Source organism: Macaca mulatta, chromosome 14, assembly GCF_049350105.2.
Source record: "Macaca mulatta isolate MMU2019108-1 chromosome 14, T2T-MMU8v2.0, whole genome shotgun sequence".
NCBI classification, from domain to species: Eukaryota; Metazoa; Chordata; class Mammalia; order Primates; family Cercopithecidae; genus Macaca; species Macaca mulatta.
The window spans coordinates 125,004,684-125,146,793 of NC_133419.1; the positions used below are offsets into that span (position 1 = coordinate 125,004,684).

Here is a 142,110-nt window from a genome sequence, read left to right on the forward strand (position 1 = left end):
TTCCCTATATAGATAAATCACAATATTCATTTCTCAACACTAAATGTCTACTATACTTGGGGTTTTTTTTTTTCACTTGTTCTATTTTGTTTTTCCCAGAGTAAATACTGTCCTCATAGCTTTCTATGTGCTTCTTCTTAGTATTTCCACATACTCCATTGTAACTGTCAAGTACCCAACAATATTATTTCCCAAAAGCACAAACATACGCGACAATAAGTCGATTTCATTTTCTTCTGGTGGACTCCCTTCTCCTATTCCCACCTGGATTACTCTCCAGGCTTGAAGCATGGCTGTGATCCTGAAACTTCCTTTTGCTGCACTCTTCTCTTGGGTTGGGTCTGCTCTTTTCTGGATTCCAGGTCTTGGTTTAGAGTCAGAGCTTTGTTTTGCTAGAACACTTTATTCAAAAGTTCCCTAAAAGAAAAAAAGGAGGAGGAGGAGGATGCAGAGAAGGAAGGTGGGGATAATTTTTTCAGTTCTTATTTCTGAACATATCTTTAGTTCTAACCCTGATACTTGAAAACATTAAGAATAATTTTTGCCATGGAATAGTGAAAGGATTCCTCTGTTGTCTTTTATTACAGTAACCACTATTGCCATTCAGATTTTGAATTCCATCCTCATTTCTCTTATGTGCAGGGCTGTCATATCTAACAAATAAAACTACATAACACTCAGTTAAATTTGGCTTTCAGGTAACAAAATATTATTAGTATAAATATGTCCCAGGCAATATTTGGGATATACTAAAATTTATTCATGTTTATTTAAACAACGAATTTAATTGGGTACCCTGTATTTGATCTGGAAACTCTATTTGTAAGTAGTATTTTTCTCTCTCTCTGGAAGCTTTCAATATATTCTCTTCTACAGAGTGTTCTAAAATTTTGCAGTGATGTATATATCTCTTTTTCTTCCTTATTGTGCAGTATATTCAGTGAGTTCTTATTTTGGGGGAAAATCTTTCAGCCCTAGGAAATTTTCTTAATTATTATTTTCTTCCCATTCACTATTTCTGTTTCTTTCTCTTTCTGGAATCCTTATTCTTGACAGGTTGAACCTCCCCTCCTAGTTTCCATTTTTAAAAATGTTTGTTCATTTCCCTAAGAGACTTTTATCAACTTCACTTTGTAGGCTTTCTATTGGAATTAGAACTTTGCCTGTCATATTTTTGTTTTCAAAAAATGTCCTCTTTATATAGACTGTTTATTTTTCATATCATTCTGTTCCTATTATATGCACATAACAAGGGAGCTTTTTGATATAAATATTAAAGAAAGATTCCCAGAAATACTAATACCTTGTAACTAGGTTACTTCACTCACTACCTTTAACTATTCTGAATTGTTGTATTATATAATCCTTCAGACTTGAGAGAAAATCGCTTTTTCACCCACATTGAACCTTTCTTTCCTCACCCATATCTCAGCATCACAAAATCAGAGGATTGGAGAGATATAGAGTCATTTTGTCCAATCATCCAACCACCCATCTTGTCTAGGACTCTTTCTGAGTTATCCACTTTGAGGTAACAAATTACACAAATTTAGGAGCTTGAAACAACAGACATTCGTAATCTCATAACTCCTATGGGTCAGGGATTCAAGCACAGCTTAGCTGGGTCTTCTGTTCAGGTCTCACCAGGCTGCAGTCAAGGGATTGCCAGGACTGGTTCTCATCTAGAGGCTTGACTAGGGAAGGATCTTCTCCCAAGCCCACTCATGTTGTTGGCAGCATTCTGTTTCTTGTGGCTGTAAGAATCACAGAAGCTTGCTTCTTCAAAGCCAGCAACAGAGACAGACTCCAGAAAGATGGGAACTAACGCTCTTACACAATCATGCACCCAGAATCACATGCATACCATCACCTTTGCATTCTATTGGCATGAACCTCAAGTCACAAGCCCACCCACACTCAAGAGGAGGGGATGACACTAAGGTGTGACTACCAAAAGGCAGGGATCATGGGACTAGCTTAAAATCTCAACCTTGGCACTATTAACATTTGAGAGCCGAGAATTCTTTATTTTGAAGGGATGTCTTGTGCATTGTAAGATATTTAGCAGCATGTCTGGCCCCTAGATGCCAGTAATATGCTGCCACGCCCAGATAAAAATGTCTCCAGACATTCCCAAGAGTCCCTTAGGGGCAAAATCATCCCCTGTTGAGAATCACGTCTCTGTAGGAATAATCCAATCACTTACAGTGAACGACTTTCTCAAAAGAAAGGTCCTATTTGCTCTTACAAGTTATGCATGCCTTCTACAGCTTTTTCCTGAATAGCAAATAAATAAATAAATAAATGTGTGTGTGTGTGTGTGTGTGTCAGAATAGGGTGTAAAATCCAGTGATACAGTGATAGCAATTGCTTTTTTAAAAATGGAGACATAATTCACATACTATGAAACTCATCATTTTAATGTGTACAATTCAGTACTTTTTAGTATATTCATAAGGTTGTGTGACTTTTACCACTATCTAATTCAGAACATTTTCACCATCCCAAAAAGAAACCCTGTGCCCTGTGCCCATTAGCAATCACTCCACTTCCTCTCTTTCCCCAGCTTCTGACAAACACTGATCTACTTTCCTTCTCTGTAAATTTGCATATTTGGATCATTTCATGTCAGTGGAATCATACACACACACAGCCTTTTGCAACTGGCTTATTTCACTTAACATAATGTTTTCTGTGTTGTTGTATGTATCAGTACTTCATTACTTTTTATGGTTGAATAATATTCCATTGCATGGATATACTATATTTTGTTGATTAATTCATCAGTTAATGGATATTTAGACTGTTTGCACTCTGTGACTAATATGAATAATGCTACCAGCAATATTTGTGTTCTTGTGTAAACTTATGTTTTAATACTCTTGGGTATATACTCAGGAATGGACTCACTGGGTCACATGTTTAATTTGTTGAGTGACTGCCAAAATTTTCCACAGTGGCTGCACCATTGTATAATGCATTCCAATTTATCCACATCCTCAGCAACAATTGTCCACCTTTTCATTATAGTTATCCTACAGATGTAAAGTGACATCTCATTGTAGGTTTAATTTGTGTTCCTTGATGGCTAATGATGTTGAGCACCTTTCCATGTGCATGTTGGCCATTTATGTATTTTCTTTGGAGAAATATTTGGTCAAGTCATTTCCCCATTTAATTGAATTGTTTGTCTTTTGTTGTTGAATTTTAAAAGTTATTTATATATTCTGGATTCTAGACTCTTATCAGATATATAACTTCCAAATATTTTCTCCCATTTTATAGGTTGCCTTTTCACTTTCTTGATAGTATTTAAAAGCAATTGCTTTTTGAAGACCAAACTTTAATCTGCCTTTTCGTCTTAAATGTTCCAGCATTCCTCTAGCAGGCCTCTTGGGCAGCAACATACAATTATCATCAGCTACATGCCTTTCTGCCCTGACCATGGGTTGACCCTAAAAGTGGAAAACCAATAAACAGTGATTTGGGAATCAAAGCTAAAAAATAGAAAAATGGTGAAGCAATGAGAGCTGTTGAGATTTTTCAGGGGCAAAATGTGACATGGAAAGAAGAAGTCAAGGACACAAAGACTTTCTGGGACCTCAATGTAAAGGGCACACAGAGGAAGAGAATACAGTTCCCCATTCAAATTACTTTGCTTTTGATTTGTGAGCATGTTATATTCTATTTCTAGTTCCACCTACTTCTAACCCTGACCTAACCTGAATTTTCCTGAGCTCCTCTGAGCATAGAAGGAGGCAATAGATCTTATCTATTTTTCTTCGTTCCTTTATTTTTCTCAGGATAAACTACATTCCAAGTCTAGTTTGCCCAAATAAACAACAACATTCTCAGTTGACATTAACTATTCCTTCTGTAGCAGAATACAACCTCCTGCCTAGAGTCATAGATGCTGGCTTTTCCACAACCACATGACTTAAGCCCAAGTACAAATTTATTGGATTCAATTTCATATGCAAAGCAAACCTACTTATTGGCATAAATACACAAAGTGGCATATCCTACTTCTTTTCATATTTTCTTTCATTTTCAATACATATACCCACAAATATATATGCAATTTTTCACAAATATATAACTGTGATAATATGCATGCTTTTGTGAATGTATAAAATTCTTTATTCTTTTCTTTCTTCTTTGGTGACATTGTGCCAATACCACAGACATGGCACAAGCAGACATCAACATCAATGTTTCTTCATGGTCTTCTGACTTTTACATCTGTGTGCATTAAAATTCAACTTGTTGAGCTCCATTAATGCTGATATGCATGGCCTGTCAGGGTGCAGACTGTACTCCTTTTTGAAATGATTTCTCAGGAACCACCACATGACATTTTCACCCTATCGACTTCCCTCTGATTTCGCTGCTAACCAACCTCCCCAAAGTGGAAGGACACCTGCTGTGTTAGGTCACAGAGCTTCAAGTCCAGAGAAAAACTAAGGATGACTTACAGATGCTTGAGGGCAACTTACATTTCTATAGCAACTAAGCATTTGAATAACATTTTCATGCACATTATCCCCCTTTATGCTTACAACATGCCTTGCGAGTTGACAGCGTTACTCTTCATTTTATGGATAAGGAAATGACTTGTCACTCGGTAAGTAGTTTAACTATAACCACACTACACTGTACGCTCTAGATTTGGAATAGTGTTCGTTTTATATTATGAAAGTCTAGTGAATATTTTGGGATTACCTATACAAAAAGGGAGATTAAATTTCAGAAGCAAAGTAAGCATCCAAACCCAAGAAGTAAAACATAAAAATTTTCATCTTCAAATATATGAAAAGCTTATAGGCAGTGAAAACTCCAGGTCTAACCCATTTATTCTAACTAATTTGATCTCTGGAACATCCTCTGGCTGATGCGATTCCTGGAGAACATTAGTAGTAACGGCATGAGTAAAATGCAGGAAACAGCTCATTCAGGGGAGATGCTTATACCTAGCTCCACCAGGAAAATGCCAGGAGGAAGTCACTCTGCGGTGACAGAGTTCATTCTCAGGAAAAAGCCAGTGAGGGTTCCAGCTCCCCCTCTTCTAGGGATCTGTTTGAGCACCATAGTGGGGGCCCTCATCTTCATCATTCTGGTTTTCCTTAATTCTCAGCTTCACCCTCCCATGTACTGCTTCATCAGAAACTTATCATTTATGGATCACTGCAGTTCCTCTATTAGTGCTCCTAAAACACTGATGAAGTTTGTGTTAGAGAAGACCATCATCTCCTATGAGGATGTGCTTATATAGTCATGGCCAAGTGTAACATGCGGACCAGCAACTGCTGTCATCACATTTCATAAAGTCAGCTCCCTGCTGGTAGTTGTAGTGTTTATATGGAGTTGACTGGTACAACAATAGATATTTTGCCTTGTATTAAAACAGTACTAGTGTGAGTTATTCATCAGTCATACTTCCCTCATGTGCTAGCACGTATGATATTGATAGGACAATTTTCTTTTTTACTTGATGCAATATTGTAGTCACTAGATTAATGGTTCTTGTTTCCTACTCCTTTTCTCTCCAGCATCCTCCACATCAGCTTCACACAGGGCAAGCTCTGGGATTTTTCCATGGGTCTGACATGGGTCAGCATTCATGTTGTTGCCTTGTCCTCTCTTGGATTGCTTGCTCCAGGGAAAGGCAGGTGCCGTGTAGTGAGAACGTTCAATCAGCCCTATGGAAAGGGCCACGTGGTGAGGCACTGAGGCCTCCTATCACACTGAAGCCTTCTGCCAAAAGCCACATGAGTGAGCCACCCAGGATGTGACTCTTCCAACCCCAACTGAGACATCTTGACTGTAACCTTTGAGCAACTCTGAGCCACAGCAACCCAGCTAAGATGCTACCAAATGCCCGACCTGCAGAACCTGGGAAACAATAAATGCTTGTCGTTTTAAGAGGCTAATTTTTTTTTTTTTTTTTTTTTTTTTTTTTTTTTTTGAGATAGAGTCTCACTCTGTCACCCAGGCTGGAGTGCAGTGGCACAATCTTGGCTTACTGCAACTTCTGCCTCCTGGGTTCAAGGAATTCTCTGCCTCAGCCTCCCAAGTAGCTGGGATTACAGGTACCTGCCACCATGCCCGGCTAATTTTTTGTATTTTTAGTAGAGACTGGGTTTCACCATCTTGGCCAGGCTGGTCTTGAACTCTGGACCTCGTGATCCACCCACCTTGGCTTCCCAAAGTGCTAGGATTACAGGCATGAGCCACCACACCCAGCCTTAAGATGCTAATTTTTAAAGTAATTTGTTACTCAGAAATAGTTAGTGCACATATGAAGAGCTCAAAGTCATTAGTCATCAGGAGAAAAGCCAATTAAAGTAACAAGATATCATTTTACACCAGTAGCCCTAGAGGACCTAGAAATTCTAGACCTGGACATGTATCTCAACTGAATTTTCCTTTAGGACCATTAGGGGAAATGTAAGTTATTTGTGGAAGCAAAATGAGTCTCTATCAGTAGGCAAGTGAGTAGGTAAAGTATTTTGCAATAGTGGAAACAGATTCGCTGTGGACATAACAACATAGATTGACTTTAAAGGCACAGTGCTGAGTATTTATTTTTTATTTATTTGAGACGGAGTCTTGCTCTGTCGCCCAGGCTGGAGTGCAGTGGCGCGATCTCGGCTCACTGTAAGCTCCGCCTCCTGGGTTCACACCATTCTCCTGACTCAGCCTCCCGAGTAGCTGGGACTACAGGCACCCGCCACCATACTCGGCTAATTTTTTTGTATTTTTAGTACAGATGGGGTTTCACCATGTTAGCCAGGATGGTCTCCATCTCCTGACCTCGTGATCTGCCCGCCTTGGCCACCCAAAGTGCTGGGATTACAGGCGTGAGCCACCACACCCGGCCTGAGTGTTTTTAAAAATAAGAAACAGAATGAAATATAATATGGAATATCACTTATGTATATTAAAATTACCAAGCGCAAACTTTCAGGTAAGGTGCAATATGTTATGGCATGGCAGGTGAATGCTCCTGGAGCAACAAATAGAAAAAGCTGCATTAATAACAAAAAGTATGTTTTATGGATATCTGGAAGCTATGAAAGAAATGAGAATGAGATGAATTGAAATTCCAGAGGAGATAGAACCATTTTGCAGTAAGATAACAAGTTCTTTCTGTTTCTAGGAGACTTTGCCCAAGCAAAGGGCCTCTGTTGAGGAAAAAAATAAACCATCAAAGCTTTTAACGATTATTACCAAATGGAGTGACAATCAGAAACTTGAGGGACTTCACACACATGGCCAGTTTTCCCCAGAGGACATGGACTGAGCGCTGGAGTCAGGTGGACTGAAGACTAGAAAAGAAGTTTCTAAAATACAAAGTGAAAACTGCTACACTCTGTGATGCTTAGAAAACAAAGACCCTCCAGAGGGACGGGGTCTGCACTGAACTCACTGATCCAAATTCACTGAGCCAGTGTCTAACATTTGCCAGATTTTGAAGCAGTAGGAGGCTAACGTGCTAAATGGAAATCTTCTAAAGAGGATGATAGAACCTCTCAATCTTCTAAAGATAGAACTTCTAAAGATAGAATCTTCTAAAGATAGAACCTCTCAATCTTCTAAAGAGGATGATAGAACCTCTCAATCTTAAAACACCCAACAGGTTCTCAGTCAAAAACCCGGAACGGTCAAGCTTAGGAACGGGGAAAACTAAATGTAGACAGAACCTTACTAAAATTCCAACACAGGCCTAACAATGCTCAGTTCCTGGTAGAATTGTAATCACCTTCTCACCCTATTTACCTAATAGAAGAGTGAGCCATCTTTAGTGAACGATAGCATCATCTGGAACATGTATGGTTCTTATGGTTTTGTATACACGGTCTTCAGCATACAATGTGAAACTACTAGACATACAAGGAGATGAGACCATATGACCAATAAAGAAGACAGAAAGTAGACAGTAAAAGCAGATCCACAGACTACCCAGATTCTGGAGTTAACCATAGGAATTTTAAAATAACTCTGATTAGCAAGATCAAGAAAATATAAGATGGATGAAATAGATAAAAGTTATGGGCTGGGCGCAGTGGCTCATGCCTGTAATTCCAGCATTTTGGGAGGCCGAGGCAGGTGAATCAGCAGGTCAGGAGTTCGAGACCAGCCTGGCCAACATGGTGAAACTCCATATCTACCAAAAATACAAAAAATTAGCTGGGTGTAGTGGCAGGCGCCCGTAATCCCAGCTGCTCAGGAGGCTGAGGCAGGAGAATGGCATGAACCCAGGAGGCAGAGGTTGCAGTGAGCCAAGATCGTGCCACTGCACTCCAGCCTGGGAGACAGAGCGAGACTCTGTCTCAAAAAAAAAAAAAAAGAAAGAAAGAAAAGAAAAGAAAGTTATGGATATTTCTGCCAGAAAACTAGGATCTTTACAAAATAATCAAGCAGAATTTTCTGGAGTGATGATAATGTTCTAATTGTAATGGGGTGTGAATTACACAGATGTATGCATTTGTCAAACTCCATGTATACACACCTCAACTTTGTTCATTTCATTGTATGTAAATTTTACCTCTAAAAAAACTGTAAATAGGCCAGATGCGGTGGCTCACGCCTGTAATCCCAGCACCTTGGGAGGCCAAGGTGAGTGAATTACCTGAGGTCAGGAGTTCAAGACCACCCCGACCAACATGGTGAAACCCCGTCCCTACTAAAAATACAAAAATTAGCTGGGCGTAATGGCGGGTGCCTGTAATCCCAGCTACTCGGGAGGCTGAAGCAGGAGAATCGCTTGAACCCGGGAGGCAGAGCTTGCAGTGAGCCGAGATCGCGCCACTGCACTCCAGCCTGGGTAATAAGAGCAAAACTCCGTGTCAGAAAACAAACAAGCAAACAAAAACCTGTAAATAAACATTGAGGTATAGTTGATGTGCATGCTGAAATGTTTATGGAAGAGAGTATCAATGTCTGCAAGTTACTCTGAAATTCATCCAAAAAAAGATTAATTAATGGGTGCACGGGGGCTGGATAGATGCATAACAAAGCAAACCATGTGAAGTGCTAAGGATAGAATTAAGGATTGCAAGCATTCACTATAAAATTCTTTCAACTTGGCTATATATATAAAATTACATAATACAATTTGATATAAGAGGATATTATGATTACTAGTATGCCAACAAATTTGACAGTTCGAATGTAAAATGGACAATTTTCTCAAATTTTTAACTTATTAATATAATGGTTTAAAATAGTTAGCAAATTCTTTGACACTCGTTTAAACTGTGTAGCTTAATTCCTTTCTCTGTGGGTATGGGGACTTAATGACTTCCTTCTAGTGAATAGTAAAAAGCAGAAATAGCAGTTGCAACTTCCGAGATTAGGTCATGCAAGGCACTGTCGCTTCCTGTTTGCTTTCTCTCTTGGATCATCTGCTCTAGGAAAACCAGCACCCATGTCACCCTAAGGAGAGGCCTGTGCAGTAAGGAACTGAGGTCTACTGCTAACACTCAACAAGAAACTGAGACTCCCAGCCAGTAACCACTCAGTGAGTATGGAAGCAGATCCTGCCGCTAGTCAAGCCCTTCGATGTCTGCAGCCCCAGTCAACACCTTCACTAGACCCTGAGCCAGAACAACCTAGCTAAGCCCCTCCCAAATTTCTGATCTATACAATATTTGAGATAATAACTTTTTTTGTTTTAATCCCTACATTTTGGGGTAATTTTTTATGCAACAATAAAAAACTAGTGCATTTAAGCTGTGATAAGAGAAACTAGAAAATTTGATTAATCAGGCCGGGCGTGGTGGCTCACGCCCGTAATCCCAGCACTTTGGGAGGCTGAGGCAGGGGGATCACCTGAGGTCGGGAGTTCCAGACCAGCCTGGCCAACATGGTGAAACCCCATCTCTACTAAAAACACAAAACTTAGCTGGGCATGGTGGCACACGCCTATAATCCAGCTACTCCAGAAGCTGAGGTGGGAGAATCACTTGAACCTGGGAGGCGGAGGTTGCAGTGAGCCGAGATCGCGCCATTGCACTCCAGCCTGGGCAACAGGGTGAGACTTCGTATATCATATCAAAAAAAAAATAAAATAAAGTAAAAGTTAAAAAAAGAAAATCTGAACAGTCAAATATTGACTAAGGAAATTAAATCCATTACTAAAACTCCACACAAAGAAAATCCCAAGACTGGATGGTTTCACCTGCAAATTCTTCCAAATATTTAGTGAAGAAATAATACCAATATTGCACAAACTCTTACAAGAGGAAGCAGATAAAGAAGAAAGACTTCCTAACTCTTTTGGTATGGCCAGCATAACCTGCCAAAGACCTTATTAAGAAGGAAAATTAAATCAAGTTCTTTCTCCTTTTAAAATAGAAATGTAAAAATCCTTAACAAAATATTAGCAAACTGAAACCAAGTGAGATTTACTTCACAGATGCAAGAGTAATTTAACATTCAAAAATTGATCAATATATTTCATCGCAATAATACACATAAAGTTAAAAATCATATGAGCATCTCAAAGTATGCAAGAAATATATTTTTAAAAATGCAATATTCATTCATATCCAACACACTTAGCAAGCTAGGAATAAAGGAGAACTTCTTTAATGTGAAAAAGAATGCCTACCAATAAAAAAAAAAGGAAAAAAACCTACAATGAACATCCTGCTCAATAATAACACTGAAAACTTTCCCTCTGAGAGAAGGAACAAGGCGGGGATACCCATTATCACTACTCATATTCAATATTATACTGGATGGCCTAACCAGTGTAATAGGGCAAGAAAATAAATAAAAGGCATGAAGATGAAAGAAAGAAAGAAAGAAAGAAAGAAAGAAAGAAAGAAGAAAGAAAGAAAGAAAGAAAGAAAGAAAGAAAGAAAGAAAGAAAGAAAGAAAGAAAAAAAGAAAGAAAATTGATTTTTCATAAATGATATGGTTGTATAGATTTTTAAAAATCTAAATTAATCTACAAACTATTAGAATCAATAAATGAATTCAATAAGATTGACATACACAAGATCAGTGTACAAAAATCAGTTGTATTTCCATATATGAGCAACAAACAATTAGAAAATAAATTTTCTAAAAAATACATGGTTAGCAATAGCATCAAGAAACATCAAATACCTAGGAATAAATCCAGCGATAGATGTGTAAAACACCCACACTTAAAACCAAAAGTTGCTATGCACAGAAAGAAGTCTTTATGATTTATTTATTTATTTGTTTGTTTTGAGACAGAGTTTCACTCTTGCTGCCCAGGCGGGAGTGCAGTGGCACGATCTCAGCTCACTGCAACCTCCGCCTCCCGGGTTCAAGCAATTCCTCTGCCTCAGCCTCCCAAGTAGCTGGGATTACAGGTGCCTGTCACCACATCCAGCTAATGTTTTGTATTTTTAGTAGAGATGGGGTTTAATCATGTTGGCCAGGCTGGTCTCGAACTCCTGACCTCAGGTAATCCACCTGCCTCGGCCTCCCAAAATGCTGGAATTACAGGTGTGAGTCACCGTGCCCAGCTTCAGAAATAAGTCTTAAACAAATGGAAGGATATACCATGTTCATAGATTTGAAAACTAAATGCTATAAAGAGGGCAATGTTTCCCAAATTAAACTGTAAATTAAAGTCACAATCAAAAAATTCTAGCGGGTTTTTTTCCTGCTGAAATTCAAAAACTGATTGTAAAATTCATGTAGAAATGCAAAAGATCAAAAATAACCAGAGCAATCCGGAAGAACAATAAAACTGGAAGATCTACACTGCGGGTGCCAAGACCTGTTATAAAGCTGTACTAGCTAAGATAGTGTAGTGTGGGGAAAAAAAAAAAAAAAAAGACAAATTGTCAGCTGGAACAGAGTCACCTGATTTATGACCATGACAACACTGCACTGCAATGAGAAAAGACTGGTCTTACAATAAATGGTGCTGAGTCAGTTGGATAGCCATATGGAAAATAATATTTCTTGACCTCTATCTCATACCACATGTTACAAAAAATTATAGATGAACTGCAGACTCAAATGAGAAACATAACACAAAAATATTTTGGAGAAGACGTCAGAAACATTTTTCAAGGCATTGTAATTAATAACCAATGGTTCGTTAAACAGAATACATATAGCACTATCCATAGAAAAAAAAATAATACATGGACTGTATTAAAATTAGAACTTCTGGTCATCAAAAGACACCATTAAGAGAATGAAAAGGCAACCAGTGGAGTGGAAGAAGATATAAATAAAACATGTAGCTAGCAATGGTTTCATATCCAGAATATTTGAAAAAGTACTACAAATCAATAAGCAAAAGATAGACAACCCAACATTAAAGAAGGCAAAAGACTCAAACATACACTCACAAAAGAAAATATCCAAACGGCCAAAGTAGCCAACTTCATTAGTCGACAGAGATATTCAAGTTAAAACCACAGTGTACTACTACTACACACCTTCCAAAATGGCTTTAATAATTTTTTAATTCCAAAGGTGTAATGTCAAGGATGTGCAGCAACTAGGATTTTCATAAGCTGTTGGTGAAAGTGTAAACTGATACAACCTCTTGAAAAACTATAGAGATAAACATATGCATAGCATTACGACCTAGCAATTCCACCCCTCGCTATGTACCCAGCATAAATGCGTACATGTATTCACCAGGAGACACATGTTAGAATGTTCACAGCAACAGTATCTTCTAACATCCAGAACCTGAAAACCCAAATATCTGTCAGCTTATGAATGGATAAACAAATTGTTATATATCTACCCAGAGGAAATGCATTTCTGGTACGTACAACAACATGGTGAATCTCAAAAATACGCTGAGCAGAGAATCCAGACACATAAACACATGCACATGATTCCATTTACATAACGTATAAAAAGGCAAAACTAATCAATTAGAAGTGTATATAACGTTTACCGTTTGGAAAAGCTAGAAGAAAGGAGCACAGAGGTGGTGTCCGGGGTGCTCGTAATGTTCTGTTTCTTGATCAGATGAATATTTATTAAACTGCATCCTTATGGTATATGAATTTTTCTCTGGTTTTTGGTTTTTTAAATTTTTTATTTCAGTTGCTTTTGGGGTACAAATCATTTTTGGTTACATGGATAAATTGTATAGCGGAGAAGTCTGAGATTTTAGTGCACCCATCACACAAGTAGTGTATGCTAGACACAGTATTAAGGTGTGTATATTATTTCTCAATAAAAATGTATTTTTAAAAAGTAAAAGGACATACATGCATACAAACTAATAATAAACATTTGTCAAAAACATGGCTAATTCAAAGATACAGAAATGTGGTGTGGGGAGGGAAATGGGGAAGAGAAATAAAGGATCCCTCCTGCTGCCCCATGACTCATACACTCCAGTTAGCACACGCAGGGCAGCTCTGAATCCAAATGGGCCTCTAGCCTGTGGGGTGGGAGAGAGGTAAGCCCAGCCCAAACATTTGTGGCCTAGGAAAAAAAAGTTCAAATAGAGGTCCACATACCATATATCTAAAATATTAAAAGTTATAAACCAAGTTAACAAACTGTTGAATAAAATATGTTATCCTTGCTTGACATATATAGACACACACACCCCAGCTTCATAATGATCAGGAATGCCAGGTTCAAATTTAGAATCCTCAGACTCTCCCAGGTCCCTGGCCCAATCTTCTCTTCCCAACCCAGCTAACGCCCACATTGCAAAAAACCTCACAACTGCACGTGTGGACACCCCAAGACTTATAAATTGCATCCAAACCCCGACAGCCAGCCATTCCTTGGGCCTAGAAGTGCACACCAGCAGCACAATCTTCCCTTGGGAGGTTACCCCTGAAAAAAAGGCCCATACAGGTCTGGGAAGTAGGCTGGGCCATTTGGGCAGGACCTTACAGAGTGGTTTCTAGCTGGCTGCACACACTCTGAATGGACACATCCATCTGAGCCCATGTACTCGTTGCCTGATGAGAAGGGCACAACCAAAGAGGATAAAGTTAAGAGCCTCTATTGCCAGTTTAAGGGCAACACTAGAGACAAGAGTGCCCTATTCTCCACTCACCCACCCCCACCAAATTGAAATAAGAGCTGACACTTCTGCTACACTTTCCAGTTTACAAAGCACCTTCACAAACAATACTCTTAATCAATCCCCCCAATCTTGTAAGCTTGTTACATACTACCATTTGAGAGATGGGAAAACTGAGCTAAAAGTGACTGGCCTGAAGTCACACAGTTAAAACCTGGGTACTCCTAGGTCTCCAGTGGAGGAGTTTTCCCTCCAAATTTCAAAGGTTATGCTCTTTCCATGACTCAACACTGCCATGCATCCCCTAGCTTTGTAAAGAACCCATGGGCTAAAAAGGAATTGGAAATTGTAAATATGTAGTTGAAACATTCTGGAAAAAAGACCAGAGTCAGGGAAGGAAATCTAACACCAAACACAGAAAAGTTTCTGGGAAAGAGTCTGGGCCCAGAGCAAAAACCATCACTGGGACAAAGACTACTGTGTAGGGTAGCAATCCCAGCTGGGTCGCGGGGGCTCGACTCCCACCCCAAACCACAAAATGAGTGCCTTCAAAACATTTAAGCAATCCTCCTCCAAATTCCACACCAATTACATGGGGGGGCTTGGTTCCACAGCCCTCCTTCCCTCCACCGCCCGGCTGAAAATACTTTATTAATGACAGGGCAGCATAAAGCCACAGAACTCCATCTGCTCTAGGATAATCCAGACAACAGTAGGGCACCAGCCCCAGGTGAGGCCCGATCCTCCTCCAGCAAGGACCCGCTAAGGCTGTGCCTCCCTCTAATTAGCAGGGCCTGGCTCAAGGCCTGGGCAGTTATTTAGAGAACCATCGCCTGCTCCCAGCATAGATATCCATAAGGCTGGGGCAGCAGGCACTGTCTGCTCAAAGCCAGCTGCCTGAAGCTGCCATCTCCTCATTCCACCATCCCAGGACCCCTCCTGCCACCTCGGCACTCCCAAGCTCAGCAGCATCATGTCACTCGCACACACAGCTGCAGAGTACATGCTCTCGGATGCCCTGCTGCCTGACCGCAGGGGCCCCCGCCTCAAAGGACTGCGCCTGGAACTGCCCCTGGACCGGATAGTCAAGTTCGTAGCTGTGGGCTCCCCCTTGTTGCTGATGTCCCTGGCATTCGCCCAGGAGTTCTCCTCTGGTAAGTTGCTTCCAAGGCCCAGTGCGCAAGAGAGACTCCCCTTCATGTCACTCTGTGCATGGGCTCTGAAGTGAGATGGTGCGCACAGTGATGGGATTCCATGGCTTTGGGCTGGGCTGGATTATCCAAAAGGCAGATGATGCATGAGTTCAGGCCAGCAAAGCAGAGGCACCAAAAAATTTTGAAAGTCATCTGCAAAATGTTACAGTTAAAAAAAAGTTGTAATTTTAGTATTCATATATTTTATGTCATTTCAAATGATCAAACCTTTATTTTGGTTTTCATTATGAATGAAAGAAGTTGACACCCCTGGTAATGTTTTTAGGACTTTAGACCTCTTCATCTTAGCTGGGCCAAGTCTCTTATTTGCTCTGGGCCCTCTTCCCACCCCAACCCCCCAACTCCAGGGTTATTGACTTGAGAATATGTATTAAGGGCCTGAGAGCCAGGCACATTGGAGATGCTGGATAAACCCATTGCTTCCTGTCTGCGAACCCCAGCCACAAACACAGACATTAGCATACACATACATCTAGGGCTTCAGGTGCTGGATTCACTCAGCAAATCCGCCACCTTTGTTAAAGAGAATGTGGACTTCCTGAGAACTGAGACTTCTTTCTGGCTTTCCTTTCCAGCAGTGCCATTAGCTTACTACATTTCCCAAACAGGTGTGCCAGCCTCCCACCACCTCTTCATTCATCCACAACCAAGGGAGAAGAAATGGCTCCCACTTCTGCCTCTTTCTGCAGACTGACATGAAAACAAAAAGGCAGGAACTCTCCTCCAAGCCCACTTTCCTTCCGGCATAATTTGCCCACCCTTTCTCTTCATGTAGGCTCAGAAGCCCAGGCAATTAATCCTCAACATTTTAGAGCCTAAAGGATGTCAGTTATTTCAGGAAAGAGATATCACCATCAAACCACAAGCCTTCTGGTACCAGACTACAGGAGCACAAAAAGCCCAGGGGGTACTCTGAGAGCAAAGAACCGCCAGACCCAAAAGGCTGAGTCAGCACTGGCAAGCCCTGGCCATACAGTGGGATGCGTCCAGGAGTGCCCTGTCCTACCGTGACGTGGCAGTGCTCAACCCAGAAAACTAAGGTGTGGGAAGAAGACAGTCCCTGCCAGAAACAGAAACAGGAAGAGTTAGACGATTGCCCCTGAGTCCCCACTCCTCCACTCCAACTCAGGCGGCCTCAAAGCTGTGTTCCTGTTGCAGGGTCTCCGATCAGTTGCTTCTCTCCCAGTAACTTCAGCATCCGGCAGGCAGCCTACGTGGACAGCTCCTGCTGGGACTCACTGGTTCACCATGAGCAGGACGGGCCTGGTCAGGACAAGATGAAATCTCTCTGGCCCCACAAGGTAAAGCAAACTCTCTGTAAGGCCAGCTTCACGGTTGAGTGGAGTGGGGCAGAACCACTTCATTCTACTCCTTCTTGCCTCTATCCCCACCACCCCTAACCCATTTATTTTAGTCACTTGCTTTCACGTTTCAGGCATTCTCTGAATGTGGTGATCTTTGGTGACCCACTTGTATCTAATTGGAAGCTTTGTGCCTGAGGGTGAGGCACATAAACAGGCAGACTTCGGTTTAAGGTGATCCCTTTGGTCTATTTCATTAGTTTCTGAAATATTGACTCTGTAGTCCTTTTTCCTGGGCTCATCAGTTTCCTCCTACAAGAGTCATTCAGACCTTAATTTGTGGGGAAGGGCGGGGTGCCGTTGGAATTAAGCCTGCCTACTTGAGGTCAGGAATTCAAGACCAGCCTGGCCAACATGGTGAAACCCCGTCTCTACTAAAAACACAAAAATTAGCCGGGTGTGGTAGTGAGCACCTATAATCCCAGCTACTCAGGAGGCTGAGGCAGGAGAATTGCTTGAACCCAGGAGGCGGAGGTTGCAGTGAACTGAGATTCCACCACTGCACTCCAGCCTGGGCAACAGAGCGAGACTCCATCTCAAAAAATAAATTAAATAAATAAATAAATAAATAAATAAATAAATGAAAATATTTACAAGTAGAGATTTTACTTTACAGGGCCCAACCCTGCTAGGTGTGGTAAGTGTGATGAGGAAACCTAAGGAAAAGTCCCTATGTTAATTTGCTAGGGCTGCTGAAACAAAGCACCACCAACTGGGTGGCTTCAACAATCAAAATTATCACCTCAGGGTTCTGGAGACCGGAAGTCCAAGACCAAGGTGCCATCAGTATTGGCTCCTCTGAGGGCTGCGAGGGAAAGGTCTGCCAGGTCCCACTCCTTAGCTTGTAGATACAGTGCCCTGGGCAGTCTCCCTGTGTGCATGTCTGCTTCTTTACCTGGCTTTAAAAAAAAAAAAAAAAAAATCAATCATAATGAATTTGAGGTCCACCCTATTCCAGTATGACCTCATTTTAAATTAACTAATTGCATCCACAACAACCCCATTTCCAAATAAGGTTTCATTCTGAGGTACCAAGAATTAAGACTTCAATGTATGAATGGAGGGAGGACATGGACACAATTCAACCCGTATCAGTCCCTTATTGCAGGTAGCTAACGATGTAGTCATTGAGGAGACAAGGCTTATGAATTCGTGAAAGTCAGCTTATAGATTTACATAGCTGAAAGAGCCCCCAAAGAATCCCAAGACAGTGTCTGATGGTGTAGTTTGGCATTACCAAGAATCCAAAAATTGGAAAAGGCCACTGTGCATCAGACGAGTCCAGGAAGGCGACAGGGAGGAAATGGGATTTTCTCTCCCTTAGGATGACATGGCCTCTGCTGGCCGTGACCCCTAGCTAGCTAGCTGCACAGACCACTTTGAGGGAGGTAGGCAGATCACTCTCTCTCTCCTTTTCTCTCTCCTCTCCTCTCCTTCCCTCCCCTCCCTTGCCCTCCCCTCCCCTCCCTTCCTCTCTCTCTTCTCTCTCTCTTCTCCCTGGGAACCCACACAGACCCCGGATCAGAAAAGCGAACCAGGGGAGCATGAAGGTGCACATTCCTTCTCAAGCAGGCCTCCCTATACTCAGCCAGGTCAGTAGGGTGCCTCGGGGGCTGGGCCTGGGCTAGCCCATTCCCCACACAGCCTTCCCCTGCTGAGGCAGGAACAGGGGAAAGGAGAGCCCTTCACTCAGCGCTGTCACTCAGGGTCTCGGCAGCCCCAGCCTCCCTCCTCAGCTGCTCTCGCCCTGCAGGCCCTCCCCTACTCCCTGCTGGCCCTGGCCTTGCTCATGTACCTGCCGGTGCTGCTGTGGCAGTATGCAGCTGTGCCAGCCCTCAGCTCCGATCTGCTGTTCATCATCAGCGAACTGGACAAATCCTATAATCGCTCCATCCGCCTGGTGCAGCACATGCTGAAGATCCGGCAGAAGAGCTCTGACCCCTATGTGTTCTGGGATGAGCTGGAGAAGTGAGTTGTCTCTACCACCTTTTTCTGAGAAATTCAGTCAGGAATTTAAATGATATCTTTGCATAGTCATCTTTAAATGATCTTCCATGCCATTCGTCTCAAGAGGGCAAAGTGCTTAACACATCATCTCATTAACTTTCTATTGTTTCTGTAAAGGGAGAGAGAAAGGACTCTTCCTGTAGTGTACACTGAGCCCACAAAGGGATTCATCTCTCTAGAATTCCACTTTCATACACTACTCCCTTTCGAAACCTTAAATAGCTCCCTTCATGCCTACCAAAAAATACTCAAACTTTCCCAGATATGTGTGCAAGGCCCTCAACACACTGTCACCAACTACTTTTTCAAACTTCTAACTACCAGGTGACAGAAACCTTCCACTGCACCCAGGCAGCCTCCTCCTTTTCCCCTGAACAAATCACTTATCTATGTCATTATTCCTCCACCTGCCTACAGGCACTGTCCTGGGTGCTTCTGACACATTCACGTGTATGTGTTGGGGGACGGGGGCAGGAGAGACAAAGCTGTACCTATCCCTGTGGGGCTTACATTCTATTAAGGAAACAGACAAATAAACAGAACGTGGGAGTGCAATCTATGTTCTGAGATAATAAGTGGTATGAAGAAAAGAAAAAGTGGGGGCAGAAGGAAGCTGGAGGGATGGAGAGTGGTGTAGTTTTACAGACAGTGGCCAGGCTAGATGGCCCAAGGGGACAATTGCGCTAACATTTGAATCATATTGTCCCATATTTATGCACATACTCTATCTTTGGAAAAAAAATCCTATGTTTTGAAGCCCAGATTTCAGCCAATATTTTCCATAAAGGTTTCTGAACATTGAAGGCCACACTGCTGCCTACCTCTCCTAACTTTTACAGCCATTGTGGTTTGTGTCCACGATTTTAGCAACAAACCAAGCGCTATTTTTATTCCATATTTGCATGTCTTATCTGCCCCTTCCCCACAAGCCAGGCTCTAAGCTTCTTCAGAGCACAGACTGGCTTGCATGTACCTGAACACCACAGCTCTCAACAAACATTTGTGAGCCAAATTATTTACATGAGATGAATGAATTGGCCCAAAGATCATACACAGAGTACACAGGCCAAGAACCAGAATGTACTTTTTTTCTTTTTTTTTTTTTTTTTTTTTTTTTGGTGGGGGAGACAGGGTCTCACTCTGTTGCCCAGGCTGGAGTGCAGTGGCACAATCCTGGCTTCTTGCAGCCTCAATCTCCTGGACACAAACAATCCTCCCTCCTCAGCCTCCCAAGTAGCTGGGACCATAGGTGTACACTACTATACCTAGCTAATTTTTGTATTTTTTCATAGCGATGAGGTCTCGCTATGTTTCCCAGGGTGGTCTCAAACTCCTGGGTTTATGGGACCCTTCCACCTCAGCCTCCCAAAGTGCTAGGATTATAGGCATGAGCCACCATGCCCGGCCCAGAATGCACTCAGATAGACCCCCAATCCAGTGCTAATTTCATAAGCCTGTTGCTACCTAAAGATCCTACTTCAGCTTAGAACTTTAGTCTGCCTTGCTTGGCAGAAATCCAGTGTAATAAATCATTACTCACTGATCATTCACTGGGTTTTTCACATGGCAGTCAGTACTTGGAGAATCAAGATACACTCATATGTCTCTGTTTTGGGGAGAAGGATGGTTATGCTCCGGGAAGGCAGATTTTCATGGGAGCCAAGAATGCCATGTTGAAAACAGATCTGTTAGTTTGTCACATGCCTCTCTTGGAGTATGGTTCTAAACGGTCACTACTAACCTTGCCTCCTTTCTTCCACTGCCCAGGGCTCGGAAAGAACGATACTTTGAATTCCCTTTGCTAGAGCGGTACCTGGCATGTAAGCAGCGTTCACATTCACTAGTGGCTACCTACCTCCTGAGGAACTCCCTCTTGCTCCTCTTCACCTCCGCAACTTACCTATACCTTGGTCATTTCCATCTGGATGTCTTCTTCCAGGAAGAATTCAGCTGCTCCATCAAGGCAGGGCTGCTAAGTGATGAGACCCATGTCCCCAGCCTCATCACATGCAGGCTGACATCACTGTCCATTTTCCGGATTGTTAGCCTCTCCAGTGTAGCAATATACACCATATTGGTTCCAGTGATCATATACAACCTCACACGGCTATGTCGGTGGGACAAACGACTCTTATCTGTCTATGAGATGCTCCCAGCTTTCGATCTCCTCAGCAGAAAGATGCTAGGATGTCCCATCAATGACCTCAATGTGATCCTTCTTTTTCTCCGAGCTAACGTCTCTGAGCTCATCTCTTTTAGCTGGCTGAGTGTCTTATGTGTGTTAAAGGATACGACCACCCACAAGCACAATATTGACACAGTAGTTGATTTTATGACTTTATTGGCTGGCTTAGAACCCTCAAAACCCAAACATCTCACCAACCCGGCATGTGATGAACACCCATAGTTAAGAAACCATGGAGCCAGAAATTTTGTGGAAAGTCTCTCTCCTTCCTCATAAGACATGCACACTAATACACATATACACACACACACACAAAAAAAATACACACTTTAAAATTGCTAAGCTTGGACTTAACTGAATCATATATCTTTTATCATGTTATCCTAAAAGTGAGAAGACATAATCAAGACATGGAAATAAATGTGAAAGCTGGAGCTGAAGAGTCAAAGAGCTAAAAAATTAAGTCTAGAACATTCTATGAGGACAGTATAAATAAAAAGAAATAAAGTCTAGACATGCTGCAAGGAAAGAAGATTCTAAAGGCCATTTATGGAGACAATTTCATATCCTTTCTTGGACACACATTCAGCTTACCCCAGAGAGCAAGTGAGGCAATCTGGCAAGAGATTAATAAAGATGTAAACCCCTTGAAACCCTTTAGTGTGGCCTGAAATCCTAGGAATTTACCCAGCTTGCTTTGTAGAAGTTATCAACCTTGTCCATGTCTGTAGCCTCCAAAGTGCTGGGAGATGATGGCTTCAATTTGTAATCTGCTCTTAGAATGTAAGGACATAGTAGAACAAGGCCAGGGCTATGTCTCAGCCATAAGTGGAGCCTTCAGGTGCCCAGATACAGTTTTCACCATCTAAACCAGGAACTCATTTCACCAGGGGCTGGGATTATGGGCTACAGACTCCTTCACAACTTTTAATAGGGCCAGGTATGCTTTTAATACTCCAGAGGATACTATGCCTTCCCTTACAGCTAATCACTGAATAGCAAGCACTTAGAAATGGCTAGACAGTAAAATGCTATTGAACTTCTTTCTCTTCTGATTTATCACCCTGTTTTATCTTCTAACTCCCATTTCTATGCCTGTAGTTAATGGAACTTTGATCTGACTTCAAAGACTCACACACAATATCATGCTGTCTGCCATTTTATATTTCTTTTTAGAGCTACACATTATGCATTTCTTTAGAGAATTTTTGCATAGACCATTTACACCCTTCTTTGTACAGTTATGTAGAAAAGTTATGTTGCTTCTGACAAATTCAGGTAAGTTTACCTAACACAAGCAAAGAGCTGATAGATGATTTCCTACTGTCACTAGGTCAAAGTCCAACTCTTCAGTTGGTACACAAGACTTTTCATGACCCAAACCCTACTTACTGCTTCAGTCTCTCCTCTTGCTTCTCTCTACACACAACTTTCACACCAATCAACTACTTGCAGTTCCCATGCTGCTCACAAGGCTGAGCCTTTGAAGATGCTGTCTCCACCACCCAGCATGCCCTCCTTTGTTCTTCACTGGGCCAACCAACCACTACCTCTCCTTCAGAGTCTGCCCATATATATCTCCTTCAAGAAACCTTTCCTATCTCCTCCCTCCTTCCCTGACTGGGTGCTGCCAAATAAAATAAAACCTACCTCTGAAATAAACTTATCATACCATATTAACATTGCCAATTTACTTGTCTGTCTTCCTCTCTTAAAGTTCTTAAAGGTGGTATCATAGTAGGCACTAGGTAAATATTCTTCTAAACAAGTAAGGACTGAATGAGTTGCTCAGTGGCATCACCTTTGTGGAGCACACAAATCTAGCCTCTAAACTGTCCTATATGGAAACAGCTTTGGACACAAAGATGTGCTTTTAATGGAATTGACCAAAAAGTCAAAGAACATGGAAATAATTATGCAAAATATAATATAGCCATAACTGGAATATTAACCAGCCACTTAAAATTATGCTTATAAAGAAGCTATACTAACATCTGTGAAACTGAAATGATATAATGGTAAATAAACAAAAAGGAAACTTTATTTTCAGTATTACCTAACCTATGTAAAAATGCATAAAATATTAGACACATATACTAACATGTTAAAAGTAGTTCATTCCAAGTGGTAGCATTATGGATTTTTAAACCTTTCCTGTACTATATTTTCTGAATTTCAAAGGTTCAAATGAAATGTTTTATAAGTGTATGGAAATGTTTCCAATGAAGAAGAAACAAAAAATATCTTCATGCAAATCCCACTGAAGTCCATTGGCCAAAACAGCCTGCAAACTAGGACAAAGGATAGCACTTTTCTTCCCACTAGATGTGATACATGTATATGAAAATAAATAATACAAATAAAGTCAGACCCCAAAGCCTGCAAGGACAAAATACAGCACAACAGCAAATAAATCAGGCAATTAGCAAACAAGACTTTAAAAAAAAAGGAAAGAAAAGTCTTTTCCTATTACTGGCACTACTTTGAAGTTCCAAGGTAAAGAACCAGTCTATATTACCAAAGGCATTAGTGTGGGTTTTTTAAGCACTAAAAATAATCCTGGTATTTTCCAAAACTGAATATATATGGCTGCCTTAAGTATGTTTGTGAAACACTGGCATCCTGAAGAGCTGCTCTATTAAAAACTCACTCAGGTCAAACAAGAGCACTTTACAATATATATGATCAAAACAAGAATTCCATAAGCTTTCGTCTGTATTAAAATGATTTTGCCAAGACCCTGTCACTGTTTTTACTGTTTTCAGAAATTAAGTACCTGGGTCATCAGTTCCGAACCTGTTTTTTATTCTGACTACACATTACTTACTATAGTGTTATATTTTTCTCCAATAGTTCAGTGAACTTATTGTTTTAACTATGTAACATATTTCCTGAATTTCCACAACTCTAAAAGTCAGTATTTTTGGCCAGGCACTGTGGCTCACCCTGTAATCCAAGGCGGGCAGATTACCTGAGGTCAGGAGTTTGACACCAGCCTGCCCAACATCGTAAAACCACATCTCTACTAAAGACACAAAAATTAGCTGGGTGTGTTGGCGGGCGCCTGTAATCCCAGCTACTCGGGAGGCTGAGGCAGGAGAACCGCTTCAACCCGCGAGTCAGAGGTTGAAGTGAGCCGAGATCGCGCCACTGCACTCCAGCCTGGGCAGTAGGGCCAGACTCCGTCTCAAAAAAAAAAAAAAAGTCTACATTTTGAACATATAACAGTCATTATATATCAGTAGAGTACTTTACAATGTAGAAATCCCATTCACCTCCACTATTATAAAGTTTACAATCTAAAGACTATGTTTAGTTCCGAGAGAAAAAAACTACAGAGTTACTGAACTAGTTATTGGCATCGCTGGAAGAAGATGCAAGCCTTCTGCCATCCAGCCTGGGTCATTCACCAATACCGCACCCTAAAGATTCTTCTATCCTCCTTAATTTTAATAGACCTCGGTTGTAAAGTTAGAACCGTATAAATGTACATACTATGTACACAAATACACTTCTGCTTTCACTAGACAAACATCTACTGAGTGCCTACTTAGAGACAGTATTAAAACTGCGTGTTAAATCTCTCATCTTCCCTACTAGAAAGAGCCAAGGCCTTCCTCCCTATTCACGACTGTGTTCCCAGCTCCTAGGAAGATCATAGCATTAGGAGGCCCTGCAAACACATTTCTGTGAGCTACAGAAAGGAACGAAGCAGGGAAAGAAGCAGAGTCCCAGCATTTGGGACTCTTTCCCAGACAGTCTGGGAAAGCCTGTCTGCATGAAGCATGAAAAACGTGTTGAAAGGCAGTGGCCCGCTGGGGGAGCATGAAGGACAGCTAGCGTTGGTAAGATTTTTGTTAGTTCATTAGTTCAACTATAGTACCCTTCAGCTAAGCACACAGACGCCCGAGGCCCGGATTCGATTCCAGCCGCCGGCCCTCCCTCCTTTCCTCATCCAGCACTCGCCCCCAGCTGTCTCTTTCCTCCTGGCCCCCGGGATCGCACCGCCCAGACCGCCCTACTCTCCCTGCCCCGGAAGTTACACGCTGCCGACACCGGGACGTAACTTCCGGGAAGGGTTTACTTCCAAGACAGACACGGAAGTGTTGGGAGGCGCAGGGAGCCGGTTGGGTTGCCGGTGTCTCTGGCCCTGCGGTCAACCCTGGGAACGTCCCGGAGAGCTAGATTCCTAGAGCCACGATTCCGCTAGCCCCGAACAGACTAAGCCAGCGCTCCCGCCCGCTCCCCCGACTTAGGATCCGATGCCGGCAGCGTCCTGGGGCCCCCGTAGCGGGGCTGGACCATGAGCCTGCTGGACGGCCTCGCCTCCTCCCCGCGGGCTCTGCTGCAGTCCAGCAAGGCCAGGATGAAAAAGCTCCCGAAGAAGAGCCAGAACGAGAAGTACCGGCTGAAGTACCTGCGGCTGCGCAAAGCGGCCAAGGCCACTGTGTTTGTGAGTCTGACCCGCGTCCAGCCGGTCCCCGCCTGGAGACCCCCTCACAAAATCTTTCCCCAAGCTGTTCCCCCTTCCCAGGATGACAGTATTAATATAGGGTTGGCTTTTCCGTATACATTACTACTTGTTAGCCTTGTGTCCTTGGACAAATTACGTGATTTCTCTGTGTCCTCATCTGTAAATGAGCTGGTAACTACCTTGCAGAATAATGAATATTAAATGAGCAAAGAAAAGTGCTTGGTGCCTAAAAGACATGCCAATAAATTTTAGTCATCGTTATTACTGCAGAACTCTAGGAAATGTATTTGATTCTTGAGATACAGCCCTGAGAATGAGGCATTATTTGTAAAATGAGAACACTGAAGAAAGAGATGATTTGCCCAAGGCTACTGTGTCAGAGCCCTGACTCCAACTTAAATAACCCTGATTCCATTTTATGACTTCCAGTACACAGACTATTTTCTGAGCACCTCACATCCCCGTAACTGCCCCCTTGCCCAAAGAGGTACATGAAACTTTCAGTAATTTCCCCCCTCTATCCTTTGAGTGTTCCAAGTGTTTCTTCCTTTCTTTTATTGTAGAAGCACTGGATTTATTGAATGAATAAACTTAATATAGCTTGCCAGCCATAACTGTATATTAGAATATTTTGGCTTGCTTCAGTGCTTGGAAATAGGGGTGGAGTCCTCAAATGTCCCCCCACATCCAAGTCAACAGTTCATCTCTCTACCAAAAGCTTGAACATCTCTCAGCATATTTGGAAGCATAAGGAAAAGTTTAGAAATTAGAATACACATTCCAAAAACACTTATTCAGCACTCGCTATGTGCATTGCTTGCTATTTGCGCTGGAGAGAAACAAGAAAAGTAGAACTAAGAGAACTTGGCATCTGATTGACTGTTCCCTGTCTTTTATCCCCTATATGTCAAAGTACCTAAAGCTTGGAACTTATGTTATTTCAAGGATGTTGGTTCCATCAATAAAGAAGATTTTGTGAAGAAAAAGGGATGTTTTGAACATTGAGAATTTGAGTTTCCACCTATGGAGCATTCAGATTCATCATTCCCTTCAGGATTGGAGCTTGGGAGATAGACTGAGTCATAAGTTACCAAAAAAAAAAAAAAAAAAAAAAAAGATAATACCTGAATTCATATAAGTAGATTATGAAGTTTAAGAATTTTACACCCTAAATTTGAATTTGTTCTGTCCAGTTTTTCTCTATTTGGGTTAGACTGGCTTTATAAGTTTCTCAAGAGTTGAGGCACTTGAGAATAGTCTTCATATTTATAGTATTTAATGTAAGCATCTGTGGATTTAAGCAGTATGCCTTTTTCTGTGCCAAAGGCTATGCTAATTAGGGTGACCATTAATCTTGGCTTGCCCAGGACAGTCCTGGTTTACCATATTGTTCTGACGTAAGCATTAATAGTACCCCCTTTTCACTCAAAGGTGTCCCAGATTGGATAATAAATTACATAGCTACCCTGCCCATAGTAGAACCTGACTACCTTTACCTATGGATTTATTTATAGTTTGTCACAAGGTAGAATAGCTCCTCCTCCTCACTCAGTAATACAAGCTTTTTTGGTTTGAAATATGGATCCTCTTCCCAGCATAATAATGTGATTGTTTATTCATTTTTATATGATTATATTCAAATTTTTACTTAAAGGAAAATGCTGCTATTTGTGATGAAATTGCTCGTCTTGAAGAAAAATTTCTTAAAGCAAAAGAAGAAAGAAGGTGAGCTGGCTTCATTTTGTGTTCAGCATCACCTTTTTGGTGATTGATAATGGTGTTACTGCTCTGGAGATTTTTTTCCCAGTGGGATTTATGCACATCACACAGCCCCTTGGCCACTTGATCAAGTACAGAGAAACTTAACCTATGGCATTGGTTCCTGCACACCCAAATTACGTTGAGCCAGCTCAAGTTACGTGATGAGACAGCTCTTCTACTCATCTTTCTGAAAAAGCTGTCTTGCCACATTCTCATAAATAATCTTGTTAAGATTATTTAATCTTATGGCCCAATTATAAAAGCCAAGTGATAAAAGCAACTGCCTCTTATTCTACAAATATTTATTCTGTACATACTATTCTGTGCAAAGCACAATGGGTATCTACACATCTGTAAATAACGTGCCTTTCAGAAGCCTAACACCATCCAACATCAAGGTAGAGGAACCGTCCAGATGCAAGAGATAAGCTACAGTTCTTATCCTTGGCCTCTTGAAGTATTGATTATCCTCCAGGGCTTTATGATTCATAGGGTCTATTAAGAACCTTTCTTTTATGATCATAGTAATCTTTGTCTACAGTTCTGGCTTTTCCCAGCACTTGAGTAAAATACTGAATTGAGACAATATGGAAGTTCATTTCTCTGCTCCTTTCCTTCCTGACCTCAGGTACTTGCTAAAGAAGCTCCTCCAGCTTCAGGCTCTAACTGAAGGGGAAGTACAGGCTGCAGCTCCTTCCCACAGTTCCAGTTTGCCCCTGACTTATGGTGTGGCCAGCTCTGTGGGAACTATACAGGGAGCTGGGCCTATTTCAGGGCCCAGCACTGGGGCTGAGGAACCATTTGGGAAGAAATCGAAGAAGGAGAAAAAAGAAAAAGGCAAAGAGAACAACAAACTGGAAGGTACTTTGGGGAGATGATATCAGTTGTCCCAGTGACTCACCTACTAATGACAGTTAGACCTGGTACTAACAGACAGACACAGCTACAGATATACTTCGAGTTTCATCTGGTTCTTAAGGAGCCCTAAGAGCCCTTGAGAAACAAATGTCAAACGTATTAGAGCCACTTTGGGTGGAGAAATCCTAGCTAGTCTTTGTTAAATGCAAGGGGAGCAGACTGAGACTCTCCCCTTCCCCCAACTCTCTAGGTTGCATTCCATTTAGTCTTTTCTAGAGGCAGGGAAATGGGCTAGGTGGCCTTTGGAGCACACTGCTGGCTTGGCAAACTTCTGATCTTACAAAAGAAATGAGAGGCCTTAAAAAGTATAAGGCCTTTAGCTCCTAAGCACGAATCTGGGCAAGTTAGAAAGATACTCAGGGCTTTGGGCGAAAGCCCCACGTGCCCATTCAGTAAGTATATAAAACCAGGATTGGCTTATTACCCTTACCATTCACATGCAAATTTATCCCTTCCCTTCAACATTGGGAGGGGCCTAAAGTGGGTGACCCCAGATTTGCGTTTCAGTTCTGAAGAAAACATGCAAGAAAAAGAAAATGGAGGGAGGTGCTCGCAAGCTGGTTCAGCCCATTGCCCTGGATCCCTCAGGACGGCCTGTGTTCCCCATCGGACTAGGGGGTCTAACAGTATATAGCCTGGGGGAGGTGAGTGAGACCAGCGATATTTAGAGAGGAGAATCAGAGAAATATGGGAATGGGGTTGAGCCTTCCCTCCCTGTTCCCATTAGCAGCAGCCCCTTGCTGATCCATACCAACCTCAGAATGTCTCCAGTCCCTGCCAACCCAGGTCAGCGTTGTCTGCTACACAGCCTACTCTCTGTCTTTGTGTGATTTGTCACTCTTCGCAGCCCCAAAGTGGTTCTAAAGGCTACCACAGGAAACTGGACTTCTCATTTCTTCAGTGACCTCAATCCCAGGTTGGGGGAATGTTTTTTATAGATCATCACCGACCGACCTGGCTTTCATGATAAGAGTGCCATCTACCCTGTGGGCTACTGCAGTACTCGAATATATGCCAGCATGAAGTGCCCAGACCAGAAGTGTCTATATACCTGTCAGATCAAGGATGGTGGTGTGCAGCCTCAGGTACCCCCTCTAATAATAACCATTGTTTGTCTTTCGAACCTTCTCTATGCCAGGATATGTATTACCTGTTCTGACACCTTACAAGGTAGATACGTATAATCACCATTTGGGTAATTCCAAGATCCTGAAAAGTGGCTGGCCCTAAGTCGCACCTCTGCTAATAAGTGGTTGAGCTTGGATGTGAATCTATTATCTGTCTCATTCTAAAACTGATGCCCTTTTCCCTTGAACCATGCTACTTCAGCTGCTGACTTTGTGACTATGTGAGGCTTGATCAAGCCTACTTATGTGAGGTACAGGCCAAAATAGAGGGAAGATTAGTTTGATACACTGCCATGTCAAGTTGGACCAAGATGGAGTTAGCAAAGAAGTTGCATATTAGTTTCTGGCTGCAAATACTCTTAAGGACCTGAGAGTCTTAAATCCTAGTCTTACTAAATACCTTTTTTCATCCTTCTCAGTGCTAAGATTTGAGACGGTTCATTTTCCCCAACCATCATCTCCTGATTGTTGGGGAAAAACAAAAAAATAGACCATTTTCAGAGTTCTAAGCTTCACTGAGGAACTTACAGATCCCTAGAAAGTAAGGTAGAAGGAAGTAGAGGCAAGGTAAGGAACCTCTGAGCAGAAGCTGGGAGAACCCTGAGACGGCTTGACTTCTTGTAGATAATATTGCATCACACCTATCAGAGCACTGTTAGGCATAGTTGAGAGCTCACGTGACCTCCATTATACAACAGTTTCTTTAGAAAGACTCATTATTGTAACAGTATACCATATGTATAATACATCTATAAATGCAATGCAAATCTAGTCAAAATCCTAAGTAGAAATTGACAAGCTGATTCTTCATTGTCTCTGAAAAACAAAATGCTAAGACATTTTTGAAAAAGAAGAATCTGGAGTTTTTAGTTTTCTTTTTTAGGTCATTAACCTAACTGGACATTATTTTTAGGTTTGTGAGCTAGGAATCTAGCTTCAAATTTTGTTACAACTAACGTCAAGCAGCTGTTTTATATATATATATATATATATATATACACATATATATATACGCACACACACACACACTAAATATATGTAATTCTTGTATCTGTTTCCAGATGATTCCTTTTTATTGATCTATTTGTCTATACATGTCAATATGACTTTTTATTACTTTAGCTTTATTGAATATTCTATAAATATGTTAAAGGAAAATGTAAAAGAATTTTTTGTAATCTTAGGGTGAGGTGAAAAAGCTTTCTTTATTAGTAAGACATGAAACTTAGAAACCATAATGGAACATAATAACATATTTAACTATTAAAAATGTAAACACTTCTGAATGGCAAAAGACACCATGATCAAAGTTAAAACACAAGCAATAAACAGGAAGAAAACGTATGACAAAGTATTAATACCAGATAAAGTGCTCTGTAGAGTAAGAAACAGCAATATTAAAAAAAAAAAAAAAAAAAAAAAAACCCACAGGCATTTCACAGAAACAGTGCAGATGGTAAAGTGTGGGCCTCATCAGTAAATGGGGAAATGCAAATAAAACAAAAATGAGATCTTATTTTGCTCATAGGCACACATCAGAGGGATTAATAATATCCAGTGCTGGCCGAGGTGGAGGAAAACGAGTACTCGTTAGTAGGAGTGAAAATTGGTAGTCTTTTGGGAGGGCAACTTGGCAATATCAACAATTTTAATATGTGTGTCATTTGACCCAGAATATGTCTAGATAGTCTAGTATCTAGACTGCACTAGGTACATATTTGCACCTAGAGAAATGTGCAAATGTGAACCAAGTAACATGTAACAATGTACATTGTAGCAGTATTTGCAATAGCAAGAAATTAGAAATAGCCTAAATACCCATCATGAGAAAATGGTTAAGTAAAATATATCCACCCTTGTATGTACAGCAATTAAAAGAATGAAGTAGATTTATACATTAGTACTAACAAGGAAGTATCTTCAAGACTAAAGTATAACATTTCTACCTTTAATGCTCTTTACTCAAATAAGGTAGAAATTTCAGTACAAAAATAATTGAAATTGACATGACGGATACTAAACAGTAGAGCAGTCCTGGACTATTTGAAATTAATTGCTCACAGCAAAATTAGCCGGGCCTGGCGGCGTGCACCTGTAGTCCCAGCTGCTGGGGAGGCTGAGGCACGAGAATGGTATAAACCTGGGAGGCGGAGCTTGCAGTGAGCCAAGATCACACCACTGCACTCCAGCCTGGGCGACAGAGCAAGACTCAGTCTCAAAAAAAAAAAAAAAAGGAAGAAAAGAAAAAAAAGAAATTAATTGCAAAGAGTGTTTTCATTTATTAGCTGAGAAATAAATATAAAACATTAGAATCTTAACCTGGCAAGATATGCCATTGGTTGAAATAAGAAAACCACCATTGACTGAAACTACTCACGAGAGAATTTATTTCTGACAAAATTGACAGATCTCTAAAATTTGACACAGGAAATTGAATCCAGTGAAATAATAACCACAGAAGAAAACTAACAGTAGTAGAACCTATACTCAGTAAAAATTGGTTTGACTTTTTTTAGCAATCAGTAGTGCTCAATATCATTCTAAAAAATTATACAGAAAATAAATTAATCCTGTTCAGGATAATTCAACCGAAGTAAACATTGAAGAACTAGAAACTGTTTAACTGAACTTTATAACTAGTCAAAGAATTTAACTGGCTAGATAGAACTTGTTACAGAAATATTTTCCTGTCAAAAAAATCATTGAGCTTTATAGAAAATTGGCCAAATAATTAAATCAGCTAGTTAACTTGTTACATTTGTTACAAAAATATTTTCTTGGCAAAAATTCCTCAGAATTAGTATAATTTCGATGCAACAGTTTCTTTTTATTAATATAACCAAGATATTTTAACATTCAAAATGAAAGCAAATACAATGAAATGGCAGTTTGCAGTCAGCCTGTTTCTCCTAGATCTTGTAAAATTGACTTAGAAGATTACATGGAGAGTGATCTCATTTGTTTTTAAAATACCATTTGTATTTGTACTTAAGGATATAAGTAAGTGGATTGGAAAGGCATATAAGAAATTAAATGCTTACTTTTGGAAAGCCATCAACCAAGAAGGGTAGAACTGAAACAGTCCAAGGACTTTCTCTAGGTGCTTGGATTTGTTTAAATTGTTAGCAGCCCTGTAGGAGAGTATGTGTGTCCCTTTTGAAGATGGTGTACATCACCTTCGAGTTCCAGAGTAAAGAAATATTTACAGAGTAGTGTGCCCTCTTTCCTTCCTTCGTGAGAATTGATCTCATTGCTCGTTTGTCCTTCTCAGTTTGAAATTGTTCCTGAAGATGACCCCCAGAATGCCATCGTCAGCTCTTCTGCAGATGCTTGTCATGCAGAACTGCTCAGGACTATAAGTGCTACTACGTAAGTTGACCAAAAGCTTGAAAACAGGCTAAAAGATCACTGTTGGTACAGTGAAACCTTTTCTCTTGCTTTGAATGAGATACCTCATTTTATGGAAACCTATCCTGGATCCTCCTGACGTCATACCAACTAGAGCCTCCACATTATCAAAGTCAAGAAAGCTTATCCTGTTTGTTCATACCACTATTCTGTTCTTAAACCCATCTTCATCTCCCGCTAAGCTCTCAAACTAAAATTATCCCTCTCCTGTTTAGGGGGAAACTAATGCCTAACCTGCTTCCAGCTGGAGCTGACTTTTTTGGGTTTTCTCATCCAGCCATCCAAAACTTGATCCAGAGCTGTCCAGGAGCTCGAAAATGCATCAAGTAAGTGTGGTCAAATTCATTCCCTTGAGAAAAGCTCAGTGATCAGCCGGCCAGGGACTGGCAGTTACTACTTTGTTCACTCACCTGCTGTGTCCAAGGCCTGCCTGCTTCTCAACCAGTATGGCTCAGTATTGGCCCCTTAGCCTTCTGGACAGGTGAGCAAGAGCCAGGACTCCACTGTTCTCTGATTATGACTATTTTATGTGTGTACCATGACAGCAAAAGGGGTGGGAAATCTCGCAGAATGATTTGTCACTAAAGAGTCCTGCTTGTTTCTTTTAGGTTTTTGTTAGCTAATGTGTTTTAGATATATATGGGAGGAATATAAAGAAAAATTACCTGATCCCTTTGGAGGTAGGAATGGGTATTTATGTCTAGCAGATAACTCTCAAGGGTGATTTCCCTTGCTTCTGCAGTTACCAGTGGGTGAAATTTGATGTGTGCAAACCTGGAGACGGGCAGCTACCTGAGGGGCTGCCAGAGAATGATGCAGCTATGAGCTTTGAAGCCTTTCAGAGACAGACCTTTGATGAAGATCAGAATGATCCCCTTCTGCCAGGTATCTTTAACTTTACCTTTCTGGTTTGAAAATTGACTGTGTTTAGGCTACCTTCCCACCTTCATGCATAGCCGAGTACCCTAAATATCTATGCATTGAGTGATAAAAGCTTTCATGGAATCAGCCTTGCAGAGTGCTGAGTCAGAGGGGGACCTGCGGCCTGCATAGCTTCCGAGGTTACTCACAGATGTCATGGGGGGCACCTGCGATCATAGTAAGGCAGGGTACCCCAGAAACGAAGGTAGCTTATTCTGTAAGCTAAGCAAGAGCGGAGCAGAACACCAGGGGAAAGTTTACTGTGCAGGGAACAACATCTCAAGCGAAGTCAGTGGGGTCAGGTGAAGGCCTTGGCCCTGCCTGTGTTCCATGAATTCCTCCCACAAATGAGTGGAGTGATCAAGGGTTCAGGCTTTGGGGTCATATAGGGAAAACCCTGGGTTAAAAAATGGAATTGAAATTCTCACTCTTTGCCTAATATGCTATATAACCCTAGGCAAGTCACTTAATCTGTTTCAACCAGTTTTCATTGTAAAAGTATCTGTCCTGTCGTAACAAAGGCAAAATTGAGCTGTCAAATGCAAGGGTGTTAAGGAATTGATTGAAAGGACAGGTATGTGTCTGACCAAAACAGTCTGCTCAGACTCCCAAGCAGCAGTGGAACTTAAGGAATTGTTTTCCCCAGGATCCTTGGACCTCCCAGAGCTTCAGCCTGCAGCCTTTGTGTCTTCTTACCAGCCCACGTACCTGACACATGAACCCTTGGCAGATACTCACCTGCAGCACTTGAAGTCTCCATCACAGGGTAGCCCAATTCAGTCTTCAGAGTGAACAAGAAGGGATCAGATGCCACATCGTTTTCATCGTGATTAATTTAAACTGAAATTTTGGGTATATGGAAGAAGGCAGCAATTCAGAAGTAAAGAAGATATTCACATATTTCATCATGGAGGGTCCTGTAGTGACGGTTTTCCCTGGGAAAAATTTCAGCTGCTTTATTTTTAGTAATAAATTTCTCTTGTCAATTCTGTTTATTTTCATCTTGTTGTAATCAGGATATAATCTTTTTTGCTTAGCTGTGCCTGAGGTAGAGTCAACTTCAGCCTCTTACAAACAAGAGTGATAGAGAGCTGCTGTCTAGTCTATTCAGGCTGCTACAACAAATACCATAGACAGAGTGGTTTATAAATAACATGAATTTATTTCTCACAGTTCTGGATGCTGGGAAGTCCAAGTTCAAGGTGCTGGCAGATTCAATGTCTGGTGAGGCCCCACTTCCTAGTTCTTAGACAGCCGTCTTCCTGCTGTGTCCTCACGTGGTAGAAGGGGAAGGCAGCTCTCCGGGGTCTCTTTTATAAGAGCACTAAGCCCGTTCATGAAGGTCTGCCCTCATGACCTAATCACCTCCCAAAGGCCCCACCTCCCAATACCATCACATTGGGGGTTAGGATTTAACTTATGAATTTGGGGGAGATATAAACATTAAGTCTATAGCAGCAGCTAATGAGGGAGATAGGGAGGTTCTGACAAACTTCTACTCTTGATTCTGATCCTAATTCAAGGGATATCAAGTCCCAGCCCCTGCAGCCCAGGCTGCTGCTTTATTTTCACGTCAGTATCATCAAAATCCAATCTTCTGCGTAAACTCAAGATGGAAAGTCCAGTCTAAGGTCCACTGTTCATCTTTTTCTTCACATTTTGCACATCCTTCTTTAACCCTTCGTTATCGCACCTCAGAGAATGTGCTTTTTAAAGCTCAATACATTGAAACCATATGATAACACAAATTCACATATAGTTGGGGGTGAGTCCCATCCTCTGTAAGAGACTTAGTCCTGTCTTTTCATTAGCCATGTAGTAATATAACTCCATGTTCCATGCAACTGGATTTTTGGACCCTGTTAATAGCATTAAGGTAGAGGTTCACTGTATCACCTAACAACTCAGCACTACCTGTGGGATGCCTTAGGTACCCATCACCAGGTTGCCAAGGGCTGTGTGGAAAGGGAGGGACAAAAGGACCCAGAAGAATGGGGATGGAGTGGTGAGAATGAAATGGTTAATGCACTACCATTCATAATTGCCAGCTGAGGACAACACAAATGGGATTGGTATTTTATAGTAATAAATCTGCCAGCAGAGGGAGGGATCAGGCAGCAGTGTTGAGAGCACACCACACTGGCCGGTGTAAACTCAGAAGCCAAGTTAACTGGTATCTTATGATTTGGAGTATAGTTTTTTTATAAGTTGTACACATTTTACAATGTAAAAGAAACAACATTTCTATCATAGTGAATCGGGTGGGAAGGGGATTGCTTAAAATGTTAATGTGTTTTTTTTTTTCTCTGCATAAATTGCTTGCGCATACTGGCACTTAACACAGAAATGGTACGTGCTGCTTTTTTCATATAACAAATATTTTCCCACTATTACAGCCTGAGTAATACCCATATTAAAAGAGCCTCATTTTAGACAGACATTTACAATTTTTGGAATGTATCACATGGAGAAAGGTTGACACTGTTTTTTCAACTATAATGCGTATACAACTATAGTGTGTACGTACACCACATATACATATACTTGTATGGAGATATGTGTAAAATGTTTTTATTATGGATCATGGATTTAAGAAACTTGAAAAGCCGGGCACAGTGGCTCACACCTGTAATACCAGCACTTTGGGAGGCCGAGGCAGGTGGATCACAAGGTCAGGAGATCGAGACCATCCTGGCTAACTCGGTGAAACCCCGTCTCTACTAAAAATACAAAAAATTAGCCAGACGTGGTGGTGGGCACCTGTAGTCCCAGCTACTTGGGAGGCTGAGGCAGAAGATTCACTTGAACCTGGGAGGCAGAGGTTGCAGTGAGCCGAGACCGCACCACTGCACTCCAGCCTGGGCGACAGAGCAAAACTCCATCTCAAAAAAATAAAATAAAATAAATAGAAAAACACTGCCATAGTATACTTAAACTATCTTTTCATCTGTCAGATTGTTAACGATTTTTTTTATTTTAACAACATCCAGTGTCAATGAAGGTCAGGGAACAAAAGGACTTCCTTGGTGAGAATGTAAGTTGTTTAATCCTTTGGGAGGGTTAAGCTGTAGGTATCAAAATTTTAAATATATATTTATCCCCTTCCACGTTAAGGACCCTAAGAAATAGTATGTGGTATGGACGAGTGTGGTATGATGTTTGCATGTGATATTCATTACAGTATTATTTTAATAGCAGAAAATTATTTAAAAATCCATATGTCCATTAATAGGAAATTGGTTAAATAAAATGAGGCTTCCACAAACTGAAACACTCTAAATCTATATTTACATAAGAAAATTATTTTGGTAAAGTAAGTCAAAAACACAGATTACAAAATAATACGTAGTGTATAACTCAAATCAAGTGAACAGTTCAGCAAAATAGTTTCTCTGAATGATGAATTTGGGGGTGATTTTTACTTGCTTATACTTTAATGTCCAGATTTTCTACAGTGCCTATAAATTTCATTTTAAAACTAAAAAGTTATTACATTTGGGGAAATACAGTGAATTCCCACATAATGTTTTAAATTATTCTGCCACTAAAAATAAATGTACATGACTTCATTAACATAGTCATTGCCTAAACCATATTTTTCACACTATGTATTCTAGGTTCCTGGAGGTGAAAGGAACCTGGACTTAGAGTTCTTGGCTACCTCTAGCTGCCCCTGAATTAGAACAGCCAATGGGGGTATGTGTATTGGGGGTGGAGGAGTGGACATGTAGATTGACTTTTCCTCAGGCATCAATCTGTTACGAGGTTCATGGTTTCTTTTTTTTTTTTTTTTTTTTTTTTTTGAGACAGAGTCTGGCTCTGTCACCCAGGCTGGAGTGCAGTGGCGTGATCTCGGCTCACTGCAAGCTCCGCCTCCCGGGTTTACGCCATTCTCCTGCCTCAGCCTCCTGAGTAGCTGGGACTACCACCTCGCCCGGCTAGTTTTTCGTATTTTTTAGTAGAGACGGGGTTTCACCGTGTTAGCCAGGATGGTCTCGATCTCCTGACCTCGTGATCCACCCCTCTCGGCCTCCCAAAGTGCTGGGATTACAGGCTTGAGCCACCGCATCCGGCCGAGGTTCATGGTTTCTATGGGGCCAGATGCACGAGAGGTCAAAGCATGGGCAACAGGAGTTAACTGAATGAATTGAATGCTAGGAAGTCCTCAGGGGAGCCAAAGTTCCTTGTAAAGTGTGCAGATTTTTTGTTTTTTAACTAAATAAAATCTTGGCACTGACAAAGTTATTCCTGTTTGGAGCTACACCAGAACCCCCTGGAATTCTATAGAGGGGTAGAACCAAAGCAAAAACCATCATTCACTCTACAGAGTGATTATAAATTTCATTTTCAAACAGTAAACAGTTCCTAAATTGGGGGAAATAGAGTGAATTCCACATAATGTTTTAAATTATTCAGCCACTAAAAATAAATTTACATATTATTTCATTAATATATTCACTACCTAAACCATATTTTTTACACTACGTAAAATACATTGTATATGTAGAGTGAGTGATGCTTTTTGCTTTAGTTCTCATTTTTCACATTAAGGGGAGGAAAGCTACCCATAGATAGCATTCTTGTTCCTTTTCACACGCTTCAAGGACAATTTGCAAGTTTTGACTGGATACAAATATATACACATCACTAGTGATTATGCTTTTATTTCCAACTTCTAATAGGTAACATAATTTTCAGGCACCGTTAACTGTTTTTAATCCATCAGTAAACTGCATTAAGATTTTTAATAATAAACACAAAAGGTCTCTTTCATGTTTATATCATCTGCATTATTTTTCTATATGCTTGTCATGTGGCTTTACTTTCAGCCTCACTCTCTCTTTTCTTCCAAATGGATTATCCTTAAACCTTTTACCTTTAAAGAGCCTGAGATTTATATTTAACTCAAACAACACATTTGCTTCTGTTGCCCCTATGTTCATGTTTTCCTAAGCCAGAGTTTCCCGTCCCTCCTGTTCCTGGCAGCCCAAGTGCCTTCCCTGGGCTACTCCCACCTGGCCCTTGCTTTTCATTCCTTAGGGCAGTCACTTAGCACCTCCCAAAGTGCCTGTACATGTTTTCTATTTCTTAAACATTCATATTATCATTATTTACATTGAAGGAACAGAATTGGTTTGGGCTTGAAGAGAATACAAAGAGATCTGTCTTCAATTATATGAAAGACTCCGATAGTAGTAGTTTCACAGGAGACAGATTTCAGTTCCACATAAGGAAAAACTTGGAAAGTTTTAATGGAAAGTTCATACAGAGATTCAGTAACCACCTGTCAGAAATTTTGTAAAGAACACACGAGGGCGAGGTGGCAGCGCCTGTAGTCCCAGCTACTCGGGAGGCTCAGGCAGGAGAATGGCGTAAACCCAGGAGGCGGAGCTTGTAGTGAGCTGAGATCCAGCCACTGCACTGCAGCCTGGGCGACAGAGCGAGACTGCGTCTCAAAAAAAAAAGAACACAAGAACACTAGCTGGGCTATGCGGCCTTTACAATCTTCCAATCCTGAGATCCCACAACTCTGGATAACAAGGAGCAAAAGTATTAGATATTTCACTCCCATTAATATGAGGAAAGTGAATGACATTGAGGTCCAATTTGTCTGTAGTTCAGAATTAGTCCAATACAGACCCTTCGACTAACTAGGGGACAAAAAAAGCAAGCATTTCAAGTCACCTACCAGCCTGGGCTCATCAGAATATAGAAACAGCCATGTGCTAGCTGGAAGCCATTCAATGAGGCTTTCTATTAATTTCCTTTAAAAGCAATGGTTATTATTGAAACTCCTAAATGCTAAAATCTGAAGGACCCATCCTTATATCTAAGTTCTGATCATATTGAAACAGTCAATTAGCAACATTGCTCTGATGTCCAGAACCCTGGTCTGTAATGAAAGCAATGAAGGGAGGGGCTGGCAGGGCACTGCTGGGGTGGTATAGGGGACACTGCTTATATTCACAAGGCCATGTGGTCCAAGCATAGCGGAGAGCAACCACGGTGCCCTGACAAGAATCAATCGCCAGCGTCAGGGACTGGGTGGAGAAGGTGTTCATGGAAGCTGGAAGCCACTTGCATCGATGGTCACTGCAACAGGAGATCTAATAAGAGAGCCATAAAATAGGAATGATTAGGTCAGAAGGGTCTTCTAAGAAGCGGCACTGCTCTTTCAGACAGAATGGATGGGAGGAAAGGAGACACTCATCACCAAGGACCTACTCCTACAGTAACCAGAAGAAACCTGAGCCCACTTTGGATCTAGTCAGTACAGCCACAGGTTGATAATACATGTTCATGTGATTAAATAAATAATTTTAATAAATAAAACATTTGCTGGGGGAGACAAGCATGATCACATGAGGCATTTAGGGAAGGTTCCCCTGAACATTCTTTGGGTGACCCCTCTTGCCAAACAGCAAGGCAGGCAGGAATTTAAGTGAACAGAGTGGCCCAGCTGCTGCTGCTGCTCTGTGGCACTCCCAAAGGAGCTGCAGAATGAAGAAGGGGCATAAAGGAACTCTAGATACGAAGCCTTTCTCAGGCCAGAAGGCAATCCAGAAACGGGAATACAAATTATCCAGAACCCAAAGGTTAAATTCTGTCCTGGAACAGAGGATGGGTAGACCACCAGCAACTGACTAAAAGAGGAGAGCTCAGAATGCAGACTTCTCAGTTCACCTGGAACCCAGTGTGGAAAGAAGCTAAGTGGGGTAAGTGCCAACCAAGCATCTGAGGCAGGTGGATACCATAGTTAGGACTTCAGAAACAGCAGCCCTAGATAAACTCCTGTGTAGTTAAAAGTTTGCTTTTAATACTCTTTTCTCTTCTCCAATGCATTCTTTTCACACACCCCTTCCCAACCTAAGGCCTCATGATTCCCAAAGTCACTCATTTAAATGTTCCACGTAGGAATGACTCCACCCCCCACCCTCAACTATCAGAGACTCCTAAATAACCGCTTTCATCAATGGCCCCAATTCCATAGCAGAATGACCCCTGCTAGGTATTAGAAGGAGTCTCATATAAGTCACACTAAGTTACAAATACCTAAGAATAAGCCTCTCAAAGGAGAACCTCAACTCAGAGAATGTCAGGATTTAGGAGAGTGTAACAAAAAATACACCCAAGGATGAGGTGAATCTTCTGGAGCAAGGATCTTTCAACAGGTAACCTACAAATAAAGCTGCAGGCCCTGCCCTAGCAAAGATGGTTGCTTTGGGAGAAAACATTTAAAAGGAAATTTAAAATTTTTAAAGTCCATTTTAATATGGACTTGTTTTCCCTTTCTTGATTGTCCTGTCTGTCAAAAGTGCCTCTAAGCTAATGAATTAACAGCTGTTTATTTGCGGCTCTGAAATACGCTCAGCCCCAACCAACCAAGACCTGCCGCATCGTAATGTTGTAACAAAAGAGACGGCCTCGGTGTGGAGGAAATCCTGACTCCACCACAAAATGAACCCCTGTTTATTCTGCTGTTCTTCTCACCTCAAATATCTTGTTGTCCCTTTTCTGCACCTGGATTTGCTGGTAATATGTGAGATTGAGCAGCCCCTCGTGAGCCAAGAGTTCTATCTTCTCAGGCAGTGGTCCTTCAAAGGTCAAGTTCTTCTCACCATAAGCCAGAGCACGGGCCCCCAGGTGCAGCCGATAAGCCACCGTCTGTTTATCTCGCGGGTGGATGCTACACGATGAGGAACAAGTAGAGAACTTTGGGTTTAAACTCAACAATAACCACATTTTTTAAAAAAGGGGGATTATACAAAGCACCCTTTATGAAAGTAAGAATAAAGCTGACTGAACTCCGTGATCAGTGGCTAGTCAACTTAAGGGAAATGGTGAATGGTAGCCATAGATGGGGCTCTGGGCCTTCTATAGGTTGGAAACCTTGAAATAATAGATGGCTTGGAAGGAAGGAATAAAGGGAGGGATGCGAGGAGGGAGGGAGACATGGAGGAAGGAAAGATACCAGAACTAACCTAAGAGAGCTAACTCATAAGATTGTTCCTAACCACTAAAAGTCAGGTTTCTTCTGAATGAACTGTTCATTATTTGGTCCCCTAGAGCTTTTATGCATTTATTCAATAAATCAATCAAGTTCCTCCTATAATCCAGACACTGTGTGTTGGACTCTATTTCCTATGTGAAATCCCCTCACATCCTACAGTTACTGTGCAGTATTCCCTGGGGCTGCTCACAGATATCCCAGTATTCCCCCTCTGCGGCCAGAGGAGTGCTGGAATTCCATTTCTGCTGTCACTGAAGTTACCCATAGCCTTATGACTTGGTTCGGCCGGTGCAATGTGAGCAGAAATGACTTGTGTGTAAGCACTGAATTGCTAGTATGAGACTTTAAGATGACTGTGGAAGCACAGGTCAACTTGGAGCCTCTATTGCTCTGGGCCTGTGAATGATTACAGTGAGCAAAGTCTCTGTTGACCTTCTTTTCACATAGACAGTGAGCAAGAAATAAACTTTTGGTGCATCAAAGAACTGAGATGTTTGTTGTTGTTACCGCAGCAAACATCTGCAGCACATCCCAGCATACATGATTCTAAGTGCCAATCCTCAGTCTAATCTGCCCCTTACCTGTGAACATCAGAGTGAAAGACTACAGAGAAAACACACTGTTCATGCAAAGCCCAAGAAGCAATCATACCTGCCAAAAGGCGAGTCTCTATCACAGAGGTCCATAGCTACGGCCATGAAAGTATTGGGCATCTTTGGGTTGGGGACATAGCCAAAGTCTGCTGTTTGATGCCAACGGATCTGGGGAAATCCATCGTCTGAGCTCTTCTTAGACAAATCTGAAGATAACTAGAAAGCAGAGACATTGTTAATTTTATTGCATCAGAATCCCAAACTGGAGTCTTTTTCACTGGCAGACTCTGCTTCTGCTTCTCTCATTGCATTTAAATGCTCATTCAACAGGTATTTACTGAAATTCTTACTGTTGTGGCAGTGTCTTTCCAAAGACAGCTGCAACAGTCCCTCTCATCCCATGTGCCCTCTTGCAATGCAACTTTGCCACACCTCGGCAGCGGGGTCTGTTTCTCTTCCCTTTGAATCTGGGATTTGCTTTGACCCATAGAATGCAGGAGAAATGATGTTGTACAGCTCCTGAGTCTTGGCCTTATGAGGCCTTGCCTTCTGATTTCATTCTCTTGAAACCCTGAGCTGGTCATGTAAACACTGTCCAGTTACCCTGCTGGAGAGATTATGGAGTGAGAGGGGCCTTGGAAATTGAAAGATCATAGAAAGACAGGCTCTAGTGTTCCAGCAATCACAGACAAGGGGCCAGTCATATGGATTTCTAGATCCTCCAGTTCAAATTGCAGCCACATAAGCAAACCTAGCTGATATCACACAGGGCAGAAATGAGCCATCCCAGGTGAGCCCCACCCTGGCCAACCCAAGGAATCATGAGCAAAAAATATGGCTGATGGTTTACGCCCCTACGTTTTGGGATAGCTTGTTACAAAGCAATAGATAACTGATATATCTGTATACAATACAGGGCTAGGCACTGTAGGGAAGCACAGAAAAATCTACCCTTGAGCACGTGCTAAATTGCATCCAAGACTCCAATTCTTTACGCCTTCCTGTATCCACACCCTCTTGCCATGTGGCTTTGCAGTTCCTCCTGTTAACAGGACAAGTATGTTTCCCAACCCCTTGATTCTAAGCTCAGCCATGTGGTTTGCTTTGACCAATAGACAGAAGCAGAAATTATGGTGTGTCACTTCCTAGCCTAGGCCTCAAGAGACCCCACATGGCTTCACTTGCTCACTGCACTGCTGCTATCGCCATAAGAAGGACGTGCCTGGGCTAGCCTGCTGCTCCCTGGAGAAGGACAAGAGCTTCTGGAGAAGGACAAGAGCTCCCCTGCCGACCCACAGCGGTCTGAAAGAGCCTAAGGATCTGCAGCTTAGCCAAATCACCCAAACGCCAGCTCCCCAGACAAGAGCTACCTATATAAGAAGGGCTATTTTAGGCCGGGGGTTTTGAGGTAGTTGGTTACACAGCAGTAACTAACTGGTACAAGTACTTTACAGCTTTGTTGAGGAGGACAGACCTACACATAAGAAATAAACATAAGGGTTTAATGGGTTTATGTTTCATAAACATATAAAATACTATGGATTAAATGTTAAATCAGTGCCACAGACAGCAAGTACTAAACATTTAGAACAGGCAAAGATTATTATTATAGGAAAACGTGGCCTCAGAATTCATAAAAACAAGTGAAATGGGCACCAAAAATATGAGGAGTCACTCCAGGCAGTACTGCTCACACTTCACATGTTAGAAGCATGTCAGATGCAAAGGTGGGGAGGAGCATGGTCGTTCTGAGAGAAGGGCAATCCAGCTGGACTGGAGGATTTGTGAAGGAAAGACAAAGTGGGAAAGATAGCAAGGCAAGCGTTTGTATAGTTGATACTTTCGTATTAAGCAATAAGGAACTACTGTAGAGGTGACAGCAGCAAACATTGTGAATGTGCTAAAATGCTACTGAACTCAACACTTTTAAATGGTCAATTGCATGTTACATGAATTTCACCTCAATTAAGAAATTACAGAGCCACTGAAATTATTGACATGATCAAAGGACCATTTCAAAAGATTGTTCTAGTGATCATACAAATGGCTCTGACAAAAAACAAAATAAGGCCAGGCATGGCGGCTCATAATCCCACCACTTTGGGAGGCCAGGGCGAGTGGATCACCTGAGGGCAGGAGTTCAAGACCAACATGGTGAAACCCCATCTCTATTAAAAATACAAAAAATTAGCCGGGAGTGGTGGCAGATGCATGTAATCCCAGCTACTTGGGAGGCTGAGGCAGGAGAATCACTTGAACCTGGGAGGTAGAGGTTGCAGTGAGCCAAGATTGTGCCACTGCACTCCAGCCTGGGCAAGAGGGCGAGACTCCATCAATAAAGGACTTAACACAGAGAGACTGATTAAACAGCTATTATAATATTCTAGACACAAAAACAAAGGTCTAATCTACAGAGATAGTAGTGGAATGGGATGATGAGAAATAATAACTGACAAAACCAGGCAACCAACTGGATGTGGGGCACAAGAGAAAGGGTAAAATCCATCATTCGGAAGCCACGGCATCTGAATGAACTGTGTGGCATCTCAGGCATCCAAGTAGCACCAGAATATCTGGGGAATAATATTGTTCCAGAAAGAGCCTGTGAAGGATCCACAGCTCATGTATTATCAGTCAGCTCATTTATTTATTCATGCTTTTAACAAATATTTACTGAGCACCTACTCTGTGTCATGCACTAATACCGGCCTAGAAGATAGAGCAGTGAACAAAACACAAGAATCCCTTCCCATTCTTATATTCTAGTGGAGAGAGATAACGAATAACAAGATAGATCTGTAAACTACATATCCTATGAGAAAGTGACAAGTGCACTGGAGAAAAATATAATAGGGAAGGATGAGAGAGTGTCAGAGTTGAACAAAGACTAGAAGGAGATGCAGATGACTCACAGGGAGCCACATCCTTATACAATCCTCTCCTCTTTGTGGTAGGGGGAACTCGTAACTTGATTCTAACTAATAGGCTATGGCAAAGGTAATGGGTTATCACTCCTGTGATTATGTTATATATGGCAAAAGTGAAGGGATTTTGCGGATGTTACAAGTAAGGTCCCCAGTCAGCTGACTTCACATTCATCAAAAGGGAGAGTATCATGGTGAGCCTGACCTAATCAGGTGAGTCCATTCAAAGAGGGTCTAGAAGCCAGCCCCCTCCCCTGCTGGCCGTCAAGAAGTAAGCTGCCATGAGTTCTACAGCTTCAAGGAGGTGAATTATGCCGACAACCACATGAGCTTGGAGAGAACTCCAAGCCTCAGATAAGACCCCAGCTCTGTCTGACACCTTCACTTCCACCCTCAGCAGAAGATCCAGCTAAGCCATGCAGGCCCAGACATCTCACCCACAGAAACTGAGATAATAAATGTGTGTTGTATTGTTTTAAGCTGTAAAATACGCAGTCATTTCTTGCTCAGCAATAGAAAACTAAAATAGCGGGAAAAGAACTTTCCAGGCAGAATGGAAAAGAAAATGGCAGGCCCCAGGACGGTAGTACGCCTAGCGTGCTTAAAGAAAAGTAAGGTAGCTAGTGTGGCTGGAGTGGCATACGCAAGGCAGAGAGAATTAGGAGGTGAGGTCGGCGGGTAATGCAGGCAGTGGGCATGTCATGTATGGCCTTGCTGACCTCAGCACACGGAGACCCACTGCAGCCTTCCGACCTGACTTACACTTCAGAGGGTCACTTTGATATATTGAGAATATCCTAAAGGAGGAGAAAAAAAGGTAGAAGCAGGAAGAAGACCAGTTAGGAGGCACTAATTCAAGGGAGAGATGATGGTGGCTTAGACTAGCGTAGGAAGAGTAAAGGTAGTGAGAAGTGGTCAGATTCTGAATGCAGAGTGAGTTAACAGGATTTGTTTTCATCTAAACGGAAAGTTGATATACTCCTACTCCTGCAAAACACAGAGGCTCCCAGAAAAAATCTTTACTATTACTATGATACATGCAGTCCAACTATTTCTTCCTTCTTTTTCTGATGTTTACTCAGATCACCCTGTCCTTTGATTTAGATAGCATCTTATTCTTAGCACCAGTTCCAGCCAATGACAGGCATCAACCTAGTATCTCCCTTTTACAAACCATGATCTAACTGTAAGTCAAACCACAAACTGGGAAGCAGTCTGGGCCAGCAACAACATTGGTTTTTTTGACTCCATTTCAAAATGTCTGACCCCATCAGAGGACTGCATTTTACGCAGACTGTTCCACCCAGCCTTATTACTCACACAGCCCAGAAAATACCTGACATCATCCCTACGAATGTGGCCAAATGCAACTTTGAATCGAGGATATTTTCTGCTCTCTGAGTTGCTCCAGAAAGATGAGAAAATCATCAGGAGAACACAGAGAGGTTGCAATAATAACAGAAAGGAGCCTTGGATATGATATGGAACTAATAGGCCATTTCCAATTCTCTTATTAAAATTCTCTCAGGCAAATCAGCTTTAACATAGGAAATGATAAAAGGTGCCGCTGAAGCCTCACAGTGGAATCTCATGAAGACTAGAAAATGGGAATTAAAAATCTACTAAGTCACCCTACTTCTTCCACACAACACCCAGAAGACAAAGTGCAACCACGTGCGCCAGCCAGGGTCATAATGAAGATCACAATAACAAGTCACAGGAAAGAACTGTGGTAAAAAACTAGCCTGAAGCTCAACAGGGAGCAATGCTAACAACAGCCCCTCAAGCCAAGGGAATTTTCTCAAAATGGCAGTTTGCTGAGAATTCTTGCAGCAATTCACTTTCATTGACTGCACTACTATAAACTCGCCACATGGGGGCACCGGCGTACTCCACACCCAAATGAAATTCCGGTTTTCCTAACCTGAGACACAGTGGGGCACTACTCGGTCTCCCACAGTGGGTGGTAGAAATACTGCGGCTAATAAAGGCCTAGACCAGCCAGAGAATATAAAGCTGGCCACGCTCACAAATAACATGCTGCAGTTTGTGGTGTGTTCAACGGTTCCTCGAAATCCCTGTGTAAAAACCACACTCCCTGGGACTCCAGCCCCTGGCCTCCTGTTCTTTCTCTCTCAGGTTCCAGGTGGCCTTTCTACTAACCAGTCTGGGATACACATGTCCAGCCCTGGTCTCTCCATGGAGCTCACATCCTCCATCTCTAGCTGTATTCTAGTCACTGCAACCATCATTTCACTCTTAGCACTTCTATGAAGCCAGTTCCTCTTTCCTTACAGACCAACTGTCCCTCCAGATCTTCTGATTTCTCTATCAACAATATTCAACACTAACATTACCTGGTATGTTCCAGGCTTTATATGGATGAACTCACTCAATATTTGAAATAACAAAAGTCCAGTATCGTGTTCAAAAACACGTAGCTCCGGAAGGGTCAGAGCTAGCATCGGAATGCAGTCAGTCTCGCTCAGACTCAGTCCGAACCATTATGTTGTCATGCTGGGTATTTCCCTTCAAGGGGATATGTTTATATTTCCAGACTTCCACTAGTAACCAGCATGTTTTTGTTGGTGATAATAAAGTGAAAGCCTGGAGATTAAGGGACTTTCACTAAATTGTAAGGCATAAGTACAAGAACCAGGTCTTTCCGGTTGCTATACTTCTTTTTCCTTTTTTTTCTTTCTTTTTTTTTTTTTTTTTTTTGAGATGGAGTTTTGCTCTTATTGCCCAGGCTGGAGTGCAGTGCTCACCACAACCTCCGCCTCCTGGGTTCAAGCGATTCTCCTGCCTCAGCCTCCAGAGTAGCTGGGATTACAGGCATGCGCCACCACGCCCGACTAATTTTGTATTTTTAGTAGAGACAGGGCTTCTTCATGTTGGTCAGGCTGGTCTCAAACTCCCAACCTCAGGTGATCCGCTCGCCTCAGCCTCCCAGAGTGCTGGGATTACAAGCGTGAGCCACCACGCCCGGCCTGATTGCTATATTTCTAGCACCTCACAAGATTCACAGCATATAATAAGCATTCGACACATACTTTTGGTGTGAGTTGGCTAAAGTCATACTCAAATCACCACGTGCACAGGCCAAGCGAGAAAAAAGTATTTCCAAGGGCCAAGTGTAGTTTCCACCAACAGGGATGCAGAATTGGTGACAGGAGCTGCTACTTTGAAAATAATGAGCAGAATGATCTCATTTCAAAGTCAGGACAAATGTAGGAAAGAAGAAAGAAAATAATCATAAAGGTATTTTAAGTGAAAAGGTCTATACAAATATTCAAAAAAAGGTACAGTGAAAAGGACAAGGTAGGGGAGTTGGGAGGATGGTGAGAAGGCATCTGTGGGGCGTGCGGAGGTAGGTGTCTGGGACCATGGATGTCCCATTTACACAGTAAAGCCTACTCTGTTGTCATGTTGTAAGATGGGCATTGTTTTTATATCACCTTACTTGTTTGATTTCTTATGTTCTAGAAAAACCAGCACTACCACCCTGCTAAAAAGTTTAGGTCATATGAACATGTGGAGGCTAGGCAATTATGAACTTGGTCAAATATGTTTATTCTTTTTATGCAAGGCTGAAAGCAGAATCTTTCTGACTAGTTATCTCTAATTAAATGTATGGTTTCTCTTGCTATCTTTTTTCATTCACGTGTTAAGCCGCTATTTAATGAGTGCCAATCAACTACAAACATACTAGGGATGTAAGTGTGACCCAGGAAAATGTAGTCACATAGGCAACCTCATGCAAATAAAAAGGGGAAGTAGAGAGAAAGGGGACATCTAACCCAGACTCTGGATAGTCACAGAAGGCTTCCTAACTAATATGTAAGCTGAGACCTAAAGGGTGATTAAAGTTAACTAGGAAAGTATGGAAGGTAAAGAGCAAGGCAATGGCCTGGGAGTGAGAGAGCATGGTGGATCCCAGGAAGTGGAAGGGATAACACCAAGCTGGGGAAGGGGTGGGGAAGTGGACATTCTCACAGACAGTTGCTAAGAGTGTAAATTTATACAAATTCATGAATTTCTACAGAGAAATCTGGGGACATGTTCAAAGCCTTATCAAGGTGTACCTTTTGACCCAGAAATTTAATTTCTGGGACTTTACCTTATGGAAATAATCAAGCATACATGCAATGAGCAACAAGGAAAATAAACATGCCAAAGCTTATTAAAGCAAAATGTTTAAAACAACCTAAATGCCCAATCTATAGAGAGCTAGTTAAATAAACTACAATATAACCATATTTCAGACTCTACAATCATTACAAACTGCATTGAAGATTAATATTTATTGACATGAAAAAAATGTTTACTACTTATCTCTAATTGAAATATTACTTAAAGAGAAAAATGCAAGATATAGTATAGATCTATTTCAAAAATAAATGAGCAGAAGAGAGCTGCTTATTTCTGGATTGGAACATTATCAATGTTTTTAGCTCCTTTTTTGCTTATCTTTTTAATATTTCCTCAATGAAACTGTAATCCTTTTTTAATAAGAAATATTAGTTACTTACAACTTTTTTGAAGATTTAATTGTCCTATCAGTGAACTGAGATGAAGTAAGCCTTACATTCAGTTCTTGACCAGCACGTTATGAGGATGAAAAAGGAAGATGAACTCCAGGAAAGAGATCTAAATAGCACATCCCCACACCAATGCCCCTAAACCTCTTCCTCTCAACACAGGAACAGGTGTTGACACGGACAGAGAAGCCTTTACCCACATCGTACCTGGACAAATCCAAACGGGAAGAAACGCTCTGTCTGCCCCTGGGAACCACGGTGGAAGGTTTCGCGCCAGTCTTCGATGAGTGCAGGGAATGTGCAATTGTACAGGTCCGTGTTATAATTTATATTGGACTCCCCTAAAAACAGTCCAAATTGCAAGGGGAGTTTGGAGTAGACTGCAAAAATGACCGCACATTACTCTCCTCCCTCTATCCATGCCCTGAGGTAGTGGTCTTCCCACAGTCTCTCTGGACTGGCCTTTTTCCAGCCAATGGGGCATCAGCAAATGTGATACAAGCAGAGGCTTGAAAAGTACTTCAAGTTTGGGCTCTGCCCTCTCCTGATGACCCTGGAATCCTGAGACTATTATACGAACAACAAATGAGTCTATACTGGCTTGCTAAAGGATAAGAGGCCACCTCAGAACGATGTTGCAACAGCCCCCAGACAATACATCTAGGGAGAGACCATCCTAGGTTATCCAGTCACCAGACAATCTGCCAGGTGGGCAAAGACACAAACGAGGTCCAAGCAGGAATGAGCTGAAGCAGCCCAGACATAAAAACTACCTGCTAACCCGCAGAACAGTGAGCTGAATAAAATTATAAAGTGATTGTTGCTTTAAGCCACTACGTTCTAGGGTGCTGTGTTACACAGCAAACGCTATTTGATACAATGGAGAAAGAGTACACTGAACACTTACCCTGGTACCACACCACCCCTTTCAGAGTCATATTGCGCAGTGGATGGATCATGGCATTCCAGAGGACAGAGTGCTTACTGGGACCAGTTACGGAATTATATGGAACGGACCTGAAATCATACGATGCACAAGTGTCACCAGAGAGCCAGTGATTGATCACCTAAGGGTCCCTAACTGGGCATCTATCCACTTTCACTTGTGGCAAACTTCTGATGAAAGCGACACAGAATTAAAACTGAATGGAAACTCCTTCTCTTGAAAACATGGGAATATTCTCCGAATTTCACCTCCGGGTTATTCCCAAAATAAGTGTATCAGTCAGCTCTCTATGGTAATTAAAGGTAATTTCTAAGGTAATTAAAGCCACAGAGAAGGAGTGTTTTATTGTTCAGTATCTCACATGGAGGGGGGAGCAATACATTTACTTAACTTTTCTTAAATAAACCTTCATTTAATGGACAGACATTTAGGTTGTTTTAAACTTTTTGCTTTTATAAGCAATGCCAGGAGTATCTTCCTTATAGCTAAGTCATTGCATATATGCTTAACTATATCCATAAGACAAATTCCCAGAAATGAAACTGCTGTGGCAAAGGGCATCTTTTTTAAGGCTCTGAACACGTTCTCAGATTTCTCTGTGGAATATTTATATGAATTTATCCTGTAGCTGCTGCGTGTGAGAAGCCCACATCCCCACACCCTCAGGATTATCCCTTCCACCCCCAGAGAGCTGGTCTAACGCTCACTCCTACTCTACTGCAGGCCATTCTTCCTGTTCCAAGTTGAATATCTTCACTCCCCCACAGGCAAGCTTTTACCCAAACTATACCAAGAGCTCAAACCCATCCTCCTCCCACAGGCCTTCCCAGCGTGAATGAGACACGGTCCGGGAAAGCAGGTCACATACTGCTCATCTCTACATCGATGTTAGTATCAGGATTTGTATTCGCTAGCCCTTTCCCTCCCCAAGTATTCTTCCTGATCCAGCCTTTCCTAAGCGGGTGTTCAGTCAGTGTACTGATACATTTCTTTGAGTACATGTTTACAACATTTGTTCTTCCTGTTAGATTGTTTATTCTTCTAGGCAATACAGCACAATGGTGAGGGGCACAGACCTTGAAGCCAGACTTGCCACTTACTAGTCACGCCCATGAGCAAGTTACTAAATCTCTCTGAAATTTGGTCTCTAATGTCTATACTTCAGTATGTTAATATATAATAATATATATTCAAAATATTAATAATGAATATATATAAAGTGCTTAGCACAGTGTCTGGCATATAAAAAGCTTTCAGTAACCACCAGCTATTACTATTATTAGGGAAAAAGATAATTTTTTTACATGTTCTCAAACGATTGTGGTGGCAATGACGTGAGAATAATGCATTCCCTGTGCATGAATAAATTACATACATTCGACACTTAACTCCCCACAGAGGACCATGACCCTCTCTCTTACATAATTCCCTGGTAGTCTCTTTCTCAGACTGGAGAATGCTGTCTTACCCTTGTTTAGGAACCCCGCAGGCTTCCAGTGACCGTCCAGATGACCAGGCTTCAATGGGTGTCCCGCCCCAGCTGGAGGCGATCAGCCCGATGGGGTACTGCAGAGTGTCATACAGGTGACGCCCAAAGAGCCAGCACACTGCTGACATGTACTTGAAATATCCGTGGCCTAAGTTTTCTGTGCAGAGAAACGGTTAAAGAAAAAGAGCCAGAGAAAGGTCGATGGATACAAACTGCAGCTGCTAGGTGGGTCTAGGTGAGAAGGGTGGGCAGAGGTCATTCTTCTGTTCTTTTCTAAGACTTTCAAAAGTAGGATAAGATTGAGAGGCACAGAGAAGACACAGCATCAAGACCAATATGCTGGTCTGAACACTATTATCTCTTCCAAACCTTCCCTAAGGAGAATCTTTTCCAAGGGAGAAAACCGTAACCTTAGTGATAGTTTCCTTTTAGCTGTCTTCATGTTTTTTCAGTTGCTCAAAACGCTTGTTCTCATAACAAGGAGATAGCACTCTCTGCCTGGGAGAGAGGCAGATATGATAGCGATTTTGCTCTCAGTCTGAGTATAAATAATTCACTTACATAACATGGAAGTTAAAACTCTCTGGCTAGGCAATAGGCTTCCCTGTGCTTCCCATCACTTACAGGATCCACAGACTCTCGGATAATCAACGCTCTCCCGCAAATAGGTGAGAGGTGGGAAGGCCATCACGTCCCCATGCTACTCTCTTCTATGTGTCCCCTCTTACTCAGCCACTCATTCCCACTGAGCTCTGTGGAAGGGAAAAAGCAAGCAGGGGGCAGCTTAAAAAGAAATGTGTTTTGTTTTTTTTTTTCTGGGTGGTTTTATATCCAATTTTATAGCTGTGGCAAAGAGGCTGGGCGCGGTAGCTCATACCTATAATCCCAGCACTTTGAGAGAATGAGGTGGGTGGATCATCTGAGGTCAGGAGTTCGAGACCAGCCCTGCCAATATGATGAAATCCCGTCTCTACTAAAAATACAAAAATTAGCTGGGTGTGGTGGTGGGCACTGTAATCCCAGCTACTCGGGAGGCTGAGGCAGGAGAATCACTTGAACCTGGGAGGCGGAGGTTGCGGTGAGCCATGATGATGCCATTGCACTCTAGCCTGGGTGACAAGAGCAAAACTCCATCTCAAAAAAAATAAATAAAAAATAAAAGTAAAAAAATAAAAATAAAGAGCTATGGTAAAGAAAACACGGACAGATAAGTGATGGGAAATTTGGCCCAAAGGGAAAGCAACAGAAGCCAAAACCAGTGTTTAAATTCTCAGCACAGTCTAACCCATTCATCCAATTACACTGCCCAGTAACCAACAGAGGCAAGAGTGAGCAATTTCATGTTAGGAGAAAGCTGGTGAAGAGGGGGGCATGCATGCGCACACCAGCATGGGATCAGTTCAGCCCAAGGTTTATTAACGACTGACTATGGCTAAGTCTCTGGCACTCCAAAAGTAGACAGTGCGATAGTGAGGATTCAAATCAATTCCAAAAGAATAAAAATGGACTGAGCACCTACCATGTGTCAGGAACTACTAGATGGATGGGAGACAGTGAGGAAAGTGATACAGAGACACACGGAACCTCTCCTCATAGGTCTTATAGTTGATAGAATAAGGCAAATAGGGCCGGGCATGGTGGCTCACGCTTGTAATCCCAGCACTTTGGGAGGCTAAGGCAGGTGGATCACGAGGTCAGGAGTTCGAGACCAGCCTGACCAACATGGTGAGACCCCGTCTCTACTAAAAATACAAAAAAATTAGCTGAATGTGGTGGTGTGTGCCTGTAATCCCAGCTACTCAGGAGGCTGAGGCAGGAGAATCGCTTGAACCTGGGAGGCAGAGCTTGCAGTGAGCCAAGATGGCGCCACTGCATTCCAGCCTGGGTGACAGAGCAAGATTGTCTCAAAAAAAAAAAACAAAAAAAAAAAAAAAGAAAGAAAGAAAAAAGAATAAGACAAGTATTTAGTTGAATAAAATATATGGCAAAAGATGGTAAGTGCCTCAAGAAGTACAAACAAGTATTAAAGAGTTTTAACACAAAGAAAGAATACCAAATGAGAGGCAGACCCTAAAAGGCCTAATAAAGACTGACCTCCCCGCCCCGCACCGCGCTTCCGCAATACTCTGTGCATCACTAGACCTTGCAATAACCATCTGCTCAGTGTTTCCCTTAGCTCACTACACTATTAGCAGATACTTCACCTGATTCACGTCTGTATCCCCAGCATCCAGGACATGATGGAGAGTCAGTGTTTGCTGACTGACTGAGAGTGGCTGTGGTTTCACTGACAGTAGGTAGAGGGGAGTGGTAAACAGGAGGGAAGAAGAGAGCTGGGGAAGCCTTAAACCATCAACAGGAGTTTAATAAACAGAGCTGGCACTCTAGGCAGAAGGAAAAATACGTGAAAAGCCACACAGAATAGGAAATATTCTGAGAGTATTTGGCTGGAGCAGAGATTATAAAAGAGAACAGCGGAAGATAAGACTGGAGAGGAGGTTGGAGTCATATCTTGGAGTAAAGAAAATGGAAACCCACTTGAAAATGTTTGAGAATGAGAATGTGGGGTGTAGGAAAAATAATAGATCCCAAAGACGTCCACACACTCATCCCTGGAACCTGCGGCTGTGTTACCTCGCATGGTGAAAGGCACTTTGTAGACATGATTAAGGTTAGGGACCTTGAGACGGGGAGAGTGTCCTGGCTCATGTAAGTGGCTCCAATCTAATTACAAGAGTCCTTAAAATCAGAAAACCTTTCCCAGCAGCAGTGATGTGATAACAGAAGAAGAGGTGGGAGGCCGGGCACAGTGGCTCATGCCTGTAATCCCAGCACTTTGGGAGTCTGAGGCAGGCAGATCATGGATGACTTGAAGCTACGAGTTCCAGACCAGCCTGGCCAACATAGTGAAACTCTGTCTCTACTAAAAATACAAATATTAGCTGGGTGTGGTGGGGCACACCTGTAATCCCGGCTACTTGGGAGGCTGAGGCAGAAGAATCACTCGAACCTGGGAGGTGGACGTTGCAGTGAGCCAAGATCACATCACTGCACTCTAGCCTGGGTAACAGAGTGAGACTCTGTCAAAAAAATATATATATATATATGGGAAGAGCAGGCAGGAGAGATTCCCAAAGTGGGAGAGATGGATCCTCTGTGCCCTTCCTAGATATCTGCATTGCCTCGCCTCTTTCAGGCTGCTACTGAAATGTTGCCTTTCCCCATCCCAGCACAAACACTTCCTATTGCCTCCCTTCCCTCACATATTTATTTGTTTTGTCTCATTAGCACATGTCACCCATTAACCTATCCTGTGATATCCACATTTATTCATTCAGCTTCTGATTTCACAAAGTGAAAACAAGTTCAGATAGCAAGGCATAATACATTATCCAAATGTGATTGAGTCCTGAGTTTTGGATACCATGTAGTAAGAGTTCATAGAGCAAAGGATTCATCCAAAAATTTACCTGAATCCATTCAGTTCCTGAGCTCTTTTATAGAGAGAATTCAGATAGTGTAAGACTGGATAGCATCAGACACTTTGTCTATAATTTACTTATTTTATGATTCACTTTCAGTATTCCCTTACACTAGACTGTAAGCTCCACAAGGTCAGGTATTCTGGCCTGTTTTACTCACTACGATATCCCCAGCACTTAGAACAGTGTTGAGCACATAGTAGGCACTCAAATATTTGTTAAGTGAATTACTACTTGTAAATGTAGGAACTTCTGAGCACCAAGGAAAGCATGCACAGGAGAAAAAGAAAAAGTCCAGGGGGAGCACAGGGACCACCTCTGAGGGAAGGGAATGAAGAAGCAAAGAAAAAGGGACGGAGACGACAGAGGAGGAGAATTAGGAAAAGAAAGCACCAGGCAAGCAAGGAGGGACATGCAGTTTCTAACGGGGGTGGTCCGCAGTGCCGAATGTGGCAGAGGTCTCAGTTTTCTCATTAAAAGAAGGATAGTAACATCAAGGTGAACAAATTGTTGGGTGGAAGCAGAAGCCAGGTGACAAAGGCTGAAGAGTGAACACAGGGAAAGAGAGTGAAAAGAATGAAAACGGAAGATGTTCTAGAAAGGTTTAACAAAGCAAAGGAGAAAGATGAAGCATCTGAGAAGGGTGTTTGCGATGTTTACTGTTGTTTTGTTTTGTGTTTTGAGAATAAAAGAAAGGCTAAGCTCAGAGAGCAGGGACTGTGTGTCTGTTTGGTCACTGCTGTATTCCTGGGGCCTGGCACAGATCCTGACACAAAGCAGTCACGAAATGGAGAGTGGCTGGGTGCAGTGGCTCTCACCTGTAATCCCAGCACTTTGGGAGGCTGGGGTGGGTGGATCACAAGGTCAGGAGTTCGAGACCAGCCTGGCCAATATGGTGAAACCCCATCTGTACTAAAAATACAAAACTTAGCCTGTACTCCCAGCTACTGGGGAGGCTGAGACAGGGGAATCACTTGAACCCGGGAGGCGGAGGTTGCGGGTGAGCTGAGATCTCACCACTGCACTTCAGCCTGGGTGACAGACTGAGACTCCGTCTCAAAAAAAAAAAAAAAAGAAAGAAAGAAATGGAGAGCTCATGCTGAATGGACTGAAGGGAAAACCACAGTGCCTAAGGGATTAAAGAAGGCTCTGGAGAAAGGAGAACCCAAATCAGAGTTAGCCCTGAAAAGAGATCAGTCAGTTGTCTACAGACATAGAAACAAGGGAAGAAAGAGGAGTGGATTTGGAGTGAAGACATTGGCGAGAGATGCTGGCAGAGCCCATGCCGAAGGGCCTCGATATTTTCACTGAAGATGTTGAAGGAAGAGTCATTTCCCCACAGCAAGAGGGAAGATTTGTTGGTAGTCTTGGGAAGAAACCTGAAATAGTCACCACCAGGAAGGATGAAGAGTCAATAAGAAAGGAATAAAAGGCATGAGTAATAATAAATAGACATATAAGAACCAAATTCAGCCTTACAGAATCCACTTAGGGCACTAACCCACTATATAAGAGACAGCACGTTCAAGCTGTCACATACCTGAGGTGGGCTTAGACCATTGCAAGTCAACAGCGACAAGGTCCTCCAGCTCCTGCTCTGCTTGAATGGGAGAGACAGAGAGGATGCGGACAGACTGATAGGCAGCAGTGTTAGACAACTCCCTTGTAGCATTAAATACCTGGAAAAGAAATTGAAACATCATTTAACCTAGCTGGTGGTGAACTAGCCTGACACCTCTTAGTAAACGTCAATCCTCTGAGCTGCTAAGCCTTCAATATACTGAGATCATATTAATAAACCAAAATCAATGGGCTGGACTGAATCACCTTGATCCACTTTTACCAAAAGAGACCATGATGAATCATGTTCCCAAAGAGGGTAGGAACATAATGAAATCTGTGATCTTAAGGAGCAGGTCTATGTTAGACAAGAGGAGCTGTGAAGTAGCTTAGGCTAAAGAATATTGCCCAGCACTTACAACACTCTGATACCTTGAAACTAAATACTTCTACTCTGAAAAAGTATCTCATAACACAAAACCAGACCAATTAACTTCTTTTTAAAATGGTGCTTAGGATACTATGTGGAACCAAAAAGGCCGTGAGGAGGTAGATTTGTCTAATCCACACCACACAAGAGAAGCCTGCTCAAAAGAAACACAGCTGAGAAATGACTGTTGAACTACTGAAACATAGTTGAACAACTGAACCATACTGGAATAAGTCTCAAAATGCATATACAGTTATCCTTTGTATCCACATGGCATTGGTTCCAGGAACCACACACTCCCACCCCCGGCCAAACCCCAGCACATCAAAATCTGAGGATTTTCAAGCCCCTTGTATAAAATGGCATATTTGTTTATAGCCTACAAACATCCTCCTGTATACTTTAAATCATCTCTAGGTTACTTATACCTAATGCAATGTAAATGCTATGTAAATATTTGTTATATATGTTAAGCAACCCTAATCTGAAAATCCAAAATCCAAAATGCCCCCAAATCCAAAATTTTTAGTGTGCCAACATGATGTCAACAAGCAGAAAATTCCACACATAAATAACACAAATTTTGTTTCATGCACAAAATTATTTTAAAATATTGTACAAAATTACCTTCAGGCTATGCGTATAAGGTATATAGGAAACATAAATGAATTTCAGGTTTAGACTCGGGTCCTGTCCCCAAGATATCTCATTATGTCTATGCAAATATTGCAAAATCCAAAAAAACATCCGAAATCTAAAACACTTCCAATCTCAAGCAGCTTCAGAAAAGGGATACTCAACCCATATGTATTGTTTGTTCAATGTGTATTATTTATTGTTGTGTGTCACTTTTAATTTTAATTCTTCAAATATTTTCTATCCATGGCTGGTTGAATCTGCACATGTGGAACTGGTGGATACTGCAGGCTGACGGTATCCTCATCTCGGTCTTGGTAATTCACCAAAGAAAAGCAAGGGAGGCATGGAGACTGGAAAGATGGTATTCAGGGTAACAGCTCAGAACAGTCCCAAGGAATTAAAGAAAAGGGTCCATCCAAAGATAAATCATGTTTTCCCAAATCACTTTATTAAACCTCATCAACTGTCAGGAGTATGAGAGGAGTGGCTTAGGGTTTTGGAGTCTTGCTCTGTTGCCCAGGCTGAAGTGCAGTGGCATGATCTCGGCTCACTGCAAGCTCTGCCTCCCGGGTTCATGCCATTCTCCTGCCTCAGCCTCCCGAGTAGCTGGGACTATAGGCGCCTGCCACCATGCCCAGCTAATTTTTTGTATTTTTAATAGAGACAGGGTTTCACCGTGTTAGCCAGGATGGTCTCGATCTCCTGACGTCGTGATCCACCCACCTCGGCCTCCCAAAGTGCTGGGATTACAGGTATAAGCCACCACGCCTGGCCTCAGTTCTTTCTTTGTTAGTCCAGTAAAGCATCATTGCTCTATGAACTTATGCACAAGTGCTATTTCCTCTCATCCTGACTTTTCAGTTATTTTTTTATTTTAAAACAAATATATCAGAAATATTTTGTTTTGTTTTTTTATTTGTGTGTTTCTTCTTGAGTCCTTCCTATCCCCCTGGACCGGCCCAGCTTCTCCCAAAACAAAGGGCCAACAGGAGCATCAGGAAGCCCAGTTACCGCTCGCCTCAGGGAGCAGGTGCTCCAGCTGAGTCGGGGCTGCCACAGCAGTGAGAGGCACAGGAGGCTGGGTACGTTCCATTGGCCACTGGTCACAGAGTGTGCAGCTGGCTCGCTTTCCACCCCCACCCACCCACCGCAGAGAATACAGCTGGCCCTCCAGCCACAGCGTAAGAGAAACACTGAAGCAGCCGAGTGTCCCATGGTGCATTTCACTGAAAGATGCTGCCCCTTGAATCTCTCTGGACTTGCCAGTGAGCCGGCTGTGCCCAATAAGATGGCCAGATGGAAATGAGATAGCTCTTTTGGTCACAGTGGGAGTCACAACCTGAAATGCTCCCTTGGTAGCAGCAGCTCTAGGCTATCAGGGTTACTGGTCTTCCCATTCTCAAGAAAATTCCATAGGAAATCCAGACCTGTTTGTTCAGGATCATACCTGGCAGGTTAATGTGAAGTAAACACGAAGGAGTAAGAACAGGTTAATGCACTCACAGTATATCTGGCAGGGAAATTATTTTTCAGCAGCAAGTACCTGTAAAAAGCCACCTCCTTTGGAATTCAATTCTGCACTAAGCACTCAGGATCCTATGTTGCTTCCATGGAAACAGTGGATGAAACTGCTTTCATTCTCTCCACCCACACTAGCTTCCGCACTGACTGGGAACTCAAGTGCCTCATCGCAGTGAGACGCCAGCTTGGGAGGCAGCATGGGAGAACATGCTACTTGTCTTTTAGACCCGTTGCTAACACTGTAGAGTACTGTGAGGCCGATAGAGTCAGAATGGTTGGCATTCTCCTGTATTGATACCAGCACACGGAACTGGATCCAAAACATTGACTGGAAAACTTCCATTTTCCAATTCACATTTGCGTGTAATTTCAAACCCAAACTTGAAAGCCACAGAGAGTGTCAACAAAAATGGGGGAGGGGACCATTCCTTCCGTACCTGACAATGTAATGACAATTACTTCAGAAATTGGTATCCTTTCCCAATGACTAGGCCTTTTTGATGAAAGCATTTCCTCGGGGATATGGGCAGCAAACTTAGGAATAAAGAGATTGCAGGAAGATTTTCATTTAAATGACACTTGGTTCCCCTGCTGATGAAAGGGGAAGACTTACTCCATCTGCTGAGATCAGATTTCATCTCATCAAACACCGCAGTGTAATTATTTTTCTACCAAGTATTTAAATGAGGATGTAAATGAATACCAAGGTATTTGAAGTCATTAATGCCACAGAGGCTGGGAGAGAGCACTGCTTCCTCTCTAGGGACTGGACCGTTCACCATCAAAGCAGCTGCTCACTGGTGTTCATTTTGCAACCTTTATACCACATTCTTGAATTAATGAAGACACGTCAAGAATCTATTTCCTCAGAGAATCTTGGCATGGGGTCTGCATGGGGGAGCAAAGCATGCATGTGAGTGTGTGTCTGTGCGCACACACAGAAGGACAGAAATTTTATTTACTTAAAAGAATTTGGAAATTCTGTAAGTTATTTTACCTTCTACTATGGTAGCAGTTCTAAAATTGAGGAGATAACTATTAAAAAAAAAAAGCCAGCCTCATAAGTCCTGTGAATCTTTTGTTGGAATGTGGTACCAGCCCTTCTCTTCTGGATCTTAATTTCTCTGTTTGTAAAACAGGAATGTGGGGAGTTCTGAGATATTGGAAAATGGGTTTCCTGATGGATATTGGCCATCTTTTTCTGAGCATAACTAGAAATATCCAAGTCTTAAGACCTACCCTGACTTAGGAGGCGACAGATGAACATTTAGACTCTTCTCCATTTATAAACATCTCACTCAGCGTTATAAATAACACTCAATTTTAAAATTCCACTTTACCCTAACAACAAGATGGGCATACAATCTGCCATTTCCTCGATTTGAATGTGAAGAGTGGTAGGTTATAGTGGAAATCTTACCTCCTCAGAAAAGTCACATGGAAGGAGGGAAGGAGAAAGACTCGCGGGTGTGTGTGTGTGTGTGTGTGATGTGTGTGTGTGATGTATGTGTGTGTTGGGGGTTTGTAGGAGGAAAGGAGCAAAAGGAATAAAGGGGAAACCATGTAGAACATCCTTTTAATCAAAAAATAAGGTTCCACAGACTGTTAAGAGACTGGAAACTTGGCTTTTGGTACTGTCAGCACCTAAAATGTTATCTTGCAAACTAAGTGCATGATTTAAACAAAAATAAAAAATAAATATTAACACTTGGATGTTTCAGATGGAATTTTTTTCTGTTCCCCTATATCCCAGAGCTTGGAGACCTAGCTTTATACAGAAGATGCTTAGGGGTCAATTCTAGGCAGAAAAAATATGTTTACTCTTAACAATCAAAATCTGATTTAGCTTGACAGAAAATGGGATGGGATCCCTTGGCATAGACTGCTGTTGAGAAAGCGACTATATAGATACAAACAGATCTGGTCTATGCCTTTCTGTGCAAACAGGGAACTGCAATTACAGCATTAAGAAAAACACTGTTTTCCTTAATGAGTTAACAGCAATTCTGCTTCTATACAAAACCATCCTTTCTATCGAGAAATAAAACTTTGATTTTGCTCCCACTCTCTTATGATAAAAGAGAGTCCAGTCAAAGTTCAGTTTAATAAACATTTTAATTCAAAAAGCCCAGCATGGGTAACATAGCAAGACCCTATCTCTATAAAAAATAAAAAATCAGCTGGGTATGGTGGCTAACACCTGTAAGCCCAGCTACCCAGAAGGCTGAGGCAGGAGGAACCCTTGAGCCCAGGAGTTCTAGGCTGCAGTGAGCTATGATCATGCCACTGCACTTCAGCCTGAGTGATAAAGAAGGACCTTATCTCTTAAAAAAAAGGGGGGGGGGGCCTTCCATATATACAAGTAAGACAGAACATAAGAGTAAATAAAATGTTGATAAGGAAGACTTCAATGCAAGAATTTAACACACACACACATACATCTAAATCAGAAAACTAATGATGAAATGAAGTAGATAGGTTCAGAGCAAGATCATTTTAGTAGCATTATGTAGTAGTAGACTACAAAAAGAAAAAAACAGAAAAAACTAAGAAATAGAAACAAAATAAATCATAGAGTATATGAACGTATTGTATTTCATAAATTTTTCTAAAAGAGATGAATTGAAGTAATGGTCTAGTTCTCAACTCTCAGGTTTACATCTCAAATTTAATATTTCTCAAAGGAATTATTAAAAGGCAAGAAAACAGGCCAGGCTCAGTGGCTCACGCCTGTAATCCCAGCACTTTGAGAGGCCGAGGCGGGTGGATCACCTGAGGTCAGGAGTTCGAGATGAACCTGGCCAACATGGCGAAACCCCATCTGTACTAAAAATACAAAAATTAGCCGGGCATGGTGGCGCATGCCTGTAATCCCAGCTACTTGGGAACCCGGGAGGTGGAGGTTGCAGTGAGCTAAGATTGCGCCATTGCACTCCAGCCTGGGCAACAAGAGAGAAACTCCATCTCAAAAAAAAAAAAGGCAAGAAAATAAAAATCAACTTGAGAAGAACCTCAGTTTTGGAGAAAGTGCTAGAGAAAACAATGCTGCCTCTAAGTTCTTAACCTATATAGAATACATTAACACCAATCAATAACTACCAATTTAATCAATAACTTATCTCTTAAGATTGTTAAGTCAAAGTAATGAATTCATTCAAAGCACTTAGAACAGATCTTGGTTCATGGTACTCACTAAATAGAAACAGCCCTGTTTCTCCTTGTTGTCCCCTTATTCCTCCTTCTTTTCCTTCTTCATCACCAACACTATGTATTATTGCTGAGACTCTCCAAATTACCTGTAGCACAGTCATCTGCATGTTACTCTGCCCACTACAGAGCCAGACATCTCCAAACAGGACATCATGAACTCTCAGGGTGAAGTTCATTTTCTCCAAAGTCTGTTGTGCCATCACTTCGAAAGGTCCTCCAGCCTTCATAGGATCCAGTACCACCATCCAGGTATCAAAGTGAGCTGAAATAGTAACAGGACGCCAAGGAATTAATCAATCAATTAAAATGAAATTAAACCCCAATTATACTCATTTGTGGCTATTCCCAGCCTCTGTAATAAACTGAATTCAAAGCTATGAAGATTGGCCAAATTTCAGCTAAGAGGATAGAACTAACACGAGCAGCAGCATTTTTATCCTTAATCTGTACCAATCCCTCCTTACTTTTAACTGAAGCATTTACAAAAAAAGTAAGTTACCCAGTTATAATCCTAAATGAGGATAGACAAAAATACATGCAGATTAAAATTCAAGAGTTTAATAGAAAACATAAAAGAGAAATTCTTATTATACTATCCAGCTGTCAAAATTAACATAATTTCATCTTATAGTGCCCCAAACTAACTTGCAATTACTCAATCGAATGTGACCACAGGGTAGAGAAAATCAATGATAATCTGGAACTTCCCCTGGCTTGACAGTATCACCCTTGTGCCTTCACTCCCCACCTCCTCCTGTGTTGCTAACAAGGATTAACACTACCAGTGGTCTGAGTTTTCCGAACAGCAAACTGTTGAGTGGAGAAACTGACACATCAAAAAGTAGTGGGAGGCATATAAATTAATGTCTCTGTGAAAAAGATATTCCAATTTGCCCAATTAATTATTTTCACAGAGTTATTTACAAGACTTAAGGCTTTGGGACTCAACTAGGGAGATGAGAAGCTATCTGAGACCCTATTTCAGAAATTCATAGCATATTCCCTAGAACCACCCTATTACCCTCCTACCTCTCATCACTCACCAGACCACCCCTGCCAACAACATACTTAGAAGCTTCAGGAAAATATCTTCAAAATGGCAAAAATTGTGCCAAGGAGAACCAAACAACATGAACAAGGTTGATAAAACAAGACTGGGAAAACAGAAAAAAAAAAATGAGAATTAACATTTTAAAATAAATACTCTTGGCATTATGCCAAAGAATATGAACTGATTTATAATTCATACCCATCAGATCAAAGTAAATTCAAAGGGAAAGACTGATAAGAACTGGAAATGGAGCATCCTAAAATGATTACATCCAATTTACGAGGAATAATAATTCTAAAAATACCATCCAAGGGCCTACTATGTACTAGACACTGCAAAGTTCTTTCCAATCAGCAAGAGCTAAGCAGAAGCATGAGATGTCCTAATGTACAACAGGTGACTAATAAAAACTCAATTCATACAGGATTTCTCAGAGTCCTGGGGAAAATGTCCAAAAGCCCTAAGACATCAGGGGAAGGGTGCATGCTTGCTCCTCTTAAAAGCATAAGCAACTGAGCTTGCTACTCCCATCCCTAAGTGGTTAATTAAATCTAAAACCAAATGTTCGGTATTGTTTTTATACCATCAGTAGCCACACGTCAACGTATTAAATGTATAATTCACCTAAACCAGAAAAATCACTGTTTTGGAAACAGTGGGCAGCTAGGACAGATTGTGTCGCACAGGTGTGATGTGTTCCATATGGCTCACACTTCTGAGCAGGCAGACACTCCAATCTGTCCCAACTCCAGGCTTGCCAAGGTCTTTCCAGGCTCCCTGTACTGACACATCTTACTGGAGCTCTGCCCTTCTGCCACCAACGTTATTCACTTATGACGGTGAGGTCAACCCCCAGAAAACCTAGGACTATTTCTTAGCCTTCTATTGCTATACAATTGATTCCTATTCACTGCTGTTAATTGGGTATTTACACTTAGCCTCAACCCAGACAACATGGCTGGTGAAGAAAACTACCTTCACCAGAGGTTCTAAAAAACTCTGCTACCCAGTAATAAAAAGACAATGCCAAACTATTTGGGCAAAACATGGCAATACCATCCTACTACAACCAGAGGATGACTCCCTCTAGGGCCTAAGGAGTAGAGAGAACTAGGCATCAAGACCTGAGCCTTATTCCCAAGAACTGCCTCCCAGAGGAACCGCCTTCCAACTTCCACAAAGACCTCAGAAAACTTCCTCCTGGGCTAGTCCTCAAGATGTTAGTTTCTAGCATTTTTCCTTTCCTACTTGATAAAAGAAAACTCTGGCAAGGCACAGCAGCTCATGCCTGTAATCCCAGCACTTTGGGAGGCCAAGGCAGGTGGATCACTTGAGGTCAGGAGTTTGAGACCAGTCTGGCCCACATGGTGAAACCCCGTCTCTACTAAAAATACAAAAATTAGCAGGGTGTGATGGCACGTGCCTGTAATCCCAGCTACTCGGGAGGCTGAGGCAGGAGAATCACTTGAATCCAGGAGGTGGAGGCTGCATGAGCTGAGATCGCACCATTGCATTCCAGCCTGGGCAACAAGAGCAAAACTCCATCTCAAAAAAAAAAAAAGTAAAGTAAACTCTGACAATAACAAGTGTTAAGAACAGTTAACTTCCAGGCAAGTCAGGGAAACCCTGATGCACTCCAGAGAGGTTACTAATGGTTAAACCAACTCAGAGACAGTTCATTTAAAACAATAAGGATTTGCTCCTATGTAAGTCTATACAAAGGACAGCAGCACCTGTGAAGACTGTTTCTTAGACCAAAAGCAAGGGTGGGATTAAAAAGGCAAAAAGCCACCATGTTTCATAAGAACTGCCTAGCCCTTGGCTTATCAGTTCAGGACTGGTTTGTTGAAATAGAGCTCACCACAGGCCAATCAAGTTTGGTTAAGAGTTTTTAGAAACAGTGGTGACCCATGAAGTCCATAAGCTTGAGTCCAAATAATAAACTTGAGTCACTAACCACAAAGAGTTCACCATCTAGCTGCTTTTCTACTGATGTGGATCGGCTTTCTGAACAAGTTGCTCTCCATCCTTCTTTTGGGCCCTAATCACTTGCTATCAGCAATTCCAGGCCAGGCCCAGGTTTCTGTAAATCTTCATTTTCAGTGCACTCAAATCTCTGCTTCCTCAAATTTTTTCTTGTGCCACCTAGGAAGATTAATTCCCTTCCTTCATTATACAGCTACTTAGAGTGCTTAGTATGCCATGTACTCCATCAATTAAATGGTAGGTAGTAAACCCCATCCCTGGGTTACACTGACAAGAGAGCCATGCAAATTGACTAGGGCCTTACATTCTCATGTCTAAGGGTTAGCATTTCTAGTGGACTATTTCCTTTTTTTTTTTTGAGACGGAATCTCACTCTGTCTCCAGGCTGGAGTGCAGTGGCGCGATCTCGGCTCACTGCGGGCTCCACCTCCTGGGTTCAAGCAATTCTTCTGCCCCAGCCTCCCAAGTAGCTGGGACTACAGGCGCCTGCCACCACACTCAGCTAAATTTTTTTTTTGCATTGTAGTAGAGACAGGGTTTCACCGTGTTGGCCAGGATGGTCTCGATCTCCTGACCTCATGATCCACCCGCTTCAGCCTCTGGAAGTGCTGCGATTATAGGCGTGAGCCACCGCACCTGGCCTCTGGTGGCCTATTTCTTATTGTTGCTCTTCTCACATTCCAGCCAAGGGCAGTGAAAAACTCTCTGTCTCCACCTTCTCTCCACCTCACAATTCACTCCCACCTCAAAATGGGAAGAACAAGCACACGATCAAAGGAAAAAAGGAAAATAATTTGTCTAGAGACATAGTCATAAAGTGCTTTCTTGTTTTTTCTTTTTGCTACTCATATCAGATGTTAATTATTTTGTTCTATTATTGTGCCAAAATCTCAGATGCCAAGAAGAGAAAAAGGAAAATTATCCATGACCATTCCCTTCCCGAGAACAACCTAGAGATGAAAAAAGAGGCCCCGTTCACTTCCCCCCCAACCCCCACCCAACAGAACCCTAGTTCCTCACTAGCTGCAAAGTGGCTCAGTGGTTTGTGGAAATGGCTTGGAAGTCAAGAAGGCCTTACTGCCTACACTGCCCCTCACCAAACTACATTTATTCTGTTGTAATCTTAAGTTCATCTCCACCACCAAATATGAATGCAAAGGAAAAAAAGCTTAAGTGCTTTTATATCATTAAAACTGCCCATGCAAGTTACTTACACTATAGCCTGTGGTGGCAGACACATCCTAAGGTGACACCCCAAAGTCACATGCTTGTGTGGCTGGCAGAATCTGTGACTGGCTTCCAACCAACAGAAAATGGCAAAGGGAATGAGATGTCACTCTTGTGTTAGATAATGTTATATGGAAAAGGTGAAGGGATTTTGCAGATGTGATTAAAGTCCCTAATCATTTGACTTTAATAAAAATCAAGATTTTCCTGGGTTGGCATACATAATAAGGTGAGCTCTTTCAAAGAGGATCTAGAGGTCAGAGATCTGAAACAGCAGAGGTGCTGCCATGAGCTCAACACCTAAATGAATTCTACCAGCAACGCAAGGGAGCTTAGAAACAGGTAACTCTCTACTCGCACCTCCAACGGGAACACAGCCTGGCCCACACCTTGATTTCAGCCTTGTGCGACCCTGAGTAGAGAATCCAGCTAAACCATAACCAGACTTCAGACCCGCAGGAATTGTGAGATAGTAAAAGAGTGTTGTTTTAAGCACCTAAGTTTGTGGCAATTTATTATGCAGCATAGAAAACTAGTATGCAAATTAGCCAGGCGTGGTGGCGGGTGCCTGTAATCCCAGCTACTCAGGAGGCTGAGGCAGGAGGATCACTTGAACCTGGCAGGCACAGGTTGCAGTGAGCTGAGATCACACCTCTGCACTCCAGCCTAGGTGACAGAGCAAGACTCCATCTCAAAAAAAGAAAAGAAAATTGGTATGCATGCCAACCAGGGGCAGGGAGGGTTTTAGGCTTTAGTATTATTTTAAGGTAGAGAAAATATATCTATTTACCTCAATCATGATGACAAATATAGACAGACACACCCCCATTTTATCACCTACATACATACACCCCTACCATGTATGTCAAAGTGAGAGGATATGCCTGGTTTTCCCTGCTTGTATTCCTCGTGTCTAAAAGAATCCTCTTACCTCATTTGACAACATCGTTGGAACCAACCCAGTACCTGACCATGGTCCCAATCATCACTCAGGTGTTAATTTTCCCAAAGTCTCAGTGTCAGTCTGCTGGACAACCACCTTTATGCTGTTATATCTTACTTTGTTCTGGGTTTCTAGGGGACTATGGGTAATAAGTTAAATATTACCAGAGGTAGACAAAGCAACAAACTCAGGTAATGTTGCTGAAAATCTCAGAGTCCTCATTAAAATCTAAACCAGAAATCCACCCTTCAGTATTCTCTGTGGTATGTCTTTTGAGAGACATATTTTGCCTATGAAATTTCTTACATGTCTACCTCCTTTATTCCAATTAACACTTCATCTATTTTGCTTCACGGGCAGAACAAAGCAAGATACCCATTGCAGCAGGTTTGCAGATCTCTCTAAACTCAAATATCTTCCCCTTTTCTACCAAGTAAATGTGGAAAGTCTAATAAACAGGTCCCCACCACCACCAATAACATCAACCCCTTTCCCTGTGAAATTATCATTCGTACCCATGAATCACTCAATTCTCTTAACTTGCTGCTGGTTCTTTTAACTACGAATGATACATCCCCTTGCAGTGAAGCAGCTGGAGCACTACTTGAGCCTAAACTACTAAATGTGAAAGGATGGAATGGGGGAGTGAGTTCTTGAGAGATGGGCACTATTTGTATTCTTCTCTCTACTTTCCTAGGGTTTCTGGCTCAGTGTTTTAGACACAGTAAGCCCTCACTCGGTGTTTATCAAATTCAACTCAAGATAAATGAGCAGCTTCGCAATCACTGTAAAGGAAAAGGGAGGCTCCTCCCCTAATTATTACCTTTCATTCCACCTAGCCTCCTGCCTCATCTCTGCCCACCTCAAATACTAGTTCTGAAACAGGCATGAAGGGAGAAAAATCTAAAAACAATGCACGAGGATTTTTAAACTGAAATGCTACACAACATTGTACGCTTTCCGTGTGTATCTCTACAGCACTGTGTTTTCTGAAACAGGCATGAAGAGAGAAAAATCTAAAAACAATGCACGAGGATTTTTAAACTGAAATGCTACACAACATTGTACGCTTTCTGTATGTATCTCTACAGCACTGTGTTTTCTCTGTCGCCTAAATATTTATTGGTAACTTGTTAGCACCATGTAAATCACACTTCTTATTTTTACACCACAGCAGTTCTTTAGATTTCTAAGTCAGCATCATTTACTGAGAGTGCCATTATTTGTACACAGTGCTCCTCATTTCTAAGGTGGCCCAGCACAAACAGAAAGCACGAAGAGTCCCTTGAATCCTTCACTTTCAGGATATCCTGCAAGTCACCGACAGCATTTAGATCCAACAGAGAAGCATGTCTCAATCAGCTGAAGCTTCCCTTTCAGTCTTTTAGTTTACCCAACAACATTCTTACCTTAAAAAGTCTTAAAACCCAAGAATTAGAAGCACTTACCTTATGTCAATGCCTGGCATATAGTATTTTTAAATGTTTGCTGAATGGAAATGAATTTTGAAGAGACTGCATCAGGATCCGGATCACTCTGGATTGGATCACCAGTTTTGTATACTGATAAAACTAACCGGACAATCCTTGCTTTCGGGGGCCAGTGCAATTCCCACAAGCATCCCTGTCACATATATATGCTAGCCACTGCTCAAACCACCACTTTGCACCTGAACTCCACCTCCACCTCTGAGCAGCCTCCTCATATGTCTCATTCTCACCTCCACATCACACAGCTATAGAGCTATCTGTAACATCCAGCCCTGAGCGTGCCTTCCTGCATCCCATAACTTCTAGCTTCATCTCCTCCACGCCGGCTTCTACATCTTTACCTCTTCTAGACAGAGACTCACTCCTTTGTAAGATCTCCCTGCTCATGAAAACTGAAAATTCTCACCTTCCTGAACATCCTCACAGCTACTCTATGAGGTCAAACCGTCATCATCTCTTGCCTGGATATCATAGCAGCCTGCCCACAGGGCCCACCACCTCTATCTTACTAATCTCCAATCCATCTTCCACAGTGCTGCCAGAGTGAGCTTTCTAAAGTATCTGATCATATTATTTTGCTGTTTAAAACTCTGTCTGTTTAGAATAAAACATACACTCCTTAGCAATGACAGACAAGCCTCCCTGCCCTTCCAACCTATCTCCTGTCATCTGCCCAGTCCTACACCCCCAGTGTTCCAGACCACCCAACCTGCCTGGCATCTCTCCCATGGCCCAGGTACACTCAGGCCTCCATGCCTTTGCCAGGCTATTCCCACTACCTGGTGTGCCCTGCTCACCTCTTAAGATGAGCCTCAGACTACATAATTGTCCCTATTCTCTACAAAGCACCTTGTTCTTCCTCACTGTGGCACTTATCACACTTAACACACTTATCACACTGAATTGTAACTGCTTACTGTCTTCCTGTCTAACCCGCGTGCCTCATTAAGGGAGAGGACATACCTGTTTTACTTATCACTGTATCCCCAGTACCTAGCACAATGTCTCAATCATGAGAGCACATGGTAGGCTCTCAACAGATATTTGAATGACTGACTAAATAAGAATAGTAATAGTAACAATCATGACTACTAAAACTTACCCTGCAGTTGTGTGCCAGGCACTGTTACAAGTACCTCACAAGTGTTAATTCATTTAATTCTCACAGTAATCCTGTAGGTATCATGACGATCTCCATTTTACGTATAAACTGTGACACGGAGATGTTATATTACATGTCCAAGATTATTCAGCCATAGAAATGACAGAATCAGGACCTGAGAGCAGTAACTTCCAGAGCTTTAGACTACCAATATGAAGTCTTACATTCTTACATTATGGCACTGTCAGTAAATGATGCTGACTTAGAAATCCAAAGAATTGCTGTGGTTTAAAAATAAGAAATGGGATTTACATGGTGCTAGTCTTGGGTTTTAAGATTTTTTGCCGGGCGCGGTGGCTCACGCCTGTAATCCCAGCACTTTGGGAGGCCGAGGCGGGCGGATCACAAGGTCAGGAGATCGAGACCATCCTGGCTAACACTGTGAAACCCCGTCTCTACTAAAAATGCAAAAAATTAGCCGGGCGAGGCGGCGGGCGCCTGTAGTCCCAGCTACTCGGGAGGCTGAGGCAGGAGAATGGCGTGAACCCGGGAGGCGGAGCTTGCAGTGAGCCGAGATCGCGCCACTGCACTCCAGCCTGGGCGACTAAGCGAGACTCTGTCTCAAAAAAAAAAAAAAAAAAAAAGATTTTTTAAGGTAAGAATGTAAGAAGGTAAGAATGTTGTTGGGCAAGAACTACCAGAGTTCTTACCCTCTCCTCCATACTGCCTCTCCTCTATATGTGATTCAGCTCAAATATCATCTTCTGTGGAAACTTTCCCTTACCACCCAGTCTGAGTTCAATGTTTCTCCTCTGTACCCCAAGACACCCCACATGTACCTTCATCATAGCATTCATCACACTGTCCTATATAACTTGGTATCTATTCCCATTATTCCGTAAGTTCCTTGAGAACAGGAACTTTGACTCAGTCTTATTTTTCTTTGTATCCTCAGTGCCCAGCACATGGCAAAATTCAAATAACTTTTATGGATGAATGGACAGACGGATGTACAGATGGATGGATGGATAACGTGAGCTACAGCATTAGCATTCATTTTCAGATAATCCAGCAGGTGGCAGAAGCGGGCAATAGCCGAACAGAAGATGGGCTGCCTTACCTTTCACACTGGTCACTTTCTTCATGATGGTTTCCTGACCTTGGTGCAGGGTCACGGTCACTGTGGCTCCAGGTGTACCGAAGCCCCATATCACTGCTCCAGCAGGCTCCTTCTGCAGCACCATATCATTATTGATGTATGAAGCAAAGCGAAAACCAATACCTAAAAAATTTAGCAAACACTGAGGGGAGCATCATTGGAGGGATACAGCACCAACTGGATCAAGTGAAACAGCAAAGAACATACAGTCTTTATGCACGAGAATTTTAACATACTAAGTCCCTTTAATCATCTAAAACTGGATCTTCTGCCTCCTAATTAGGCAAGCAACATAACAAGAACAGTTTCCAACAGATGCATCATAGTACACGATGACCACTAAGGAAAATTCCCAGAGCCCAAAGCAACCAACAGACCATAGTCTTCCCTCCCCTTCAGAGCTCTTGATTTGTCTTTGTTCTCAGGCCTGGCCCTAACGCTGGGCTCTGTCCCGCTAAATCACTAAAATGCTCCTTTCATGCACCCTATAGATGGTGAGAAAAATAAACCACTTCCTTTCCCTGTTTTCCATTACCACGCCCACTCCTAATGGCTGGGAATAAAGCAGCATGCCTCTTTCCAAACAGCCTTCCCTAATCTTTTTCCCCTTCCCTATCTCCCCTTTTCCATGGCACTAATGCCAATTTCCTTCAAATAATGCCCCTTATCACAGTTTTTTGACAAACCAGTGTACTGCATCAAAAATTCTAAATAAGCCCTTATAAATATTCATGATAAGTCAGCGTCCTTCTCAGGTAAATTCAAATAAATCAAGACACATAAATAAGGTCAGTGAGAGACAGAAGGTCAACATGTCTGAACAAAAGTCTTCAGTCACAATTTTACCCATTCCACAAGCTAAATTATACTAAAAGGACAAGATAAAGCACACTAGAAACTGGATTCTATTCTAGAGAGTCACTAACAAGACTGAATAAGAACTCGCTTTAACGAGATCGTTCCTATTTTTAACATCCAGCCTATATAGAAGTATTTTATTAATAACAAACATCCATCCAAATTATCTCAGCGTGTTCCTCATCAAAACTTAACAAGGAAAAAAATAAAACAAATTATATCCCAATGTAGCTGAATAAAACAGACCCCAAATTACCTAAAAGATAATAATTAGCAAAATTAAGATCTTTTTAAGCATTTTAAACAAAAATGATAGGCAGAAAAGAGAATCAGAATTAACAAGGCTGACATTTTCCTCCCTGGAAGCTACAAATGATGAGGGCCCCTTCGGCTATACTTAACAGGGCAGCACAGCTAATGGAGTCGCCTACACAGCTCCGTGGCCTATTTATCCTGCTCTTGGAATAACAGGCAAGTCACTAAAAATCTTCAGCTCTCTCTTATGAGCTATATATGATTCAGCTCAAATATCATGAAACCTACTGTGATCATGAAACCTACATGACAATGAAAGATCACCCAGAAGGCCTACTGGGTTGGAGATGTACAGCTACCATGAGCAAAATGCTCTAAGAAAAGAATACAACGCCCCAGAATTGCATAAGCAGGTTGGCAGCCTGCTGGGGGGAAGGGGGAGGCACATGTGTGGGAGGGCCTTGTCTTGGGTAGGTGCTTCATATGGAACCAAAAAAAGGAAAACCACAGACATAAATAAGAGCTAAGTAGAGAGAGGGTGGGGGTAGGGGAATGGCTGCAGCTTGCACATTTGTGTGCAGTCAGTAGCCCACAGGCTAGGAGAAATACCTTTCCAAGTCTGTCTGTTTTCAGCAATATACACTTAATGAACATCTTTGTGAATGACTCTGTGCTGGGCTAAAGAGTTTTAGAGGTGGAAAGGATCTTCATAATCGTAGTATAAACATGTTACTTACTGATCAAGAAGCATAATCATATTACTGATCAAGAAACTGAGACCAAAGGCAGATTAAACAATTTTTTAAAATAGCTTGCATGTTCATTAGTTAATTCAACAAATATTTATTGATACCTACTATTTTAAGCACTGGGGATATAACGATGACAAAATAATAATAATAATAACAGACAAAAATCCTTGCCCGCAGGGAGCTTCCACTCTACTAGAGACTTTACCTGTGGCAGGCACAGTGCTAAACACACCACAAACATTAATGTCCTTTGGTCTCAAATCACATAGTTTATGACGAAGTTAGAAAACAAGTCACTTGATTCCAAACTTGAAATTCCTTCTTTGCCTAAGTTAGATACTTGCGGCAAATCAAAGAAAAAATCATATTCCTTGTCTTTGTAATGTTTAAATTCTAAGCTCATTAGAGTAGACAGTGGAACATCAAGGAATTGTACAATGGACAAAAAAAAAGAGAGAGAACGAGAAAGAGAGCAAGGCTGGTCATTCCTTGTGTCAAACACAAGACATATACATTTAACATTTGATTTTGTTTGTTTGTTTGTTTGTTTGATACAGAGTCTTGTTCTGTCACCCAGGCTGGAGTGCAGTGGTACGATCTCAGCTCACCACAACCTCTGCCTCCAGGGTTCAAGCGATTCTCCTGCCTCAGCCTCCCAAGTAGCTGGGATTACAGGCGTGTGCCACCACACATGGCTAATTTTTTTTTGTATCTTTAGTAGAGATGGGGTTTCACCATGTTGGCCAGGCTGGTCTCGAACTCCTGACCTCATGATCCGCCCACTTTGGCCTCCCAAAGTGCTGGGATTACAGGTGTGAGCCACTGTGCCTGGCCAATTTTTCTGTATTTTTAGTAGAGATGGGGTTTCACCATGTTGGCCAGGCTGGTCTTGAACTCCTGACTCTAAGTGATCTGCCCACCTCAGCCTCCCAAAGTGCTGGGATTAAAGGTGTGAGCCAACATTCGGATTTTTTAGGTCTTCAGTTTTTTCCTTCATTTGAGGCTGGAGTAGAAAAACAGGAATGAGTGTTATGGGGAAAAGACAATCATTAAAAGTGGAATAACACAATTAGGACAGTGGTTGCCTCTGGTGAGGAGTTCCGGTGGCATTGACAAGGAGCACAATGCCAGGCTCAATAGACTGGCAGTGTTCTAGTTCTAAGTTGGGTGCTGCTCTCATGGGTGTTCATTTTATTGTGTTATTGCTACATATAATTTTGTACATCTCAAGTATTACATGGTAAACATGGGCACAGGGAGAATGATTTAAAGGAAAAATGTCAGAATATGCAACCAAGTAGAGTACTAATGAATGAAAAATGTGATCAATGTTAATGAAGGTGATGTAACAATACGACCCAAAGGAGGATAAAATACTGACACTAAAATAAACAGCCTTTAACTGAAAATCTAATAAAATATCTTCTCCCTACCTCATAAGATGGATCTCAAAGGTCACTGAGTGGAGATAAGAGTCAGGAAATGGCATACAGAGTGCTAGCATTTTGCACTTTTGTTAGACTCTAAACAATCATTGATGGCCTGCAGTTTGTCTGAAGCTAGGTACTTTTCTGGCTGTCAGGTAGAGCAGCGTTCATTTTTCTGCAGGCTGTTCTGCCCAAACTTTCATTTCCTAACAGGGATCGCTGGGGTCCACGCTTTGAGAGTTTTTAAAAAGAAAGGAAGAAATCCAACATTATTATCACTTTAGTTTGCATTATCAGACAGATTGTACCTTCTGCTTTCTCCATACTGTGACCCAGTATCCAGCCTAGGGTATTCAAATGGCAAGATCAAGATCTGACCTGCACAACAGCCAAAGCGAGCCAGCATCCTCCCTTATGCCACTCACATTATCTCACCACCAATATCTGTAAGCTGCACCAGAAATCAAAACTGAGCCTTAAATAGTCTGAGCTAGTGAGGGGGTTGTATTTCTTAGCCCTAATAACCACTTAAACGAGTAAAATTTAATTCCCCTAAGGAACCCCGCCTGAAGCAAACCCTCCCCAAGGGCACCACTGAGGGGGTAGCGCTGAAATGTTTTGGAAGATTCAGTCACCTGTTTCCAAATATTATCTAACTAGCTTCCCCTCCTTTCCTCCGAGCTCCCCTGCAGTTACTCCAGGACCCCGAAAGCCTCTTTCTGGGCACATTTGGGCCTCCCCACTAAGACAAACCGCACTTTCTTCCTGCGCACAGGCTGCCTGTTAGGAATGGTGAGTGGGGGTGGAGAAAGTGGAGAGGCCGGGGTCCAACCCAGCAGACCCCTGCAGACCGGGCCTAGGTCAGAGACGCGAGCACCTAGCCTAGCTAGGTTCCTTCGTCGACCTTGAGAAAGGGGCGCGGATCCGTGTCCCCCAGGGGACACGGGGTCTCGGAGCCCGCACAGGCTGAGGGGCAGGGGTCCGGCCGAGCCGGGCCGCCTCACCTGCACTTCGGTCGGCCCACAGGATTAATGGCAGCACCAGCCCGAGTACAAGCCCCGGCGCCACCATGCTTGCAAGGATCCGCCCGCCGCTCGGGACTGGGAAGGTGGGCTCCCGGCGGGGGCGGGGCCTGGGCAGGGGCGGGGCCTGGGCGGGGGTGAGGCCGGCTCCACCCTTTTGCAGTCCTCGGAGCCTCCCGCGACCTCAGGACTGGGCCGTGCGCTCCCCTTCTCGGCCGCCGTAGTTTTGTTTTTTTTTTTTTTTTAAGTAAAAACGGTTACCCAGCAACGAGAAAAACAACCGGAACCGGTGGCACCTGCTTGGAGAGAAAGGAGGTGAGGCCGCTTCCCCACTTCCTCTCCGACACCGAGACCTAGCCTTTTCCCTTCGTCTCTTGTACTCTCTCTGCATCCCAGACACATCCTCGGAGCCCTGGGCCGTTTGGAGCCGAGGCAGCCCATTCTGCACGAATCTGAAATCCCAGGTCCTCAACGTCTGCCCCCCCGCCAGCCCTCCTCTGCCCACATTGGTTCAGAATCTCGCCAGCCCTTTTCACCACCCTAGAATGGTTCGATACCTCTATCTACTGCTCCCTCAGAAAAAGCAAAAGAGAGGAGTCAGGCGTGGTGGCGCGCGCCTGTAATCCCAACTGCTCGGGAGGCTGAGGCGGGAGCATCGCTGGAGCCCAGGAGTTCCAGGCCAGAGACACCGTCTCAAAGGAAAAAAAGAAAAAAGCGATGAAACGAGAACCCTCCATAGTCTCATCAAACCGCCTAGTTCTCCCAACCTGCACCCCTACCACGGCTTCCACCTCTATTCCGCATTGACGCACACTCTCACGTTAACAGGCCAGGTCTTTTCATACTCAGCCAGGTTAACAGGCCAGGTCTTTTCATACTCAGCAGCTCAGCCCACTGCTTAGCAGCTACCCTTAATCTGGCCCTTGTATTGCAAGACAGAGAGACAGCCTAGTCAAGAAGAAACCGGAAAATATAAGAATTCTAAAACTTTAGAGGCTGGGATTTCAAAATCATGGCACACAGCCCCATCCCATCCCATCCCTCCCCTCCCTCACACACACGCAGGCACAACCCCATTCCACAGTACAAAGGTGTTCGAAGCATTGTGGGCCATGCTTCAGAAGTGGCAGCAAAGGGAAAGGTTGTGCAATTTCTTCATTCAACAAATTAATTTCTAGAACCAGGACTAATTTCTACTCTTTAAAAAAAAAAATAGACCTCAAAGAGGGTCTTCTCAGCAATTGATAATGAATTCAATTTAAGTTTTTAACAATCATTCTCTCTAAATTCCTGTGTGATAGCAAAAATTACCCTTACCTTTTGAGAATACAAAGGGTAAAGAGAAAAAGTCATATTGAAAATTATGGGTTTTTTGTAGGGTTTAAAAAAAATGATTTGGCCTAGTGAATGGGTCTGTATTTGTATTTTTCTAATCCATAATGGAGATTTCAAAACCCTTTGGAAGAAATAGATGGACTTGGGTTGTGTTAGAGAAAAAAGAATTCAAGTTAAAAAAATGTGGGTCTCAGAAATAATTTGTTGGCATAGTTGTGATTATAAAAGTAAAATCAGATAAATTTAAAGACAGTATTCTTTAATGAATCTTTAGGTTCCATAGGCAGTTCTTACCAAGAAGATGTCGATTCCATTCTCCAACACCCACTACCGAATTCCACAAGGATTTGGGAATCTTCTTGAAGGGCTGACACGCGAGATTCTGAGAGAGCAACCGGACAATATACCAGCTTTTGCAGCAGCCTATTTTGAGAGCCTTCTAGAGAAAAGAGAGAGTAAGCTTTCTAAAATTAGTCATTTTTTAAAATAAGAAACTAAGCATTTGTTTATAGTAAAACTTGCTTAAGACCATCTCCATTCTGCAGAAAGCCTTTATGAGGCAGGGAGTTTCCGTTAACAGTTCTTGCTCTTTGAAACAGTATGTACCTCTTTGATATGTTTTCTTAAATTCGTTCCGTATTATCGAAAATTACCAGTTCATTATTCAGACCATCTTCATTGTATTTCTCATGGGCATGCAGTGTGGACGGTAACTGCAAAAGAACATACATTTCTTGGGAGAAATCAGTGGGGGAAAAAAGATCATATAGTCTACCCTCGTCACGTTCCAGCACACTGTTCTTGTGCATCCCTGGCAGCTGACTATTATTCCTGAAATGAGTATCTGTAGTTTCCTTTCAATTTTGATTCCTTCCATTTGTAAGTATTATAAGTGCTGCAAAAAGAATTCTGCACTCCTTAAATAAACTGATATTCACTGGGGTATATGAAACTGTTCTGCAATAACGGCACAGACAACCTGCTTTGAAAGGCGAACTACCAGCTTGGAAACGTAATTTATATTCTTTATGCTAAATTCCATCCTGCACAGAGACCCAGATCCCCACTAACAATAACTCTTTGGTTGAAAGCCAAAGCAAAATTCCTTCACTCCCATAATAAAATTTATAAATCCCCAACCTTGAAGGTTTATGACTGTCAGGACTTTACCAGTTTGGTACTAAAAACCTATCCTTAGCCAGGCATGGTGGTGCGCACCTTTAGTACCAGCTACTCAGGGGCTGAAGCAAGAGGATCACTTGAGCCCAGGGATTCAAGACAGTAGTGAGCTATGAGTAAACCTGTGAATAGCCACTGCACTCCATCCTGGGCAACACAGTGAGTCCCCTTCCCCACTCCTGTGACCCCCGCCCCAACCCCCGGAAAGCCATTCTTGATTAGAATATCCATTTTGTGTAAATTCTTGTCATCATTACTTTTTATTACAGTATTCCAACGGAGTGGTAAAGGTGACTAGAAACAGGCACAAGCAAACAAACATTCAATTGTAATAATTTTATAGTGGAAGAAAACCTGGTACAAGGGTGGAATTAAAACAACTCCCATACACACTGCATAGCTCCACCCCTTGCTTTTTATGCCCTGCCCTCACAGAGCTCAAAATCTCTGCCAATTTCCTGAATGTTGCTGGTCTTTTCCATATCCGGTCAGTGGGAATATTTGTTGCACAATCTGAAACGTTAAATATTTTCCACTGAGCACATTTGATAAACTATATGTAGAAGAGGAAAGTTATTAAGAGAAATCATTTGGCAATAGACTTGGGGGCCTATTTGAGGGCAGAGGTAGGAGGAGAGTGAGGATTGAAAAGCTACCTATCAGGCATTATGCTGATTACCTTGGTGACAAAATTGTCTCTACACCAAAGCCCCTTAACACAGAATTTAACCATGTAACAAATCTGCACATGTGTCCCTTGAACCTAAAATAAAAGTTGGAAGGGGAAAAAAATTATTTGGGAAAAGAGGTGAATTGTAATGAACATTAATTTTATTATAAGATTAACTACAAATTCATGCAGTAAAAGTCTTTAGTCATTTATTTAATTTTAGAACTCAGAAACATTCCATTATAAAAACATTTGCGTCATTGTTACTGGATCACAATAATTAAAGCAAATAATGATTCAGATTAATGGTCTTAGGACACTAGCTCTCTAATAAACAATGAGTAAAACCATTTGAAAAAATTGTAAGCACCACACCCAATTCCACCCATGTCAACCAAAGGCAAATTATCCAGAAGATGTAAGTATCAGAATTCAGTCTCTTCAAAAAGGAAAAAAAAATAATCACTATGGACTTCTGGCTCAGTCCCCACACAATGCAAGAATTCCCTTGCCAGCATTCATCATAGGTGGTTACTACTCTTAATTTTTATTTGTGTGACAGGAAACATGTTAGTATATGATTTAAATGGTATTTCAGGTCACTAGGAAAAAGGTGGACTTTTTATTATTTTAAGATAAAGAAGGAAAAAGATAAAATTGGATCAATTTCTTATATCATATACAAGGACAAATTCCAAATTAGTCGAGTATATAAATGTTTTTTAAAAGAAACCATACAGATACTAGAAGAAAACATGGATGAATTTCTCTATGAGAAGAAAAAATTTTGCTAGCTAAATTGCTTTAATTGCTTCAAAATTTGGAAGCAATTAGAGAAAAGATTGTTATAAATTGACAACATAAAATTAAACTTTTACATGAGAAAAAGCACTGTGAGGAAAACAAAACTACAAAAGACAAAAAATATTTGCAATTTACATCCCAATGGGTTAATAGCCCTAATAAATAAATAGTTTGTAAAAACAGTATGTTATAGGCTTATAGAACCCAATAGAAAATATTGGCAAGAGATATGAGCAAACAATTCACACAAAAATGAACATAAAGGGCACTTATGAAAAGATATTCAAACATCCATAGTAACAGAAGTCCAGATCAAAACTACACTGAGCTACCAATAACAACCCCTCCATTACATTGGCAAAGAGCCAACATACTCTGTAGGCTGTGGGATAATATGCATTTATATACATTGCTGGTAGATAAGCAAAATGCCATAACTTCCAGGAGGGGAACTTAGCAATACCTACCAAAATTATATATGTATTAAACCTTTGACCCAGAAGTGCCACTTCTACACTTTTCAGTGCATCATTCTTTGTAGAAACAACCCAAATATCCATAGGAGGTTGAGTGAACAAACTATAATACATCTACACAACTGAGTTATATATATAGCTGTTTTCAAAAATGAGAAAGACCTCTCGATAATACTATGGATGATACTGTAGAGTGATTTTCAGGATATATTCAGTGAAAACAGCAAGATGGGGAAAAGTGTGCTTAGTGTGCTACCATTTTTTTGATACAAACGGGGGGTCTCACAGTGTTGTCCAGGCTGGCCTCAAACTCCTGGGCTCAAGTGATGATCCTCCTGCCTCAGCCTCCCAAAGTGCTGGCATAACAGCTGTGAGAAACAACACCTGGCCAGTGTGCTATCATTTAACAAAAGAGATTGATATAAATATATATATCTGTGTGTGTGTGTGTATTTGCCACAGGGTTTGGCTCTGGCTCTGTCGCCCAGGCTGGAGTGCAGTGGTATAATTGTGGATCGTGGCTCCACTGCAACCTCCCAGGCTCAAGCAGTCGTCCCACTTCATCCTCCCAAGTAGCTGGAACTACAGGCATGCACAGACGCGCTGGGCTAATTTTTGTTTTTTGTTTTTTGGTTTTTGTTTTTTGTTTTTTTGGTAGAGACAGGGTTTTGCCATGTTGCCCAGGCTGGTCTTGAACTCCTGAGCTCAAGCATCTGCCAGCCTCTGCCTCCTAAAGTGCTGGGATTACAGGCATGAAGCACCATGCCCAGCTTTGTTTTTATTTTTAAATGGAAAAGTAAATCTTTAAAAACTTAACATTTACCTTTAGGAGAAAGTGAACAGGGTAGATTAGAGAGAACATTATAGAAAATATCTTGATTTTGGAATCATAAAAGTTTACATAGTTATAATTTTAAATTTAAAATTGTTAAGCTACTCAGGAGGCTGAGGCAGGGGAATGGCTTGAACCCGGGAGGCAGAGGTTCCAGTGGGCCGAGATCGCACCACTGCACTCCAGCTTGGCGACAGAGCAAGACTCCGTCTCAAAATAAAAATTGAAAAAAAAAAAAAAGTAGTTTTTAATTTTTATTTATTTTGAGACGGAGTCTCCCTCTGTCGCCCAGGCTGGAGTACAATGGCCCGATCTCGGCTCACTGCAAGCTCCGCCTCCTGGATTCACGCCATTCTCCTGCCTCAGCCTCCCGAGTAGCTGGGACTACAGGCACCTGTCATCACGCCCAGCAATTTTTTTTTTTTTTTTTTTGTATTTTTAGTAGAGACGGGTTTTCAGCATGTTACGGGTTTTCAGCATGTTAGACAGGATGGTCTCGATCTCCTGACCTCGTGATCCACCCCCCTCGGCCTCCTAAAGTGCTGGGATTACAGTCGTGAGCCACCACACCGGCCAAGAAAAGCAGTTTCTAAAATGTGAAACATATGAGCCTAACTAGTATAGATTGGGTGACATAACCACACAGAAAGGAATTATTTCAAGTGATATTAAAATGGAGCAATTTGACTGTACGTGCCTAGTGCATATATCCTAAAAACAAAATGAACTTTAAAAAAAAAAACCCCTTAAGCTGCTTTCAGTAATCATTGTTAATCATATTATGGTATGGTTATTCTGAAATTATATATTGAATTTATGTATTGTAGAACAAAGCAAGTAAGGAACTAAGCTAGTGTTATTAGGAATAAGATTTTTGGTGTAGGAAAAATAACATATAATTATGAAGATGAAAGAGGTTAATAAAATCCTGTAATCTTAAATTTGAGTTGAAAAATATCAGTGTAACCTCATGTTTTCTCTTTAAAAAATGAAAGAAGTATTTTCTAGCTCTGTACATTAAAGGCCTCAAAAGAATGACCAACCTAGTACCAGTGAGCACTCAGCTTCTAGGTTGTCATCTCTAAATACCATTCCCAGGAATGAGGGCTTCTTGGAGAACAAGCTAATTTCATGAACTTGGCAGGAAACATACAAGATTAGGCTGAACGTCTTGCCATACCAGAAAACAAGGAAGCTATCAAAGGTTGCTAGAGGTGTTTCCAAAGGACTCAGGAACATTTGAGCACCTGAATAAGCTACCACTAGACAAATGTTTAATAATTAGAGCATCAATAAGAATAATATGTGCATTGGATTGAAATGAATCCATTTTCCTAAACATTCATGAATTTGTGATGGTTAAAGAAAAAACTCATTGGTCATCTTGAGAGGATCCTAGGAATCCAACTGATTATTCTGAAAACTGATAAATAAAAGGAAAGAACTAAACCTTTAACCTTTCTTTTCTGTAAGAACTGTTCTTCAGAGTAACCAAACAGTTGATGAGAAAAAGTTTTCTTTAATGAGTACTCCAGAAAATAAAAAAGTATTGATCAAATTAGAGCATTACCATTTCACATCCCCTAAAGAAATGATCTAAGCAAAGATCATCAGGGGGCCGATAAAAATTATAAAAAGAGTAACCAGACATTATAAATTTTATGACAGAATTACACAGCACTACCAATCAAGTATACTTGCAGAAAAAAAATCAAACCATCAAACCTGAATCAGATCAAATCTATACATCTAGCTGCCAGTCTACAGGAAATTCAAAGGCAGAAGAACTTGTTAAAAGCCACCATGGGGATAATCAGAAACATCTGAACTGTGAAAAACTCCAAAGAGAAAATGACCTAATTTCATCAACAAATAAATTGCAAGGAAAGAATAGGGACTGGGGGATCTTCCTTTAAAAGAAATTTAAAAGACATACAAAGGGTTGTGCATGCCCATTTTCAGGGTCCTGATTTGAACCAACAAATAAACAGACAATGGAAGAAATTTGGATAGTTGACTGAATAGTTGAGGATATTAGGGAATTGTTAATATTTTTAGTATTTTGAAGTATGATAATGGTGTTGTGGTTATATTTTAAGAGAGTATATATTGAGATACATTGTGAAATAAATAATTGTAGATAAAATAACAGGATGCAAGGGAGGGGTTGGGTTAAAAATAATCAGAAGAAAGTGCAGAAAAATAATTAGAAGAAAAGGTTATAGATAAAATAAATCATGGGTTGATCATTGAATCTAGACAATATGCTTATGGGAGTTTGTTATCTACTTTTTAGCTTTGAAATTTTTCATAACATAAAGTTAAAGAAAAAATTATTTAAAAATAAATACCTCTCCTTGTCTATGTCAACTGTCTACCTAATATACTTCATTAAAAAAAATTTCTCCCATCCTTCACTTTTCCAAACTTTCTGACAACTTAGCATTTAGTTTTATACATTTTTCTGTGTTTACTAATACATGTTCTAAGTGTCTACATTTATATTTAAGTACTGGCATTTGTTCTTTTTCCCTTTTTATTATAAATTCTATGAAGGCAGAAATTATGTTTTTAGTGCTTTTCTAAATATCCCCAAAGGCTTATCCAATGTTCAGTTGGTTATTATATATTTAATAATCACGGGTAATGTCTGCAGTGCTAGGCTATGTACAATGTCAATAAGATTTTGGACTGTCAGTAAAGAACCTATAATTTGAAACGAGAAACTTATATTTGTGTTACTAATTCTACATTTACCTTAATGAAATCAAGTAAATCTGAAGTTACTATATTTTTATTATTTAGAAACCAACTTTGATCCAGCAGAATGGGGGAGTAAGGTAGAAGACCGCTTCTATAACAATCATGCATTCGAGGTATGGTCCTTTGAAGCTATTGGATTTGGCTATTTCTTCTCTCTGTCAACAGCTAGTGATTATTAGGCTATCCCCAGAATTGTGAGAATTATGTGAGGAGGCATCACAAATACCTTATTAAATCTTTTTAATTGTGCTGGGATTTTTTGATGAGAATATTTTTCTAAAGTATCTGAGTCATGTACAGATATTTCACTTAAGTTTAACAATGAACACCAGGAAGAAGTTGCTTAAAAGTTATGAATAATTATTTCATCATTTATTCTTCAAATGTTTTCAGCATCACAGTGCTAAATAGCAGGTACTCCACAAATAATTACTGAATTAATAGATGATATTTCATAGACCAAAACACTATTAGTCCAATTATTTCATTATCATTGATATTATATCATTGATACAATAGACTGGTTAGAATTAAAGATGGTAATGGTATAGTTTTTTCAGAGTCTGAGCCTATCTTTCTCTTCAGCAGCTTTACAAAGACAGCTTTCTCAACCAAGTTTCCTCAAAAAAATTAAGGCCTAAACCAAAGGCACTAATTGCATGTAAGGAATCGGTGTCCTGCTTTGTATCTAGAATGGTTCTGGTTAGGTACCATCCTTGGGAGAATTGAGAAAAGAGCCACTCAAAATATTCTCTGTGTTCCATGGTTCAGATAATGAATGCTGGTTGAGAAAGGCTGTGTGGTATCAGCATTATTGGCATCAACTGGAAACTTGATAGAAATTCAGAGTCTCACAGGAAACATGAAAAACAAGGAAATATGACACCCCAGAATGAACACAACAATTCTCCAGCAATAGATCGTAACTGGAATGAAATTCTTAAAGTCTCAGATAAGGAAGTCAAAATACTGATTTTTAAATATGGTCAGTGAGGTGCAAGATAAATCTGAAAACCAATACAGAGAACTCCGTGAAACAATTCAGGATATGAATGAAAAATTTTACAAGGGGATAGATTTTTATTTTTAAAAAAACCCTAACATAAGTTCTGGAATTGAAGAATTTATTGAAGGAAATATAAAATACATTCAAAAGCTTTAATAATAGACTAGACTAGGTAGAAAAAAAAATTTTTAGAACTTGATTACATGTCTGAAACAATCCAGTAAGACAAAAATAAAAAAGAATAAACAAAGCCTTTAAGACATTTGGGACAACATAAATCAGCTGAATATTTGAATTATTGGTATCCCCAAGGACAAAAAGATCAGAAGGCTTAGAAAACCTGTTTAATGCAATAATAGATGAAGGCATCGCAAGTTTAGCAAGAGATTTAAACATCTAGATATAGGAGGTGCAGTGATTCCCCAAACAAATACAATGCAAAAAAAAAAGTTTTCACCACAGCACATTAGAATCAAACTATCTAAAGTCAAAGAGTGAATTCTAAAAACAGCAAGAGAAAAACATCTCATCAACTGTGAGGGAAACCCAATCAGACTAATAACCATACTTCTCAGCAGAAAGCTGACAGGCCAAAGAGCTGGAAGAAAACAACCATCAGCCAAGAATTCTATATCCAGCAAAATTAGCCTTCATAAATGAAGGAGAAATAAAGTATTTCCCAAACAAGCAAATGCTGAGGGCATTTGTCTGTACGAGGCTGACCCTACAAGAAGTCTTCGAGGAAATCCTAAACTTGGAAGCAAAAAGATGGCATTTAGCATCATGAAAACACATGAAAGTATGAAATTCACTGTTAAAGCGATCACACAAAGGAGGAACAGAAATGAATCAAATAGCACCACTACAGAATTCCACCAATCCACAGTGACAAACAGTAAGAGAAAAAGAAACAAATAATGTATAAAATAACCAGAAAGCAATTAACAATATGACAAAAGGAACAAAACTCTACATATCAATAATAACTTTAAACATATATGGATTAAATGTTCAACATAAAAGCTATAGACTGACTGAATGGATTTCTTTAAAAAAAAAAACCAAAATGATTCAACTAAATGCTGCTAATAAGAAACTCACCTTACCTGTAAAAACATATTGACTGAAAGTAAAGAGGTAGAAAAAGATATTCCATGCCAACAGAAACCAAAAGCAAGCAGAAATAGCTATAATTATATTAGGTAAAACAGACTTTAAGTCAAAAACAGTAAAAAACAACAACAAACAAGTTTATTTTATAATGATAAAGGGATCAATTCAGTAAGAGAATATAACAATTGTAAATATATATACACCCAGCACTGGAACAACCAGATTCATTAAAAAAAAAATTACTATGTCTAAAGACAGAGGTAGACTACAATACAATAATAGTGAGAGGCTTCAACACCCCACTGAAAGCATTAGGCAAATTATCTAGACAGAAAATAAACAAAGTAACTGATATCATTTGACTGTGTCCCCACCCAAATCTCATCTTGAATTGTAGTTCCCATAATCCCCACATGTTGTGGGAGGGATGCAGTGGGAGGTAATTGAATCATGGGGGGTGATGGTTTAATAAGGGGCTTTTCCCCCCTTTGCTCAGCTCTCATTCTCTCTCCTGCCACCCTATGAAGAGATGCCTTCCACCATGATTGTAAGTTTTCTGAGGCCTCCTCAGCCATGCAGAACTGTGAATCAATTAAACTTCTTTTCTTAATAAATTACCCAGTCTCAGGTATTTCTTCATAGCAGCATAAGAACAGACTAATATAGTGATTTTTTTTTTAGGCAAAGTCTCATTCTGTCACCCAGGCTGGAGTGCAGTGGCACAATCTCAGCTCACTGCAACCCCCACCTCCTGGGTTCAAGTGATTGTCCTGCTTCAGCCTCCCGAGTACCTGGAATTACAGGTGCGTGCCACCACGCCCAGCTAATTTTTGTATTTTGTATTTTCACCATGTTGGCCAGGCTAGTCTCAAACTCCTGGGCTCAAGTGATCCATCCACCTCTGCTTCCCAAATTACTGGGATTACAGTCATGAACCACTGCTCCCAGCCTAATACAGTAAATTGGTACTGCAGAGAGTAAGGCACTGCTATAAAGATACCCAAAAATGTGGAAGTAACTTTGGAACTGGGTAACAGGCAGAGGTTGGAACCATTTGGAGGGCTCAGAAGACAGGAAGATGTTGGAAAGTTTGGAACTTCCTAAAGACTTGTTGAATAGCTTTGACCAAAATGCTGATAGTGATATGGACAACGAAGTCTAGGCTAAGGTGGTCTAAGATGGAGATGAGGAACTTGTTGAAAACTGGAGTAAAGGTCACTCTTACTATACAAAGAGACTGGCAGCATTTTGCCTCTTCCCTAAAGATCTGTGGAACTTTGAACTTGAGAGAGATAATTTACGGTATCTGGCAGAAGAAATTTCTAAGCAGCAAAGCATTCAAGAGGAAGTAGATCATAAAAGTTTGGAAAATTTGCAGCCTGATGACACAACAGAAAGCAAACCCCATTTTCTGGGGAGAAATTCAAGCTGGCTGCAGAAATTTGCATAAGTAATGAGAAGCTAAATGTTAATCACCAAGACAATGGGGAAAATGTCTCTAGGGTATGTCAGAGACCTTCACAGCAACCTCCCATCACAATCCTGGAGGTGTAGAAGGGAAAAATGGTTTCCTGGGCCAGACCCAGGGCTCCCCTGCTCTATGTAGCCTCGGGACATGGTGCCCTGTGTCCCAGCTGCTTCAACTCCAGCCCTGGTTCAAAGGGGCCAATGTACAGTTCAGGCCATTGCTTCATAGGGTGCAAACTCCAAGCCTTGGTGGCTTACATGTGGTGTTGAGCCTGTGGGTCCACAGAAGTCAAGAATTGAAGTGTGGGAAACTCCACCTAGATTGCAGCGGATGCACCTGGATGTCCAGGCAGAAGTTTGCAGCAGGTTCAGAGCCCCCATGGAGAACCTCTACTAGGGTAGTGCAGAAGGGAAATGTGAGATCGGAGCCCACACAGAGTCCCCATTGGGGCACTGCCTGGTGGAACTGTGAGAAGAGGGCCACCGTCCTCCAGATCCTAGAATGGTAGATCCACCAACAGCTTGCACTGTGCGCATGGAAAAGCTGCATACACTCAATGCCAGCCCATGAAAGCAGCCAAGAAGGGAGCTTTACCCTGCAAAGCCACAGGGGTGGAGCTTCCCAAGGCCATGGGAGCCCACCTCTTGCATCAGCACACCATGGATATGAGACATGGACTCAAAGAAGATCATCTTGGAACTTTAAGGTTTAATGACTGCCCTGTTGGATTTCAGACCTACATGGGGCCTGTAGCACCGTTGTTTTGGCCAATTTCTCCCATTTGGGGCAGCTGTATTTACCCAATGCCTGTACTCCCATTGTATCTTGGAAGTAACTAACTTGCTTTTGATTTTATAAGCTCATAGGCATAAGGAACTTGCCTTGTCTCAAATAAGACTTTGAACTTGAACTTTTGGGTTAATGCTGGAATGAGTTAAGACTTTGGGGGACTGTTGGAAAGGCATGATTCTATTTTGAAATGTAAGAGCATGATATTTGGGAGGGGCCAGGGGCCAAATGATATACTTTGGCTGTGTCCTCACCCAAATCTCATCTTGAATTATAGTTCTCATAATTCCCATATATCATGGGCGGGATCTTGTGGAGGTAATGGAATCATGGGTTGGGGGGTGGTTTAATAAGGGGCTTTTCTCTCTTTGCCCTGCTCTCATTCTCTCTCTTGCCACCCTTTGAAGAGGTGCCTTCCGCCTTGATAGTAAGTTTCCTGAGGTCTCCCCAGCCATGCAGAACTGTGAGTCAATTAAACCTCTTTTCTTTATAAATTACCCAGTCTCAGGTATTTCTTCATAGCACTGTAAGAATGGATTGATACAATAGCATTGGACTGAAACCTGACTTTAAGCAAATGGACCTAACAGACATTTACAGAACATGCTACCCAACAACTGCAGAATATGTATTCTTTTCATCAGCACATGGAACATTGTCAAAGATTGACCATATTATGTTAGGGCACAAAACAAGTCTCAACAAATTTTAAAAAGTCAAAATAATATCAAGTATCTTGTCAGACCACAGTGGAATTAAACTAAAAATCAATACCAAGAGGAACTTTGGAAATGATACAAATACATGGAAATCAAACAACATGTCTCTGAATGTCTATTGGATTAAAAAAAAACTTAAGACAGAAATTTTTAAAAACTGTTTAAAACAAATGAAAACTGGAAACACAACATATCCAAATCTATGGTATACAGAAAAAGTAGTGCTAAGAGAGAAGTTGATAGCAATAAATGCCTACATCAAAAATGCAGAAAGATTACAAATTAATAATCAAAGGATGAACCTCAAGCAACTTGAAAAGCAAGAACAAACCAAACAGTAGCAGAAGAGAGAACAAAGATCAGAGCAAAACTAAATAAAATAGAGACTAAAATAACAATACAAAGGATTAACAAAACAAAAACTTGGTTCATTGAAAAGATAAATAAAATTGATAAATGGCCAGCTAGACTAACCAAGAAGAGAGAAGACCCAAATAAACAAAATCAGAAATGAAAAAGAAGATATTACAACTGATAGCACAGAAATACAAATGGTCATCAGAGACCATTATGAACAATTATACACTCACAAACTAGAAAACGTAGAGGAAATAGATAATTTCCTGGAAATATACAACCTACCAAGATTGAACCAGGAAGAAATAGAAAACCTGAACAGACTAATAACAAGTAGCAAGATTGATTCAGTAATAAAAATCTCCCCCACCCCAACACCACCAAAAAAAAGCCTAGGACTGGATGGATTCACAGCCAAATTCTACCCAGTTGTGCATACAAAGGAGAACTAATACCAAGCCTCCTGAAACTATTCCAAAAAATTGAGAAGAACGGATTCTTCCTAACTCATTCTATGAAGCCAGTATCACCCTAATACCAAAACGAGACAAGGACCCAACAAAAACAGAAAACTACAGACAAATATTCCTGATGAACATAGATTCAAAAATCTTCAACAGAATACTAGCAAACAGAATCCAACAGCACATCAAAAAGGTAATACACCATGATAAAATCAGTTTTAAACCAGGGATGCAAGGATGGTTCAACATATGCAAATCAATAAATGTGATACATCACATCAACAAAATGAAAGACAAAAACCATATGCAGAAAAAGCATTTGATAAAATCCGACATCCCTTCATGATAAAAAACCTCAACAAACTAGGCAGAGAAGGAACATACCTCAAAACAATAAATGCCATATACAAAAATCCCACAGCTAATATTATACCAAATGGGAAAAAGTTGAAAGCAATCCCCCAAAGAACAGGAACAAGACAAGGATGCCCATTTTCACCCTTCCTATTCAACATAGTACTGGAAGTCCTAGCCAGAGCAATGAGGTAAGGGAAAGAAATTAAAAGCATCCATACTGGAAAACAGGAAGTCACATATCTCTGTTTGCTGATATATATATGTATATATATTCGGAGATGGGGTCTCATTCTGTCATCCAGGCTGGAGTGCCATGGTGTAATTATAGCTCACTGTAGCCTTGGCCTCCTGGGCTCAAGGGATCCTCCCATCTTAGCCTCCCAATTTGCTAGGACTACAAACATGTGCCACCACACTGAATAATGTTTTTGTCTTTTGTAAAAACGGGCTTTTGCTATATTCAGGCAGGTCTCAAACTCCTGGCCTCAAGCGATCATCCTGTCTTGGCCTCCCAAAGTGCCGGGATTACAGACATGAGCCACCATGCCTGAATCCCGATATAATCTTATATCTAGAAAAATCTAAAGACTCCACAATAAAACTCTTAGATTTGTTAAATGAATTCAATAAAATTACAGGATACAAAATCAATGCACAAAAATCAGTAGCATTTCCATACACTAATAACAGTCTAACTGAGAAAGGAATCAAGAAGGCAATTCCATTTATAATACCTTTAAAAAACACATAGGAGTAAATGTAACCAAGGAGGTGAAAAAACTGTACAAGAAAAACTACAGAACACTGATGAAACCAATTGAAGATGACACAAACAAATGGAAAAACATCACAGGCTCATGGATCAGAAGAATTAATAACTTTAAAATGACCATACTTCTCAAAACAATCTACAGATTCATTGCTATCCCTATCAAAGTACCAACTCACTTTTCACAGAATTGGGAAAAACAATCCTAAAATTCATATGGAACCAAAAAAGAGTCCAAATAGCCAAAGCAATCCTGAACAGGAAGAACAAAACTGGAAACATCACATTACCTGACTTCAAATGATATTATAGGTTGGTGCAAAAGTAATTGCCATTTTTGCTATTACTTTCAGTGGAAAAGTCCCAATTACTTTTGCACCAACCTAATACAAGGCTATAGTAACCAAAACAGCACAGAACTGGTATAAAAACAGATACATAGATCAACGGAATAGAGGAGAGGAGCCAGAAATAAAGCCATGTACATATAGCCAACTGATCTTTAGCAAAGCTGATAAGAACATATACTGTGGAAAGGATATCATCCTCTTCAATAAATAGTGCTGGCAAAATTGGAGAGCCATATGTAGAAAAATGAAACTGGACCCCTATCTCCCATTGTACACAAAAATCAACTCATCATGGATTAAAGACTTAAACATAAGACCTAAAACTATAAAAATACTAGAAGAAAACCTAGGGGAAACTTTTCTGGATATTGGTCTAGGCAAAGAATGTATGACTAAGACCACAAAAGCACAGGCAACAAAAACAAAAATAGACAAATGGGACTTAATTAAACTAAGAAGCTTCTGCACAGTAAAAGAAATAATCAACAGAGTGAAGACATAAGCTGTTGAATGGGAGAAAATATTTGCAAACTATTAATCCAACAAGGGACTAATATCCAAAATACACAAGGGAGTCCAACAATTCAACAACAACAAAAAATAAGTAATCCCATTAAAAAGTGGGCAAAGGGCTGGGAGTGGTGGTTCATGCCTGTAATCCCAGCACTTTGGGAGGCAAGGCAGGAAGACTGCTTGAGCCCGGGAGCTTGACATTAGCATGCCCAACATGTCAAAACCCATCTCTTCAAAAAATTAGCCAGATGTGGTGGTGTGCACCTGTAGGCCCCAGCTACTTGGGAGGCTAAGGTGAGAGGACCACTTGAGCCCACAGGCCAAGGCTGTAGTACACTCCAGCCTGGGCAACAGAGCGAGGCACTGTCTCAAAAAGAAAGAGAGAAAGAAAGGAGGGAGGGAGGGAAGGAGGGAAGAAGGGAGGAAAAAGTACTTGGAAAAGGATATGAATAGAGATTTTTTTAGAAGAAGACATACAGTGTCCAACAGGTGTATTTAAAAATGCTCAAAATCACTAATCATCAGAGAAGTACAAATCAAAACTACAATAAGATATTATCTTACCCCACTCAGAATGACTATTATGAAAAAGACAATAACAGATACTGGCAAGGATGCAGAGAAAGGAGAACTCTTATACACTGTTGTCAGGAATGTAAATTAGTACAGCCTCTAACGAAAGCAGTATGGAGATTTCACAGATAACTAAAAATAGAATGACCATTCAGTCCAGCAATCTCTGTGCTAGATATCTACCCAAAGGAAAATAAATCAATACATCAAAAGATACCTTCATTTTTATGTTGTTTGCAACACCATTCACAACAGCAAAGATATGGAATCAACCTAAGTGTCTGTCCAATGGATGAATGAATAAGGAAAATATGGGATATATACACAATGGAATACAATTCAGCCATAATAAAGAATGAAGTCATGTCTTTTCTAGCAACGTGGATGAAACAGGAGGCCATTATCTTAAGTGAAACAAGCCAGGCACAGAAAGACATGTAGTGCTTGTTTTCATTCATAAGTGGGTGCTGAAAAAATGTGTTTAAATGGGCATAGACAGTGGAATGATAGATAATGGAGACTCAGAAGAGTGAGGAGCGGTGGGAGAAGGGACAATAATGAGAAATTGGTTAAAGGCTAAAATGTACATTATTTGGGTGACTGACACCCTAAAAGCCCTGACTTGATCACCAATCCACACATGTAACAAAATTGTACATGTACTCCATAAATGTGTACAAATATAAAAGAAAAAGAAGAAATTCAAAGTATTGGGCCCCACTCCAGGTCTACAAATCAGAAGTTACATTTTTAAGAGATCACCAGAATAATTCGTAGGTACATTAAAATTTGAGAACACTGCTCTAGACAACTGAGGTAGTACTATTAGCCACAAAGCACAGCAGATATTAGAATTGAAAAGAATTCACAAAGTTCAGGTTTTGGTGGTGTTCTCCAGTAGATTTGGGGAATTTCCTGAAGAAGGAGTTGTCACTTAGTACGCGAGTTTGAAAGTGAAGTTCCATCCATTTGTGCCTGCAGATATGGGCGCGTTCTGTCTATTTCCATGTTACTAGATTCTCTGTGCTCATGTTTTAGTTGTATTCATGTTTTATCGATATCAAAGGAATAATGTTGAAAAATGTTAAAATCCTTGCGTCACATAGCAATTTTGGGGTGTTTCTTTTTTTAATTTTAAAGGCTTTATTTGATTAACTTATACTTAAATTTTGGTTTTATGGGTTAAAGAAGCTCTTTCCATAGGTGTGAATTAGCAATGGAGGAAGACTTAAATAGCCACGTCAAAATAGGCAGAGGTGGTTTCTCCTTTTATATTTAAATCATAAAGCAAAACTCCACAGCAAAAGTTACTTCTTTGACTAGTTTTAATCCATAAATGTCACTAAAAAGTCAATTTGATGTCACATTCTGGAAGACAATGTCATTTATTCCTATTTTAGAAACTATTGGAACCTCTTTTTTATACTTTGTTCAGGATTCATTACATCATCTTACCAACTTTTAGTATAGGACAGTGGTTTATTTTTAACATAAAACAGTGGTACACACATTCCAAAAGCAATAGATCAAACATTTTTGCCAATTATTTGGTCTTTAATATTTGTTTACACATATTCCCTTAAGAGCTTTTATTATTTCTTCTTGTTTCCATGTATTTTCCTTATTAAAAGATAAATATGTAGTATTTAATTCCCCCTATTTCTCAGTAATTTAAAGTAATATTTCATTACTTCTAAGCAGTTTGATACCAGATTTTGTTATTTTGGAAACATTGCTGATTTGGCTCTCTTCTACCTGTCCAGGAGCAAGAACCACCTGAGAAAAGTGACCCTAAACAAGAAGAATCTCAGATACCTGGGAAGGAGGAAGAGGCATCAGTCACCATCTTAGTATGTAACATTTTTCATGTACTATTGGATTCCTACAAACAATGATATTGCCCAATTTAAAATTGAACTCTAAATATGAATGTCTGTTATCTTTATTGTCAAAATTATGATTTTACTTTTCCAGATAATTAACATCAGTGATAAACTAACTGGTAGATCATTTTCAGCCATGCCTCTTATGATCACAAACTCATTTTTCCCTTAAAAATTAAATCTTATTTTTCAAGATTGTTAATGGATGGAAAAATCTCCCTATGGGGAAGGGCAGACAGAACTCACAGCCCTAGTCATGATCCTTCAGATTCATCTTCCACTTTGGGAATTTTTCACTAATTGGTGCTGTCACCACTACACAATAGCAAATGTTCAGAGATAACAAAAGGAAAAATCACAGGGAATTACATACAGCCAAAATAATGGCTTTACAACAATGTGGCTTATTTGTCTTCCATGCATAACCCTCTACAAAAATGCCTTTGTGCCTGATATACTACATCCAAGCAGTCAAGACATAGCAGAGGCCAGGTGCGGTGGCTCACGCCTGTAATCCCAGCACTTTGGGAGGCCAAGGCGGGCAGATCACGGTGAAACCCCATCTCTACTAAAAATACAAAAAAATTAGCCGACTGTGGAGGCGGGCGCCTGTAGTTCCAGCTACTTGGGAGGCTGAGGCAGGAGAATGACGTGAACTCAGGAGGCGGAGGTTGTAGTGAGCCAAGGTCACACCACTGCACTCCAGCCTGGGCAACAGTGCAAGACTCCTCAAAAAAAAAAAAAAAAAAAAAAAAAGGACATACCAAAAGGCCTATGTTCGGTAATGTCACTTTAATAACTTGAAGTCAGCAACAGTGAGAATATTAAGACCATGGCAAACACTGCAAATCAGGGTTTTGTTTCTTCTGGAGAGCCAGTTGTTAGAACACTTACCAGTACACCATTGTCTGTATTCTTCATACTCCAGACTCTTGTGGACTAGGCCTCATAAGAAAGAAGAACTCACTCTCTACAACGTCGAAGTTCAAACTTCTGAGTTCCTTTTTATGTCTTAGGTCCCAGGTAGTTGCCCAAGAACTGGCAGCCAGAATGGATATCCCCTCAAGGAATACCCTACTTCCTACCTAGTGATGCATTGCTTTTCCTTATAGGATTTACAGGTGGCCGGGCGCGGTGGCTCAAGCCTGTAATCCCAGCACTTTGGGAGGCCGAGACAGGCAGATCACGAGGTCAGGAGATCGAGACCATCCTGGCTAACTTGGTGAAACCCCGTCTCTACTAAAAAATACAAAAAACTAGCCAGGCGAGGCGGCGGGCACCTGTAGTCCCAGCTACTCAGGAGGCTGAGGCAGGAGAATGGCATAAACCCAGGAGGCGGAGCTTGCAGTGAGCTGAGATCAGGCCACTGCGCTCCAGCCTGGGCGACAGAGCAAGACTCAGTTTCAAAAAAGAAAAAAAAAAAGATGTACAGGTTATTCAATTGTATTGTTTTCTGTTATATTCAATTATATTCAATTTCCATTGTATTCAATTATATTCAATTGTACTCTGAAGATTCATGCATTTTACTGTCTGTAAATTTATAGCTACAAACTTATAACCAATTTTTTTTAAAAGAGGGTATGTGCCAAAGTTCAACCAACCATGTTAAAACTGACATTATTGGACTAAATGGATTTTATTTATTTACTATTAGGTTGTACTGAAATAACATTAAGATATAACAGGAAGATTAACATTAAGATGTAACAGGAAGTCAAGCAAGAAGGGAGTTTTATTTCCTTACATCTTTCATAGGTGCTCTTACACAGGTTTTCATGAGTTTGAGTTTGAGTAGGGATCTCATTGATTTCAAACTTGAGTGTATTTGTTTGCCTATATTAGGATGTCGTCTCAAAGAATTTTGTACCATTCTGTTTGCATTTAAAAGTTTAAGAGCTAGATTTGTCTCATTGTTTATAATGGGGGGATAGGAGGCTTGAGCAACCCAAAGGTCCATTAATATGAGATTGAGTAAATATTAAATAAAAGTACATCAGTATAATATAATGATGTCATAAAAAAAGAATGAGTAGAGTTATACACTGACTAATAACACAGAAAAAGAGAACCAAGATATATCGTTACATGGAAAAAGTAGCTGCAGAACTCTGTGATTAGCATGATCTCATTTTTAAAATAAAAAGGCACATATATATATATACCCATATGAATATATTTGCATATAGAGAAATTTTGGAAGGATGTAGATACTCAACTCATAATAATGGGTATCTCCCAGGAGCAGGATTTGGATAGAGGGAGAAAATTATCACTGCCAGTGACATTTGAGTTTTTTAAAGTGTATACATGTCATTTCTATAATTTTAAAAGATATATTAAAAGCTATATATTCAATTGTACTCTGAAGATTCATGCATTTTACTGTCTGTAAATTTAGAGCTAAAAATTTATACCCAATTTTTTTTAAAAGAGGGTATGTGCCATAGTTCAACCAACCATGTTAAAACTGACATTATTGGACTAAATGGATTTCTCTTTGGCACCTCACTTTAAATGTATGACTATGATTAGCTAATCATTGAGAAATTGAGAAGTTATTCTAATTCATTATATATCATTGTGATTATTTTGAAACATAACATTTACTATTCTTTCTCCTTAACATTTTTACTATGCCTCAAAGATTCTTTCTTGTCCCCCCAAACCCCCCAAAAAATGTTATTGCTCAGGAAACTTAAATAGACACTATTTTGGGGGAAAGAAAGTTGGCAATGATCTTTCGTTGCAGAGACATATTAAAAGATATGTCTTCTAATATCTATCTGTATTCTTCATACTCCAGACTCTTGTGGACTAGTCCTCATAGAAAGAAGAACTCACTCTCTACAATGTCGAAGTTCAAACTTCCGAGTTCCTTTTTGTGTCTCAGGCGAACAAAATGTCTGCTATTTTGGCATTTGCTATTTGGTACATATACAATGTGACAATATATGAAATTCCCTCAGGAAGCAACAACTCTCAGATAGTTGCATCCCTAAATTGATTAAATTTGTTGCATTATTTTTATGGCATCAAAAATACGGCATGTTTAAAGAGTCTCTTACTTTTTCTCCTTTCGATGAAGGACTCTTCTGAGGAAGATAAGGAAAAAGAAGAGGTTGCTGCTGTCAAAATCCAAGCTGCCTTCCGGGGACACGTAGCCAGAGAGGAGGTAAAGAAAATGAAAACAGATAGTCTTCAAAATGAGGAAAAAGAGGAAAACAAGTGAGGACACTGGTTTTACCTCCAGGACACATGAAAAATAATCCAAATCCATCAACCTTCTTGTTAATGTCATTTTTTCCTGAGGAAGGAAGATTTGATGTTGTGAAATAACATTCGTTGCTGTTGTGAAAATCTGTCATGAGCATTTGTTTAATAAGCATACCATTGAAACATGCCACTTGAAGATTTCTCTGAGATCATGAGTTTGTTTACACTTGTCTCAAGCCTATCTATAGAGACCCTTGGATTTAGAATTACAGAACAAAAGCATCTGAGATTACAGAGATCTCAGAGGTTATGTGTTTTAACCATTATCAAATGAATAAATCCTCTCTATCACATCCCCCAAAAATGTTCTTTAGCTCCTGTTTCACTCCTAGTGATAAAAAATTTCACTGCTTCTTAATGATAGTCTATTTTCTTTTGGAATTTTTAGAAAGATAAGCTGGAACAAAAATCTGCCTCCTTCAGCCTGGCCCACATGGTGAAACCCCATGTCTACTAAAAATACAAAAATTTGCCAGGCATGGTGGCGCACACCTGTAATCCCAGCTACTTGGGAGGCTGAGGCAGGAGAATTGCTTGAACCTGGGAAGTGGAGGTTGCAGTGAACTGAGATTGCACCACTGCACTCCAGCCTGGGCGACAGAGCAAGACTCCATCTCAAAAAAAAAAAAAAGAAAAGAAAGAAACCCTGCCTCCTTGTAAGTTTAACCCACTGGCTTTCATTTTTCATACATGTATTCAATCATTTATTGAAAATGTATTGAGCACTATTCATGTGCTGGGAATTAATAGTGAATATTTGTTCTTACACTCATGCAATTTACAATTCTTTATTGTTTTGCTCTCCAGAACCACACAGAACAAGACTAATAACATCATACTGGAAAAAGCAAAAGCTATCATATCATGCTGACTTCTTCAGTTAAAACTTCCCAAGTTTTTAAGTATACAAATGGTAATGCCTGTTTCACAAACTCAGAGGCTTTATCTCTTTTATGTTTTCAATGAACCATTCAAATCCCCAGTGCCTTATTTTTAGAAAGTTCAGTCTCTCCTTTTTGAGGCCTCTCCACCCTTGATTGTCGAAGAAACTGAGAGTTCATGTCTTAGACCAAAGGGTGCAGTTCTCTTCCCAATACTAAGGGTGGAAAGTGGAGTCTTACCATTTAGTTAATGCTGTTGCCTTCTACCATAATGTTGTAGTATAGTCCAGCAGACTAAGGCGATTCTCTGGCTGGTTCCAATCCTGCCTGCACCACAGTGGATGACCCATGATTTAGTTCCAGGATTACATCTCTCTTGGTTTATAGTCACAAAGTCAGTCTTCCCCCAAAACTCAAAAACAAGCCAGGATGGCTCAGTCCTGAGGAGCTTCTAAAACCAGGTATATGTTGTCACAACAAATACTCTCCTACAAATACTTTGATCCTTGTCCTAGGCTTAGACATGTTCTTTCTGCAAAGCAGTTTTATTTCAGGTGCCTCACTGCCCTTCCCTGGCACTGAGCCTTTATCAGACTCTGCAACAGAGGTTCCCCCAAGTGATCGCCACTCAAACACAGTTGATTCACACCAACGCTTCCAAGGTTGTGGCATTCATTCTCTAATGTCCACTCATACAGGCAGCCTTTCTCCTTCCAAAATCTTGCTGCCACTATAGAGAGTTTCATGCTAGCTAAACACAAGTCTCTAATATCCCCCTTCCTCCCCTCCTTAACCCCTTTCCTCCAGGCTTACAGAGTAAAAGAAATCAGTTCTCCTCCAGGATTCCAGCTGTTCGTCCCTCCCATTCCACTGAAAGCACCAGCTTCTAACACCTTCCCCTCTCAGACAGAGCCATCCTGCTTAGAGAATTGTCAAGGGAGGACCCAGAATTTATGCAAAGACTTAGATTCCCTGACCTGTAGAGGAGACCAGAAGAGAAAAAAAGGGATTTTTTTCCCTAGTGAGTATATAGCAGGAAAAAAAAAGAGATGAGTTAGCCTTTTCAGTAAATTCTCTTGTTACACACATAAAGTGACTAACACTGTGCATTCCATACACACACACACACACACACACACACACACACACACACACAGAGAGAGAGAGACAGATCTAGTGGTGGTGATACTTGTAGTGAAGGAGGAAAAGGAAAAGGCGAGCAATGGGTGTGATATTACGAGAACAACACGTATGAATGACACTTTATTAGAACTTATCTGGTTTTCCTCTTGTCTCTCTGGCTGTTCCTTCTCAATTCCCTTTACTGGTAACTCTTCAACTCCCCAACCACTAAATGCTATGTGCCCTTAGGCTCAGTCTTTTGACCCCATTTCTACACTCACTTGATTTCCTGCAGTTTCGTAGCTTTAAAATCCAATCTTCTTAATGATTACTCCCAGACCTTTCTCTCCTCTACCTGCGAACTTCTATATTCAGCTGCCTACATAACATCCCTATTTGGATGTCTGTAGGCATCTCAAAAGTAACATATAAAAAATGACTCCTGATATTGTCCCCAAATCTGAAACTTCCCCCACACCCAAGTTCTTCCATTCAAAAATGGCTGCTCCATTCTTCCATTTGCTCAGGCCAAAAACCTTGAATTCGTCTTTAATGCATCACCTTCTTTCACACCCCATATACCATCTATCAGCAAAACCTGTGGGCTGTACCCATGAAAGATACTCAGAATCTGCCTACTTCTCACCACTTCCATTGTTACCACCTTGGTCCTAGTTCCCATGATAGCCTTGCGAATTATTGCAATAACTTATATTGGTCAGTGATTATCTCACTACTGCTGCACAACCCATTCCATAGTCAGTGGTTTAAGACAATTATCTTTTCTCCTGGGTCTGTAGGTCAGTGGTAATGTAGCTGAGCTAGGCTGGACTACAACCGCAAGGTTAGGTTCAGGTCAGCTCTAAGCTGTGCGTTTGTGGGTTGACAGAGGAAGGTCTGCTTCACGCTGTGGGCCCAAGGGTCAGCTGCAGCACAGTGCCTCTACTTCACATGTCCTATTCTGAGCCCCTGCTGAAAGACGTTATCCAGGACAAGCTTTTTTCGTGCTGGTCACAGCAGACAAGCAGGAAAACCCAGCATGCAAGAGTATTTCAAGCTTTTGCTCATATCACTTCCACTGACATCCCATATACAAAAGAAAGTCATCTAATGAAGCCCAAAGTGAGGAGGATGAGGAAGTACACTGTTCACCATGCAGCCATAGCAAAGGCTCATGTGTGCATAATGCTACTACAGGGTAGTGAAGAATTGGGACCAGTAATTTAATCTACCACAATCTGCTTTCTTGATTATAATTATATATTTACCACATGTAAAAATAGACCCACTCCTATCCCAAAACCCCTAAAAGTTCCATCACATCTTTGAAGTCCAGGATCTCATGATCTACATCAGGTCCAGATATAGTCCTTCTTGATATAGAGACCTGTGAATTAAAAGAGCAAGTATCCTTTTATCACATACAACAAATGATGGAATAGAGACAATAATCACAAAAAATACTCTTATTCACAAAGGGTAGAAATGGAAGCAGGTGACAGCCACTGGTCCATAGCAATTAGGAAACCTCATTGGACAATGCTTGTCAGGTTCCTCTATTGGAGGGAATTATGTTTCATGATTACACACTGTTTCTACTCCCTAAGAATGACCTTCCAGTCTATCTTCCATAGCTCTTGGTTCTGCACTCTAGGGAATCATTCTTTTTCCCTCATCTTCCTTAATCACTTGCAAAGGACATTAGAGAATATGCCTTTTTTGGTGGATAAATGGGTTCTTCAACCTGCTTTCTGCCTGTAGAAAACTAGAGACAAATAATCTGTTTGTACCTTGTAGAATGTCAGTCTCTTTTAGCTGGCACTGGTACTTTTGTCAATAAAGTTCTTTTTTAAACTTTGTGAACTTCCTATGAATTTGACTATAGTCACCTCCACATGTCAAAAGGTGTGGTGAGCCCACAATTTCTTTCAAGATTTGCCTCCCTTTATCTCTCTCTGTTTCCAATTCTATTAAGAGTGAAAAATTGGCACCAATATTTCAATATATAAAGACTTCTATCATAATTGCCGAGCATTCACTATCCCTTCTTCTCCCAGCTTCCACCATGTTACTCAGGGTTTCCAGAGAAACAGAGCCGATAGGATATATATAGATATATGACTAGAAATTTGTTATGGGAATTGGCTCATGCACTTATGGAGGCTTAGAGAGCCCACAATATACTGTGTGTAAGCAGAGAACCAGAGAAGCCAGTGGTGTGATTCAGTCTGAGTCCGAAGGCCTGAGTACTGTGGAAGCCAGTGGTGTAGCTCTCAGTCCAAGGCAAAAGCCCTGAGAACCAAGGGAGCTGCTGGTGTGAGTCCTGAAGTCCCAAGGCCCAAGAACCAGCACCTCTGGTGTCCAAGGGCAGAGAAAAATGGATGTCCCAGCTCCAAAAGAGAATTTGTCCTTCCTCTGCCTTTTAGTTGGTACTGGTACTTTTGCCAATAAAGTTCTTTTGTAAACTTTGTGGACTTCCTATGAATTTGACTACAGTCAACTCCATGTGCCAAAAGTGTGGTGCACCTTCCCAAGAGAATTTACCCTTCCTCTGCCTTTTCATTCTACGTAGGTCCTCAATGTCAATCTGCCCACATTGGTGAGGGCAGACCTTCTTTACTTAGTCTACCAATTCAAATGCTACTCTCTTCCAGAAACATTTTATCAGCTATCTGAGCATCCCTTAACCAGTCAAGTTGTCACAAAAAAATGAACCATCACACACCCTTTTCCCCTTTCAACACATCAGCCAGAGTATCCTATTATAATTTAAGTCACATCATGTCACTCCTCTGCTTTAAACCCCCAATGGCTCCTCATTTCACTCAGAGTAAAATTCTTCCTTATAGTCTACAAAACCCTGTGCAGATCTTTCCTCCTGTTACCTCTGACCCCCATATCACTTGTTCACTTGGCTCCAGCCACTCTGGCCTCAGAGCTCTTCCTCAGACATTCCAGGCATGCTACTGTCTCAGGAATTTTGCATAGGTTATTCCCTCTGCCTGGAATGCTTTTCCCCAAACATTGCCCCATTCCTTCACGTCTTTAGTCAATGAGCAAAAGTCAATGAGACCTTCCCTGAACCACCCCCTACCAAAAACAGCTTTTAAAAAAAGCACTTGTTTTTCTCCTTGTTATGTATCTCCTTAGTTCTAGATACCATCTAATATATCTTGTTTACAGCCTGCTTCCGTCAGTAAAATCTATGCTCCATGAAGATAAAGATTTGTTATTCTCTTCACTGCCTAGTGCCTTTTTTACATACAGTGGGAAGGAGTGAATCACCTCTAGTGGCTCATACAGAAGTTGAAGGAGTCCTAGCAAATCTCCTTCCATCTAATTAGCTTTGATTGAGTAATACATCTATCCTTGAATCGATTATTGAGGCCAGGGGAAAGGAATATGCTAATAAATGTATGCATTTGACTATCAAAACCTGTCCCTGGAGTAGGTCAGTTTTGCCCAAAAATATTTTTCCTGAAAGTGGAGGAAATTTGAAGTCTCCTATAGGAAATAGAGGAATAGAGGAATGTTGTCAAATAACAAATATCCACCACAATCACCACCTGGCTTCTCACTACACTGCATTTGTGAATTATTCATCAAAACCAAAGATGAGAGAAGTATCAAGAATAAAAGGAAGAAAAATGAAACAGCATAGGAGGAGTTAACAAGACATGGGAATGTGGAAATTTGGGTAGCCTGCCACATAAATTGCAATGCTAATGGTGCTTCTTGGAACCATGCAATGCAAAAAGGAGACTCTCCCAAAAGAAAGAGCTTTGGGTGCACCCTTTGATAGCTCAGCTGGTAGAACAGAGGACTATAGGCTGTATAGAAAGAGCTTTGGGTGTAGGAGAGTATGAAAAATCATGAGAGAGGGAGAGAAAGAGAGAACTTGAACTGTTTTAGAAATATATGCAAAATTTTTCTCTGTGGGAAGCTAAGTGTGAGAGTTTGTCAACATGAATTTTTCATAAAACATTCTTATGAACGCTGTACCTATGGAAAAGGAGTCTTCCGTCGACATCATCAAGCAGTTCTTTTTAATAGACACAAACCCAGCATAATTTGGAGGGAATTTTTCTCTGTTCTACTGTGATATGAAGCTCAGTCAAACAATGTCTCTGTGATTCCGAGATGAACCCACAATAAGGTCTTGAATTGTCGCTGTCATTCTGCCTCTAAACTATTACATCATTCACTTTCTTTGTTCTAAAGCAAACTAAACAGTAATTTCCCCAATTCCACAATAAAATTAACCCAATAGTTTCTATACCTCAAAACGACTTGAGCTTTCCCTTTTTTATATAATTTCAACTTTTATTATAGATTAAGGGGAACATGTGCAGGTTTGTTACATGGGTATATTGTGTGACACTGAGGTTTGGTCTACGAATGATCCTGTCACCCAGGTAGTAAGCATAGTACGCAATAGTTGATTTTCAGCTCACTCCCCCCTCTTTCCCTCCCGTCTAGTAGCCTCCAGTGTCTGTTGTTCCGCATCTTTATGTCTATGTGTATTCAGTGTTTAGCTCCCACTTATAAGTGAAAACGTGCAGTATTTGGTTTTCTGTTCTTATGTTAATTTGCTTAGGAAAAGGGCCTCCAGCTCCATCCATTTTGCTACAAAGGACATTATTGCATTCTTTTTTGTGGCTATGTAGTATTCCATGGCATATATGTACCACATTTTCTTTATCTAATCCACTGTTGAAGGGCATCTAGGTTGATTCCATGTCTTTGTTTTGAATATATGACTGTATGTCTTTTTGATGGAATGAATACTTTTCCTTTGGTATATACCCAGTAGTGGGATTGCTGAGTGAATGGTAGTCCTGTTTTAAGTTCTTTGAGAAATATCCAAATGCTTTCCACAGTGGATGAACTAGTTTGCATGCCCACCAAGAGTGTATAAGCATTTCCTTTTCTCCTCAGCCTCACCAGCATCTGTTCTTTTTTGACTTTGTAATCATTGCCATTCTAATCAGTGTGAGATCTATCTCACTGTGGTTTTGATTTGCATTTTTCTGATGATTAGTGATGTTGAACATTTTTTTCATATGTTTATTGGCTGCTTGTATTGTACATCATCTTTTGAAAAGTGTCTGTTCATGTCCTTTGCCCATTTTAAATTGGATTATTTGCTTGTTAATTTGTTTTTTGTTTGGGTTTGTTTGTTTGTTTGTTTTTGAGACAGGGTCTTTCTCTGTTGCCCATGTTGGAGTACAGTGGCACTATCATGGCTCACCGCAGCCATCCTCCCACCTCAGCCTCCCAAGTAGCTGGGACCACAGGCTCATGCCACCACATCTGGCTAATTTTTTTATTTTTATTTTTGTAGAGATAGGATCTTCCTGTGTTGCCTAGGTTGGTCTCAAACTTCTGGGCTCAAGTGATTCTCCCACCTCAGCCTCCCGAAGTGGTGGGATTCCAGGCATGAGCCACTGCACCTGGCCTTGTCTCTGATTTCTTTCAGCAGTGTTTTGTAGTTCTCCTTGTAGAGATCTCTGACCTTGGTTAGATGAATTCCTAGGTATTCCACTTGAGCTTTCTAACATTTGGAAATATTTCAGCAGATGCCATATTATCTTCAAACTTGGATTTTCCCCTGTAAAATTATTCCAATGTTCTTGTTTTATTGGGTGGGCAGCCTGGGGGTGGGGGTAATACAGAAACTAGGTACTAATTCCCTACCTGTAGGTTTCTTGGCTTGAGGATATTTCTAGAGTGCATTATAAACAGGACTAGGACTCTACTTTTATTCCTATTTTCCCTTTCCTGCTATCTGTAATGAACATATAATCCATTTTGTATCAATTTATGATGTTGATAAACTCATTTCCAATCTGAAGTGCTTTTTACAAATATAGCTACTCGGAGGCCAGATGTGGTGGCTCACACCTGTAATCCCAGCACTTCAGGAGGCCAAGGCGGGCAGATCACAAGGTCAAGAGGTAGAGGCCATCCTGGCCAACATGGTGAAACCCCATCTCTACTAAAAATACAAAAATTAGCTGGGCGTGGTGGCGGGCACCTGTAGTCCCAGCTACTCGGGAGGCCAAGGCAGGAGAATTGCTTGAACCCGAGAGGCAAATGTTGCAGTGAGCCGAGATCACACCACTGTACCGCAGCCTGGTGACACAGCGAGACTCCGTCTCAAAAAAATAAATAAAACAAATATAGCTACTCGGATTGGCAATTATTTATGCCTGTGATGCTATCAGAAGAGCTTGTACATGCAGAATACAATACTTCAGAGTGTGAAATTATTTTCATGAATGAAATATGCTTCAAAGTAAGCAGCCTCTGTTGTGTAGAGCCAAAAAATTAAAGCCTGCTGGGGAGTGATGTTATTGTAACAAAAATTTCAGGAGTCACCACACACTTTGACAAAGGACTATTAACACTGCAAGACCATCAGATTACCACAGAAAGTGTATGAACTACAACCCTAAGGGGGTCAGATATAATGGGGAAGGTATGAGAATCTGCCACTATTCTACCCCTGAAGACACACTCCTATCTCAGAAGGCTTCTGACCAAAAAGTATAGGATCTTACACAAAAATTAACTAAGATGGATTAAAGACTTAAATGTAAAACCCCAAACCATAAAAAACCTAGAAGAAAACCTAGGCAATATCATTCAGGACATAGGCCTGGGCAAAGACGTCATGACAAAAAGTGTAGCATCTTACACCACTGAAACTATATTACTAAGAAGTATGGTCCAGTTTAATAAACCAAATAACCCAATTTTGGAAGTTATCAGAAAAACTTGTTTATTAATTCCTCGAAATGATAGAAAATATGCTCACCTGGGCCCTTAACAAGCAGTCGGTAGGAAAGTATGATTACTGCAGTGCTGTTGTTCCAGTAATGAGTTTAGAGCCACTTGCTTTTAGATTGCTTGGGTAACATAGTCAATGCTATAATGTGCTACCCAGATATGCCCCCTTCTCCCCACTCTTTCAGGGCTTAAAGCTGCCTGTATTCTAAGAACTGCCCTCAGCATTAAATTTGTGCCTTCCCTAGGGGCAGCCCCCATCTAATGCCTAGTCAGTGTTCTGGTACCAGGGCTGATCCCTTACCTCAAATTTAGACAGTTTTGCAGAGCCATCCCAGCTCTCACCCAAGGGATTGGCTAAACCTTTATTGCAACCTTATCGCAGTTCAACCTCATCTATCCTGTCCTGCTTCTCTTCCTTACAGGTATTGTTCCCGAATGCACTCTCTAGTAAACCACCTATGCAAAACTATGCCCAAAAAACCTGACCTATGACTGATTAAGTTGCGAATCTCTGGCATACTTGCACATTTTTAAACCCTTTGCTTCCTCTAATGTGACCTGTATAAAAATTCAATGATAGGCATACATGCTTGTCAGGGGCTAATCTATAACAGAAAAAAACATACATTTCTTCTCTAAATGAATTACAATTACCAAAGCCCCAACTAGTAATGCTATGGATTCAGTTGCGTTCCTCTCAAAATTCCTATGTTGAAGTCCTATAACCCCTAATATGATGGTATTTAGAGACAGACTTTGGGAGATAATTACGATTAAATGAGGTTAATGAGGGTGGAGTCCCTTATAAGGGTAGGCCCTTATAAGAAGAGACACCAGACAGCTTGCCTCCGACCCAGCCTCCACTCACACAGGCACCAAGGAAAGGCCATGTGAGCACACAACGAGAAGGTGGCCGACTGCAAACCAGGAAGAGAGCCCTCGCCAGAACTCAACCATGCTGGCACCCTGATCTCAGACTTCCAGTCCCAAGAACTGTGAAAAAATAAATTTCTGTTATTAAGTTACCCAGCTTATGCTATTTGTTATGGCATCCTAAAAAGACCAAGATAAGTAACAACTGAACACCTAATATGCACAAAACTTAATACCATGTCAGTGCCTGCCATCTTTTCTGAACCACTGACATAGCTCTTCCTTTCTAATGTTGCTATAACGTACATACCTGAGTGACGAAGGGAAGAGAAAATTGGAATGGATGAGCTGATGGTGAGGGCTCTGGAGTAATTATTGGATATTAAAATGGGAGAAGGGTAGCAATGATCAGCTGCCATGTTGAGCCTCATATCAGAATTTTCTAGGGGTGACCATTTCCTGATTATTTAGCATCACTTCCACTTTTCCACCTTCTCCCTTTCTACTAGTAACTAACTTTTCTTTTTGTTTCTAGAACATGCATTAACCCAGAACAAAGGTTGACCCAAACCTGGAGATAAATCTAGATTAGTTTAAGCCAATCAGCACCTTCCATCACTCAGCAGCCTGTCATTATTTCTGAACCCATAATTTAGGACCATTTAATTAGGATAGTATTTCACAACCAGGGGTGATTTCACCCCCCAGGAGAAACTTGGCAATATCTGGAGACATTTTTGGTCATCACAACTCCATGTGGAAAAGGGGAGTGCTGCTGGCATCTAATGGGTAGATGTCAGGGATGCCGCCTAACATCCTGTAATGCTCAGGACAGATCCTGCCACAACACGTTATTATCTGGTCCAAATGCCTGGAGTACCAAGGTTTGAGACCAGCCTGGATAACATGGTGAAGGCCCAACTCTGCCAAAAATATAAAAAATTAGCCGGGCATGGTGCCACATGCCTGTGGTTCCAGGCTACTCGGGAGGCTGATTTGGGAGGATTGCCTGAGCCTGGGAGGTGGAGGTTGCAGTGAGCGGAGATTGCGCCACTGCACACCAGCCTGGGTGACAGAGTGAGACCATGTCTCAGAAATAAATAAATAAATAAAACTGTAGAGGATGAAAAAAGTACATAAATCATGGTCCTTTCCTCAAGGAAAAATAGACATTCACCAAGGAGATAAAACATATATCCACAGAAAAGTTATACCACAAAAAGCACAAACCATAAAAGAAACATCTGATAAATATGATCATATTAAAATTAAAAACTTTCATATATCAAAAAACACCATAAGCAAAGTGAATAACACAGCACAGAATGCGAGGAGATATTTGCAATTCAAAATGCATAAAATTAACAAATGATTAGTATCCAGAATATAAACTCCTACTCAGTGTAAAAGCTTTGCATGAGAACGGTAAACACTAAATGCATGATAGTGATTATCGTAGGGGAGGAACAGTAAGAGAACAGGATTGAAGAAGAAGGCCTGAAGGACAACAAGTATATATATGTTTTATTTTTTTAAAAGAAATGAGACAATGCTAAGATTTAATGAAGCTGGATGATGGGAATATGAATATCTCTTAAATTATCTTCTATTCTTGTCTATATGTTTCAAATATATTTCACCAAAAAAAATTTTTTTAAGAATTCCTACAAATCGGCAAGAAAAAAATCTCAAAAATTAAGCAAAAAACATGAGCAGCCGGGAGAAGTGTCTCATGTCTGTAATGCCAGCTCTTTTAGGAGGCTGAGGCAGAAAGATTACAAGGTCAAACGTTCAAGACCAGCCTGCGCAACATAGCAAGGCCTCATCTCTACTAAAAATAAAAACTTTTTTAAAAAATTAGCCTGACATGGTGGCACAGGCCTGTAGTCCCAGTTACTTGAGAGGCTGAGGTTGGGAGTATTACTCGAGCCCAGGAGGTCGAGGCTTCAGTAAGCCATGAGCACCACTATGCTCTAGCCTGGGCAACAGAACCACATCCTGTCTTAAAAAAAAAAAAAAAAAAAACATAAGCAGAAGAGAAACTCAAGTTCAATAAACATATGGCAAAATGATGCTCAGCCTCCTCCACAAAGGAAATGCAAATTAAGCAATAGTGAGATATAATTTCTCATTCATAGATTGGCAAAATTAAAACGTCTGACAATACTAAGTGGATGATGTGGAATGACTGGAACTCACTTATACTGCTCTTACAAATGTAAATGGGCACAATAGCTAATAAACACAATGATAAGCACACTTAGAGTTTAAGAGGGTCAATATATAATACCCCTTCTTCCCAACCCAAATTCTGAACCAATTGAGGGAAACTAAGGAGGAAAACAGGGATGAAAAGGAAGTGTTCAGGCCAGGCACAGTGGCTCACACCTGTATTTCCAGCACTTTGGGAGGCTGAGGTGGGAGGATGGCTTGAGGCTAGAAGTTTGAGACCAGCCTGGGCATCATAGCAAGACCCCATCTCTATAGGGAAAAAAAGCAAGGTAGTATTTAGAAACAGAATATTCAGATTGGACTATGACTTAATTTGATCAGTAGTTAATATATAGCCCAGAACAGATCATGAGACTCTCCCACATATGAATACCATTGCTGCCTGGACTTTGTGTCTCCTCATATTGGGAAGAAAGTGAAAATACCTTTGTTTGTAGGAAGGTAGAAACAATTTTGTGGCTGTATGGAAATTTAAGTGAGTTTAGTCGTGTGCATATGAATCCGAGTAGCAATAGGGGTAGACCATACCAATTACTAAGCTGCAGGTGCCCAGCTTCCAGTCCCACTTCTAGTTGGCTTTGTGATGCTGAAGTCGGGCTCTTCAAACCACATTTGTCCCCTGCCAGGTGGAATTTTTTAGGCTTGGACAGTAGGAGTCCTTAGAGGAGCCTTCAAGGCTGGAAGTGGAGAGTGGCACAATCTTCCAATGCCTGTCGGTATCACGTTGCTTCTTCCTCACTCCTGAGCAGCAATTCAGTCCAGGAACAGTGGAATCCAGTGTCCTAACACTTGCATTCGACCTCATCATGCTCCCCCAGAAATACCAGCCCCAGCCTATCAGGTCCTTCCTCAGAGAACTGAGTTTCAGCTCCCTGAAGCTATCTCTCCAAGTTTCTGAGTTTTAGTAATTCCGGGCTTCGGGCCTAGGGGTGGTAGCTGCTTCTTGAAGTTTCTGTCTCCATAATAGCTATGTCTTCTCTCTGAGTTTTCTCAGTCACTATGTTAACAATTCTTTATACCTGACTAACCATTATTTACATTAAATTCTATCTGTTAAAATAAGTGTAGTGGTTTCTGTCTCCTGATTAGACCATGACTGATTTGGATGGAAATAAAAATGTCTGATTTATTTACTTAGAAAGATGGATTGGAGACTTCTAGATTAACACGAACGACTGAAAATATACAGCTAATTCTGCATCCTCCAAAAACTCCATTACAACAACAGCAAATGATTTTAACTAACACATGGGTAGGGCAACAAGAAATAAGACAACATCGACACGTTTTGAAAGCCGGAAACCAAATTCATTCAGCAGAACTATGAGAGCCAAATCCCAAACCCACCATGAGGAAGGCTGAGAATCAACACAATTAGCATCACAAAATTCACAAACAGCACAGGATTAGCAAGTACCAGGTACTGCCAGAACTAGAAGTAGAAGTCGGATCCCAGCACTTTGGGAGGCCAAGGCCGGTGGATTACTTGAGGTCAGGAGTTCCAGGCCAGCCTGGCCAACATGGAGAAACCCTGTCTCTGCTACAAATACAAAAAAAAATTAACCAGGTGTGGTGTTGGGCACGTGTAATCCCAGCTACTCAGGAGGTTGAGGCAGGAGAAGTGTACTTGAGCCTAGGAGGTAGAGGTTGCAGTGAGCCAAGATCATGCCACTGCATTCCATTCTGGGCAACAGAGAGAGACACTGTCTGAAAAAAAAGTGGAAGTCGAGAGGGCTAAATTTCAAAAACCATGGGTAAAAGCTGTTTGAGAAGTATTTGATCCTTAGATGCCACTGGAAGCCTGCCCCTCTCTCATACTGGCAGAAATCTGCAGGTGTAGAGTCCAAAGGAAATAGAATGGTCTCTAGACTGGAGGGTACCAGGCCCCTTTGAGGACGGAAATACCATGCCGGAAGAAGAGGATTCAGCGGTCACGGGCGTTCTGGATCATTAAGTACAGAGACTTCCGATCGTCTTTCCCAAACACTCCCCAGAGCACTGGTGGAAAGATCCTAACCTTCTAGATGTGAGATTGGAAGGTCCTTCTCTGAAAACATCTGGCCTAAAGATGACTGACATTAGGAGTTCTCAACAAATGTCCAATCAAATCACTTTGAACTCCAACTTGAGACCACCCAAACCACATGATCAAGACCATGATCCAATCAGCTTTCTGGTTCCTCACTCCTGAATCGCTCTGGCTTGGCCAAGGATGGTGAGATATTTGGGAAAACAAATTAAAAAAAAAAAAATTAAATTAACTTTGTAAGACAGACTATGCAGGGAGAAGAAAATTTCAAAAAAAACATTATTGACATCATCAGAGAGGAAAGGGAGATATTACATTCAATTTTTAAAAAGAAATATTCAGAAAATGAATAAAAAGAGCTTCTAGAAATGTAAAGCTTGTTAGCAGAATTTAAAACTCTATAAATAGAGTTTGGCAGTTCTTCAAAAAGTTAGACATGGAGTTACCATATGACCCAGCTATTCCACTTCTAGGTATATCCCAAGAGAATTGAAAACATGTATACACCAAAACTAGTGAACACATGTTCATGGTTGCATTATTCATAGTAGCCAAAAAGGAGAAACAACTCGAACATTCATCAACTGATAGATAAACAAAATGCAGTATATCTATACAATGAAATATTATTCAACCATAAAAAACAATGACATAGATATTGTTACATGCTAGAACATTGATGAACCTCAAAATATTATGCTAAGTGAAAGAAGCCAAACACAAAAGGACACATATTTTATGATTCTATTAGTATAAAATGTCCAGAATAGGTAAATATGGAGACAGAAAATAGATTAGTGATTTTCAGTGCTGAGGGTAGAGGGGAGTTGGGACTAACTGCTGATAGGTACAGGGTGATGGAAATATTTTGGGGATGATGTAATTTGTGCAATTATGCAGGTACTAATTATATTAAAAACACAATGTAGTAATTATAATAAAAACCACTGAAGCATACACTTTAAAATGGTGAGTTTTATGTTATGTGAAGCATATTTCAATTCTAAAATTTTTTAAAGTAAAACTCAGCCAGGCACAGTGGCTCATGCCTGTAATCCCAACATTTTAGGAGGCCAAGCCGGGCAGATCAACTTGAGGTCAGGAGTTCGAGACCAGCCTGGTGACTGTGGTGAAATCCTATCTGTACCAAAAGATACAAAAATTAGCTAGGTGCAGTGGCATGTGCCTGTACTCCCAGCTACTTGGGTGGCTAAGGCAGAAGAATGGCTTGAACCCAGGAGGCAGAGGTTGCAGTGAGTCGAGATTGCACCACTGCTCTCCAGGCTGGGCGATAGAGCTAGACTCTATCTCAAGGAAAAAAAAAAAAGAAAGAATTATATTAAAAATAATACTCAATAGAAAGATTGAAGAAAAAAAGTCAAGGAAATCTCCCAGAATAAGAGTAAAAATACAAAGAGAAAGAAGAGAAGAGAAAAAAAATAGAAATTTGGAAAGAGAGAGCAGTGAAACAAAATAGGGTAACATGGATGAAATAATTCAAGAAACATTTCCAGAACAAAAGGTATAGTCTCCAGATTGAAAGAAACTAATAATTGTCTAGAACAATGAATAAAAGCAAATCCACTGCAAGGCACATGGTAAAAATTTGTGAAAATTTGACTGGGGCAAAAACAAGGTTCTACCAGTTTCCAGATAAAGATAGACAGAGAGAGACAAAACAGTTCACACATGAAGAGTGAGAACTCCAAAGAATTTCAAACCTCTCAGTGGAGTCCACTGGAAATTCATTCAAACCCTTTTTTAAAAAAATAAAACTATTGAGATATAATTCACATATCACACAATTCACCCATTTAAAGTCTACAATCTGGCCAGGCACAGTGGCTCATGCCTATAATCCCAGCACTTTGGGAGGCCAAGGTGGGAGGATCACTCGAGGTCAGGGGTTCAAGACCACCCTGGCCAACGTGGTGAAACCCGTCTCTGCTAAAAATACAAAAATTAGCTAGACATGGTGCTTCGTGCTGGAATCACTAGAACCCAGGAGGTGGAGGTTGCAGTGAGCCGAAATCGCGCCATTGACCTCCAGCCTAGGTGACAAGCGAAACTCTGTCTCAAAAAATAAATAAAATAAAATGTACAATCCAATGGTTTTTAGTATGTTCGCAGTTTTGCAACCATCACCAAAATCAATTTTAGAACATTTTTTAACCCCCCAAAAAGCTCCATAATTATTAGTAGTCTTTCACTGTTTCTCTCTGCCCCCATCCTCTCCCTTCAACCCCTCAGGCCCTGGCAATCACTTGTGTACTTTCTCTCTCTATATTTGCCTATTCTGCACATTTTTTAATTGACAGATAAAATTGTATGCATTTGTCATGTACCATATGATGTTCTGAAGTATATATCCATTGTGGAACAGTTAAATCGAACGCATTGCCTCACATGGTTATCATTTTTGTGATAAGAACACTTAGATTTGCTCTCTTTGCATTTTTTTTCTTTTGATTTTATTTTGTATTTGAGATGGAGTCTTGCTCTGTCACCCTGGCTGGAGTACAGTGGTGTGATCTTGGCTCACTGCAACCTCTGCCTCCCAGGCTTAAGTGATCTTCCCACCTCAGCCTCCCAAGTAGCTGGGATTACAGGTGCACACCACCATGCCTGGCTAATATCTTTTGTATTTTTAGTAGTAGTGGGGTTTTGCCGTGTTGCCCAGGCTGGTCTTGAACTCCTGGACTTAAGTGATCCACTCGCCTCAGCCTCCCAGAGTGCTGGGATTACAGTCATGAGCCACTGCGCCTGGCCACATTTTTCAAGCATACAATATATCATCATTAACTATAGTCATTGTGCTATACAACAGATCTCTCGAACCTATTTATCCTAACTGTAATTATGCAGTTATACATCTCTTAATGACAGGGATACATACTGAGAACTCTGCGTTTAGACAATGTTATCATTGTGCAAACATCATAGAGTGTACTTACACAAACCTTAGATGATACAGGCCACTACACACCTAAGCTATATGGTATAGTGTATCGCTCCTGTTACAAACCTGTACAGCATGTTATTGAACTGAATACTGTAGGCAATTGTGACACAGTGGCTAGTATTTGTGTATCTAAACATACCTAAACATAGAAAAGGTACAGTAAAAATACAATATAAAAGACTGCAAATGATATACCCATATAGGGCACTCACCATGAATGGAGCTTGCAGGACTGGAAGTTGCTCTGGGTGAGTCAGTGAGTGACTGGTGAGTGAATGTGAAGGCCTAGGACATTACCATATACTGTTGTAGACTTTATCAACACTGTAAACACTGTACACTTAGGCTACACTAAATTTGTAAAAAATAATAATAATAAGTGTGCTACAAGGTTAGAATGGCTACAACATCACTAGATTACAGAAATTTCTTCAACTAACTCCATCATAATCTTATGGGACCACCATTGTATATGCCATCTGTCATTGACTGAAATGTCATTATGTGACATTATGTGACACATTATGTGACATATCCTTTGACCAACACCTCCCTATCCCCCATCAACTACTCAAGCCTTTGGTAATCACCATTCTACTTTCTACTTCTATGAGATTGACTGTTTTAGATTCCACATATGAGTGAAATCATTCAGTGTTCATCTTTCTGTACCTGGCTTATTTCACTTAACATAATGTCCTCCAGGTTCATCCATGTCCATATGAATGACAAGATTCCACCTTTTTTATGGCCCAGTAGTATTCCATTGTGTATATGTACCACATTTTCTCTTTTTCTTTTTTTTTCTTTTTTTTTTTGAGACGGATTCTCACTCTGTCACCCAGGCTGGAGTGCAGTGGCACAATCTCAGCTCAGTGCAAGCTCTGCCTCCTTGGTTCATTCCATTCTTCTGCCTCAGCCTCCCGAGTAGCTGGGACTACAGGCGCCCGCCACCATGCCCAGCTAATTTTTTTGTATTTTTAGTAGAGAGAGGGTTTCACCGTGTTAGCCAGGATGGTATCGATCTCCTGACCTCGTGATCCGCCCGTCTCGGCTTCTCAAAGTGCTGGAATTACAGGTGTGAGCCACCGCGCCCGGCCCCATATTTTCTTTATCCATTCATCTGTTGATGGACACTTAGATTGATTCCATATCTTGGTTATTGTGAGTAATGCTGCAATAAACATGGGAGTGCAGATAGCTCTTCAACATACTGGTTTTATTTCCTTTAGAGACATACACAGTAGTGGGATTGTCTTCAGACTTCTCAAGGAAATTATTTCAAACTAGAATTCTATGTCACCAAACTGTCCTACAAGTATGAGGGTAAAACAAAGATATTTTCGGACATGCAATGGCTTAGATATTTTCTATTTTCCCTTCCAGACCTATTCTTCATTGTGTTTATGCACTAGGAGGATTTTTTAAATTACCTGCATAAATGAGCTGCCTGGCCTTCTAGATTGGACAATGGCAGGCACCAGGAGATCAGAGGGTAGGAGGAGAACGAGGTGATGCTATTCATTCCCCTTGCCTTCCTCCCTAGTTCTCATGGATTGCCTGCATTCCTCAACCAAAAGCCACAGCTCTTATCATATGATCCTCTCCTCCAGCTACTCTCCAGGTTCTAGTAACTGCTTCCTCCCCTTGATCCTTCGGCCCGCCATCAACATCTCTGAGGTTCTATTCCATCTCTTATTTTTTTTTAATTACTCCAGAGCATCAGTTACCTATTACAACATTAATGTTACATAACCACTACCCCAAAGTCCAGTGTCTTTTAAAAGAAAGACTATTTTTTTTTCTCATACGTCTACAGGTCAGCTAGAGCGGGGCTCAGTTAGGCTGGGCTCAGTTGAGCATCTTTACATCATGCTTTGCTAGCTAGAGCAGCTATGCTTCCCACTGTAGATCTATGGGGTGATTGGAGCAACTCTGTTCCCCATGTATCTCATCTTCATTAGACCAGCAAACATGTTTCTTGTGGTGGTGGCAGAGGCACACAAGAACAAACAAAAAAATGTGATGCCTATGAAGGCCTAAGCTTGGAACTGGCATGCTGTCATTCCCACTCACATGTCATTGGCTAAAACAAATCACATGGCCAAGCCCAATGACACAAGGCAGAGAAGCATGGTCCACCCATCAAGAGTGCATGAAAGGATACAGATACAGATAGGAATGAAGAATTGAAGTCAGTTTTTTAATCTGCCACCCTGCCTTCATCTTTATAAATATTACCTTTATTAAATCCATGCCAATTACCCCCATTTTAGTGTACCTCGGCACCTAGAGCTTAGCCACATTTGAGTGTGGCTTAGTGGTTGCCGCATGTTGCCTTCTGGGCTCCAGAGAAATATAAGAATACGTGCCACGAAGGGCCCAAGAAAACAGACCCCCACAGTAGGATTCTGATATTCTGTTGCTTTTATACTTAAGAAGCACAAAACTAACCTCCTCACCAGGAGAACAGTGGATACTGGTAATCCATGGCATTCAGTGGCATAACAGTGACTAGACTTACCATTGTTGGTGGCAGGGAATAAATTCAAGGAGGATGGCAATAGAAATAAAGTGACTATGGTACTTAGTCACCATGGTGACAATAGTGATTATGAAGACTGTGGAGTCAACTGACTGTCTCTGATGGCTCTAAAGAGTAAACAGGGGGAAAAAAACATATTAAAAGCCTTGGATACCCAACTGAAAACATGATGGGAAATCAGAAAGTCTCTACAGTAGCTCTAATGGAGTCCTTCTCCTGTAGTCAATGGACTGACATGGAAGAAGACCACATCTAGAAAATGATGTTAATAGTTGCAGAGATGAAAAACCAATTAAATACTCAAATCCTCCAGTTTCAATTTCTTACAATAAGCAAAGGATACTAATGGGAGAGAGATGGGACCCTGAGAGATGCAATATAGACATTTGTGCAGACATGGATGAGACTAAGAATCTGAATGCTAAAATCCCTCTGAAGTTCTCTGAGGAGGTTTATACCTTGCAACCCCAATTCCATTGAATAAAATTCTTTCAATGACTATTCCTCAGGCAGTTCCCTTACAAAAAAAAAAAAAAAAAAATTTGACTTCCCTCAAGACCCACCTCCACTGCCCTTCATTGCTTCCAGATCCACAAGGAAAGTAAAACGCCGGCACAGTGCAGATTGCAAAGTATAGAAGCTAGGCCTCAAGGAGATAGACTTTAGGCCAAAAGAGTTGTAGAACTTCATTAATTTTTATCAGCAGGAGTCTGGAGAACATTTAAGTGGATTGTAAGGTTGTGAGGCCAAGAAGATTGTAACTTAAGACTTGATTAAGCGGAATTTATTGAAATGGGTGCACAATTAGGAATCAGTATTTAATGTCATGGTTTGAGCACTTGGGAAGTGGCATTAATAGTCGGCTGGATTGGTCAATCTCAACAGCAAGCCACAGTCAGTAAAGTTGAAATGCCAGAACTTCCTTGGCATCCTATAGACAGAGGAAGAAGTCTAAATGTGAACAGGCATGAGAAAGCTAAAATGGATCTATTATATGCAGCCTGATTAACCCCTCCCTAGCCATATCCCCCCAGGAGGACTCAGAGGACACTCCCTTCTTTAAGGCAGTAACAAAGGAATTAAACTGACTAATCCTAAAACCTGAAATCCTACCTTGTTTCACTAATCAGAATGTGCTTATGGAAGCCAGGTCAAAGAAGGAGTTTTGGTCTAAGTCCAGTGGGATCATGGATTCATTTTGTGGCTCCCAGCCTCAGGAGGTATATTTAAAATAGATACATTTAGTAATTAAAAGACCCTCACATCTGAGCGGCAGTGAGATCGCGCCAGTGCACCCCAGCCTGGGTGACAGAGTGAGACTCTGTCTCAAAAAAAAAAAAAAACCCAAAAGACTGCCAAGACCCTCATATCTATTTCCTAGCTCACAGAGTGAGGTATTCTATGGCCATAAGGGAGCAGCCAGTAGCAAGTAGAAGACTCTAGAATTGCCCTACCCAACCTACTCCCCCGTGCCAAACTAGTAACCCAAAGTAAACCCACCACCCCAGAGGAACTGGAACTGCAGAGTTAGTACCACCCAGTAAAGGCTTGACAGAGGCAGAGGTGGGATTCTAACCACATCTCCACTTAACTTCCTTCCTGGCTCTAAGAAAAGCCAGATGGTTTCGGAGAATGACTTTGGATTATTACACACTTAATTAGCAGTGCCACAATGCAGCCCTTGGAAGCCGGTAAGCAGATATTAATCTAACAAATTCCTCCCCCCAACCCATTCCTACCACCAAAGGAAATCAGAAGCAATCTCTTACCTCAGGCTATGGCAGTGCTCCTGCACTTTGTCATCATATAGCCTGGAGAATCTTGATTGTCTTAATATTTTGTAGAACATCACACTAGTCCATTACGTTGGTAACATGATAGAATGTTCAAAGGCTTGCCACTTCAGTGAAGTTCATAAGGGTCTACAGGTCTAGTTCATATCAAGATATACTTTTTAAAGTAAAAAACAGCCGGGGACAATGGCTCATGCCTGTAATCCCAGCACTTTGGGAGGCCAAGGTGGGCAGATCACTTGAGGTCAGGAGTTTGAGACCAGCCTGGCCAACACGGCGAAATCCTGTCTTTACTAAAAATGCAAAAATTAGCCAGGCATGGTGGTCAGCGCCTGTAATTCCAGGCACTCGGGAGGCTGAGGCAAGAGAATCGCTTGAACCTGGGAGGCAGAGGTTGAGTGAGTCGAGATCACGCCACTGCACTCCAGCCTGGGAGACAGAGCGAGACTCTGTCTCAAAAAAATAGTAATAATAAATAAATAAATAAATAAATATAAAAATAAAAAACAACAGGTTGCATCTACCTACCAAAAAAAGAGGCATAGTGCTTGGCAAGCCTCTTTGGATTCTAGAATCAACATACACCACCTACGAATGTATTCCTTCTACCCATTTATCGGGAAACTCATGATGAGGTAATAAGACTGTCTGTTTTGAGTGGGATCCAAAACAAAAAAAGACTTTGCAACAGGTCCAGGCAAGCTATCCTTTCACTTTGAGTCACACAGGATAACACTGACCAAGTGGAAAGTGAATGTGGCAGGTAGTGCATTCTCTAGAAGGATTATCTTGCACAGCAATGTTCAAGGAAAGCTTCTTTGGAATAGTAAAGCTGTTCGGTCATATGCTGGAAAGGAAGAGTGAGTCGGGTCCAGTCAGGCAAAACAGCTAATCACCTGGCATATTTCCATGTAGCCTTGTTTCAAAAATCCCAGGCTCAGGAAGTATTCCTAAATGAGAGAGTTCATATTAAACTCAGAGTTTCCCACCAGGATTAGAACCCACTTCTACTCAAGTTCTCCTCCGTGGGACCATCAGGAAGGAATGGAAACCACACCACTTATGCCATTGCCTGCATTCTCTCCGAGAGGGAAATCGTATCAGAAGTGAGCGTCTGCCAGTCACAGTCCTGTGATGACTGAGTAGCCTGGGCGAAGAGCATAGTAAATATTTGGCAAAGTTAGCAGCCTTCAGAGCGGGAATGGAGAAGGGAGTGAGTGACTTAGAGGGCAACGTGCAGGCCCCTGCAGCCGGAGCAGGATTTTTGCTCCTGTTCCTGAGTGAAAGGGAACAGGCTGCTATACCCCTGGCCGGAGGGGCCTTCCAGCACCTCCCTGGGGAGCGGCTGCGCTTGAGGCTACGGGAACCAAGGATGGGCACGGCGGGGGCGGGAGTGGCCGCAGCAGTGAGTCCGCGGTCAGGTTGCGGTGAGGGAGGGTGGGAGCGGCGCCCACACGTGTGCGGTGCCCTTTGTGTGGGGAGCTGCTCTGGGACCGAGATGAAGCAGGGGGAGTCTTAGGCATCTTAATGAGTTGTTGCTCCCTAACCACACACTTGTCAGCGGCGGTTTTATTGTTGTGGCTTAGCGCCTGGCAGCGCCGCCTCCCCGCGCTGGGCTCCCGGATGGCGGCTGCGGTTCCCAGTAACTCTCCCGCCTGCCCCTGCGCACCGCGCGTCCCAGCGCCTCGTCCCGGGCAGGCCTCCCGTTTCGTCTCCCCTTCTCCTCCCTGTCTCAGGGAGCCTGAAGCCAGGGAGCGGGCAGGCGAGATGCTAAGGTACTCATTGTGTTAATGAAAACGGCAAACACACATCCTTTCCATCTGGCAGCACAAAAGGATAGGCTGCTGGGGATGCAATGACCCATTACAGGAGACAGTAAAATATTTGTCAGGTTTAGCAAGAAAATTAGTATCCCCAATGACTAGCATCTCGCTAATGAGATGCATACAAATTGCTTTTCCCGGTGGCAAGAAGAAGAACCTGTGGCATAAAACCCAAAGCCCAGGAATCTCTGCCACTGAGACTGCCATCGTCCATGCTTGGAGACTCAGGGAGGTGAAGCCAGCGGGGATGTTCCGATTGTCAGTGCCGTGCACCCCATTACACACTGGGGTTGTGTGTGGGGGAGTGTCCATCTGGACTCTGTGCCCCCAGCACTCTTGAGAGTCTGGATGATCCCAGACCCACGTGACAAGACGGCCAACGGCTCCAGGCACCGTGGCGCACCGGTCGCTTTCCCCAGTCCATCTGCACAGCCTCCCAGGTCTCCTGTAGCAAGTGGTATTAGCCCACTTATGGTCAGATATTTCCGCAATTTCCTACATTATTTCCCCTCATGAAATTTGTATATAGCAAAAGCTGAGTTTGCTTTAGGCAGAGCATATGCTTCCTATTTATTGGAATAAGTTTTCCAGTTCCTTAGCATTCTGTTCACTGATATTCCGTATGTTAAAAATATCTCTGCTTTTTCCCCTGATACTCAGTAGTAGGCAGCCACAGTTTTCCTCTATAGTTTTTCTGGGTAGAAACCAGAACATGCTCTCCACAGCCTGGGGGAGTATTCTATACCTTTGCAGAGGATGACCTGATTTCCCACCCATAAAGAGAAATACGATTTTCTTACTCTCCACCAGTTTCACGGATAATGCTATCAGGCAGCCTGATTCCAGGGAGGACCCTTATTTTAGAAAGAAAAAAGCTTAGACCTAACACTTTGTCTCTCACTAAGGGAGTCTGGAATTCTGATTCCTCTTGCAGGTCTATAATGTGCTCTATGTAGGAAGCAAAAAGAAGAGGATCTGAATCCTTTGGTGAGTCTGGGACTCCAGGAGATTGCAAATAAGCTCTGCAGGAGCACTCTTCCCAGGAGGAGGGGTCTGTGGCCCCCTGGGGACCTCGCATGCTGAGCCCACAGCTCTGATGCCTCGAGATTTCCCAGAGGTCCACTTGGAGGCCATCGTCCCTGCTGAGCCCCCCAGAGACACAGGGAGCTTCGATCTCAGCAATGGGACATTGATTTTTACAACTCCAGCAACAAGAGAACAGTGAGTAAGCCAACACTACCCACATTTGAGAAACAGAATTTCGAGTTAAAATGGCAGAATCAATATTCAAATTCATAGCTCTGTGTGTGTGTGCGTGCACTTGTGTGTGTGTGTGTGTGTGTGTGTCAGAGAAAGAGAGAGAGAAGGAGGAAGGAGAGAGACAGGGGAAAGGAGATTTTATGACTAAGACGGAAGAACAAACAATTCCTTGGAGGGAGGAGATCTCAGTTGAATATGCCCCTCGTCTGTGCTGCCGGAAGGGTGGAATAGAGGATCGCGTGGCCAAGGCCAAGGGTGATGATGATACACTTTACTGACTCCATCAACCAGAGGTCTCCTGGGAAGAACTCACCCCGAACCCCACATCCTCAAAACCCATGTATAGGGATTTGTGCAGTCTGTTGTCTGACCCAGGGAGTTGTCCAGGGGCTGGGCTGCAATGGGTCATGGCTTGGTAGAGTCACTAGCATAGCAGGTACCACCCTGGGCCCCCAGATCTGTCTTCCTAGGCCTGACCTCAAAGAGGTTCTATAAGTAGATTGAACTTATGTTTCAAATATTATGAACCTCATTATGTTTCAAATATTCTTCTGTAAGCTGATTGTCTATAATTTAGAGTGCTTTTCTCATATATACAACATTCAACAAATGTTTATGGATTGTCTACTCTATCAGGTGCTGGGAATATAATGGCAAAAAACAGACGTCACATTCCCAGATCCACCCATAAAAACTTATTTAATCAATAATAAAGGAAAACTATTCTTTGTGTGTGGGAGCATTGCATTCTGAGCTCCATCTTGGAATACCTGGAAAATAGCATTCCCTGCCTTGGCAATAGAAATTGAAACTCCCACCTGGTCCCTGAGCAACTGCAACCACAAGTAAGAAGTATAGAAACCAATATTTGTTGAGTGCGTACTGTATGTCTGGCTGTGCTAGCATTTTACACGCATCTATGAGATAGACATAATTGCTCTTGTTTTATAGCTAAAGAGTCCAATACTCAGAAGCTAAGCAAGTTCCCCAAGGTCACACAGTTACTAAACTAGAATTTGAGTCAAGGCTGCAGATATCAAAGCCCATGTTCTTTCTTCTAATCATCAACTGCCTTATTTGGGGCTTTGGCCAAAAAGGATGAGGCAGTATGGGAAGGCACTGAGGTCACTCAGAGTACTCTGGCCATGGGGCGCCATGCAGCCATAGGGAAATGAAGCATGCAGATGTATGTATAGATCATTCACAGGCCCATGGTTCTGAGTGCACCTGTTTCCCTGACGTGGCTTCTTGCTGTTATTCACCTTGCTAGCTACCCTGGAATCCTTAGGAGTGACCAGGCATTCAAGTCACCGAGACTCAGCTGGAACTCAGAACCCTCTTCTTCCACTGTGTTTTCTAGGGGGAGATACTGTAGGAATCTTGCAGGAGGAATCGAGTGTGAGTAATAAAAGAGCTGCTTATGTAATAGGAAACCACACTGTCTAGGGCACACGGACTTCTCTGGGATCCAGGGAGCCAGAATTCCAAGGTTCTCTTCCAAGTTCACCCACACTTGGGGCTGTCTTTTGAGCAAGTCACCTCACCTTCTCCAGTTTCGCTGTGCAGCCTTGACACAGTGATGTTATTTTTCACCCTTTTCCATGATGAGACCCCCCAAAAATGACTGTGCATAGCGACCACTGGAGCTGCATGGCACTCTGAGCAACATCCGTTGGTTTCTACCCCCAGCCAGTGCCCCTCTCACCTCCAGGTGCTCACTTTTCTACGGCATCCCTCTGGGGACATGACCCCCATTTATCTCTCAAATGTCTTCAGCCTTCTTTGATATGCCTAAGACGATTTCTCCCTGCAACCCCCCAAGGGGCCCAGTGAGGTTATCATGGCTTCTAACTGTCTAGCTGTGAACAGAGGAGAGACACTGGCAGCTTCTACTTAAAATAAAATGTCTCAGCCTGTATGCCTGTTTTCCATTTCCACCCCTTCCACCAATGATGTCTGTGTTCTGAGAATGTCACTTACCTCTCTGGACCACAGTTTTTTCCTTTGTAACAAAAGGGGACTGAACCAGATGTCTCTAGGAATCTTGTAGTTTCCTGATTTTGAACCCCGTACATCCTTTCATTTCATCATCTTAAAAATGACAAGGCTCAACAGGTTTACTGAAATGGACACATGGAAATGTGTACACAAATCCAGGCCCTTCCCAACCATGCACCTAGTTAGACCCCTAGTGTCGGTTCTCTGAGACGCAGCATTCCAGCCACTGCAGTCAGGAGGTGTCTTCAACTAGGGCTCTGTTCTCTCCCCAACCCTTGCACCTTCTCCCTGGCACACAGTCCTCTGTCCCAGTCCACCCCAGTGAGGGTTTCCTGTGCACAGCAGGTGGCTGCCCACCAGCCAGTCCCTCTTGGAAGCTGGAAGGGCCAAGCTGTACGAGAAGACATTTTCCTTACCCCAGCCACCCGTATCCCAGCCTCAGGACAGTTTTGCTCTGCTCCACACGCCCTGCGTGGGTTGGCTCCTGTTGCTAGGAGAACCTGACCATTTGCATTTCCTGCTGTTTTTATTTTAGATTAGCAGCCGCACTGCTGCAGGAACACAGGGTATTTTAAGAAAGACAAAAAAGGGAAGGGTGAGGGGAGAGCCTAGCATGGGCCCTCCTTCCCACAGGCCCCCAAAACACTCAGACCAAGGTGACAACCATCCCAGACCCTGTCCCCACCCAGGCCTCTTGCCTCCTCTTCCCTGAATGGCCCCGTCGCCCAGTCCTGACACTTTCACAAACACCTTCAATCCGTACAGGAACAAATGGCCCAGTCTTCTTACACAAAAAGCAGACGAAGGTCAAGTCTTCAAATCGACCTAACACACACACAGCACCAGCTTCCCCATGTTTTTAAAAAACCCAACAAATAGAAATACTCCCAGATTCCCATGTGGATTATCCAACCCCAAAACACCTGATCTCCAGAGATGACTCCTGCTTTTTCCTTTGTCCTTGCCCTTTCTCTGCCCTAAAGATAGGGATGTGACTTTTCCTTCAAAGCCTTAGCACAAATCAGCATCGCCTTCCCAGAACCCCTCAGTTCTGTTAATCTCTCCCTCCCCTGTTCTAAAGATCCCTGCACCTTATCATGGTTACCATTTTATCAGATCCGTAATCTACAGGTCTATCTCCCCCACTAGACTGCGAACTCCTAGAAGCCAGTGTCTTCATCATTTTTTTCATCATTTTTTTCATCTTTTTTTTTTTTTTTAAACAAAGTCTCACTCTGTTGCCCAGGCTGGAGTGGAGTGGTGTGATCATAGCTTACTGCAGTCTCGACCTTCTGGGCTCAAGCGATCCTCCTGCCTCAGCCTCCCGAGTAGCTGAGACTACAGGCATGTGCCGTGATGCTCATTTAATTTTTAATTTTTTGTGTAGAGATGGAGTCTCGTTATGTTGCCCAGGCTGCTCTCGAACTCCAGGACTCAAGCGATCCTCCCACTTCAGTCTCCCAAAGTGCTGGGATTACAGGCATGAGACACCATGCCTGACTGTCTTTGTCATTTTTAATGTTAATCCCCTTCTTATCTCCAGTGCATTTTGCTCACAGCAGATGTTCAATAACACTTTGTAAAGTTTGTTCATCCCCATCAAACACTTTGCAAGTCATATGCCATAGATGGTCCAAAACATTTTCTACCATGAAGGAACTCTTAGCGCTGTGGAGGACAGCAAGTCGATAGTTTTAAACGATGTGACAGGCGTGGTTGTGAAGATCACAGAACACGTACAGAGGATTACAGAATCACAAGAAGGTTCCTGGGGCAGGGGTGGGGGATAGAGAGAATGGTCAAGAAAAATCAGGAATAGCTTCATGGACCTGACTCTTAGAGAGGGATTAAGAGTCCACCAATGGGTAACCACTCCAATCAGATGGAACAGCTTGTGCAAAGGCTCAAAGATCTAAGAGAAATGGACTGAGGAAAATATGCCATCCAAGTCCCAAACAAGCGGAATCTCAGACTGGCCCAGCTCACCCCTCCCACACCCACACCCCAGAGCCTTCCTCACTTCATCTTTCCTTAAGAAGTGAGAATGTCTTCCCTCTCCTCAGCCACCTGTTCCAGGCTGTAGGGAGCAAAGTATTGCCAGGAAGAAGATAATTACCGGAGACCAAACAAAACTGTTCCCACGCATACGCTGCAAAGCCCCCCACAAGGCCATGGTCCTCAATGGAACAAGCATCTCCTTTTTAGCCTCCTTTCTAATAACCAAGCCCTGGTCAGAGAATAACCCTGCCAGCCTCACTCAGGAGGACCAGTTTCTGAGGACCAATTGTGAGCTTAGGAATCCGTACCAAGGTAGGCCTTTGCATGGTAGGCTTTTTCCTCCAGTCAGCTTTGTCTGAGCAGTGGGTACAGAGACCCTTGAGAGATGGTAGCATCTCCTCCCCCAAATCCGAGGTTCTTGACCTTTTGTGAGACAGACACTGCAGCAGAAATTCCTAGTTGTCTACCATTCTCTCCTTTTCTTTCCTACAAACACAAACACTGCTCTTACATGTAGATGCCCCATGTCAGCAAAACTGTCATATTTTCCCAGCCTCTCTTGCAGGTAGGTATGGACAGTAAGATGGAAATGGATTTCTAAGAAAGCTCTTTAAAAGAGGGACAGAAAACTGGAGTGGAACTTTTTGGTCTTTCCTGCCCACCAACTTTTTCCTGCTTCCTGCCTAGAATCTAGGTGTTCAGCTGAGACTCCAGCAGCCATCTCAAACCATAAGCTGACCTCAAAGATGGCACCACATGCTGAGGATGACACTGTGGATCACATACCAGCCCTGCTGGAAACTCTGTCTCCAAAAAAACTGGTGATGTGCACAGGAACAGTTTTGCAAACAGCACCCAGGTGTGATGAGCCCCAAAACCAATGCACAGACCCAAGATTAAGGACTCAGTCTTAGGGAAGTGGGGAGACCCAGCTTTACCTCAACTTCTTAGGTGACTATCGTTAAAGTGGGAAGAGCTTAGGATTGTGCCGTGATGGTGTCCTCTGTGACTGGATATGTCCTGTCTTCCCTCTGGAATCCCAGCACAAACACCTTTCTTGCCTTATCAGTCTTAATAGTTCTGACGCAGGGCTGCTGCCGCTGCCGCCCATCTCTCCCTGCTGCCTCTCCTCCCCTCTCCCCAGCTATTCCCCCTGCGCTGCCAATCCCACTCCAAAGTCACTTTCTACAGGGGAGGAAATTAGCATTTGTGTTGGGACAGAAAGTGACACTGCTCAGCTCTCACTGTCATTCTGCTCTTAATTAATATTTAACCTCAGAGAGATTGTGTAGCAGACGGAAGTGGCTGATGGGAGAACAAAGCCGTGGCTGGCTCTCCTTCTCAACACTGCCTCCCCTACTTGCAGCTCCTCCCCCTGCACCTTCAGGCCCTGAAGGACCCAGAGGCCCAGGGGGAATAGAGGGGAGTGGAAGGGGACACCCCTGGGGACCCTTGACTGTACTGTATGAATTTTCTCCTTCGGACCTCTTGACTAGAGAGCCCTTCTGCTGCAAAATGAGAGCAGCCAGTGCCCGGAACCTGATTCCCAGTGCCCAGAGCGAGACCCGGGCCTGGCCTGCCAGGAAGGATGAAGAGACAGGCGAGGGGGAAAGAAAAGCAATGCAAATGTGCCCCTCAACAGATTATATTTAATGCACTATTTTTAGTTGCCTTCAATCCCTCGGGGCTGTCAGGGCGGTTGCAGCCCCACTCCCCCGGGAGAGGAAATGACAGGCATTATTACCCAGCCCAGGAACACTGGTGCAGTGCGTGGTGGGTGGGGGAGGTGCTGCCTTGCCAGCTCCAAAATTTGGGAACTTAACTTCCAACGGGAAATCGAGGACACAGAGAAAGATGCAGCCTCAGGACCTCCTCCTCCCTTCCCAGCCAGTCAGCCAGATCACCCCACATGCACGTCCACTGGGCTCAGACCAGGCGTGTGGGAGTCTCCTCAGTCCCCAAGTTGTCTCAAAAACTAGGTTATACAACATCCTTCACTGCCAAGTTCTTCCTTCTCTCTAATCTTAGCCCTGCCTTCGGTCTAAGCCCATTTCCCCTTGCTCTGCAAGCAGAGGCAAAGGAGGACAGCTGGCCATCATCCCCCAGCAAGAGAGCCCTTCTTTGTCTTGGAAATGATTCAGTTTCCTCTCGGTCTTCTCTTCTCCAACCTGAGTCATTCCCGTCCCATGAACCTTTCCACACATCATGTTTTTTTAGTTCATCTTGTTGTCACTCCTCTAACCTTGCTCTGAATATATCCCCAGTTCCTCCTTGCAACCCCAAACAGACACTGGACTTTGGCCAGGAAGCTCCTGAGCATCAATTTGAGTGGAAGAACTTATTATGTATCATCTGAAAGAGGTTTTCTAATTATCTTGATTGTCTTGCCTCTCCATAAGACCAAACACTTTGTACAGACTGCGTCCTCTACGTTGCGAACTTCCCTCACCCTCACCCAGTCAAGTGCAAGGCTGATAAGAAGTGGCACATAACTTTCCATGGTGTTTAGGTTTAAATGAGATGAATATGTAAAATTTGTTGGCCAAGTACCTATAATTTACTTTGTCAATTATGCAATGGCATCTAAGTGGTAGTTTTTTTACTACTGTGGTGCATACCAGATCTTTGGAGAATGCTTGTTTTCTTAACCATAGCATTGTAAATTACATAAATCATAGCATTATATTATATTCATTCATTCATTAAATATTTATTGAGCTCCTACCATGTGTCAGCCACTATGCTAGATTCTGGGATGTCAAAATGAAAGGCCAGGCTGGGCGCGGTGGCTCATGCCTATAATCCCAGCACTTTGGGAGGCCGAGGCAGGTGGATCACCTGAGGTCAGGAGTTCAAGACCAATATAGCCTACATAGTGAAACCCTGTCTCTACTGAAAATACAAAAAATTAGCCAGGCATGGTGGCAGGTGCCTGTAGTCCCAGCTACTTAGGAGGCTGAGGCAGGAAAATTGCTTGAACTGGGAGGCGGAGGTTGCGGTGAGCTGAGATCGCGCTGTTGCACTCCAGCCTGGGCAACAGAGCAAGACTCCATCTCAAAAAAAAAAAAAGGAAGGCCAAATCCTGGTTCTACAGGCAGTCACAGCCTGATGAGGAAGGTAAGACAGAAATGACAAGGCAGTGTAATAACTGCCAATAAGGCACCCACTTAGCAAGAGGGCATATAGGGAAAGGGGGAGCTGATCACAGCTCTTTACTCTGCAATGATTGCGCCTTGCTAGGCGTCAACATGGCCATGTTTTTGACTGCCAGGGTCCCTTCATAGGGCTGGCTCAACCCTCCCCCAGTCTGTGTGGTCCTGGAGTGTTTGTCAGTAACATAAGCAAATGCCCAAGAGAGGTTGCTTAGAGCCCTTTCACAAAATTTTATATACAGATACATAGAGAGAGACGGTTCCTTTTTCTCTTGAGAGTTTGGGGATTATAATAACCTTCCTTTCTCCACCACCATAAAAGGCCAGTCTGAGGGTAAATCTAACACAGAGAGACCCTGAGGGAGGCACTGCTGAAAAATGGAAAGGGAGCCAGAAACCTGACGGCATTGTTCTAAGCCCCTGGTCTAGCCATGTCAGCCCAGTTCAGTGGCTTCATAACATCCCCAGTTTTGTTTGAGCCAGTTATTCCAGAAGAAAGCAGAACCCTGGGAGAGCCCTCAGTGCCAAAATGACCTTTCGCAGAGGGGAGCAGAGCGGGAGAATGTTGCTTAATATGCAAATTTAGTCTTCTGTCTTAATGACTTCATCACTCTAAGTAAGATACACAGATTGAGGAGAAATTCATCCAGGCAGGAGAGGTGGCCAAATAGTGGGGACAGCTTTGGAGTCAAACAGACTTGAATAGAAGCCCAGCTTTACTGCCTACCAGCTGTATGGCCTTGTTCAAGTTACTTAACCTTTCTTTTCCCCGTATATATATATTTTTTACCTATAAAACATGGGGAATGGTATTTCTTCACCATTGGCATTTGCTTGGATTATTGTGGGCATGACACAACATAAAGTATTGAGATGCGTGTGCATTCTTTAGTCATCCAGTCCAAAACACCCTTTTCTTTTGTGGAACTGCTCTTCCCCCACTCTTACCAAATGGTTCTGCAGGGCCCTGCCAGTTACAGAATCCAGTTGGCCACACGGGTGCCACAGGCTGGGTCAATTATAATACTTCCCTCACCTAGCCACAAGGGTTGGTGCTAGGATAGGCATAAGGCTCAAATCTGGTTTATCAGTGATCTCCTCTGGGAATTTTACAATTATTATTAATGAGGTTGGAATTGAAGAATTCTATTTCTTCCTTGGTCCCAAGGCTATAATGGCTTCAGTTCAGAGCTGCCTGCAGCCACCGTTCCAGCATTATGGAAATGTCAGCATTATGCAGAAGGAAGCAGAAACAAGAAACACAAAGGGAGGAAGAGAGTCTTAATAAGATTTTACATTCCTGGAACTCCACCTCTGCCCTTTCAGTGAGTCAGTGCTTATGTTAATGTAAGTTGAGTTTCTATCCTTTTCCACCCAAAGAGTCTTGATCAATACAGTATGTAATGCACTTAGTATAAAGCAGATGGCACATAATAAATGCTCATAATAAAGATTTGGCACAGAAAGTGCTTCCCGGAAAATGGTTTAAGACCTTCTAAATTTGTAGAATCTTTGCTTTAGTTTAAGATAAATTATTTTTATTTTTCTATTTTTAGAGGCAGGGTCTCACTCTGTTGCCCAGGCTAGAGTGCAGTGGTGTGATCCTAGCTCACCGCAGCCTTGAACTTTTGGGCTTAAGCCATCCTCCTGCCGCAGCCTTCTGAGTAGCTGGGATTACAGGCGTGTGCCACCATGCCCAGCTAACTTTTTTGTTTTTTGTAAAGACAGGGTCTCACTGTGTTGCCCAGGCTGATCTGGAACTCCTGGGCTGAAGCGATTCTTCCACCTTGCCCTCCCAAAGTGCTGGGATTACAAGTGTGAGCCACAGTGCCCAGCCTAAGATAAATTTTTAAGCCCTTGTACACATGTATATATACATTGGTTGACAATAATAAAAATGTATAATAAAAAGAAGTGCCCTACCAGTGTCCCCGAGGTTTCTGCTTGTCAGTATATGCCATTTCCATCTAATAATTAAAAGTAAGTAATACTCATTTTAAGGGAGACAAGAACTTTCAGGGAGTCCTTGTCCTAAGGGTATCTAATTAATCTTTCAGAATGTCCGAATAACTAGATTGGCAACTGTTACAGACTACCGAGTGCTGTCTGCAGGAATGGTGGAGGACGGGAGCCACCCACTGAAGGAGCTCCAGAGGCTGCACAAATGAGGGACTCTAGATGAACATTCACTCTGCCTTTAATTGATATTCTCCCAGTGCTAACCTTGGAGGGTTTTGTTTTTATTGAAAGACATGAGAAGTTTCCTCATTGGGTTGTCTGACGCGGTTGATTCTAATTCCCTTGACAATGTTCGTGGGTTAATGACTACCGTCTACCAGGCCAAACCAGTGGCCAGCTGGGTGGAATGAGGACCAGCCATTCACTGCCATTCATAAGGGAGTAAGGGCCTACCATCTATCACTTTTTTAAAACCAATATACGCCGGGTGCAATGGCTCAAGCCTGTAATCCCAGCACTTTGGGAGGCTGAGGCGGGCGGATCACGAGGTCAGGAGATCGAGACCATCCTGGCTATCACCGTGAAACTACATCTCTACTAAAAATACAAAAAAATTAGCTGGGTGTGGTGGTGGGCATCTGTAGTGCCAGCTACTCAGAAGGCCGAGGCAGGAGAATGGCGTGAACCCGGGAGGCAGAGCTTGCAGTAAGCCACCATCGTGCCACTGCACTCCCGCCTGGGTGACAGAGCGAAACTCCAACTAAAAAAAAAAAACCAATATACATCGGCCATTTGGCTAAGAGATAAAATGCCTAAACCCATCCAGTCCTCATCTATCTCTGGGTCCTCATCTTTGTCTTAAAGGAATTTCCTTAGTTACTAGTAATTCAAATTATAGCAAGCCCATACTCCAGACACGGGACAACTGGGAGAGGTTGACATGATAGAAATAATGAGACAGACCGGGGGACAAAGGCCTGAGTGTGACTACGGGAACAACAAACAGTCACTTGGAATCCTGCAATGGTTCTTTCAGCTAAGCAAAGCCAAGCTAGAAAAACCCATTAGGAAATCAAGGTTGCACAAGATTGCATAAATTTATGTCTGAATTATAAGGTATCCCAACTTAGACATTTCAGGGTCTGTTATCAAAGAATCCTTGGAAACAACTTCCACATGCTGTCCCTATCTTGTCAAAAAGATAGGTGCATTGATCTGATGCATTCGAACATCTCTTGTATTATTGTGGCATATTAGGGAGTCATTCACATAAATCTGTGTTTTGTTTCTTTGAGATAGTGTCGCTTTCTCTCCCAGGCTGGAGTGCAGCGGCACAGTCTCAGCTCGCTGCAAACTTTGCCTCCTGGGTTCAAGCGATTCTCCTGCCTCAGCCTCCTGAGTAGCTGGGATTACAAGCACCTGCCACCACAACTGGCTAATTTTTCTATTTTTAGTAGAGACAAGGGTTTCACCATGCTGGCCAGACTGGTCTTGAACTCCTGACCTCAAGTGATTTGCCTGCCTCAGCCTCCCAAGTGCTGGGATTACAGGGGTGAGCCACCGAGTCCAGCCTCATTCATATAAATGTTACAGAAAGACTGAATGTTAGTGGCTTAAGTCTATAGGATTATGAGGGGTTTTTTCCTCATGATTTTATCATATTGACATTTTGCTTCATGGTCATAAGACAGCTGATACAGCTCCAGACTTCAGCTCTGTATTGAGGGAATAAGAAACAGAGACTGGCAATACCATGTGCCCTCTCCTGTCTGGGAAGTAGGAGCTTTTTCAGATTTCTCAGCAAAAATCAGCTTGTATATCACTGGCTATATCCGTGTCTCGTGATTAGCCCTAAACAGGCTTAGACTATGGCCCATTGTCACGTCTGGATCCATAACCACCCCAACAAAACTGCAGTTGTGTTATCAAGCAAGAACAGGGAGTGCATGGATATTGACTAGGTAAGCAACAGTGTCTGCCATGATGGTTTCACTAAGGTCTGTACAATCCCACTTATTATCCAAAGTGCAGGACCTTGTTGTCATGATCTGATATGTGTTTAGCAAATAGTAAAGTAGCATAGCTCCACCATCCTGTGGACTGGAGTGGAACAGAAAGTGTTTGCTCTTCTTCAGGCTGGGCGCAGTGGCTCACACCTGTAATCCCAGCACTTTAAGAGGCTGAGGCAGGTGGATCACTTGAGGTCAGGAGTTCAAGACCAGCCTGCAACATGGCGAAACGCCATCTCTACTAAAAATATAAAAATGAGCCAGAAGTGGTGGCAAGTGTCTATAGTCCCAGCTATTCAGGAGTCTGAGGCAGGAGAATCGCTTGAAGCTGGGAGGCAGAGGTTGCAGTGAGCTGAGATCTCGCCACTGTACTCCAGCCTGAGTGACAGAGTGAGACTTCCGATTAAAAGAAAAAAAAGAAAGTATTGTCTCTCCTTTAAGGATCAAGCTTTATATTCTTCCTCTTTTGAAGAACATCTACTAGATAGGATTGTGTGCAGTACAAACCTTTGACTCTTTCTGCTAGGTATATATGAACGCTGAACATCTATGGAAGAGTTATCCTAAGACCCCAGGGTCAAAAGGAAGTGTAGTTTTTACTTTCATTTCCTTCTCTCTAAACATGCCTTTTCTCTAAGCAGAGAGAACATTTCCACTAACAACCCAATCCAAAAACAGCTCACGTTCCAGCTCTCCCCTCAGTCACCCCACTCCAACACACAATCCCATGAAGACAAAGCAAAAATAACACAAATACAGCAACCCAAATAACTCAGTACCTATCTTATTAAACTTAAATGTCCCACCCAAACTACAGAATAACAAAAACTTGTAGTTAATAATCCTTTACCTTTCAGTGCTTCAGTCTGACCAAAAAGAAGAAAAAAAGTCAAAACAATCATCACTTTCCAGGATTAGAGCCAGGGCTTATCTGGGTAAAAAACTCTCATTTTTACATAAAGAAAGACATTTGTTCATATGACCAATTCCTGTGTCATGATCCAAGTCCGGGGCATGTGAAGTATCATTCACTTTGGGAATACCCTTGAAGAAGCTTTGGCTTGCACATGGCCTGCCACCAAGGCCTTGCAAAGGCTGACTTCTAATATCTACTCATCTGTATCTTGGCCATAGTGGATGACAGTCCACTGGAACAATCCTGTCAATGTCTTCTTTCTTCTGAAGTCCAAAACTTCAGAACATGCCAACACTTACTATGAGAAGCTCATATGAAAACTCAGTGAAGATGATTATTGGTAACACCATCTTCACCCAGATGACTGACTTGGATTGGTTTAGAGAAGATGATAGGTGTTAGGCCCTTAATTCCTTATAAACAGCAGTGAAAATGTGGTCTTCGTCTACTCAACAGGCTGTTGCTTTGACCTGGTAGGCAGAAGTCATTAGCCTATGAGCTTATTTAAGCAATTGGAATCTGCTATGTCAGACCACCCAATGAAAGAAATGTCTCATCTTTTTAAATAAAAATAAAACCCTCCAAGAATAGCACTGGAAACAAATCTCCACATGCAACAGGACACTAAGGCCACAAAGGCTGAAAGTTGCTTCCTCTTGTGATGCCTCCATAAGGACTGCTGCCACCAAGCTGACTGTCCACCCTGGCCTCTCTGGCCCAAGGCCAAGTATATAACTCTTCTTTGAATGTCCCCTAGCACAGCTAAGACAAAGTAGAATTGCTTAACCAAGTTAAAGAAAGGAAATAATAAAATGGAACTAGACAGAGAGTGACATTAAACTAGACACATTGGAACAGACGTGGCTCCTTCCTGGCTTTCAGGCCCGGTCTTGTTCTGTCTCCCAAATGCTCCCCAAAAGAGGCCACCTCAGCATCAACTTTCTCTCTGTCTCCGCTCCTCAAAATGGAAGCCTCAACACCAAATCTCAGAGAGATGAAGAGCTGCCTCCCTATTTAAAGCCTCACTGTGAGTTCTTGCTGAAGACACACCTGGACCTCTAAGAGAATCACGGCCTGCTACAAAGAAGGTCATGCCTGACCACAGCAATATACTTTTCTTTACTGCTTGCTTTCTCTGACATATATTCATTCATTCTCCTGCTTATTCATTCAATTATTCAAAAACTGTTTATTGAGTATCCACTATGTTCTGGATATTGTGCTAAGGCTACAGTGGTAAAGACAACATCTCTAATCTCTTTCCTTATTTTTTTTTCTATGTTTTTGTATTTTTCTTTTCTTTTTTTTTTTTTTTTTGACAGAGTCTTTCTCTATCAGGCTGGAGTGCAGTGGCACAATCAGCCTTGACTTCCCAGGCTTAGGTGACCCTCCACCTCAGCCACCCAAGTAGCTGAGACTACAGGCATGCACCACCATGCCTGGCTAATTTTTGCATTTTTTTTAGAGATGGGGTTTCACCATGTTGCCCAGGTTGGTCTCAAACTCCTGGGCTCAATTGATCTGCCTGCCTCAGCCTCCCAAAGTGCTGGGATTACAGGCATGAGCCACCACGCCCAGCCTTCATTTTATATTTTTCAAGCTTTATTGAGGTATAATTGACAAATAAAAATTGTATATATTCAAAATGTACAGTGGGATGATTTAAAATATGTATACATTGTGAAATGATTACCACATCAAATTAGTTAACACATCCATCACTACACAGAGGTGCCATTTTTGGTGTACGTGTGTGTGTTGAGCACACTTAAGATCTACTCTCCTAGCAAATTTCGAGTAAACAATATAGTATTATTAACTGTAGCTGCCATATTGTACACTGGAGCCTCAGAATCTAATCTGTTTCCCTGCAGAGCTTATATAAGGCTAATTAACAGATGCTTTAAAAATAAGTATGGAAGTGTCCTTATTTTTCAGAGAGACGTGCTTAGATATATATCAATGAAATGATAATGGGGGAATCGGAAGGCATATGAATTAAAGAAGTTTGATGATAAGTTGAGAATTATTGAATGTGGATGATGCGTACAGGGGAGTTCATTACTTTATTTACTTTTGCCTACGTTTAAGCTTTTCTAACATAAAAAAAGTGTTTTAAGTGTTAATATGAAGCAATAAATACTAGATGTCAAATTAATGACATAGCCATAGCCAGTGGATCCAGATTAGAACCATCAGTCCAAGCTGTCAGACCAGAGAGCATCAGCATGGAAAAGTGTAAGCCTGGCATGCTGACCACATACACGCAGGCAAGAGACACTCATTCTGGATGATTTTATGAGGGTATCCCTGTCCTGGATAAGAGTGCCCCCTTCCTTCTACCTAGAGGTAGACAATGATGGGGAGAATGGCCTGAATCTCACTTGGTCCAGCAGGCATGCATTGCTGGTTAAACCAGGAACTTCTTGTATCTGACTATCCAGCAGAACCACAAAAGGAGCAAACGTCCTTAAATGGACTAGGAAATAAGGTAAAAACTACATGTCATGTAAGTCTTTTTGCAGAAATCAATTAAAACAGGCCTTTGTCTGGACCAACACTGAAATGCTTATTATTAGGTTTGTTCTAGAATTTGTTATTCAAATGGTTGGTGCCTTGTTATTAAAAAGTTGTGCTGGTCTAATGCTTGCAGGCAAGATGTGCAGGCCCAGCAGGGACACACATTGCTTAGCCATCAGGAGCTTTCACACATTAGGAGAGGTGGGGAAGCAAGCTGAGGAAAGGGAGGTGGAAAGATAAGAACAAGTAGGTATTTGGAGCAAAATAGGAATAAGGAGCTAACACATCCAGGGCTTTGAACTACATCTGAGGCCTAGAAAAAATAGGATGAAGGCAGAGGAGCCAGACACCTGGCACTTCTATAGAAGCAAGGGGCAGGTGTGCATTAGAGCTCTGAGGAAGAGCAGGGCTATGGTACTGTAGGTGAATTCAGAGCACTGAGCTTTGGATATAAAACCCTGGGTGAGAGGAAAGAGACTGGGACTGCTGTCCTCAGGGCCCTTCTGGGCTGGGGTGGCATGCACTTACAGGGACACTAAGTATGGTGCATGGCTCACATTTGCTCCTGCCTCAAATGCTCTTCTGCCCACTACTGGCCCTCTTCACTTATCTAAATCGTATTTTTGTGTAAGCCAAAAATAAAATTCTAAGGCTCCCCCATCCATCTGAACAAGCCCCTCCTTTCAACCAAGGGCATTCCAAAGTTAACCTGACTAGTTCAGGCCATGATGGGAAGGCAGTGGGTCTGACATGCTTCATTATACCCTCCTCTCTTTTGGAATTCAGGAAAAGCCGACCAGCATTAACATCAACACAGACCTTAAGTCTGATAAGAAACATTTACCATCTATTCTCTCTGCAGCCTGCTACCTGGAGGCTTTGTTTGCATGACAAAACTCTGCTTATCAGTGTAAGCCAGACATTTCCTTTCTATTGATTCCAAGTCTTTAGGTAATAACTCTTTCAACTGATTGCCAATCAGAAAAATTTTAAATCTACCTATAACCCAGAAGCCACCACCCTCCACCATAGCTTCAAGTTGTCCCATCTTTCCAGATCAAACCAATGTACATCTTACAAGTATTGATTGATGTATTATGTTCCTAAAAAGTATAAAAGCAAGCTGTACCCCTTGTACAAGCTTGTAAAGCAAGCTTATACCCAACTACCTCGGGCACACGTCATCTGTACCTCTTGAGGATATGTCAACAGGTGCTTCCTTAACTTGGCAAAATGTGAACCCTCCAAATTGACTGATAACTGTCTCAGATACTTTTAGATTCACACTTGCTTCAAACCATCATCCAGGGAGCCTTCCTTGACCTTTCAAATTCTCAGTCATTTCTCCCACACCTCAACTCCCATAACAGGTACTGCCAGCTTAATTCCTTTGGTATCTATCATTCATTACTTTATTTTATACACACATATGCACACATATATGTACTTTTTCCATCAGATTACAACATCCAAGAGAAAAGAGATTACGTCTGATTTGCTTAGCATATGCTAGGAGCACTGTAGAGGAGAAGCACAGAATTGGAAGTCAGAGCTCCTGGGTTTTAGTCCTAGTTCTGCATTTCAACAGAGATCTAATGCTGGACAAATAGCAAGTCACTTAACCTCTCCCAGCCTCAGTTTCCTCCTCAGAAAAAGTTTAGAAATAACAGTACCTCCTAGACTAGGCATGGTGGCTCACTCCTATAATCCCAGCACTTTGGGAGGCTGAGGCAGGCAGATCACTTGAGGCCAAGAGTTCGAGACCAACCTGGCAAACATGACAAAACCCCCTCTCTACCAAAAGTACAAAAAATTAGCCAGGTGTTGTGGTGGGCGCCTGTAATCCCAGCAACTCAGGAGGCTGAGGCAGGAGAATCCCTTGAACCTGGGAGGTGGAGGTTGCTTAAGATTGTGCCACTGCACTCCAACCTGGGTGACGGCGTGTGACTGTCTCAAAAAAAAAAAAAAAGAAGAAAGAGAAAGAAAAGAGAAAGAAAGAAAGAAAGAAAGAAAGAAAGAAAGAAAGAAAGAAAGAAAGAAAGAAAGAAAGAGAAAGAAAGAAAGAGAAAGGAAGGAAGGAAGGAAGGAAGGAAGGAAGGAAGGAAGGAAGGAAGGAAGGAAGGAAGACTAATACCTCCTCACACTGTTCTCAAGAACACCACTTTAAATAATAGATGTGGTAGCACTTTGTAAAGTGCTATTCAGATTTAGCCTAGAACTCACTCTGGAATAGTGGTTCTTTCCCCATCTTAGCAAATATATTATATCAAGCCTTCCATATTGCCTCCCTAGCAGCACCCTGAACATAGCAGAAGTTCAATAAATATTTACTCCTCTTGATAATGCCGGTAACAATCACGATGCTGACAATGACTGAACGAAATGACTACTGGTGAAAATGACTTAATGGTCACCTAATGTCCAGCAAACCTGATTTCTACCTTTGAATGGACCCCTTAAACCACGTATTTTCTCCCCCTCTCCTTTCTGACATGTGGGGTGAGGGTGGGAAGAGGCCTCCAGCTTGGCAGAGGCCCCTTTAAAAATGTACCCGGGCTCCTCCTCTGCCAACCAGGTTGCTAAAAATACTACAACAGCAAAAGCTGAAATATTTGCAGAGAAAACTGAATTTCCTGCTACCTCCACCCCCTCCACTCAAATGGGTAAAATCCTGACCTAAGAAGCCCCCAGATCAGCTCCACCAAAGGCACAGGCCTCTTACTTTCTAGCCCCCTTCTGATTATGAGTCCCTCCATGGGCTTGAGCCGGGATGTGATGTTCAGAAGGTGCCCACTCCGAGGAGGGGAAGCCACAAGTTATTGGCAAATAGATTGTCACATGCCTTGGCTTTTTCTCCCTGCTTACTAGGACCAACCCTCTCCAAATCCCCTTCCATCTGTCCCAAGAAGAATCTGTATTGGACCACAGGAGCTTCCCACTAATCCATCTTTTATCCTCTCTTTTGTCTATCCCTCACCTACCCCTCTCACCTCCGTGCTTCCTGCTGGTTCCATCCCACGGCACCCAACAACATGCCCCAGCTGCCTCTCTAACCTGACCCTTCCCCTCCAGAGCTCATCTCCTTTCCAGGCCAGCCGTTCTCCTTCAGTAGCTATGGGGGCTGCACACAGTAGATGAGCAGCTTTAAAATTCAAAAAATCAAGAACAACTACGAGTCTAAGCCCATCTGGCCAGTAAGTCATACTCCAAATGTTGACCAGTGGCACCCAGGCCCTAGGCCAGGCAGGTTACCATGGGGAGTATAACTTGGCATCATTCTGCCAAAGACCAGAGCCTGCAGAGGCAGACCCAGCCATCCCTTACTGCATCTGTCCTTTCTCCTAGCTCATCTATTTGAGTATCACAGGCTGAGTCCTACCAGTCTACCTTGCTGGCAAACCCCAGCCACCTAGAGGCTCAGAAGAGGGACTTTTCACTAGGGCTAGTGGATGCCCCGGCCCCACAGCGGTTAAGGGGCCCACGCTGAGCATGTCTTTGGATGTCAGTGGGTGACAGCCCGTGCAGGGTGTGTGTCTCTGGGTGTGTGGGCAGTGTGTGTGTCTGCATCTCTGGGTCTGTGTGTGTAATTTCTATGAGGCCATATGTGTTGCTGCTCCTGCCACTGGTATTTGAGTTTGTGAGTGTCTGTCTTCTCATCTCAGGCTCTGCCTTCCTCTCTGTCTTTTCTTCACCTCAGAGCCTTCCCATCCCCCAGGGCCAGCACTGTGGCCAGTTCTGCGTAGGCGCCCTGAGTGGGCTGTTGCTGAAATGGTTGCTTTGCGGATGGAACTGACAGTTGCCGTATCTGTCCTCCTATGGGCCCTCCAGTGTTCAGAGACACCCTCACCCCACACAAAGGTGTCCTTCAGGAAGAGGGAAGGGCTGTGTTGCCTGTGTGGGAGTTGGTGGGGGGGGGAGTGTTGTAAAGATACCCCCCCCTTCAGTTCTGACCAGCAGGAAGAAGGGCCCAGAGGCAGTGCAGTCTGCAGAGGGATGTTGCCTAGCAACTTGGGAGACTTTACTGCAAACTCACCAAATCCCGAATTCCTCAGCTCTAATTTGGGAAGAGAAAAGCACAGAGTCTAGGCCTGGTATCCACTCTGTCCCCTAATTTCCCCCTTTCCTCTCCTCTCTGGATTCTGGAGTTGAAGTCCAGCAGGAATTGGCACAACCTAAGGTCACAGATGTGCCCATCATTTAGGAAAGGGCCTGAGTTCCCAGGACATCTGGCCATTTGGTGGAGGTGGGGAGATGGAGGATGTGCCAGAGACAGATTGGGGAACAGATTTTTCATTACAAAAGTGGGTGGGTCCCAAACATGCTGGGGGAGACACCCCTACACCCCAAGCCCTGGAATCCCGGCCAGCATCCAGCTCAGCCTGGGCCCGCAAGCTGGCTAAACTTATCCCCACCCTGAATGGACACAGGCATTTCCCTCCCACTCATTTTTCCCTTGGCAAGCAGAGCCTCGGGCCCAAACATCTAGGTGGGAAGGAAGCATGTCACTGCCATGTGGTTCCTGGTCATGGCCAGGGGCTGGGGATGTACAGTAGACCTGTCTCAGGATCTGCTGTCCCACCCGAAGCCACAGGGCATTTCCCACCTTTGCTCCCAGCAGCAGCCATCCTTTCCTCCTTCCCTTCTCTGGGACCTTAGCTGAGAAAGACTTCCTAGTTTTCTCAGAGAAGGCCTACCCTACCCACATAACAAGCCACACTGCCAGCTCTTCTACCCTGCCGAGTTGGGGGAGGCTGACGACCACAACAGTGGCAGGCTGTCCCTCCCAGATGCTCTTTCCATAGCTCCCCTTCCCAGCCTCTCACGAAGCCCACATCCTGCCTCATCTTGGACCCAAGAGCCAATTACTTCGAATTCTCTATACTTGGGTTTAGGGTATTTTTCTTCTTCCCAGGAGCAAGGGCGAGTGTGGCCAGCTTTTGTCTTATTCTGAGGCAGTAGCTTAAAAGGTTAGGCCGAGTCTGGTATGAAAGGGAGGAGGATACTTCTTCCAAGTCAGTGCCCATATATAAATGCATCAAAAATAGATGTTGTGCATATATGATTTTGTTTGTTTGCTGCAGCTCATATAGACAGATCAATAATAGATATGTCGTGCTGACAGCTTGAGTTGGGTGACCGTGTGCGTGCGTGAGCGCGCGGGCGCCCACAACAGGGTGTTCACATTTACCTGAAACTGAAGGGCTGCGTAGTTATTTTTGCAGGTTGTGTCTGCAGTGTCTGTATGTTGGAAGGCGGCCTGGGAAAATCATATGTGGACATGTGGGGCTTGTGAGCTTTTGCGTGGACGCATGCCCATGGCCAGGTTGTACCAACAGGTTTCTCCGTCTGTAGCAGGAGTGATGATGAGACCTTTTTACCGCACGTCTTAGGGAGCCTTTCTTTGCGGACTGAGGGGGAGTGAAGTTAGAGGGAGCCATATTTGGGACTCCTGCTAGGTTGTGGAAGTGTGGAGGGGTGGGTGAGGGGTGCGTGGTTTTCTATAAGCGGGAGGGGGTGCTGTGCCCAGATGTGGGTGTTTGTGCTAGGGGTG

At 42.0% G+C, this 142,110-nt stretch overlaps 4 protein-coding genes across 5 annotated transcripts; 3 read left to right on the top strand and 1 right to left on the bottom strand.

Moving 5' to 3' along the window:
• The first annotated feature begins 14,851 nt into the window (after positions 1-14,851).
• Positions 14,852-24,719, top strand: PANX3 (pannexin 3). Its single transcript, XM_001109098.5, has 4 exons — positions 14,852-15,159; positions 16,378-16,520; positions 18,334-18,548; positions 20,355-24,719. The coding sequence occupies exons 1-4, from the start codon at positions 14,979-14,981 to the stop codon at positions 20,992-20,994; spliced, it is 1,179 nt and encodes a 392-aa protein (XP_001109098.2). The 5' UTR covers positions 14,852-14,978; the 3' UTR covers positions 20,995-24,719.
• Positions 24,720-24,854: 135 nt separating this feature from the next.
• On the top strand, positions 24,855-34,367 carry TBRG1 (transforming growth factor beta regulator 1). Its single transcript, XM_015116024.3, has 9 exons — positions 24,855-25,225; positions 26,901-26,971; positions 27,636-27,868; positions 28,433-28,569; positions 28,864-29,010; positions 32,324-32,421; positions 32,676-32,786; positions 33,203-33,345; positions 34,028-34,367. Exons 1-9 carry the CDS (start codon positions 25,076-25,078, stop codon positions 34,171-34,173), a joined length of 1,236 nt encoding a protein of 411 aa, XP_014971510.3. The 5' UTR covers positions 24,855-25,075; the 3' UTR covers positions 34,174-34,367.
• Positions 34,368-38,815: 4,448 nt separating this feature from the next.
• On the bottom strand, positions 38,816-76,067 carry SIAE (sialic acid acetylesterase). The gene is given in 10 exon segments (NM_001261504.1): positions 38,816-39,488; positions 40,873-41,068; positions 42,044-42,201; positions 49,658-49,791; positions 50,358-50,467; positions 51,865-52,042; positions 56,908-57,046; positions 62,814-62,989; positions 71,647-71,808; positions 75,982-76,067. Coding segments are annotated over 10 exon segments (1,572 nt in total). The 5' UTR covers positions 76,049-76,067; the 3' UTR covers positions 38,816-39,236.
• A 178-nt stretch (positions 76,068-76,245) lies between these two features.
• On the top strand, positions 76,246-101,556 carry SPA17 (sperm autoantigenic protein 17). Of its 2 annotated transcripts, none has more exons than XM_077960324.1 (5): positions 76,246-76,314; positions 77,618-77,789; positions 84,101-84,171; positions 94,300-94,386; positions 97,508-101,556. In XM_077960324.1, exons 2-5 carry the CDS (start codon positions 77,636-77,638, stop codon positions 97,649-97,651), a joined length of 456 nt encoding a protein of 151 aa, XP_077816450.1. In that variant the 5' UTR covers positions 76,246-76,314; positions 77,618-77,635; the 3' UTR covers positions 97,652-101,556. The 2 variants fall into 2 exon arrangements, with proteins under 2 accessions (XP_077816450.1, NP_001165553.1); NM_001172082.1 differs by having other exon boundaries at positions 76,266-76,314; positions 77,609-77,789; positions 97,508-97,651.
• Positions 101,557-142,110: the final 40,554 nt, after the last annotated feature.

Excerpts from the sequence above, each read along its gene's own strand:
- TBRG1 (XM_015116024.3), top strand. The coding sequence starts at position 25,076 with ATGAGCCTGCTGGACGGCCTCGCCTCCTCCCCGCGGGCTCTGCTGCAG. Across the intron at positions 27,869-28,432 it reads AGAGAACAACAAACTGGAAG|TTCTGAAGAAAACATGCAAG; the intron begins GTACTTTGGGGA and ends TTTGCGTTTCAG. Across the intron at positions 32,787-33,202 it reads GGAGCTCGAAAATGCATCAA|TTACCAGTGGGTGAAATTTG; the intron begins GTAAGTGTGGTC and ends TTGCTTCTGCAG.
- PANX3 (XM_001109098.5), top strand. The coding sequence starts at position 14,979 with ATGTCACTCGCACACACAGCTGCAGAGTACATGCTCTCGGATGCCCTG. Across the intron at positions 15,160-16,377 it reads CGCCCAGGAGTTCTCCTCTG|GGTCTCCGATCAGTTGCTTC; the intron begins GTAAGTTGCTTC and ends TTCCTGTTGCAG. Across the intron at positions 18,549-20,354 it reads TTCTGGGATGAGCTGGAGAA|GGCTCGGAAAGAACGATACT; the intron begins GTGAGTTGTCTC and ends TCCACTGCCCAG.
- SPA17 (XM_077960324.1), top strand. The coding sequence starts at position 77,636 with ATGTCGATTCCATTCTCCAACACCCACTACCGAATTCCACAAGGATTT. Across the intron at positions 84,172-94,299 it reads ATAACAATCATGCATTCGAG|GAGCAAGAACCACCTGAGAA; the intron begins GTATGGTCCTTT and ends CTACCTGTCCAG. Across the intron at positions 94,387-97,507 it reads AGGCATCAGTCACCATCTTA|GACTCTTCTGAGGAAGATAA; the intron begins GTATGTAACATT and ends CTTTCGATGAAG.